The 144,179-nt window shown below is 46.1% G+C and overlaps 3 protein-coding genes across 6 annotated transcripts; 2 read left to right on the forward strand and 1 right to left on the reverse strand.

The window, feature by feature from the left end:
- Positions 1-34,557: 34,557 nt before the first annotated feature.
- Positions 34,558-72,435, reverse strand: LOC136962943 (gamma-aminobutyric acid receptor subunit beta-2). Of its 3 annotated transcripts, XM_067256875.1 has the most exons (10): positions 72,302-72,435; positions 72,087-72,178; positions 71,299-71,366; positions 54,721-54,941; positions 47,390-47,472; positions 41,517-41,654; positions 39,465-39,617; positions 37,610-37,854; positions 35,734-35,874; positions 34,558-34,905 (listed from the first exon to the last, which is right to left on the reverse strand). In XM_067256875.1, the coding sequence occupies exons 1-10, from the start codon at positions 72,382-72,384 to the stop codon at positions 34,558-34,560; spliced, it is 1,572 nt and encodes a 523-aa protein (XP_067112976.1). In that variant the 5' UTR covers positions 72,385-72,435. The 3 variants fall into 3 exon arrangements, with proteins under 3 accessions (XP_067112976.1, XP_067112977.1, XP_067112978.1); XM_067256876.1 differs by lacking the exon at positions 35,734-35,874 and having other exon boundaries at positions 37,562-37,854; XM_067256877.1 differs by lacking the exons at positions 35,734-35,874; positions 71,299-71,366; positions 72,087-72,178; positions 72,302-72,435 and adding an exon at positions 57,592-57,603.
- Positions 72,436-78,531: 6,096 nt separating this feature from the next.
- gabra6b (gamma-aminobutyric acid type A receptor subunit alpha6b) lies at positions 78,532-87,320 on the forward strand. The gene is given in 9 exon segments (XM_067256794.1): positions 78,532-78,620; positions 78,755-78,879; positions 79,323-79,390; positions 80,044-80,264; positions 80,566-80,648; positions 80,744-80,887; positions 81,359-81,511; positions 85,229-85,482; positions 87,060-87,320. Coding segments are annotated over 9 exon segments (1,398 nt in total).
- Positions 87,321-105,428: 18,108 nt separating this feature from the next.
- gabra1 (gamma-aminobutyric acid type A receptor subunit alpha1) lies at positions 105,429-128,822 on the forward strand. Of its 2 annotated transcripts, none has more exons than XM_067257764.1 (10): positions 105,429-105,598; positions 108,032-108,131; positions 111,890-112,002; positions 112,916-112,983; positions 114,562-114,782; positions 115,909-115,991; positions 116,832-116,975; positions 118,155-118,307; positions 124,273-124,475; positions 125,112-128,822. In XM_067257764.1, exons 2-10 carry the CDS (start codon positions 108,055-108,057, stop codon positions 125,430-125,432), a joined length of 1,383 nt encoding a protein of 460 aa, XP_067113865.1. In that variant the 5' UTR covers positions 105,429-105,598; positions 108,032-108,054; the 3' UTR covers positions 125,433-128,822. The 2 variants fall into 2 exon arrangements, with proteins under 2 accessions (XP_067113865.1, XP_067113864.1); XM_067257763.1 differs by lacking the exon at positions 105,429-105,598 and adding an exon at positions 106,089-106,444.
- Positions 128,823-144,179: the final 15,357 nt, after the last annotated feature.

The following is a 144,179-nucleotide window of genomic DNA, read 5'->3' on the forward strand; positions in this document are numbered from 1 at the left end:
AAAGATATTTATGAGGTTCAGAACATTGTGCAACCTTTCTGTGTTTGTCTGTTTATTAGAGAAGTGTTCTTACCTTACCCAAAGTTCAAGGTAAAGGGACGTATGAAGAGGGAGAGCAAGCTTGCGTTCACCTCGTCTATTCCAGCTGAACACCACCTCGCTTACAGCATTTATGCATTTCTTCCCTTGTTTTCAAACATCTAGGGTGTGCACACCCACACACCCCTTTGTAAAGATTTTTCCGATGTAATTGCATCATGAGTCTACCATTACCTCTGGGCCATCTTGTTGGCAGGGACAACACGATGAACCAACGTGTATTTGTCAGGTGGACATTCTGTGCTGAGAAAGACAGTTTGCTTGTTAATGAAGCGAATGCAGGGAGCTTGAGGGAGAGGGAGGGAGAGCAGAAAGAAAAATGGAGAAATAAATGTGAATAGCTTCTTCCCAAGTGGGTAACCATAGTTACTTTCTAAAGAGCTGTGAATATGTGTGTGTGTGTGTGTGTGTTTGTGCACGCGTATGTCTCCCAAGGAGAATAGAAACAACAGTTCTAAATCCCTGTTTCAGGCTTACAGAGAAAGCGATGTCCAAGCCTTTGTTATCTGATCTGAGACCTTCATATTGTCACAGACACCCTTTCCAATCTAACGCCTGCGACAAGAATCCCCTACCCTCGAGTAGATAAACCCATTAATATTTGGAGATCCTTCTTATCGCCCGGCTGTGAATTATAATACACATTGTTGCCCAAGGAAAGGAGCTGGATAGCTTTGCAGGGTCACAGATGCAGTAAAGCCTGAAGCCCAAGTGCTGTTTGTGCATGTCAATGAGCATGGAACAAAGTCAGCATCGCAATGGCTCACTGGTTGATTCTGGAAACTTCTATCCAAGTTTCGGAGGGATCCAATGACGCGTGCATCTCTATACCTGGGTTGTACCCTCAAGTATTCCTCTTACTTCTGACAGAGGTGAAACGGCTGGATCTGGCTTGGGAAAAAAGCACGCATCCACACTATTAGTATGTATCTGCCCTCTCACTGTTGGAGTGTAACAAGTTAATTAAATGTGCCAAGCTGAAAATTTTTCCCATTCCCAATGTTCAGTGAGAGCTCTTCCATACTGTATACATTTATTTCAGCCTTCATCTCAGTGCGTCCGACCATATGAAAGGAACTGTCAAGCGAGGCGAGATTACGAATTTCCATTAGCCGAGCCAGAGAAAAAGATGAACCCACAGACACCTATTTCAATCCTCCTCGTGTACAGGAGCTAATTAAAACGAATGCTGTTCATTTAAAACCAATTAAAAAGAAGACACGGTCATAATCATGGTTGGTTGGTGAGGAGCATATGCTGTCCCTAGGTTACGACTTCAATCTAAAAGTGAACAGCAGGTAAGGGTGGAGGGGCGTTGCGGCGCTACAGCAGCACCTCCGGCCGGAAGTAGCTGCACGCACTAGCTCTTAATCCGGATTCAGCCAGTCAAACTGAGCATGTCATGCCCACAGCAATACTGTGGTCAAAATCCACGAGTGCAGTTCATATATATTACAATGATTTATGAAGTACTGGGTGAGTGAGTCCAGCCATTCATTGTATATCGTTAAAACACGTTATTAAAGATATTGTGAAGCAAACATCCTTTTTACGTCCATGTTATATGGCCGTGAAATCTTTGTAAAGGTGGGCTTGAAGGCTTCACTTGCTTCAAGTAGCCAACAATATTCCTGGCCACACAGTTATAGTAACATGGCAATCAATGCTCATTTACGACTTCACGCACGTTCACGTTATGTATTTGTTGTTTTTAGGGAGTAGGGACCACACAAACACGCCGTCACTGTACACACAATCTCTTGATGTCACCAATCATTAACTTCGAAAAAGACGTCGTCTGTGACAAATGACGACAAACGGCGACCATGTGTAAACCTTTCGCGCCTCCGCCTCGTTTACCGACGGGTCTGAGAAAGCTGCCTGACAGCGAAAGAAAGACTTGATTGGAGGGAAGAAGGATTCTCCCGGTCGGCGTACAGGTATCCTGTGGGTCTGCGTGTCGCTGGGCGGCCTGGCCGCTGGGATGCGGGCAGGGGGAGTGGGACATGGTGGGTGGATTGTTTGAGCGAAGCTGGCGGGGAATCTCTCGGCTCGACCCTTCCTCCAGCTGGATTAGAGCTGTAGAGCCAGGCTCATCGAGCCCTGGACCTGGGAGCAGAGAGGCAGGATTGAACTGTTCTCGCCGGCCACCTGTTAGCGCCTCGACTGCCTCGCCCAATTAGTTCCAGCAGCATGCTGTCTGTCACAATGACTGCCAGCCTCAGTGACATGCATGGTTTAAGGTTTAATTACCCCAGGATCAACACACTGGGGTGGGAAGGGTAGAGGTAGTGGAGTATTGGATAGAACCCCCCCACCCCCTCCAACCCCTGTATGCATGCACGTCTGCACACACACACACACACAGACAGACACACACACCCACACTTAAACACACACACGCAGGAAGCGAACCTACATCGCTAGAATGGACAGAATCAATCATTGTGTCCCTGGAAGTTGGAGTAGTTCTGGAGTTTCGAAAACAGAGAGTGATGTTGTGGCTAAATACTGTTGTTCGTACGTGTGCACATGAAGTCCATGTCTGTGTTTGTGTGTTTGTGCATGTGTGTGTGTCTATATGTGTTCCAGGCAGAAGGCAGCTGCTCACAGCAACTACAATCATGGCTCCGGGCGGGCATGTAATACTTCACATCAGCAACTCTTATGGAGCAAGAGAGAAAAAGAGAGTAAAAACTGGCTATGGACAGCATTTTGCTTCACAACACATATGGGCTGTGTCTTTATATAAAGAGCCCCCCCCAGCCACCCCCCCCCCCCCCCCCGGGGCTCCCGATTCCCTGCGCAACTCAGTCAGCTGTGAAAGTGGACACAGCAATCTGTCCAATTGTTACATTTCTGTCAGATAATGTTTGACATGCCGGATAATTACTGATTGTGAGGAGAGAGCTGTGAAAACGAACAGGGAAAACATCGCTCTAGATTTGGAGACGTCACACTGGGAGCAAAGGCAGCCGTTAAGGCCTGCAGTCTCCCCGCCACCGTCTACAACATACACTACTTTTTACTCCCGAGCAGTGGGAAGTAAAAAGAAAAACGGATGCATATCCGTGCGAAAAGCACGTTTTGCATCCTGTCTCCAAACAGACATTTTGTGCGGTGACCATTCTGAGGAAATTTGCCCGCCATCCCAATCTTCCCGGTCGCTGACTTGACAGACGCAGTCATTTCCCATCACGCACCTGGATCCCACCTCTCCGGCATCACAACGGTTACCGACGTAATGGCGCGGGGCGCTGGTGCTCGCTTTGTCTACTGAGCCGGAGCTTTGGGCTCGTTTGCAGGGCTGTCCGGGCGAGGCAGAGGGTTCACACGGCGAAGGTCACGCATTCGATCCCACTCCCAGGAGGGATTGGTGTCGTCTCGGACGACTGTCCGTCAGGAGAACACAAACAGGTCCCATCGCGAGTCCGCATGCTCTGTCGGTCAGGGTAGGCCTACCCTGACGTTGTACAAACGTCGCTCCTGTCTGACGAAGCGCGAGAGGTGAGTCTCCATTCGGAATGCTATTATCAGGATCATTATCATTATCAGTGAGGTGATATTCTCGTTGGTCTAATTTGGTCCCTGGCAGTGTCATTCAATCAGACTCCATTTCCTCAAACAAAGAAACGTAATGAGCCTGTGCTTGAAGAGGGGAGGATAAGAGGAGTCCAGTGCAGGTGGGAAAAGCCAGTGCAATTACCTTCCAAGGTGAACGACTGATCAGTATTCGACTGGGCTCACTGGAAACAATAGCAGTGTGCAATTTTCACATTATTAACATAGATCTCTAATTCCCTACAATCATTTCATTCACAGAACAGAAGATTATTTCAATTTCCAAAATGCTGTGCAAGTCTCCAATCTCTGTCTTATAGCATGCCTTTAACAACATGTCGCCTTTTGACTGCCAAAATAAATCCTTGTAATATAGTTATATACATGTTCTGCACGTTTTGGAAAAATCTTGAAATTCAAAGATATCCTATATCTAGCAGTTCATTAGATTCATGTCATGAATAACTGCAGGAGATCTCCAATACAGTCTGTCTATGTCACTTCATAAAAAGGGGGCAATATCAAATTATCTTTTTTTGTGAAGAGTTCTGAGTAAGTTCGTGCACACCACCCTCCCTAACATATTGAATTGATCACAAAGCCACACAGGGATTGGCTGGTCTCATACACCCAGTCCTGCTCTGGTTCCACACAGTAGGAAAGGCTTCAGTTGGGAAGGACAAAGGTTGGAGAAATCCATCATCGGTGTGCACTCCTCTTCCGATTGCAGGTGAAATGAGACATTAGCGGATACAAGAATTAGTGAACTACACCACTGGCTGCGACTGGTCGTGTGGGTGAGGCTGCGTCTGTGTTGTGGTCGGTCCACCTGAGAGCTGAATGTACTGCTTGGCTTCCCGGAGCGGCTAGCCGCACGGTCAGAGGCTGGCCTCAGGAGCGGCTGGCCAGGGTCAGAGGCTGGCCTCAGGAGCGGCTGGCCAGGGTCAGAGGCTGGCCTCAGGAGCGGCTGGCCAGGGTCAGAGGCTGGCCTCAGGAGCGGCTGGCCAGGGTCAGAGGCTGGCCTCAGGAGCGGCTGGCCACGGTCAGAGGCTGGCCTCAGGAGCGGCTGGCCAGGGTCAGAGGCTGGCCTCAGAGATGTTTCCTGGGTTGTCACCTCTCTCTGGGTAACACAAACAAATTGCTTTTAGTTCTCCTTCGGCAGCTCAAGAATAGGGATCGTAATCGGGTTAACCTCAGTGGCCTGTGACTGTGAATACGTATATCTTACTGTTGGGATTGGCACGTCTATTAGATACGTCCTATATCGTTCATTTCTTCAGAGGAGAGCGAGAGAGAGAGAGCGCAAACGAGGGAGAGAGAGAATGATAACGAAAGGAAAAAAGGGCCGGTTTTCCCCCACTTGATTTAAAAGGATTGGAGTTCCATCCCTCCATTTGAAAGCGCTGGCTCAGTCATCCCTGGTTATGAAAGGGGACTGTTGATGGCGCTGCCACCTGCGAGAGGACCATTTGCCAACGTCAGGATCCATTTACAGCGTAGCTGCAGTCTCCAGGCTGGACAGACGACTGACCTCAATAGTAAACTAGGAGTGGAGCAGGGATCCTGTTTGTTCACTGGTTGACACGTTGTTACAGGAAGTACACTACTGTACACAAACACCGCGAGTCACACCTTCTACAAAAAAACACACACGCACGCACGTGCTGTCACATGGTCTTTTTGATTTCTTTTTAATCAGTTTTTTTTTGTTATGACTGTAATCACATGCGAAAGGTTTTTTTCTTCCGGGATCGAACACGATACGCATTACCCAGCCTCATCACAGACAGGGAACTAAGATGGAGGAAGCACGACTGAACACACACACATGCAGCTAGCTGCACTAATGTAAAGGATCACAAGGCTTACCTCTGTCTGAAGTTGGAATCCCATTATTTCAAGTATCATTCATCAAGCAGCAAAGCCTCGCAGCCTTTAGGCAAAGGAGGCATGATGAATGCCTAGCATGGGCACAAACAGTTTCCTTTCAGTCTTTGAGATGGTAATTATAACTGCATAATGTGTCCCCAGAGATCCTCGGAAATTACTGGCTGGGACACTGGGTGTCACCTAAACAGTCATCCGCAATACATCACCGCTACAACAGCGGACTAAACGCAGCGCCACAAAGTCACATGGAGCCTGTCTCTGCAACTGTTGCAATGACTAATGTTTTGAGGAAACCAATGCATTGCAGGGCTGGTAAAGATACCAAATGTTTCATTAGGCGCGTGCATTTGGATGTCAAATGCTCTCTGCTATCTGAGTGGGTATGAACATCTGGCAGAAGGAACTTGGATATTTATCACTAACAGTCAACTTTGCCCCTACTGTACTGTACAAACACAAACCACAAGTGCCTGCTCTGCACTGCCTTGCGATTTATTTCGATTGGGCTGCAACTGTGGCGAGTAGGGTCATTGCGTCGACTGGTTCTTGACAAGGAAGTGGCCAAACTGTTCTAAATTGGCCACAACCTCTACAAGTCAAAGAGGTGAAAGCATTGGTCTTCATAGGGTGCCTCTTTGAAGAGAAAGATTCGAGGGCACAGCCATGGGCAATAACACAGAGCCCACTTTAGCGGTTCTGTCATGGTCTTTATGGACCGCCTGATGGAACATAATTGACTACAGGTATTGTGATCATAGTCATTTCTGCTGAGGCGCATGCTTTCATTTTGTTTGGAGAGGCCATGCCGACTGGACTCTCGCCATCTCTCTCTCTCTCTCGCTTTCTCTCATGTCATTTTGTTGTTGGAGCAGTGCTCCAGTCCTCCCACTTTCCTTCCCAACCTCCATCCCTCCTTCATGACACTGCTTCCACTTTCCCTTGTCCCTCTGCCCCCCAATCTCTCTCTTTCTTTCTCTCTCTCTCTCTCTCTCTCTCTCTCTCTCTCTCTCTCTCTCTCTCTCTCTCTCTCTCTCTCTTCCCCTCTCTTTTTCCTCTCGTAGTGGGATTTGCTTCCCTTGGATGAATCCGGTAACAGATGGTGCTCATGGCTTATAGGTTCTGACTGGCTCTGCATCTGAGGGCTTATCGCGCTGTGACCTGGCCAGTGTGCTTCCGGAAACATCCGGCCAATGGTTCATATCTGTTTATGTGGAGCAGGCGGACCTATGGGACCCCAGTTTCTGGTCCGTCGCACAGGGGGGCTGAGCGACCATTGCCCCCTTCCCTCTGTTTGCTCACTGGGGGAGGCGATATCCCCCCCTAGTTTGACCCCCCCTCCCCCCCCCTCCAGGAAGGAAGCAAAGAGTCACTGAAAAGGGCAATTTAATATCATGGCTGTGCAACTCTGAACATTGTATATCCTATCTGTCCTCCCATGCAAGGCATTGTGGGTGTTCTAACCCGCCATGTGCTGCACAGAAGGGAGATAACGGAATAGAATCGGTGGGAAACAGGAAGTGGTATGAAAACGTGCGGATGAGATCAACAACACTCTGGAAAAAAGGTTGTAGAGATGGGTAGAACTCCAGCGAGAGTTTCATCTGTTATGGAGCACTTCATAGATTAAGCTCACTGTTTAGAACCGAAGCGGACACAGCAGTTTCCATGGTGACCACATGGCCATGTACTGTACGTAAAAAGGGGCCGAGTAATATCTTATTAAGCTGATGACATTACATTTCCCATGTGACCCACCGCAGGACTATCTCTTTTTTGTGAGCGCACGACTTACAAATCTTACAACCGCAACATTATGGTTCGTATCCAACGGCTCTGACATCACATTTGATCGCTTCTGACAGGTGGCTTTCGGCCCGTGGCTTAATCGGATTGGCTCGGCACCACAGTGGGAGCTGGATGGAAGACATCCCAGGCTCCAAGGTGTTCCAAGGAGAAGCTTAGAAAGCACCAGTAGGTGACACTGTTCCCTGTAGATGGCAGAGAAACCCACCTCTCTTTCAAAACCCTCCACGGTGCGTGTGTGCGTTTTGGCTCGCGCGTGTGTCCCGTTCGTGTGTCTGTGTACAGGAAACCAGGTTACCTAACTTTCGTGTTGTCCTTGTTAACTCCAGTACGCAGTCTTCCAGTACTGAACACAAATACATACATGACCAGCCAGGCAGTTCACATTTTACTCAGACGAAGGCCAAAAAGAAACGACGTCAAATGCCCTTTGGTGTAGGTGCACCTCAGAGTAGGATACAATGAACAAGCCCTCTGGTAAAACTGGAATACTGTAGTTCCTATGCTGACAAATGAAATATGTGTTTGGGGTGCAGGGGGATGGTCAAGGGCACGGTCATGGTTGCCTGAGCCCAGGAAGTTGTGTACCCGAAGCGCACAAAGTGTCACCAGCCAATCACCATCCGTTTAGCCCCTCCTCTCATCTTCCCTCACTTTGTCGAGCTCCTCCTCCCTCTGGTCTGCTCCCCCGGAGATCGCACATTCCTCCTCTTTGTTACTTCCTCTCTCTCCTGTCTGCTATCACCTTCCACCTCTCTCTCTCTCTCTCTCTCTTTCTCTCTCTCTCTCTCTCTCTCTCTCTCTCTCTCTCTCTCTCTCTCTCTCTCTCTCTCTCTCTCTCTCTCTCTCTCTCCGGGCCAGCCTCATCTCTATTCCTCGACAGAGAACCTTTTTACATCATTCAAGTTTCATTCCATTCCTTCTTGAAGGTGATCCAACTGGAGCCCTCCACCAATGGAATGACAGTTCAACACCAAGTCAATTAGCAACTGATGGGTGGCTTCTCCCTCTGCCCCACGAGGAGCATTCAATACCTCTCCCACCTCGCCTCAATCATTCCCTCCCTAATCACTTGGAGGCCAGTAGAGTTTTACCATCTGTTTGTAAATGTTCAAAACGATTTCTCTTATAAATTCCACACATTTATGATATGGTCCCTTCTTCACTGCAACAGCTGTTAAAATGGTCCAAGCAAACTAGATAGTTCAGTTGTCATGAGTACAGTGTATGCAAAGTGAGCTAATGCTCTGAGATCTACCCACTTCATACTTATTCATAGCATGCGCCAAGCCTCCCTAAGCCAATGTTTGACGTTTCAGCAATTTTTGGCAAATGCAGCCTCCCCCACAATATTATTGGTTTCTGAGCACCCCCCTCCCCCCCCCACACACACTTCCTGTCCCCCCCTCCCCCCACACACACACACTTCCTGTCCCCCCCTCCCCCCCCACACACTTCCTGTCCCCCCCTCCCCCCCGCACACACACACTTCCTGTCCCCCCCTCCCCCCACACACACACACTTCCTGTCCCCCCCTCCCCCCCCCACACACTTCCTGTCCCCCCCCTCCCCCCCGCACACACACACTTCCTGTCCCCCCCTCCCCCCGCACACACACACTTCCTGTCCCCCCCTCCCCCCACACACACACACTTCCTGTCCCCCCCCTCCCCCCACACACACACACTTCCTGTCCCCCCCTCCCCCCACACACACACACTTCCTGTCCCCCCCTCCCCCCACACACACACACTTCCTGTCCCCCCCTCCCCCCCGCACACACACACTTCCTGTCCCCCCCTCCCCCCACACACACACACTTCCTGTCCCCCCCTCCCCCCACACACACACACTTCCTGTCCCCCCCCTCCCCCCCACACACACACACAATTCCTGTCCCCCCATCTCCCCAGTCCGCGAAGCCAGCCATACTCTGCGGGGTTACGCTCAACGCAGGAGTAGAGTAGCATGCGATCCGCAGTCTCACTTCCGTCCCACTCCGAGAACAGCTTCCTCTCGCCGCGAGGTGTCGAGGGACAGGCCAGGCTGTGCACTTCGACAGGCTGGCTGATGAATAGTTTAGAGAGTTCCATTCCCTAACACTTCCAGGGCCCGACATGTCTCCCCAGCATCCGGTGTTCCCGCTAATCTCCTCACGACTGAGGGAAAGGCTTCCGTAAGCATCGGGGAGGCATGAGTGGGACGGAGTCTTGTGACAGGGAACCTCAGAGAAGGCTGTTACAAGGTTGTTTGTCTAAGTGTTTGTTTTGAGACATTAGCCGTCACGTTAGCTATCAGCACTGGAAAGGAATGAACCGACAGACGCAAAAATTGTGAATCCCGGCTCTTAAATCTTCATGTTGTTCAATTCAGGAAATCTAATGGAGAAAAAGAGTGATGGACAATGATCCTCTCTAAAGGTTTTGTGTGATATGTACAGTACACAGATATTCATTGCAGCAGTTCATGGGAAAGTGTCTTTCTTCAGGTTTTAAAGAACTAATGGCAGCATTTTCATAACTTTAGAGAAAACACTTTTAGAGAAAAAACACACAGGGCACAAGTCATTTGACATGAAAAATAAATTAAAAACCTTTCCGGTTTCTTTGTTACTCTATTTACCGTGTCTTCATCTACAATGTACCTTCTCATATATTTTAAGCCTCCATTAAGTCAATATGGCAGGCATGCCTCACAACAAATGACCAGCCATTCCTTCTCCATATGTAGCCCCGTCTGCTTGGACTAGCACAGCGCAGCAGAAATCAATGGTGTTGTCAGCTTCTACCCCATCAGTTCCTGACGCTCATTCCGAGCTTTCATTCTCCTCCTGGCCCCATCATGGCAGGCGAAGGAGTTGGGAATGAGACATTTGTAGATTACTTTCTGATCCCGCCCAGAGTCGAGCCCTGTGTCAGAGCAAACAGATGCTTTTCACATGTCGACAGGAATCACACTCGCTGAAAACAATCAACGTCAGCTCATGGTCATGGCTGACTGTTTATCAGGGTTGCACAGATGGACAAGAGCCAGACATTTGTCTGTAAATTGTTTTGGGGGTGAGCAAGACTACATAACAGAGGAGTACTATTGACAAGTGTCTGCAATAAATCTCCCCTCTCTAATGACAAAACTACAAGTGAAGAGGGGTGGGGGGGGGGGGTAGTGTACAAGTGCGTAAGTTGATTTAGAAGCATTCAATACGAATCAATGTTCTCCAGTATTGCATCATCTCTCAATATATAACTAGGCTCTACATTACTGTGGCAATAAGTCAGAGTGTGTCACGAGTACCCTGGAGATGTAGGGTTGCGTATGGTAACAATATTAGGTTTCATTCGGGCCCGAACGAACCACGGCGAGAAGAAGTGGGTGTTATTTCAGAAAGGTCACATGCGTGGCAGCTTCATGATTCACAAAGCGACGCGATTCACACGGTGGATATAACTGCAAGGACTCGACAACTTCTGTCGCTGAAATGTCACATTGTTTTATGCTCTCTTGCCATTTCATGGGGGGACGGGGATGGACGCAGTACACCCTGCCGTTCTCTTTTCATCTCTCTTTCCTCGGTGGCATTTTCGAAATAATTGCCCAGAATGAAGACACTAGACATTACTTGAGACATTACTTGAGACACATTGTTGTATTTCTTTCGCTAGTGAAAAGAGACGTTGCTTTCCCGTCAACAGCAATAGAATTCTGTGCTGAACTGGTTCTAATTGGGCTACTAAATGGGCTAACTAGGAAGCTGAACTGTCAGACGTAGCCAACAACAGAACAGGAAACGCTTTCTTTCATAGCCCACGACTCAAAACATTGCTGCCAAGTGCGTCCACATTTTTCCTACGGGCTGTTTCTGGTGACGTGTATTCTCTCTTTGATCATCGCCAGACCGTGTTGCTTAACCTGTCAAGAAACACCCGGAATGTGTAATTGAATGTCGTTCACCCTTGAGGCGCAGACTCTGTGCATGAGACAAAGTGTCTCCGTGCCTCTACCTCGCTGTCCAAAACATCTCTCCTTCAAACGGAGTCTCCGTCCACAGAGCTCTCCCCCTCCACGCACAGAACAGCCACTAGACAAAGACAGCATTTACAGTAGGACTTCAATTGGGTTCGAACGCGGGGAAGCGCGGGGAAGCGCGGGGAAACGCTCTAATCGCTAATCGCTAACACGCTAATCTATAGGATCTCCCTGAGCAGCCTATATTTGCTCAGCAAACATAATGAGCTGCTTGTGTGGCATGGAGAGCGGCGCGCTGCAAACACTGAGCACCAATAGAGACACAGCCTGCGATCAGCTCGCAATCTGCCATGCCGTTTGTGATTCACCTTGGAAAAGCCATAAACAATCAGACCAAGATCGTTATCTATGAGGCTTTGAGGTTTTCCTTGAGGCCTCACTTTGGAGTGTCTGTCTGTTGTTAGAAATTGCCAAGGTTAGCAAGGGTCATGCAAGGTTAGCGAACAGAATTGGCTTTGGACTCAAGAAATGGTTTTGTTGAAGAAAAGGGTTGTAGACATGATCCCCTGCAAAAAGCCGACATTTACAGAATATCTGTGCACGACACATGCAACACACATACAGTTGAAAACAGTTTGGTCAACAGGCCAACCATTGCACACCCAATATGTATAATATATAACACATAATGAGTATAGAACCGCTCTTGTAGAAAAATAAAAGCCAAACCAGCAATGTGCTGCAATAACTAAACATTTGTTTTGATGTGATTTGCCCCGAACTGCTATCTGGTCTGACTGCTTTTAATGAACACCAATCATATTTGTAGTGGTGGGCAAAATTCCTCTCCAAACACAGCTCGGATCGGCTTTTTCTCGCTAGCATACAAATATTGATTAGCGTTACAGAGGACAAGTGCAGTGTGAAGGGAAGAAATGACTAAATGTAAGAAGAACAAATGTGTTACTAATGCCACGCAGAACAACAACCGCTCATGAATATTAAACACTCATCTAGGCTGCAAGCCTAGATGAACGTTTCACACAGAGAGAGAGAGACGAGAGAAGCGAGAGAGAAGTGTGTGTCTGCGTGTGTGTTTAGAAGAGAGCGAGAAGTAGGGCGAGAGAGAGAGATATGGAGAGAGAGAGAGAGATAGAGAGAGAGAGAGAGAGGGTCAACTTGGTCAAATGATGAGCAAGCGACAAAAGGTTTGAAAGCACGTCATCCAAACCAAATGGTGGTTCTTCTGGGGCCTTGGAATCACCTTCCAGCTCACCTTCCAGTCTCAGCTGTGTGGCTCTCAGAGCCTCGCTACATCCAGGCCGGTAATGCCTCTCCGTAGAGGAGCAACCTCCGAAACAGAAGAAGAAATCCAACCCTAGAAGACTGCTGTGCTCTGACGTTGGGGGGGAGGGGGAGAACCCATCAAGCTCAAATGGTAAAAAATTACTTTCCCTTCCTCACGGGACCCCCCCCCCCCCCCCTAGAAATGACTTTCTCACCATCTTATTAACAGCAAAGCCAGCTTGCTGTCCCTCCTGCATTGGTGCTGGAGATTGCGTTTACACTACGACTCCCAGGATCCACTGGTAGCCGTAATGTGTTTTCAGGCACTGTCACGCCAATGACAAATGCTGTGGAGACGCCTCCAATTTCGAGTGTGTTTGGGTCCGGACAGTACTGTTGGAACAGTATTGCACCGCAGGGACCCAAAAACTGCACATTAACAGGACCCGCTACAGTAGATAATGTCACCTAATGATTCCATCACTGTGCCATTGATGGATTACAGTTAAACAGACTTTATTAGATGAAGGTACTGTGAGTGTGCTACACTGGACAAACTCAGGCAGAGCCCCTGCAGTTCACAGCTACGGGGCATGATCACCAAATGCTTGAGATGTACAAATAATCACACTCCCACGCAGGTTAACAAATGCATGCCTCCTCTCCACCCCCATCTCACACTGCGATCTGTGGAAAAAAACGATCGATAGCGTTGTATCCACTTGCACAGAGAGGGATCTCGGTGTGAAACATGGGCAAAATAACTCGACGTTGATACTGATTCTGGTTGAATCTATGTTGTGTTCGACCTTCTCAGAATAATGAACATATCCACACCCACCACGAACACAAAAAATCACGTCATCCCCACCACCTCCTACTCCACCTTCACCAACATCTTATTCCTTCTCGAAGCCATTTCCTTGTCAATGTGTCCAAAGAACACCTTTGTTGTTTACCCAAGAACTACACAAGCAGTGAAGAGGAGGAACGTTCCGGACACCTTCCCAGCCTCCGCACCGGTAGCGGTTCTCAGGTTGGGGGAGTGAGTGGCAGCAGTCTACTGGGCATTCGTCTTTACACAGGTCAGGCGTGAAACAAAGCCAGCTGGACCCCAACAGTTACTTCCTGAGGGGTTCCTGGACAAGGGCAGTCAATAAGGAAGTAAATGACAGAGCACTGGAGGGTGTGCAGGCCGTTCATGTGAGTGTAGACAAAGCTTTGGATTGAGGGTCTGATAAGACGAGGGTTAGTGAAAATGCAGGCTAGGGATTGAGAGCACACAGAAGGTATGGAGGGATAACCTTTGTCATGTTTATTCTGTTTCGTCTGCGTTGTTTCTCAGCACTGACAACTTCATCTCCAATGGCTATCGCTTTGGTTTGGGTCTTTGCGTTCCCAGTTAGATGAGTTGGTCCATTCTTAGCATAGGGTCCACATAGCTAACCTCCCTAAATTGGCATCCACCAACCTTTGAGGTAAAAAAATATAGCTTTTTATCACTGCCTCTGTTTCTCTGGTGAGTTCCAGCCTTCGAGGTTCTCTGGGATGCGGAAGGGTTTGTTGACAGACTCTGAGTCACCCCCCTACTGTGTACATAAGTGGCCAGGTAGTCTATCCTTCCCATCAACCTATAGTGCAGATTTCCTCTGGGATTGTTCCTCCGTTCCTGTGTCTGTGTGTTCCTGCTGCATGTCGGGGTCACTCTTTGCCCTGGTGGATAAATACTACACGGTCTTAAAAGCAAGAACTGCGCAGTCATCGATGGATGACCAAATGAGACATTTCCCGGTGGAGTGGCATTCATGTTATTATTCTTAATGTGGACTCGGGGTGTTATTTTGATCTGTGGAATTGTAGTTTCATGGATGTTCCTTGTCTCTGTGTGAGATAATTGGCTCTCTAGGATAGTTCTTTCCAGACAGACTGAGTGAGACTGCTGTCGAGCGGACTATCATGGGGGAGGGTGAACTGTAATGCTTGCGGGAGTAGTGATGAGGAAATGTCAACACAGCACTGGCGAGGAAGGGAACTGCAGGACTTGTCGGGGTCCTTTGGAGCCACACCAGGAGTAAAATATGACACAAACAACATAAATCCGACCGGTGGTCTTACCCTAACAGCGTTACGTTTGTGATAATGAGCTAGCTCATTAATCAAACGTAGCTAAAGTCAAGCAGCAGGGCAGTGCTGGCCGCGGTGGCAGGGGGGGCCCATTGATTTTTCACTGGACACGTCAATACGTTGCTTTTTCTCGTCTGATTTTGGACAAGAACAGACAAGTAAGTCGTTCTAAAACCCTCATTAATTACAAGACTCAATCATGTCGCTGCTAAGTGAACGTTTGCATCAAAAGCACAGATAATGGCATGCACAGCTTCCCAGGTCTTCCAATCAGCGTCCTGCATTCCAAACATGGAGTTTTTGCAGCCTTGAATTGATGATGTTTGTCTCTCCAGTTTATCAAACAATTAGTCCTCCCCCTGAATTCAATACTTACGGCCGACTTAATATTCCGCACATGATGCTCCATGGATTGGAATGCGGATGTGGCTCCCCGGTTCACCTTGTTCCTGTGTATGCAGTGTACTCTGAGAGCCTGCAGGCCAGGTGAGCTGGACCAGAGGAACAGATCGACTATGGAGGAGCATGGATGTCTGACAGGGGAGATTGAGCTGGCCTCGGAGGAGCACACAGCTCTGAGGTGGAGCACACAGCTCTGAGGTGGAGCATACAAATGAAGAGCTGTCAGAAGGGCTGGAGGGTCCGGTCTCCTCCTAGGCCACCCGTTGAACTGACACGCACGCGATGCATCGCAAGCGGGCGTAGCGCTGACATTCACGTGGACGTCCTCGCTCGGCCCCCGCGGGGGGCACTCGCGCTGGATGCACACGCGACGCAAACACTGCTCGCACTCGCGCCGTCACAACTGTAAGCGGCACAAGGTCGTTGGTACGGTTGCTCTCCTCGTTTCAAAAAAAAGTGTTGTCGTTCTCCAACGTGTCCAGTATCACATTGCCTTTGGACCAGTCGGACCTTTGAATTCTGGATCATTTACATTATTCAGATGTGAGGGGGGACTGCAGGCAAACGTTTACAGTCATTGGGTTTGAAAAGAAATGTGTTCTTTGAACTGAAAAACAGTGGGAGCAACGCAGAGTCTTAATTGAATCTCCTAGCCATCTGTTGTGCCTGAACACTCCTTCACTGAGAACGTGATGCCTTTGTTAACCGACCTGCTCCAGGACGGTTGCTGCACTTTGGATCTCAGGAGCTCCTGTGAGGGTGAAACGTCATACTAAATAACTATAAATGAGAATGCTTGTACTCCTATGATGACTCATGAGGGGAATTCAAAGATTGCAATCACCTTGTGAAGCAAAAGCTCAGTTTACACTTACTGTAGCTGGTTGTAGATCTTTTTTTAAGATGCACCAAGGTAAACCAAACTGAGGCAGTACATCTCAGCTATGATTAAAGCACCCTGTTATTTCATGGCAGCCCAATACACTACGTGTCCTGCCAGCAGAGTTATTGTGATGTGGATAGTTTACTACAAAAGAGAATTCTGCTTGTGTGAAATTCATTGAACTTCATTCCAATTATGGTTATAGCAACTGAGTACAAATGGCTATATATTTTTTTTACTTTCACTGAATATTCATGCTCCATGTAAAACAGATTTAGTTGACCCCACATATTACACATGCATTTTCACACACACACACACACACACACACACACACACACACACACACACACACACACACACACACACACACACACACACACACACACAAACACACACACATACACACACAATCCACAAACACGTGAAGTGTTAACAAGTAAGGGAATTGGATGCACAATTGGCTCACTTCCAGTGAGTCTAATTTAAGACGCGGATATTTAATTTGGGTTCATAAATGAATGTACTGTATCGTGAAAGCCAGCATCGTTCTACTTTTGGTGCCATATGGTAATGCTTCAGAAATCAGAAATTCAAAAATCACTAAGCAATATGATGTATGACACTGAATGATGAAACACCCAGTGCTTTCTCATATTTCAGTGGTGTATAAAACACTCCCAGTGGGTCTAGTCACAACTCCCTATTGGCTTCTCCAACATCCAATTATGGTTTAAATATTGCAGTTGATAATTAATCAACGTTAGCTACTTTTCAAAGATTGATGAATTTCCTTCCACATTTACCTTAATTATAATGTCTCTGATGCACGTTTTTACCAAGGTTGCATTGTCTCTGATGACCTCTCACATGTTTAAACAGGTTACATGTTGTAATTACCTTGTCGATTGCCTTTTATTTCGACTGTAATATTCTCCCTGAGGAAAAGCTGGAGGTTAATAGCCTCCCACTGTTGTGAAGGTATCTGCTTCAGATATGTGTTCACAAACACTTGCATACACAAAACCAAAACTGTACGTGAGGGAAAGTCGATGCTTTGCTGTAAACGCTCACATATTATACGCATCAGTCCATGTGGAGTGTGCCATTAAGCAAAGTGTCAAGGAACGAATATAGAAGTATGCACGCCACAGAAATCAACCCATGGAGTTAGGCAAAAGCCTACCTTTCTTTGGAGACAAACGTACCTTTAGAATTAATTATATTTGGTTTAAATGTTATTGTCTTTCCAAAAAGAAACGTACTGTAGGTCCACTTTTATCTCCTGTGAGCATAATTGACTTTTTTAATTGAAAGATTGCAAAAGAGGAGGGAAAAAAACGATTTATATGCAAGCAATTCAATTTCAAGCTAAAATGAAAAAACTTTTACGGATGCCTTTGGAATGAGCGAAGCTAGTTCAGGCATGGCACTCGGGCAGCGCGCCGCCATATCACCCATAGCTGTTCTCAGGCCATAGGCTTAGCTTGATAGGCGGCGCTATAAAGTCGCACACATGCACGCACACGCGTCCTCGATTACCTTTGTGTTCTGCGCTGCTGCCACCCACCACCATCCCCTTCTCCCCCATGTGGTCTGTCTGTACTCCCCGTGGGGGATTTAACTCGTTGCTCCCTGCCTCATGTCATGCATGCTGCAGTGAAGGCAGGGAGCGCTTCCCCATGTACATCCATTCCACGTGAGTGTCTTGACTGAAATGTAATTATTCCACACTACAATGGCATTTGTATTTGATTTATGCGTTCCATTGATAATGGTGGTATGCAAGGCTGTGTGGTGCAGGGAGAGAGCCTCCTTTTCATGCGACCTGAAGGAATTAGTTTGGTCACAGCGGCCTGTGTTCGTTTCCCAGTAAAGGACTGGTTATCTACAGTGGAAGAAATTAAGGACACAAAGAGAGCCGTTGGCGGGGAGCTGAAGGTCACCTTTGTCTCATAAAAGCTTGTGACGATAGGAAATTAGGAGAGGCCTGATCTCTTCAAAAGTCATTTTCATTCCATTATTGCCAGTCACAAAGAATCAGAAAAGGCGCCACTTCAAACAGTTTGAATTGGAGTAAATGAAGCTTCTCTCCACACCATCAATCATTCGTTTCAAACTTGGTTCACTCTTTCTGTCATAGCATTTCAGTCCAAAGGGAGAGCAAATGGATTACATGATTATTTTCCTCATTGGAAATCGTGGTAGGTCCCCATAAATCGGTCAATTATTCAAAAAAGGGAACAGTCACTGACATGGTCCAAGACACTGCACATCCGAAATGTTGCAGCCGGCTCCAAATCTCGCATAATTTGACACCAGAGGGTGAAACATGACCGACACATCCATGCTTTTTATCATTACGTCATCTGCAACCCAAACCAATATGCATACACTCACCACAGAAAAGGTCAGTCAAAACAAACCACACGGATCGATTTGAGGGAACCTATCCCAGCCACAGAGCCCTAGATCCAATGAAAGCTCCTCCATCTCAGGGTTCAGCCAGTTACAACCCCTCTGACGCGCCTCATTTTAATTACTGCCACAGCAACTCCTGCTTTCAGAACCCTTTCAATAAAGCCACCCCGCCCCCCCCCCCCCCCCCTAAATTCAATTCAGCTTTCTGGCAGTCCCAACGAGGGATTGGCTGTTCGCTATGTCTTATTGAAAGCTTTGCAACTGACTTTTCATTCCCACTCCCATGACCCCCCCCCCCCCCCCCCCCTGCCCCTCACACAGCGTTACATTATTGCTCCAATTTTTGGTTTTCAATATCCGAAAAGCTCAAGCATTGGACGGTGTGTGTGTGAGGGGGGGGGGGGGGGGGGGGAGTGGTGAGAAACTTTTTTTTCGGACGGACGTGCTGTGTATTTTCAGGCCTCCGCGGATCCATCCGATCCTTCGAAGTCATCTTAGGTCGGCTACGGCGGACGGGCAGACAGTCGGGAGTGGGAGTGAGGCGTGGTGTTGTAAGGCAGTGCAGTGTAGCTCTGGACAACAGTGTGTCCCCACGGTGACAGTCATTACATAAATAACTTCTAAAAGCTTAAAGAGCTCTCTGGGCTCCTTAGAGAGGAAAGGCTGAGGTCAGTGGAGGACCTTCTGTCCCTGCTCCACGGGGAAGGAAGCTTGTTTGAAACAGCAACTTCAAATTCGTTTTCTCTCACTCTAAAATGACTTTGGCAGTGCCTGTTCAGTCTTTGCATGGAAGGTTAGTTCCAGAATCAAATTTTAGACATAGAGTAACAGACATTTAAACAACTTTTTTTGGTCATTACATTTAGGTCTACTCCTTGAAATAGGAGCGCTGGATTGATGATTGGAGCTTGTCTTCATCCATAATAATAACAGATCTAGCTGATGTTCCAACAGCTTTCTCATGATTTGGATGTTTGCATAAAAAACGCATGTTCAATGCAGTGAAGCGTTAGCTCAGTGCAGGAAATGGCTGGAATTAATAAAAGACAAGCCCTTCGAAAGCGGTGCAGTCCTAAAGCTCTAGAATGATACAGTGTTCCTTCCAGAGAATGTTATCACGGGACAAAACACGCTACACCGGAACGCAAGCTAAAATATCCAAGGTGAAGAACCACCTCATACTTTGAAATCGTAAACATCTCGATAGGTTACCAACTGCCATGAGTGAAGTTGGCCTTAGCCATGGCCTTGGTGCTAAACATTACAGTGTGCTTCCCGGCCCCTTCTCCTCATCCTGCACAGGTCTAATTGGTTCCTCTATAATCTATCAGGGCGGGGAGTCACAGCTAGAGTTATCAGATGAACCCTGTGCTCTGCCATTCTCCCACACACAGATCTATAGAGTGGGTCAATGTCCACAGCATCGGCTGTTTGCTCCAGCCTGACATTGAGAGGAGCCCATTACTGTAGACCACACAGTGGTGCTTTCAGGTACCTGGGCTCTCACGTGCACACTGGATGGGTTCACGCTGCTGCTACAGGAGGAACAGCGATCACTGAAGAAGACAGACGACTGTGTGCCTTTATTATGTGCTTTGAAAATGGATTTCAATCTCGAAGTCGAAAGGGAACTAGAAATATGATTCAATCGTGGCCATGCCACATTATCTCTTTAAGCAATTTGTCATTCTTACGATGGGGCCAAGGTAATTCCAAGACAATGCCCTTTTTTCTGGAACGTTTTGGAATGTACTTTAATGTGATACGTATCATTCACTGGGCTGCCCTGATGGCACACTGCTCAAGTGCACATACCATGAATGACCACAATGCTGGGGCCAAAGGGTTTGGTTGTAAACCAGTCTGCGCCACTCCCTGTATGTTTTCTTGTCCTCTCTTCATCTCTCTCTTCCATTTCCCATCTCTCAATACGATATCTAGCCCATTAAAGCAGAAATGTAAATACAACTCTGGACCCTGTTTGATCTTTATTCATCTGTTGGGTGCTCGGAGAAATACACGGGGGGGATTTAGAGGAGTCGTTCAACAACGTTGCGGAATTCTTTTTCGAAACTTCCCTCACGAGGCCAACTTCCCTCACGAGGCCAACTTCACCCCTGGATGAGAACAGAACATAAGGAATGGTATATTCTACAATCTGACGGCGATATGTGCACAGGGAACTGCCTGCATAAACTCAATATAAATAAGCAATAAGCAATAATCTAAAATGAGCATAATGCAATCACTGCTGAATATGGCATGCTGAGATTGAATCGGGGAGTGAGCGGTGATGAGAGGAGGAAGGAGCCTGCTGTCGCTGATGAGGTAAGAGCGCACGCTCCACAGGAACCGTCTGTGCCACGGCGCTGTGGCAGAGCGGACAGCCAAATGGCAAACCACTACCAAATGGACCCTTGTCCCAGCCAAAAGGCACGGGGGGCTGAGTCAGAGCCGTGCGTTTTCATGATCAGAGGAACCAGACGCGGCCACGGAAAAAAATGCGACGTCAAAGTCCCCCCCGTGTGTCTTTGCTAGACGCACATCCTTCAAATAGCTGCGGAAATGTCACGAAAGATGATGTCAACAAGAGGTCACGGGGTGGGTTTGAGACGTAAACAGTCGGTTTTCGGAGATCTGTTGGTAGAGTCTGGTTCACTTAGGCGCACTCACGGGGACCATGCGGATTGCAGAGGTAATCTTAAAGTGTTGGTACCCAACAGATATGGGGTCAACTCTATACAGAGTCATGGTAATTTGACGACATTCTCTGTGAAGCCACCATCTTTCACTTTGCCACTGTTTCTTTGGTCCATTATCACATCCCTCCTTGGCTTCCCCTCAGAGCAAAGACTTCATGGAAAGCAACACCTTGAAGATGAACGTTTAAGCACTATGAACATGTCGGATTAAGTGGCATATGGTCCCCCCATTGTTCTGTCCTCAGGCATCAGAACTCCCACAGCAAGCATTACCTCATACCCTACCCTGGCTACACACAGAGAGGACCTCGAAAAACAGTCAGGGGTAAAATGTCAACCGTGGCAAACTTTCTTTCTTTTTTTTAAGGACAAAACCAAATCGATGGCGGCAGCAAAAGGCATCGACGTAAAGGTCACTAAGCTTTAATCATCTGCATACAAATGAGGGTGTTTATTCATGACTGCAGATGCGTCTCTTCAGACAAATGAGAAGCTGCATGTGGACACTGGGAAGCTATCCTGGGGTTTCATGGAGTAGCTTGAGATAAGAGCGTCCAATCCACACGACTCTTGATACGATAGCTGTCTTCTTTCCACGCTGTGATTATTATTCTTGAGCAAGAAATACTGGGCAAATGAAGCAAGCCTTTTTCTTCCAGCTGTTCATCAATGTCGGGACAGCAAAGAGAGAGAGTCTGAATCTTTACCACATATTTGATTAGTTCTGTCTAAGCATAGTATCGCCACAATCATTGCATTTGGAACGGATCCCCCATTTGGAGGAGTGGGCTCAATAAAGTGTTGTGTTAGAGCTTTGTGTGATGAAACATTGACGTGCTACATCTGTTACCTGTCATGGCCTTCCTTGGAATAATCGGATCATCCGAGGCGCAGAGAAAGTGAAGGCCTTCCGAATATCATCATAGTACGCGATATCGCCTGGAGCTCACCAGGCGATCAACTCCAACAGTGAAATGAATCCCCATCAAGAATCCATTCATGTGTCTCGCGACACAACATTGTTGGTGCTTTTAATTTATAAAGCGTATTTCCTCAGACAATGCATGATCTATACAACCACTCGAAAACTGCAAGCTAGAGCATGTCTCGAGGAATTACTTTGGTGGATAAGCTTGGGGAACAAATCAACAGCGAGGATGTCTCTTTCTACCAGCAGTTTGACTCAGGACAATCTTATTTTAAAAATCAGTCTGTATTTTTTCTCTATGGTGGGATTGGGATTATATATTGTTTCTGCTGTCACTGGCTAGTTAAGATAATACCTTTAATGAACTGCAATCATCAGAGAAAATGTTTATAATTATATGTACAGTGCCAGTAAAAACTTTGGACACATTTTCCCACAATTCAAGGTGAGACGTTTATGACATCATCCTGTGGTCATTGCTAACACATACACACGTTTCATACGCCATTTCATCCTTTCCACCCTTCTGACTTCCCATTTCCATCCCCCAAAAAGACATTACTGCAACAGCAGTCACTGTAGTATGAGGCTCTGATGTGATGGATCACAAATATGTAGAGGGTAAAGTTTAATCAGGTTTTGCTCATGTGCTGTCACGCAATGCAATTAGTGAGAGACTGGGTTTGGATAGCCACTGGTAATCATGGATATCATTGCAATCAGAGTTGCATAATGTGATGCTGTCGTGCACCAAAAAATGGACCAAGTCCAAAATCCCAAATAAGTGGTGTGTACGTGAAGCAGCTTTGTACAAAATCTTGCCCGATTTAAAATATTTAAGGTGTGATTGGAGGAGTTTAAACGTTTTGGGATGCTTTTCTCTGGGATCGTTTTTCTTGGCCCATGGCAATGGTAAGAGACAGCATTTTAGAAGTGCTGAACACTCTTAATGTAGACACCAGCAGGATCCTGGCTTCCACCCACTGGAGAGTTCAGTTCCAGCCTTTGTTTCTGTCTGCCGGGCCAGATGAACGTGTAACTAACTATACAACATTTGTTTCCAGCAGGGGAGCTCAGTGGTACCCACCTGACTAATGCGATCTGGAACGTGGGCTCACAGCTTCCTCCTTCCTTCCACATGCTCTTCAGAAGGAAACGGACAGCACATCCATGTGACCTCATCCTCCCCCCCCCCCCCCCCCCCCGAGAGGGCTGCAGATGTCAGCTCTTGGACCGCGGACAGACCTCACGGTGGAACTCAGCCGAGAATGTTTTTCTTCTTTCTCCAAGTTGTTGTTTTTCACGTGGTACTGCACAATGGAGACTTAATAGCAGATTCCATCGCACACGTTCCCGCATTGTGCTGCGACAACCAATTGAATCGATTTGACTTGGAGACTTAATAGCAGATTCCATCGCACACGTTCCCGCATTGTGCTGCGAAAACCAATGGAATCGATTTGACTTGTTTTTTTGGGACGGGATTAACACTCTGGTTCTCTGGTTTTCCGGTTCGGACTTCATATTTACCTCTAATTGTTGCAGTTAAGGGGCCCTCTTTCAGAAGCATGTTCTACAATTATCCTGGTACCTGGCAATCCTCACTCTCCTCAAGCATCAGCGGACCAGCACCTGGGGTTGGCTTCTGTTGCCAAACATTGAACATGGGTGAGAATAGGGAGCAGCGATCCTGTAGGAGGGCATGCGTGTGCGGGCAAGCCAGCAGATGGTGAGAGATCGTGGCGAGAGAAATAATGGATCGACAGCCATGCCCACTGAAGAAAAACACAGGGGAGAGAGAGGGAAATGTGTGTGCCTGCGTGTTTGTGTCGACACGTGACAGGATCCCGGTCCGTGCCCCCCTGGTGGACGGTTAGAGCTCTCATTTTGGTTCAGCTCGCGCTCTCGCCATCAAAGGCATGACCTATTTGCATAAACTGTGTGCAACCAATCTGAAATGGGCAGAAGAATATGCATGCAGCTGCACTTATGCCTGTACACGTACACACACACGTACACACACACAAACACACACGCACACACTCATTCACATTTAACATGGCAGGCCATGTGATTAAAATGTATGATGAAGATGTGTGAGAGGTCCAGGATGGATGCAGGACACATCAAAGGCCCAGTCTCCCATTGCAAACACTTGCGCGGCTAGTCGATGCCCTTCTGGGGTTTCTAAATGTGCTCCGGCACAACCCATCTTCAGCGAAAACCACAGCCTTGGGGCCCGTGGAGAGGATACAGCAAAGATGGCTTTGAGCCTATTTGAAAAGATGCTTTCTCTACCCTGTACTCTATTTGCAATTGGACCGAGGACCTATAGCTTTAGGGATGTTCCTCATCACAGAATCAGCAGGAAACCTATTAAAACCGATACACTGTAGGTTCAGAAGATGGTATCCCCAATGGAGAGGAGAAGACACAGGATGGGGTGGGAGTCCCACATCAAATGGCTTTGGCAGCCTCACGGCAGCACTAAAGGCAGCCCTGCATGACTTTCAGAACCGTCCCAATCTGTACGCGTGGAGGAAATGGAAGTCAGATAGCTGTTGAGTATTGTCTGGAAATGATGAAACCGTTGGATGGAAGTGTGTGTGTGTGTTTGTGTGTGTGTGCGTGCGTGTGTGTGTGAAAGGGAAAGACAGACAAACGGGGAGAGAGAGAGAGAGAGAGAAGGAGGAGGAGGGAGAGAAAGAGAGAGAGAGAGAGAGAGAGAGAGAGAGAGAGAGAGAGAGAGAGAGAGAGAGAGAGAGAGAGAGAGAAAGAGAGGGATAGAGAGAAATAAAAGAGAAGAGAGAATAAAATAATTATGATTAGAACAGAAGGTTGTTCTCAGGGCACCTCAGAAACATGGTACCCTAGCAGTGTTGGATAAGTGTGTTTATTTCCCATTCCCCTCACAGGCTTATCCAACTCCCAGGCCCCTCTACCAGTTTCAGTGGTGCTATTAAGACAACGATACACAGAATAATCTTAGGTAGATTAATTTTGTTTTTCCTCATTCCTCCTGGGTCATTGGGTTGCACAGTGATAACTAACAAACACCCTATTCTGAATGAATGTTTCAACACAGAACAATACGAAAGGGACAACCACATGGGTGAGACTTGCTTGTAGGTGTCTGCTAGTTTGTTGGTTGAGTTGGCACAGAGCAGATGTCAGATTTCCACCGCAACAGCCAGACACACATTCAGACACATTCTATATTCAGACACACGGTCCTGGCAGGTTTACGGGAGCATGCGAAGGCCAGGAGCTCTCCTGCTCTCTGGCCATGACGGCAATTTCCTGGACTTGTTCTGTGGTTCAGAAGACCCCTCATCCTTGGGGAGGAGAGCAGATTTCGACGTGGTGAGAGTTCAGCGGTGTCATCGCTGGATGACTCCGGGGCTGACAGACGTGACTGTCCCCGGCACTCGAGGGAGTGTTGTGTTTACACAGTTTGAATTGGCCCCGTTCGTTAAGCGCTTGATCATGATAATGTCAGTCACATCTCGGAACAGCAGTTGGATTCCTCTCGCCTCTCCGCCACCTGAAGCTGTCGGAGCACCTCTACAGTTCACCTCCCAAGAGGGACATTTCAAAACGAAACAGCCACATGTGCACCCTGATGCGTGGACTGTGCTTGATGACGTATATCAAGCGTTCTACACTCGTTGAGGTTGACTTTTGTAAACATCCGGTCTGCTCTCCATTCATGCCAACATAGTAAACGCCTGTGGAATGTGTCAAGACAGTAATCTCTCAAATGGGACAACTCACGCCGTTCTGAAACTCAGGAATGATACCTTTACATTTAGTCATTTAACAGACGCTCTTATTCAGAGCGACTTAAAGTAAGTACAGGGACATTCCCCCGAAGTAAGTAGGGTGAAGTGCCTTGCCCAAGGACACAACGTCATTTCGCACGGCCGGGAATCAAACTGGCAACCTTCAGATTACTAGCCCGATTCCTTAACCGCTCAGCCACCTGACTCCATACACAGTTGAAACGCAGCATAACTGAACCACGCGTGTACAACTACTTCTGTGAAGAAAAAAAAACTTCTCAGACAACCACTTTCACAAAAATACCAAGCGCTCAACCAAACCTCGGCCTGAATTTATACAATATAGTGCCGCGCACCCCAAACATTGTTTCTGAGAGCAGAGCTAAAGCCGTGCCTCTGTGTGTCTCTGTAGCTCTGCGTTGAGTCTGCAGCCTGGAGCCGAGGAGTGGCAGCCTCTGTAGACCGGCTCCAACGCAGACACGTGTCGACGCATGTGGCAACTTCAGAGACAGCGGAATTCACAAGGAAGGTGGGGAAAAGTAGGAGAGAGTCGGCCCGAACGAAGAAACGTGAGGAAACAAAAGGCACCTCGGCACGGAGGAGAGAAGCAGCCAGGGGGAGAGCGTGGAACACGAGAGAGACCTGAGAGAGAGAGACACAGGGGACGAGAAGAAAGAAACCAAGAGAGAGAGAGAGAGAGAGAGAGAGAGAGAGAGAGAGAGAGAGAGAGAGAGAGAGAGAGAGAGAGAGAGAGAGAGGGAGAGAGAGAGGGACATAGAGATGTTAACACTGATTATTTATTTTTCAGTCTTCAAGCCACCGTTGCCATGCTGGCTCTACACCATCAGGGAAGCAGCTTTGATTCTGTTCTAGCTGGGTAGAAAACGTGGTCTGCCTGCACATTGCAGCCTGCTCTTCCCAATGTGACTGCCACCACAGCAATGCGACTTGAGGTACTGTCCTGTGCTTGGCTCGTTGGCTGCTTCCGACCTCATGAGAAGACAGTGCAGGGTTATGTCTTCCTCCTAAATAGATCCCTTACATACAATACAGCGTCGTCCTGTTCTTAGAACAAGCCCGCTTGTCTGTACCCCACACGCTCCTAATTACTGGATCGTTGATGTTGAAGGGCATTTCTCAGCTGTCCACAAGGAATAATGTGAAGAACACAGTGGTCAGCCCAATATTGATCAAATGTGGTCACAACACGAATAGGTATAGCCTGACATGATGATCAAATGATTTGAACCAGCCCTGATGTTCTCCACTTAGTAGGGGCACTGCACACTGTACGCAGCTACATCCTGTTCCTCCAGTAAATGTCATATGGATCTGGTGATTACCACGGCGCTAGGGTGCAGGGCGGGAGTTGTCGCGGGTGACAGTATCTGTGCTCTAATCAGAATGTTAATTAGTGCGGTAGCGGCGGTCCATTAATGTGTATTCTTCCTAATTAGCAGAGGAAATAAAGGATGCTGCTTGATGTTCGCGGTTGGAGATAGTAAAATACGTCAACAAAACAGGAGGGGGAAAAGCGAGGAAAAGCTGTGCATTTCACGAGAATGTTCGTTTATGTAATTATTGACTGCCACTTTCAGTGGGACAGCTGGTGTTGTGTGATGACATCAGTACCAGATTCCTTTCAAACCCAAGTAAAGAATCATACGATAACAAATAACAAACACAAACCCTTGGGTTTTCGAATTGAACCGACAGCATGACACAAAAAAAAAAGCTTGTGTCTGGTCGCTCAACAAAAAAGAGACATACCAAAATACTGCAGTACACCAATACGCACACCATCATCCCACACACAGTAAAAGGGGTGAGATGGGTTGGAGCCAGTGTGTGGGTCTACAATAGATGATGAGCCATTTCCATCTGTTTTCACCATATACAGAGTTGCCCTCATTGTCGGGTGAGTCACCCCTTGCACAAAATCGTGTTTGTGTTATCTGGGCCGAGCATGCCTTGTTCCCATTGTCAGTGCTACGCGAGACACACGGTAATCCAAGAGGGGGCGGGGGGGATGGGGGGGGCGGGGGGGGGGGGGCGGGTCTCTGGGAGAGCAACAGGAGCCATCTCAAAGTCAGAGTCCCTGTCCCTTTTGTTCTTTTGTGACCTTGCCAGGCCTGCCCACACCCCAGAGCCATGGCTCACGCACCTCCTCGTACCTCGTGCATCCAGGCCAGCTCCACTTCTGACGGGGGCATGGTGCTGTTTCAGATCCCAGGGAGGGAGTTAAAAGGCATTAACTGTACTGAATGACATGCGTCGAAAGAACGAAATCAAGCGGAAGCGTGAAAACGGGAGGCCGACAGGACGCGTAGGGGGGCTGTGCCGGGTGATGGAGGAATACGCTCCATTCGGAGAGCTTGATCTAACAGAGCAGAGCTCTGAAACGACAGTCGTCCACAGATCTTCCCGTATGTCCATGTGTCTAGTGTGCAGGCACAGACGATAAATAAACATGATCTAGCGGCGGCATGCGCCTTTTTTTACACTTCGAGTGGTTCATCCCATTAGCTGCTTATCCTTATGAGAGTCCATAGATCAAAAGCACAGTCTGTTTGGAGAAAGTACATCACACAAAGTGAAAAATACATCACAGTGACAATGATCTGACGTAGTCTGCTTTCAGATGCTGTGCTTTGTGATGCTGCTCATCTGTTTTGGTGATTGAAGTTGATTAATTATTTATCAGAAGCATGAAGTATTCTGATGGTGACACATTTATATATTGTTTCCTTTGACAAACGCGAACAGCTTGTGAAGATCACCATAAGGCCGAACAGGAATGCGAAAGCTAAGATGGTTACACAAGTCGTACAATAATGCATTGGATGTGAACACAATCCCAAAGAAGACATGGATGCATTTATGCCAGCTGAGTCAGTGGAAGTTCCAGACCATGATGTTCTACAGTGGGGTGTTTCATCCATTAAGAGAACACTGCTGAGTTCTGCTTGGGGTCCCAGAAGTGGAGCACACATGGGGTCTCCGCTCGCACGGGAATCGCATTTGCCGCCAAACAGAAGTGAAAAAGCACTCTTCCAGCAGATCTCCAGTCCTGGCCCCTGCCCGCCCCTGTTCTCCCCCGAGCTATCCTGCAATATTATGCACTCGTCACATATGTCTTTGACTGGGACTAAACAAATAACATCGTCCACAAAGAAAACATTCACTGGGGTGTGAAAACCGCTTTCGGATGCTCGGCTTTGCGTCTGAAGATGGCTCAGCTTGACCGAAAAAGAAAGAGAGAGAGAGCATGATCATCTTTCACTGTGCAGTATGTTGTACCCAACCCTAACTTACATATTCATATTCAAGTAAACGCATATAAAGAACACGCGCTGCATGCATGCTGTTTATCTCTAAGGGAAAAATAAAGGGAAAAAAGCCAAGCTATTCCTGAATGGATGTAAAAGCACTACCAGTGTGGCTTTCAAAACAAGTAATGCATGTACGAATAACCAGGAAATCAAGGTGTTCTGACAAGCTAAATGTGCTGCAAGGTGCGAGGCATGGCTGTGTGTGTGTGTGTGTATGTATCTGTTGGTGACTCTGAGTTGTCGTGACACAATGCCTGGTGGTCGTGCTGCAAACCAATTTCCCCACGGGGACAAATAAAGCCTCTATTTGTCTAAGAGGAGGGGCTACCTTGTCTCTAGTTTAGATGGGGTAAAAAGTAGTCTGAGCTGCTCCGGTCCCCAAGTAGCTGTGCATTCTAACAAAATACTATAAAACCTTCCCCAAACGTCCGTTTCCCGGCACCTTAAAGTGCTTGTTAAATATATATAACGTCAGCGGCTACATCACTTTTCCATTCAGTGTACCTGGGTGGATTCTCTTCCTTGTCATCAGACGTGGAAGGCTCTGTAGGGCATATTGCTGAGGAGGCCACATGTTTCACTGCACAGGGCTTTCTTTGAGCGGGTTACTGAAAGAAAACTAGCCGTGTTCTCTGCTGACTCCAGAGGCCACCGACATTGTTTGAGATGACTCACATAGTGCTTGGTACGTTGTGTTAATTTCTGTTGTGTCTCCAGAAATATCTGAAACACGTATTATGGGTTGCCTGCTTCCTAGGTGTCTTTAGAAAAGGCTCCAAGTACAAAGGTCAGTTTAGAATTTTTCCAACGAGGGGCAAATTCCAGTTAACAAAGTTTCACCTTAAGTTTCACCTTGTTTTCCCAATACAATAGAGCTGTGAGGGATAACCACATCCATTTGTCCTGAGTTGGAAGCTTATATTTATAACAAAGCTGCATTCAATTATGTTTTTTTTATTCATTTGGCATTATTTCAATTTCAAGAGTTACACTCTAATCAACAAATGGTTAGTATTTACATGCAGAAATCGTCTGCAAGATATTTATATGTATGGGCATATATACATGTTATAATTGAATACATTTTTTTGAATATAAATGACATTTCCTCACAAATCATCATATTAAATTCCTCAAGGGGAGCCTACTCCTGTCAATCCCTTATTTTTAATTAAAGACACAGGAGTGGGTACAAGCTGCACCTAGGCCATTTAAAGTGAATTATTTCGCATTTACACAGAATGTTATGAACCATACATCAGATCCACAGATAATTAGAACACACTGGCCATAGCAATTAAAATAAGAATGTTGTGAAAATGTGAGGTAGAGCATAGTTAGCCCCAACATGTTGTGTTCTTGAGTGGAGATAGTTCGGTTGGCAGTTTGTTTACCATTAAGTGGTGCACTGTATGAACCGTATAAGGCTAGTTAATGATGCTTGTATGTTTCCGACATAAGCATCTCTCCCAATTTAGATGAAGAGTGAAAACCGAACTTTCATGTGAAGCAACAGTCATTATATCAAGACCAACCCCAGAACAGGAGCAATGATGCCCCAAAAAATAAGGATGTGGAATCATCGATTCAGAACTATTTACAATATTTATTGACAACTTATTTTCTCCATGGGTTTTTCACGTATTAAAAACACAGAGACTATCTTTCGCCTTTCAGTAAAGAGATCGTTTTTTTAAATAATCTGGGAATGCTCTTGTGAGTGGCACATAAGAGGAAAGGGGGCAGGAAGGGGAAGGGGGGGAGGGGGCAGCGATGCCTGGAGTGACACTGGAGGGAGCGCCAAGGGCGCAAGGCTAAGGCTTCTTCTGTGAGTGTGTGCAAACATACACTGTCACCAAGATGTGTCATTTGGGCTCGGACGTCACTCCGCCCCCCGTCGTTTTGCCAAGAGGACTCTGTTCTTTATACAGGAGTATACAAATATAAAAATATATGACAGGAAAAAAGCGCTGTGAAGTACAAACACATAGTCAAAGTGAAGAGCCTTGATGAAGCAGACCTTTTGCCAGTGTTTGACGTGCCTTCAAAACGTCTCACTGGCTGACATACATACAGTTCACTCTCACACGCAAGCGCATCATACATTTATAACACACTGCAAATACGGTCATAAACCAAGATGGTTAGTACTGTAGCATTGTTGGGCAGATCAAGACTGGTCTAGAACACTTCTGGATTTGTTAGTGCTAAGTGTGCGGACCTGAGATGGGTGACTTTAACACAGGTTATCAGAGACAAATCCCCTTGTCTCATTATTCTGTGTGTACTGTATGTGTGTGCAAGTGTGTTTATGTGTGTGTGTGTGCACAACAATGTACCGTATGTCCTGTATTATATTTATCGGATCATAACAAAAAATGCTTAAAATCTTGCCGACATATCACATATATGCTGCAAAATATTATCAACTACATTCTCGCCTTTGATAATGCTTTACAGAAACGGTGCTTGAGTAACTAGAGCAAAATGAAAACAAGTCATTGTTTCACTCAGTGATACTTTTCAAAATATTTACATTATTAGTTTTACATTATCCACCTTATACCATTAAATTGCTTGCATTCCCTTCACAGTACAGTACAAATCAGAACGTTGAAATGTCTTTTCATAGGAAACCAGCTAATATGTACAGGAATACCAAGCTCAAATTGATATTTACTGACAGATAATTTTATATATACACCTGTTTGAACATCTTTTGGGACGCATTCTTTTATAAGCCCAGACCCCAAAGGTGAACCCTGTCCAACCATTAAAAAATTACAACACCAATATTAAGTTATTATCTATAATAATTTACATGAATTCCTAATTAAGCATCAACAAATGTGACAAACATCCTCAAAGTGAGTGGGTGGGTGAGTAAGAATGTACGGCTAGAAGACATTATATTTGAATATGAATAATTCATGGTTTAATTTAGAATAAATGTAGAATAAATGTAGAATAATGTAGGATAAAGGTTCATAGAAAAACAATGTACTGATGCGTAGAGTTTCCAACAAATAAATGAGTTTGGAAGCTAAATATATCTCTATTATATCATTAGTCTCCCATATGAAAGATATGCACATGAGATCAATCATGGCCATATGCTCACAAAACCTGCAAATGACATGATGACACATGCGATTCTCTCCAAAATGCAGACTTAGTGTTATGATTATCCTGATAGTACTCATTGGTTGAATCATTTAACATGAAAACTATACCTTTTTTTGAATTTCCCACCCCTTAATTTAAAATCCTGTGTTTCATACAATAGCATTACAGCATCAGTGGCATCCTTGTCTTGGATTGTGGCTATGAAATGATACATTAACTAATTAAATATGAGTGTAACATGAAACATTTGCCCATGCATACTTGAGAAAATACATACAAGGAATAAGCTTATGGAATGCAATAATCATTTTAGTTTTTACATATCTGTGATGTTGAAACGTGCAATAATATGTGTTCATCAATGACACTACCTCTCAGTTAAACAACAATGAGATGTATTGGATGATAGCTTCCTGGATAGCTGTTACCCATCATGTAAGGGATCTTTCAACTAACATCAATATGAGAAACACAACCGAATTGTTTCTACAGTTTGTGCACATCATGTTCCTGTTTCAATAAGGGAATTTACAAAAAGTTTCATGAATAAATGTATGTCAATTTCGAATTTTTGTCAGCTCTCAAGCACCAAGTGTTGCAACACCATCTGTACAGCCTCTATGGCTTTTGAAATGTGAAAAATTGTAGAATGTTTCTGTTTCTAAATGTTAATTCTACTGTACTGGCATTGTATGATAAGAGTGTCTGCTAAAATGACTAAATGTATGCCATTTGAGGGGCACTCCTGAGTCTCAACAATGTAACAATTATTTAGAACGAAAACAAGGAAACTGACAGGAAGTCTACCTTGGTGGGATGATAGATCAATGGATAGAAGACACAATGTCTTGTCGAGATATGATGTCAGTCTCTGGTAAATGGATGTTTGTAACAATGTTGTGCTTGTGTTGAGTTCTGTTGTTCTCTCTTTGAAATGTATGCAAAAAAAGTCACCAAAAGTCACCCGCTCAATCAGTGAATATGATCTATGAAACCATCTAACCCTGACTACAAGTGTCAGCTAAGGAAACAATTCAGAACCGAGTGTAGCTAATATGTTCCAAGTGATTCAGTGAGATAAATTCTGGTGTAGGCTTCATTGCTTTTTAAACAAAAGAATACAGGGCATATTTACATTTAATAGTGGGGGAAAGGGGAGGAAATAGTGGCTTGTGAGGCAAATACTTGTTTGGTCATGATATTCCCATGATAGACCCCTTAACTGCTGGCTTAATGTCCTGGTATTCAAAACAAACTACAGCAAAAGTGTACTCTTACCACATATTAATAGCAAAGGTGAAGGAATAACCACTCTTCCTTTTGTCATCTCTCAACTTCCTCCCTTATTCCCTCTGCCTCTTAAGCCCGCCTTCCTCTTTCCCTTGGTTAGAACACCATATTCTACTTAACAGAGTTGGAATGTTGAATCTCTCAGCAAATAAGCTGCTACAACAACGATGCTAAATCATTAGACTAAGGCATATCTGTTCGACGTGCTGTAATGTTCAATGTAGACCTTTGAATAACCTTTATCAGCCAGCATTGTTTGTCAGCTTTAAAGGTTTGGAATGATGTTTGTATTTCATTGTTTAATCTACACTACCTTATCATACAGTTTCTTTAAATTGAAATAATGCTTTGAAATTAACAATACTCTATCAAAGTAGAAAAGGTTGCTTTTTCATAAAACCTCCAAACTATGATATTAATATACCTTAATATAGACTATGAAAATGTGAAACTTCACAATATAAAGATAAAATAAAGTATCGGATACAAATCATTAAATTTCTGAAGGAATGACTTAGAAAAAATTATGAATGTCGACGTATGTAGTACTTCAAAGGAGCAATAGTCATGGGATCATTTTGAACTATTATAGCTCTAATGTTTTGGCAACAAATCAGATACAGATTTAAGAAAGTAAAAACATAAAAATATATGCAAACAAACATTTATAAATGGAAAAGTACTTATTTCACTAAATATTCGACTTGTAAAATTAAAAATTAGAAATGATAACTCTGGAACAGGCACCATTATGTTCTTAATCTCTCTTCTATAAGGTTTGTCTGTGTTAGCCAGCAATTAAGGTGTTCCAAGGTAAAATGGATTCAGTCCTGATTTTGTTTTGTTATAGTAATTCAGTCTTGTGTTGTACGAACACACAGCAAAATTAAACACAAACAGGAGAATAAAACGAGCAACAGAAATGGTTGCACCTTCTTATTCTGCTCTTACTGGAGTCCTTTTAGTTGACATAGTAGAGCCAATAGACGATGTTGAAAAAGGAAAAAACGGTGGGGAAGATCACTCTCGACCACTTGTCGATAGAGTTTACGTCAGTCAAGTCGGGGATTGTGATCTTCAGCTGGGACGCGCGCCTCCTTAGCCGGCTCTTCTTCTGGGTGACGTGGCGCTCCAGTGTGTTGCGTCCAAAGTTGTGTCTGGCCAGGCCAGCTTTGCGGTACTGAAGGGTGGTGGTGTCGTAAGACAGCATGGTGCTCCGCGGGTCACTGAGGCCGAGGGTCAGCTCCGAGGCTCCCATCTCGTTCTTGATCTCTATGGTCCCCAGCAGGATGTTTTCATGGGGGTCCATCTAGAAGCAGACCACACATTAGACACCGTGAGCTGCACGAAATGACCACATATATTTTCTACTGATATTTTGTATGGAATCATTCAAATTCGAAATCAAAACACAATACAACACCACCTAAGCCTGGGAATTAGCAAGTGTATTCTTCTGTATACTGATGTATATACTCAAAGATGTACAAACTAACCACAAAGGTCCTCCCCCATAATTACACAGCCAAAACAACAAATTAAAGATAAAACGTCTTGCTACTTGATATGGCATGCAAACAATCAAGGGCTCAAGAGAATGACTGAAGTGGTTGAAAGAGCATCAACAACACTCCACATTGTACTTGTATTTCTTAAACATAACACTCACTGTGCATACGGGGACGCAAAACATACAGGAGTAGGGCTGACATTCAAAACAGAGATGGAAATGATGGGTCAGGAGGATGAGAAAAAGTATGGACAGCAAAGACATGTAGGAAAGGAAGGTTAGGGGATACTCTGACAACCTGAACAGGGAAGGAAACTTGACATCTTTATTTCTAAATGATGTGTAGTGCTTTCTTTCTAACATATATGTACTTCATTCCGTTGCCTACTATATTCATATACATTATGCACATGTGTGTACATGTGTAGTGGCAGAAACAGTCAAGGGAAAGTTTGATTCCTCTGTCTTTGAGGTAACACAGTAGGGACGACTGAATGATTGATGGAAACAGGAGTTCTATTGAATGCATGATTGAAAGGAAAAACACACTGTAGAAGTAGTTTTAGAGTTCTAGAAAGAAAATACAGAACATTGCATATGGTCAGTCTCCACTGTGTGAACCAATACCTTATTCTTTTGCTCGCCTAGTCCCATCGCTGCATCGTCCACAAAGATCGGTTCCCACATCGAGTCATGAGCGTCAATTTCCCTCTGTTTCATTCTGGCATACAGAGTATCGTCTCTTTGAACTACATTTCCCACCATCCACTGCAAGCATACAAAATCATCAAGGTCACATGAACTACATTTTCCAAAAACCACTGCAAGTATTCAAAACCATCAAGGTCACTTGGATCAGTTGCTTTAAGACACTACTCATTTTCCTATAAACATTTTGAGTGGTGTTTTGTGAGAAGTTTACATTAACGTTACACTAACTACCTTATTACTACAATACCTACATGTAGGAAAAAGAATGTAAGTATATAGGATTGCTATGTAATTTAATTATATTTAATGTTAGTGGTGTAGGTTATTACAAAGTGTAAGAAAGCACTGTACGAGGGTAGGATGTAAGGGGTAAGTGGATGTTGTAAAGGAGCATTTGAGGCCAAGTTACCAAAACAAGATCACTGTTTTGGGTGACACATACTTACCTAGTTTCACCTGTGTAATAACCACTAAACCATCATGAAATGTAACTGCATATCAGTTCTTATACTGTATGATTACAATGTTGTTACATTAGGTCTTGCTATGTAGTGACATGATATTTAATGTAACCTCAGTGTAAAGTGTCCCCCAAATCTTGGTATGTAATGCAGGGAAATCAGTGTGTAGTTCAATAGTTAGGCTTAGTGAGTGGGATTCTGAGGCTCAACTGCCCTTCAAGTACGATAGTGACTCTACATTGGTTTACCAACACATTTTCCTAATGTCGGCATTCCATAAGCTTTCAATCCATTTGACTTCATTCGGATAAGTTATTTTCCAGTTGACAAAGTTGTTTCCCTGCGTCTGTATCCAATGACAACTCAACTCCTTCTGAAGAACTGGCATCTCCTTTTCTCCTTGATGTCACCTCTGAGTTGCATTCATCCAACCCTCCATATAAAGTGGGGACATTCTTTTTGTGAGTATGGGATTACCTTTTGTCTATTTTATTCCCATTTATATACCTCTCAACTTTTGAGACAGTTATATAAATGATTAAATTCCTCTTCATTGAAGTAGAAAGAAAACATAACATATTCTGAGAGTCATTGCACTGCATTCATTTGAATGCAATGCATTGTGAACACTGCAATGGGAGTGTGATTTTGTGTCTGTGTGTATGAGTTTGATTATGAGAGACAGAGATAGAGATAGAGAGAGAGAGAGAGAGAGAGAGAGAGAGAGAGAGAGAGAGAGAGAGAGAGAGAGAGAGAGAGAGAGAGAGAGAGAGAGAGAGAAAGAGCGTGAGAGACAGAGACAGAGAGAGACAGAATATGCCTTACAGTTTGCAATCCCATGTTTGCCTGAGCGTGTGATTGTGTGCTTGTGTGTTTGTGTGATCCTAAACGACACAAATTGAGGTCACAATGGGGATATGAGAACAGACTAGACAGGAACAACTAGCAAAGCTATTACTAAAGTATAGGTAAAGCATGGCCATTCGAGACATGAGCCATATTCAGCTACAACTAAACTTTAAGGCATACAGCCACAACGAGAGTTGAAGCATTTCGTTACCAACACAATCGCAGTGTGCTTGCTTTCCTCAGGACTTTCCTACTTCACGCCATTTGTCATACTGAGGGTAGCTATTGTTTTTAAATCCACCATGTATATGGTGTGGAGACTGACACTTCTTGATGACACTTCCTTTTTTTTTACTAGAAGCAATACTAGTTTCTCTGAGAGGATGGTGACCTGTTGCATTATTATACCATAAAACACTGGAGATGTTCTGTACGATACTACTCTGAACCAGAACAGTAGAGTACAGGGCAGAATGCTGTACCTTATTGGGGTCCATTCTCATCTTCTCGTTGTTGGCAGTGGCTGCTTTCTCTGCGGCTTTCTTCTGGCGCTGGGGCCCTCTGCCGAAGAAGATGTAGTTGACCAAGGCGTACTCCAGTAGCGCCAGGAAGACGAACACGAAACAGCCCATCAGGTACATGTCGATGGCCTTCACGTAAGGGATCTTGGGGAGGGTCTCTCTCAAGTGGGTGTTGATGGTGGTCATAGTCAGCACCGTGGTGATACCTGGGGAAAGATACAGCCCGCAATAAGTCCACAAAGGGTCGTGCAGTGCATGCTCAGGAAATGAAACAGAGAGCATGTCAAGGTACACATTTTGGGAGCGAGTTTTCATCTAGAGCCTGGCTCATTAGCAGAGACCCCCCGAAGAAAGAGTCTGTTTGGGAGAACTTTGAGAACCCAAGCTGGGGGTCAGAGAGCAGAAGGTGACCACAGTATGTTCCATCCGAGGTGTGAGAAGTTGTCAACCGACCGCTGTGACTGACACAAACGAGCCCTCCTGCTTTCCCTGTCTTCATCTAACGAACCGTGACAGTCCCGGATGAGGTCATCTCAATGCTGATGTCGGGTTTTATTGAACAACTGCTGAGGAACAGCATAGCGCCGCTTCCCTTCTCAGATGCCTGGACTCACACATTGGCGGGAACAGAATAAGTACAATCCCACAGCGGTTCATATTGCTTCTGTGCAATCAATAAAATACAGTATGCTCAATTGATGAGATGGGATTAGAAGTGAACGTACATAACCCAAATCAATGTGTGCCTCTGAGTCAGTAGAGACCTGTCAGGCCAATCTGGGGCCGCTAACACGAGCAAGGGATTAGATTTATTCTGATTTTGATTGCAATTGCACAGACTCCAACAGACACACCCACAACCGTGCATGGTAACAAACACAGCGGGCCGTGCTAATGCCTGGAACCAGGTCAGAGAGAGAGATAGAGAGAGAGAGAGAGGGAGAGAGAGAGGGAGAGGGAGAGAGACTAGGGGTGGTCTACTCTGGCCTGTGTATACTCCTATCTACCTGCCTCCATTATCAAGCATTAATGCTGTTTTTCATTAAATCCTGTGCATGCCTGCCCCTCGGATAACTAAATGCAGGTCAGCCTCCAATCAGACAGAGTGCTTCTTTTGTGGAGGGCTGGCTGGGGACGGGGGCTGGGGGCCGGGGGGCTGGGGGGCTGGGGGACGGGGAGCCTCCCAGATACGGAGCGACGCGCCGGGTCTAATGCAGAGGCCACGTTGGGCCTGGCAGCCTTGCGTAATCAAGGATGACAGCAAGAAATTGGAACTTCCAAAAAGCGCAGAGGCACTCAAATCAGAGTGAAAACAAATCACCCCAGTCATCCATCACTCTCCTTCAAAAGGCATCCGTCCCTTGAGTACCCCGGGGAGTTCACCAATGCTGCTGCAGCATTATGTCCTGGTCTCTCCCCGAGGGGAGGGTGACAGTGAACGTGTAACGTACATACAGTACATCTGGATCTAGATTTTGGGGGTATTTCCTCAGTTTTTCCTCTGAGGAAAGTCTGAAAGTACTGTGAAGCAAAGTCTAGCTGGGACTTGGAAAGCAGTACATAGTTAATACAAAACCGGCCATGGACACAGTATTTCCCTATAAGGTTTAACAGAACAGTTTTCCAGTGTGCCATGAAAACATTTGGACTTTGGAAGTTAGCTTTGTCTGGGGGGTTACACTCTTACCCTGTACTGTTGCACTGTCCTACACCATACCCACAGCCTTCATACATCCTGTCTAAGTGTCATGTTCGTCATAGCATGCCTGAAGCTGTATGAGAGCGCAGACAGGTCACGGGGGCATGCAGTCCGTACCCAGGGCTACTCTAGCGGCTGAGGCGTCGTAGTTGATCCAGAAGGAGACCCAGGAGAGGATGGTGATCAGGATGGAGGGCATGTAGGTCTGCAGGATGAAGTAGCCGATGTTCCTCTTCAGCTTGAAGCTGAGTGAGAGGCGTGGGTAGGAGCCTGAGGGGGGGCCACAGAGAGAGAGAGAGAGAGACAAGGATGAATTGAGCAAAACTGAGTCAGCGTTGCATCACACACTTCCAACATACAACCCGATCTCCTGGGCTTCCTTCTGTTATCCTATCTTAGAGGCTGTTATATCCCTGTCTTGTGTGGCAGGTTCTGTTGACATCCTCCTCCTTCCCCTCATGTGGGGATTTCACTACGCCGTGTTGATATGCAGGCGTATCTGTGGCTGCCTGGACGTCCCCCCCCTCTCTCTCTCTCCACCTCCTGCCTTTCTCTTCTGTCTCTCCTACGTTCTGGACAGAGAAGGAGAGATGCTCAGCGAACGAGATGTTGCCTCTCCATCTAACGCCGTGGCGTCAGCATTTCCCCCGAGTCGCAAGCCGCGCCTCTGATTAAACGCTTCGTCTTTGTGTCCTACTGTGGCGTGGCTATCTGTAAGCGTGGGTAAAGGCCTGTTTTGCGTTGTGTTGTCGTGCCAAGGTAGCAACGGGGGAAGCAGGCGTAAGATAGAAAGCGTTTGAAGAAAGGGCTGCCACAGAAGCATTCTGAAGGCAGACTGAGCAGAGGGAGAGGGCGGGCGGGGGGGGGGGGAGGGAGGGAGGAGACAGATTTGCATATGATGTGTACCAGAGAGGACCAAAACAAAGCCTCCAGATGTACAAATCTCCAGTGAGCAGGTCCACAGTCGGCTCTGACGTCACCGGAGCACGTTCCAATGCTCCCTCCCAACACGCTTGCTTACATGGAGCATTTCCCCAGAGGTGTTGCACGAGCATGTTGACGTCTGCCACGAGCGATGTGCCGGTATGTGCTGTGTGTGATTCCCTAACCTCTCAGCCACCTGACTCCCTAGCATTAGGGTAGCATTGGGCTAAAGGTAGCATTGGGCTAAAGCCAAGCGGTTCTGCTGATGCGTGCGCCGGCGTGACCCTCGGGTCACCGTTGTCGGGCGTCGGCCGGTCGACCCGAGAGGGAATCACCACACCGAATGCCGTCTCGCCCACCCTCCCTCCCTCCAGCACGTAACCACATTCCAGGACGCTGAGCAAACACACGTAGCCGTTTCCTAACGAGCTCCGAGGAGCTCTGGACGCAGCTCAGGAAAACAGGTGAGTCCTCCAGACAGTCTGCGTGGGAGGCACACTGTCCTTGGGTTATTGTGCCGCTCTTCATTCAATGGAGCAGTTTACCAGACCATCTATCCGCGCCACCGCCGTCCCTAGACCTAGCTCCCATAAGTAATGGATGAATATGAGAATGTAGCAGATGAATAAACCATTCCGTCCAACAACGTTTGGAGGTTGAATAAGTCATAAGCGGGCTGCGTCTGACGATAGGGGTGGCCCTTCCTCCAGCCTGTGGGGCCTGTTCTAGTTTTTGCTGGGATGGGCGGCGACGTCCTACATCTGTTACACCCTGTGACCACGGAGTCCCCTCTTACTCCGACACCCCCCCCCCCCCCCTCTCTATCAACACACACACCTTTAGAAATGGCATTACTCTCACCTCCTTGTTTGGCAGTGCAATCAAGGAGGCCCGGACCTCAAAATAACCTTTAAATGGAAGCACTTTATGAACCCATACTTAGAACAAAGTGTTTAGTGTATGTGTGTGCGTGTGTGGTTGTGTGTGTGTGCCTGCGTGTGTGTGTGTGTAAACCATCCATTCCCATAATTGCCTATCCACAGTGTCCACAAAGTCCATTAGAATTCACTAGTAAATAGTTATTTTGTCACACAATTCCCAGAATATCTGCTTTATGTTTGCCTTCTGATATTCGTATTTTTAATTAGGGGTTACAAACTGTGACGTGAGTCACTCGGTGGGTTCCCATTTTGAGGGCCGAGTGCCGGCATATTTTGTTTTCTAGATTCGGTCCGTCGATATTACCTGTTGAGAAGACCACGTTCTTGGAGATGAGTTTGTGGTCCACGATGGAGAACTGAGGAAGTTCGATCCTCTCCACCCCTGTCACAGCGTGGTCACCACCACGCCAGTAGAACTCAATATCATCCGTGGTGTATCCGTCTGTAGAGGATACAGAGCGAGAGAGAGAGAGAGAGAGAGAGAGAGAGAGAGAGAGAGAGAGAGAGAGAGAGAGAGAGAGAGAGAGAAAGAGAGATAGAGGTTCTCTGGTCAGATGAGAAGTGCTGCAAAAGTATCCTCATCACCGAGACAGACAAATGTCATATCCTGACTAGATAAGGCTTTCATGGTGGACACTCGGTGGATGTACATTATTCATGGTTTCTGAATTATGAAAGGCACGTAGAAATGGTTAAAATGATGAATTATAAAGATAAAGTCATCGCAGGGTTTTACCAGTAATCTATGTTCTGCTGTGGATTAGGGAACATTTGAACATAAATATACAGTGTTGTTCGTGTTCTTCATTTGATCCTAAATCATTTATACCGATACCGTAAGAACCACTGACCCAAAACAACACAGACTTTGGGACAACCTGTACTTCAAGTCCTGAAGTCATAAATATTCATTTCAACTAAACCACACTGTCACTCGCTAAACTTGCTTGACAAAGGCCTGCGACAGTGGAAAAAGGGGAAAAGAAAGTCTGTTAGACCATAAAACTGGGCCTAATCCAGTACCTGAGAGGCTTCCTAGCCCAGTGCTGTCGTCACGTCTGCTGATTCCAGAGCAGAGTGGGGGCTCACTTAGTGAACAGTAGTGAGGCTCGACACTCCAGGCATATGGGAGGAGGGGGGCATTGATTAGCCCCCGACACCCGCTGCGTTTCTTGTTTCCATTCTTTGCTTCCGTTCCTTCATCCCCCACCCCTCCTCCCACCTCTCTTTCTCCCCTATCCCTTCCCTCTCCTCTCCCTCTCCGTGATGTAATAACTATGACAGAGAATGGAGGCTAAGGATAATTTGCCAAGTCAGGCTCAACGACATAGAAACAATGGAGTTAAGTGGATCAGAGAAGCCCGATCAACCAAGCATAGACCCCAGCCATCCAGCCTCTACGCAGGGATGGATGTCTAGAATGTATTCAATGTGTTACGTAATCGTTTTTCTTCCGTTCATCATCGGTAGCTCCATTCTTTGGGGGTAGTGGAAGGAAGATTTGTTGGAAGGAAGAGGAGAAGAGAGGACAAGAGATCCACAGGTAGGGTTTCCCCAGTGCTGTCAAAGGTACTAACGTAACCAATCCAGCGGTTGAAACCCCGGTAAAGCCTGGCTGACTTCACTTTGAACTCTCTGGGAGAGATAGCCAAGCTACAGTAATCCGGCACAAAGTCTCTTCACATGCATTCTCAGGCCTAAGAGCTTTGACAGTCCAAAAATAAATGGAATTGATTACGATAGCATCAGCAGAGATAGCATATAATACTGAAACCCATTTAACAAAGGCTTGGCATCTCACGGCTGCATATGACTGGAGGCGTCTTTACAGAGCTTCTGAAACAAAGTCGAAATCAATTAGTTTTATTGTGCGGGAAGGGATTGTGGGAAAGAGTTCCGGGTGAGGGGTTAAAGGGTGGGCCTTATCAATCAACAAACAAATCAGACCGAATTTGATGAATTCTGTTCCCTTAGTTCAGTAAGGTTGCGAGTGGGATCTGATTCCTTATGAGTTGGTTTTGAAACAAAACATGAAAAGGTGCATGCCCATGAACATACTGTTAGGGGATACTTCCAGAAAACTCTGACTTATTTGTAACGACTTCACTTTACCACAACTTATTCCTACCTAAAAAACAACGTAGTTTGCACACAGCCTTTGGGTCTCATTCTCGGGGTTGGGAACATCCAACGTATAAAGCCTTGACAGTGCACGCTCTGGGAATATTGCCTATTTCCGAAGACAAACATCACCAAAGCCTAAATTCAGAGCAACAAGCTCTCCCCTTGCATGTGCTTACTTAGAAGGCTCTACTCTTATAAAAACTGCTCAAATGAATGTTTGATATACCCCCGGATTCAAAGCCACTTTAATCATATTCCTGGTGTCCAATTAAAAAGTGGCTCACAACTCCTGTGGTACCCAGCAAGCCGTCTTCGGCTCAGCCGGTTAGCCAACGTGACGGAGTTGGGGCAGGAACATCTAAGGCTCGAGAATAAGCCTCAGCGTACGAAGAACAGGTCCCCCCCCGTCCCCCCCAGAGGACATTTGCAGATTCTAAAACAGGACCCCGAGAGCTGCACAGGCTCCGTACCATGTGGACCACTGGTGCAGAAAAGAGGCACAATTACTTGTGGAGGATGTGTGGACGTTCGGATCGTTTTGTCGTGACAACTCGTGATGACAGCGTAAAAGAGCCTTGATGACAGGCTGACACTGACACACATCTCGAGCGGGAAGCCGTATCACGGGTCTGCAGTGATTGGCTGTGGAGAAGTCTGGCTGGTGGACTCACGGCACACTGGCAGCTCGCTCGCCTCGGTCGGGTAGGGTGTCCCTCAACAAGTGCAATTTTCTCTCCGTCTTTCAGAGGTAGCTGTTTCGATGTGGCCATGTCTCGGTGAGGAGCCAAATTGGTCTATTCTGGAAATGGTGTCCATTACACCACACGTCGCTTCGAGGAGTCAGACTTGGAGAAGGTCTCGAGATGGCTTTATTTATTTAAAAAAAAAATCTTTAAGGCTCGTGGTCAGCATTCTGTATAGACCAGTATTCACTGTATACAAGGCTGCAGTCTGCATTTACTCAAAAGGAAAACATTAACAGATACATATTTATTCAAAATATTATATATATTAGGTATTTTCTTTTTACACAAGGACCTCACCAGAGGGAAAACTGCCTTCTACCCTGGTTGGACTCTAATGCATTTACTGTGTAACTAGGGGAACATGTCTGCTGAACTGCAGCCGTTTGACACCGCTGAATAATGCAAGGCCTGCTCCTCTCTTCCACAGACAAGCAGGGCATATGGCTTGTACACAACCTACAGGACATAGTGGAGACTGAGACTATAGCAACAGCGAAACATGCGTAGGCTGACAGGAGTGTGGCTCGGCAGGGTTCGGAGCCTCATGCAGTAGCGATGACAGGCGGCCCTGCCATGCTGCCCCAGTGAAGGGGCCCAGGTCAGGGCTGGGCTGAACCCCGCACCATTCCTCTGCTGCCTTAGCTCCACAGGTCCGCTCCTGCCAGACTCCTCTCATGCTCACGCTAACCACGCTCATGTGATGTTTCCCAAGCACACAACGTCACTCACAAGCTTGCTGGCGATACACCCGGAACAGGGATGTACCGCAACCCTTTTGCTTAATGTACTTGAAGGCAAAATTGGACCGTGTGCTTGCTGAATCCATTCGGCAAAAAATGGCAAACAGCTGGCGCAGAAATAGAACGTGACAGACAGTCTCATCTGAGAGTGCTCATCCTCTCCAAGGCGAAGGAGTCTTCGCTCAGGATTTCATTACGATCAAATAAAATCTCAAGAGTGAACTTCATTACTTGAGAGCAAGCTGGCTAATTGCACTCACACTGATTGTATTACACTAGTATCATACATATTACATCCATACAGTACAGTGCTTTCTTACTGATGATTACAGGAAGAACATTGAGTGGCTGAGTAATTAGCCCAGATAGTACTGCTAGCTGTGTGCCTTGGCATGACTGTGCACACGCAGTTTTTTTCTTCTCTTTCACCACAGAACTTTAATGATGTTTCTGACTCCTCATCCTCCCATCCCCTGTTCCTTCTTTTTGACAGTACTTTCATCTTTCTCAGCTATCAGATATCTTCCAAACTTTACATACGCACCGACCCGGGAGATGACACGAGAAGGAAATGGAATAATCACAAAGTTACTCCACAGAGAGCTGACAGACTGCTCTAAAACAACCTGCGTGTCTGAGTGTCATTGAGCCTGCGGTTGCAAATAACTGTTCATCACAAACAAACCCATTTTCAGAGTCTTTCAGCTCCTACAAGAAGTTGCCTTAAGTGAGAATGTGGTTAAGAGAGGCGATCCGGTGTATAATAGCACCGCAGACAGAGAACTTCCTTCATCAGCGTCTTTTTTCCACATCGCCTTGCTCTTTCCCTCAGGGAGTTCTAATTATGATTTACAACATGCCCTTTAAGTTGTTGTCGTTGCACACGTCCCACTAATTTCTCCTTCATTCAATAGGCAGGAGACCTTTCCTCAAGTAACCCCCCCCAAAAAAATGTATGTGATTAATATTCTATTACCATGTGTTAAATGGTTATGGATTAGCTGTATCCGATGAATGAACATTTCCTGACAAGGAAGGAAGGCAAAAACAAACTATCTAAGGTGCCGTTTGCATAAGGAAGCAAAAGCCATAACTTTGCTGACACAGCTTGTTAGTCTCTGCTTAAAAGAAGAGAATTCAATCAGGACGTTTGTGGTCTGTAACAAATACAAAAAGGTTACGCGAATGCCATGAATATTTGTGAGAGAGTTCTGTTCCTCCTGCTTGTCATGAGCTCACGAAACCCTGGCCGATCTACGCTGGCTCTCCCCAAGTAGCAAAAACGCAAGATCGAAAGTATCAAGCTGTCAGGCACTCCGAAGAAATGCCACGTAGAGGATACAGAGAGAGGGCACAAAAAAACAAGAGAAAAGTTAGTATGGAGACGAAAGACAGAACAAAAATCGACGTCGGAGGAGGGATCAAGGAAGCGATAGAAGAGAGAAACTTGTGAACTGAAGAGAGGAAGGAACAGTGAGAGAGAGGGAAGGTCAGCAGTACTGAGTCGAGATGGACAGACAGGACAGTCAGATGGAAGCACCCGTGGCTTTCTTGGCTGGCGTCGTGTAGCAGGTCCACAAGTCTAGACTCTCAGAGAAGTGAGGGAGTATAGGAGGGGCCCTTTGATTTCCCACTAGTTTCATCAGGGGGGACGCACCACACATCCGCTCCACACTTACATGTGCGGTGAGCTCAGCTATTAGCCAATAGCTTGAAATTGGCTAATAGCTAATTGGCTAATATATTGGAGAATTGTCTCTTACCCAATGGCGGCGCTGGGCTGCTGTACAATGACAAAGTTCTCGGAGGCCTTTGTGCACTCAACGCTCTTTCTTTCTGTTCAACCTTTAATGAAATCGCCTAGTGAGCCGTGCTCCAACAATGGTTGTCGAGACCGTACTGGAAGTCACATTTGCTTTCGCTGAGCTACACACTCACAGAGGCATTCCAGGTCCCCAATTAGATTTGATTAGGACAGTTTTTGCTCACTGCTCCCCCCGGCGAGAGCGAAAGTGAGTGACCACTGTACCAGACCCTGCCGGGGACAAAGGTCAACCTCATTAGGATAATGCAGAAAAGGCGCTCCCACCTCGTGCTCCACAGGAGCTCAAAAATTGCCTCTGTGTTTCCGAAGGTGAAACGTCAAGGTGAAAACTATCTTTGGAATTCGGCTTGCTTCACCGAGGGCACGTAAGAATAGCGACACACGACGGGGATACAGACGATCTTGAAAAGGAGACGGTGAAAAACAGGCTTTCACCTCCACACGAACAGAGTTTTGTCTTTATTCCTCGTGCGACTTTGTTGAGCGGATATCCCCGAATTGCTGAGTTGACGCAAAAGACAGACTTTAGCGTGTCAGTGCCTAAGGTGTCTCTGTCAAATCTGCTGACAGGAAACCATGGTAATTTTTCCTCTACGGGCCTTAGTTTACTGTAGAATCAACAATTTCTCTGTACGAAGGCATGTTTCTAAGTAGTTTTCGCTGTCCGGGCCTTCGAAAACCTGTGTCGGAGAAAGAAAGCAATGGAGGTGGGTTGAGACAGGGACACACGGAAGACACTCACAGCTCTCTATCTCCAGTGTGCAGTTCTGCTCATCCAGTGGATACCTCCTCAGGTCCATCATACAGGCAGCTGTCGTTGTAATCCTGCAGACACACAAGGTTAGTCAGGGTTAGGACCACTACAGACTATGAGGCCCACTGCGGTAGATCAAGAGGTTCTCAGCATTGATGGTGAGAACCTATATTTACCCTCTAATTGTGTACATTTAGTCTTTTTTTTTTTGGTGTGTAAGTGAAGCCATGGTATCAGTACAGCATAGAGCAGGGTTCAATCACAACCAGGAAGTGAAGCACCCTTCTCACAGATATGTATGCGATGGAGTGAAGGGAATATGGTTAGCTAATGGCCATGCTTTTTATAGCAGCTGGAGGTTCATGCTAATAAATGGCTTTTATATCCTCTCGTTTTTTGGAGATAAAGTTAATTGCAGAATGCCAATGATATTGATCCCAGCTGGATCGTAACATATCTCTGGATAATCTCTGCCTTAATGAGCTTCTATGCTATCATAGCCTCCCATCCAGCGGTGAAAGCATGATATCAGGCTTGGATAGCGCATAACCTTCAGAGCATAGAGACACTAATCTGATTTCCTATCAAGGGTTGAGGCGACACCTCAAATTTATCTTGGAACTACAATGGTCTTTGTCCTCTCAGTCACCTAGAAAACAGCCTGGTGCCTGGAAATAACAGCCTCGCACATACTAAGTCCACTCCCCTGAAATCTCCCCAATCGTCCCAACATGACGAGTGAATGAGCAGTCTCCTATGGTAGCCCTACGGTACATGATGCTACACACCAAGGTGCCGCCTATGGAATGCAGAGCCAACTCGGATCACTCCCAGTGTTCTAGCATTTATTTCCGGAATAATCCTAGCCTATTCCAAGACGCCCTCCTACATGAGAGGTGGATCAAATCATGGGTGTGGGCAACCCGGCAGGGTGGAGTTAAGAGCCCAAGGTATCTACTGTTGATATGCTATAACACTAAATGTATCTGGATGAGTTAATTATCTGTCACCTACTACTGTAGTGTCCCGTTTGGGAGGAGCTACTGAGAGGTGCTATACTTATCCTGTCATATAAGCTTGCATGACCTGACCATACATGTATGGCCTCACACAGCAATCTATCCACTATGGGCTCTTCTGTTAGTAAATCGGTAAGACTTGACGTCAAGGTTCATACCAGCAGGTGTAAAGCTCTGGGTTGCTGTTGTCCATTTCTCATATTCTGACTGACACAGACTCCACTAACAAGACAGATAATTCCCACGATCATAAAAGGGGGAGTGAGAGACAGTTTTGGAGTGGTTGGGTTTCAAGTCAAAACTATTTTTTTTTATCTCACAAAAGTTCTTAAGAGCTGGAATGATTTCAGTGGGAAGAATGCCTGAGGTGAAAATCGGTTGGCATAACTCAAGGAGAACAAAGGAAAAAGAGATGATGTGAGCTTGTGAAGTGAGCAATTGAAGATTTTAGTATCAGCTCAATGTACCACGTTATCAGTGTTGAAGACTGTTTAATGACTTTGACAATTACCTCCTAAAACAGATGTGTAAGGGTATATGTTCTGCTAAGGCACTCCATGCAGTATTGGAAAGAATACTCAGTATTATTCAAAGATTTACATCTTTTATCATTTACAAATTAGCATACCAGAATTTCTCTTACCCTGCAGTGTTCATTAACAAAAGGTCTCTGGATTATGACCACTTGTCAAGCTTACCCACACATAGTACTTCAAATGACATCATAGCAAGTCTGCGATCTATGAAATTGATCAACCCAAGTTGCAAAGCAAAAATACCATTAAGTGTGGATGTAGCCAGCTAAATTGGATATGTATATTGGTACATAATTAAATCTGTCATTGATAATCTGCATTTTTTGTATGTAGGAAGCCTAGGACAAGCCTTACTGCTTGCCCACCAGAATAATCTGATAAAGTAGTAACAAATTAACACATGATCAAGATAATGTGGTTCCGTGATTGGTTGTCAACAAGCCAGCTATGACAGAATGCCTTATGTAAGCCAAATGTTGTTGTTGTATTAGACAGTGCCATGTGCCAGAACACATTGCAGCTCCGACTCGGACTCCGATCACCAAGGTCACCTCAGTTCACCCGATGAGCACTGCGATCCAAACAGAGAAGTTGATTTCATTTTTTTGGTTGATGTCCTTTACTTCTCCAGCATTCATGAGTTCCTGTGTGACCCAAGGGGGACAAAGCACCTTTTAAACCAAATGAGCTTCCATGTTTACTGGGGCGTAAAGGGCACATGGGTTTAAAGAGTGCTCTGAGGGCTATGGAGGTTTTAATATTACGAGCAACAACCTCTGAAAATGTGTAAGGGATGTATTTTTTTTAACAACAAACACATATTTCCCTCGAAACGCAGTCTTTAGAGATCATTAACAAGGTTCACACGAAGAAACAAGTCTTCGTCACAGTGAATTGACTAGAGCACTTTATATGTAAATGACTCGGCATGGGTCTGACACACAGGGGGCCGGCCATGCGGGCATGGACGTCATGAGTGGATGTGGTCCTGTTGTTCGTTAGACCAAAGTGACAGCAGAAGGCGGTCATGATGCGTGATAGAGGCCCACTCTCTTTGGCCCGGTTCCCTGCTTTGAAGCCACATTGGGACCTGCACGTCACCACGGGTCATCGTCTAAGCCCACCTGACGACACGAACAAATCTGTGCCAGCGCAGGAGGCTCATCTTCGGCTGAACACTTCCCCAGTCGCCATGGAGATAATCGGAGACCCCTCCCCTGACAGCCCACATACCTGTCCTGTATCACTGCATCCCCTACAGCTGTCTCTCAACCTGCAGAACCTGTCGACACCCCACGTCATACAGTAGAAACACCACAGGGTTCCACGTACATGTCTCACTACTTTTGCTGTTCCTGCATCCCTGGCCTGTTAAACGTGAGCACTTGCATGCACAAGCGTGCATATTTAGAGCGCACTGCTAAAGCACCATCCTTTTGCCTTCACTGCAAGTTAGAATACAATCCAGTCAATGTCAACAGAAGCCGTGTATCTAGGCTAGGAATCTGTGTCACCAAGAAGGCCTGAGGGATATCAGGGTACCGGACTAGCAGTAGTTAAATGGGCCACCTTGGTCTGTGGTTCTTTTGACCACAAGCCTGATACATGTATCTGTCAAAGCCTAATTTGGGTGGAAGTATTATACAGTCGTGTTTCTGAGAGCTTCCTGGATAAACCTAGATGAGTTAATTAGCCTCAAATTAATTATGCATTACCTTATCATTAAATGTCATTATTAAGCTGGGTCACTGCTTAGACTAGAAAAGTAACCACAAAATATCATCACAAATACATCTCAGGGACAAACACAGACATTCTGCTCTAAAAGGGAGAGATAATGGTGAGTTGTTATCACGACGGCAAACAAAAATAATGACTGTTTTTCTCAAAGTGGTTACAAAGCAGGGAAATGTAGTTACTGTCCTTTAAAAACATGATAAGTGAGTCGGATTCTCAAGTTTGCAAACAGGTACCGGTATTTCTATTTGCAATCAGCCTGCTTTAAAGACATAAAAAAAACTCATTACTGATGCTCAAACTCAATCTGCAACATTGATGCCAGGGATAAACTCTAGTTTATGCTGTACATGAGGATACAACACCGCACAAACAACACAATTTGTCAAAACAGAATACTTTCCATATGTATCCGGTTCAAACTAATTGCAGGAAGAGCGCATGCTGCTTGTACATTTCCTGGTGCAGAAAATGCCTGTTAAATGAACCAAGCTCAAAGGGACATAAACATGCTAGAGTGATTGTGGACGTGCTCTAGGGTCAGTAAAAGATCAAGTAGGGTGCACGAAGGATGTATCTATATATATACACAGTACCTATAGTAGGTGTGAGAGATTTGCATGAATGCGTCCCATATAGAGAGCAGCTCCTCCTCTGCGCCAGTGGGAATCTGATCATCACCATCTACATCCCCCGTAAAACAGACACCAGGTCAAACGCAGCTTTCCACCCTCTCCCGTCGTCTCACGAAAATCCCTTCCACACGGGAACATATGGAAAGCGAGGTTTTTTTTCTTCATTTAAAAGCGTGGATTTACCTAAGATGGCTTGACACTTGAGTTCATCTAGAGCGGTCCTACGGGGGGGGGGGGGGGGGGGGGAACGAGACAGCACTACTCCTGTCGTGAAGGCAGGACACCTCTCCTTCAGATAGAGTGGGTTTCCCAGGCACTACCAATGGCAGGGTAGTGGTGCTGTGCTGCTTATTATTACACGCTCCAGAAAGTCTGCCCCTAGGAGTGAGCCTGTGCTCTCCCTGTCTTTGTCAGCAGTAAAGCCTCTGATGCATCTGCTGCCAACGATGTGGCCCTCTGGTTCTCTGGATGCGGGTAACCAAGGGTCAAATTGCCGGCCACTTGCCAGCAACTTCCTGATCTTCGTAAAGATGGAGGGAGTCAATGATGTAGAACTCGAGCGAGCCGTTTGAACTCACTCTTCGACAAAGATTGCATTTGGGCCCTGTGTGGAAACTGAGGTGAGACTGTTTTTGGACAGGGGGGCTTTACGGTATACCGTATTTACAAGCAAGTTGTACCATGACATATTTACAAGGAACTGCATGGGTGAACCTCTTTCCTCAACACACAGTGTGTTCTTCTGCGAGTACGTGAGAGGTGTGTGGGTGTATACCTTTCAAGCTAAAGCAACCCAAGACGATACTAGCTTCTGAAATACAGTGGCCCTCAGTCTTTCAGCTCCTTTGCACGGGCAATGCCAGCTCCATATGGTCACCCCACCACCAGTGACCTCGAGAATCTGGTGAGCGGCATGGGACCCTGGCACAGGCTCACTGAACGTAGTACGTTACGTTAGGACCAAGAACACATCCAGACCTCCCAGACTAACAGGGAGAGGCCCAGAGGCCCAGAGGAGGAAAGTTAATCCATCCACACTTCCTGTCGATGCTTGCGTTGCCTTGTCTCGACTTGTTTTGTCTGGTTCGAACGAGACCTCAGCTCCTCTGGCAGCTAGAATTGAACACGGTGTCTTGCTTCTCATTGGTAACGTGCTCACTTAGCTTCACTACCCCTAGATGGACATTAAAGTTAGCAGTTTTTCGCTCATAATTTCCCCAAAAAAGATAATGCCAAAACAACGTTAAATCCCACATCCGGCAAAATGGTTCTGTATGAGAGTCAATCATTGTTTTCAATTTAAAGAAACAAACTTGCGTTCTGTTTTCTAGCTGACCAAGAGGAATCTACAAGCATATCTGCCAGCTAAATAGCAAACATCAGTCTGTCCATTTTTAATATCCATCATTTCTTTGGCGCACTGCAGCTGCAGCCTATCAGTAATGAGAAACACAGAATCCAATAAAGCGATCCACTGAGGGGAGTCGATGATCAGTCTCAACCATTAACGTAATGCGTATTCTTGTGAGGTGAAAGACGACTGGATTGAACTCTGCCCATCACAGGTGATCTCTATCTGACTGGGCGTCGACACAGCTAAGCTGGGGGAGATTCTCTGAACCGCTTGTGATACGTCAAGTCAAACATAACCACAGGTGATTAAAATCCGATTGACTTGAAGTACTAAGCAGCATTGCATCAAATGTGTGCCTAATAGGGCACTTTTCAGAAGAGTATGCTTTTTTTCCGTGTGTGTGGTCATTTTAATGAAACACAATTCAGGCCTACATTCACATTTACATTTAGTCATTTAGCAGACGCTCTTATCCAGAGCGACTTACAGTAAGTACAGGGACATTCCCCCGAGGCAAGTTGGGTGAAGTGCCTTGCCCAAGGACACAACGTCAGTTGGCATGACCGGGAATCGAACTGGCAACCTTCGGATTACTAGCCCGACTCCCTCACCGCTCAGCCAACTGACTCCCTGGGCCTAAGGGGCCCAATTCTCTTCGCTACTTTGTTTGCCTTAGAAACTTGCCAATGGCAGCCTTTATGAAGGGGCTCACCCCGCTGTTAGATGTGTAATAACTATCTGTAAAATGAGCTGGTGACAACACGAGGCCTTACCCTTACTGTATTTATCCAAAGGGAAATGGTACCATTAAGATGTATCACACATCTGTTGTCGGGGGGGGGAAAGACAAGAAGGAACAGGGAGGAATGGAAGGCTGTGAAGACCAGGATTTCCCTTCTCCTCTCGTCCCCCATTCCTGGTTCCATCCTCCATGTTCTCGTCTGATTAGAACTGCACAGTTCAATGAAAGATGTCGAGATCATTTTGGACTCAGGCAAGCTAATGAAGTTAAGCTATCTACCGTCGGCAATGACGTGGCTTTTTTGGTTGACACGTTTAGTAATCAATGAATCGTTCCATGAAACAATCAGCTAATTGCTTCTGTCTGTTGAAGCGTAAAGGGGGGGGGGGGGGGTTACGTAATGGTGAGTGCAAAACACGCCGCCAACTAACCAAGAGCTAACCTATAGTGTAATCCATGTAAGGGAGGGGAGGGGGGAAGGAGTGGTTTATGGTGAGGGTTGAGGAAGCTGGAGAGAAAACTTGCTGAACTAACAATTGACCCTCTGGGTCCTGTTATCTCTGTATCGCTTTGGCTCTCTTTCTGTTCTCCCTCCCGTTTTCTCTCTGTGGACCGTGTTAACATTTTGCAACAGCTGGTCAGCTTATTTGATTGGCTGATATCTGCACACAATGTTGTCTTGCTCACGCACGGGAGTGTTTTCATTACCTTTGTTTACCATCGAGATACTATGATGTTCATAATGTTTGGATGATATTCAATTAAAGCTGGTTTCATTAGTCTACTTTGTACATTCATTTATGCATGAAGTCACTACAGAGCTTACAGGAAATTGAGAAAAATGCCAACCCACAGTTAACTTTGAAATTGAGTACTTGTTGCAAGTTATTGTACCCAGAACTAAAACCCAAATCCCAACCACACTTCTTAGTTTTGTGCAGACAGATGTCGTTGTCTCAAGAAACCTGCGATTCATTAAAGTGAATTTGGAAAGAGTATAACAGCCATCTGTTCCACTGTTGGCTAGCTGGAAAAAGACCGGAAGATGGATGAGTACACTAACCACATGACATTACATTTATTCACTGTAGGGTAGCATAGCTCATCTTCTGACAGGGTATTTGAATGAGGCTGCTTGATACATCAAACATGTGTTCTGGAGTGCTGTAGCTAGGATTCAGAATACGTTATCTGGTCTTCCCCATATGCTTTGCTATATAATGTCATGCTATTTAGAGGTACTGTATGGTATGTTGCCTCATGAGAGTTGTTTAAAGGGTGACTTTAAGACATTACCTCAGACCATAGAGGACAGTGCCATCTGGGTGCAGTCGGATCATTCTGTTTTTGACCGTGACTCCGTGGACAAATGACTTCTTGTCGTTCAGGAAGTAGGTATCGGGAACCCACAGCTGGTCAGCCACCCGGTTATCTAGGGTCAAGTTGAGGGGAATCTCCGAGTAGGATAATCGCTTGTCTCGCCAAGCTTGCTGGAAGTACATTGTCAATGTATAGTCCTGGAAAGAAAGAAAAAAAGAGAGTGACAGAGAGAGAGAGAGTGAGAGAGAGAGAGAGAGGGAGGGAGGGAGACATAAATGTGTTACTGGGCTCAAAGATAGCCTTGTCATGAGGACAATTTCATGAAACACTTCCCTGCTGCCTTTCAGACCATCAATATTAGATGTCGTTCCTTCAAAAGTGGAGCGATTCCATCAGGTAAAAGTGTTTCCAAAGTAACAAAGGTGGAGAAAGCAACAGAGGCAGTAGCGAAATTTGAGTTTTTCTCACATTTAATATCAAAAGAGAGATCCCCCCCCCCCATCCTCAGTCCTTATTTATCTAACTATGCAAACTTTTCATGTTAATAGTATTGTGTTTTCTGGCTGAGCTAGTGAATGTCATCGAGTTATGATTGTGTGAGTAATGAAAAATAAATCAGTGTTTTTTGCTTTTCCCAACAACAACTTTTCCCTAGCGTCACAATTCCCTGGCACTGTAAATTCACATCAGATTAAGTCTATCATCAGCGTCTGAGCCCTAGAACTACAGCAGTGTTTATCCAGTCAGCACTCACAGACACAGTGCTATAGCTGAGACTGGGTTCGTCCATTGTGGGAATTACACCATTCGAATCAATGAAACGAAAATGAATAGCCAGCCTAGCCAATAAAACAACAACTGGGTAAAAGTTGCTTTCTCATCGCAGCTCAGACCTTGCCGGTGCATTGTGGGGAACGGTGCGTTCGTAAGACTCCACTTGCGAGGGTCATCCAAAAAGGGACGTGGGTGGGGTCGTTTAAGCGCACTGAAACATTGTCACTCGCTTAGTGCGCGCTCGCCGTGCGTTTGCCGTCGATCAGATGATCTGATAGATCGCCGTAGCTGTTGGTGTTCTGGGTGCTGTCTGAGGGGAAGCGAGGGCGGTGACGTGTTCTGGCCCTGCCTCGGTTGCGTTCCCACGCCGCGTCGCCCTCGCCGACAATCTCCCCGTCGACTCGTCAGTACACACTGTGATCTAGCCCAGGATTTGCTGTGATGTATTAAACATCAGGGCGTGTTTTTTTTCTCTTTCTCTCTGTCTCTTTCTCTCTCCTTTTTTCCTCGCCTCAAAGAGACTGAAGATCGTGCAAGCGATCCTGAGCCTATCCGGACTGACGGCTCTGATCAAACTCTCGATATTGATCTAGACAGGCGTGTGCACGCGCTCGAACAATACGAGACGTACGGCCCTCAGTGTTGACGCTGCCCTCAGCCTTGAAGCTGCATGGGCTCCGCCCACAGGACACAAATCACTGGAAAACGTGAACGGAGATCATAAAGAAGTGGATGTCAACAGAGTTTGTTGAGTTTGTGCGTGTGTGCGTGTGTGTGTGTGGGGGGGGGGGGTTGCATGATAAGCACAATCAAATGGAGCAACTCCTGTGGCCAATTTACAACGGATCCAGTAAAACAGGAAGCTCCTTTAAGGCCTGCCACCCTGCTCTCTCTCTCTCTCTCTCTCTCTCTCTGTCTCTCTCTCTCTCTCTCTCTCTCTGTCTCTCTCTCTCTCTCTCTCTCTCTCTCTCTCTCTCTCTCTCTCCCACAGTTGGAGGAAGACTGTGAATCACAGGGCTAGCTCTGCCAGCCTCTGTCATGACTGGAGGAGGCTGTCATAACACCAGTGATAATGAGCACCAGCTAGTAATCACTACTTTAAAGAAGAGAAGTAAAAGAGAAGAACAAGAAAAAAAGATGACTAGATGTACGAACACTGGACTGCCAAGAGAGCACAATCCAGGGTAATTATCCAGCGTCATCTGCTTGGGCTGCCGGTGAGATTCTCCTGATGGCCGCTCATGTTAGTTCGGTCTCTCTCGAAGACTGTGTTACACCGTAGTAAAAGTTTAGACGTGTTTTTTTTTTACAGAGGTATATCAGCATGGCCACACATTATTTTAGACATTGAATCAATGTATTTTAAATCTACAATGTGATTTTTTGGTTGTCTATAGACAGTTCTGACTGCTTTGCCAAAGATAAAATGTCGTTTTGGCTGGTTGTCCACTACATTGTTCTGGTTGTTAGAAGCACAGCTTGAGCAAACCCAAAGAGTAGGACCCGAAAATACATTGTCTGCCTCAAAATAGAGTGCATTTGTTTATTATTCATGTGGATCCACTCTTTCAGCAAGTCACCTGGGTTGAGGATGCAGGTGAAATGGTGATGTTAGGAGATCCTCTGTACGTCCTTTCTATTTAATGTGATCTTGGACATCATCGAGTCCTTCTTTCAGTCTCAGCTTGCCAATACCGTTTCATAAAAACAGCCTTAGATTTAAGCTTGAAGTACAAAAGGCCTCATTCCTGTCCGCTTCCAGGTAAAAGCTTCATGTCAAGTCTGCACAAGTAGAGAAAGTGTTGACCGCAGCTTGAGAGCTTTTCAGTCAAGGCAGGAAACATGGACAAAATACCCAGGGTTAAGTGCTCCTACAGGATAATTAGATGTACTTGTGTGTGTGTGGGAGTGGGGGGTCAAGACTTGATTTGTATATATATTTAACTAAATGAAAAAACTATAAAAGAGTGGCCTTGGAACGATGGAGCTATAGATTCTTCCGCGAACGAGCTCGTTTCGTTCTGAGAAGCTTCCGAACACTCGGGGAACTGCAGCGTATCCGGCATTGGCCACTTTTTCCGTTTGAAATGACTGCCTGTGTTAGATCACTAGCCTCAATAAGCAGTGGAGCAGGACTCCGGAGGCCTCTCGGGGCTGGAGGAGTAGGCCAGCCACCAGAGAAGCAAACCGGTGGAGTCTTGGAGGGGGAGGGTTGGGGAGTGTCTGGGTGAGAGTGACCATGTAAGGGGTTTTCCTCCCTCTCCACCCCCTCCCCGTACCCTTGAAGTGATCTCCTTCTCTCTCCACATCAGGGCAGCCATGCCGTGCTCGCTTGGAGGGGTGAAGAAACGAAAAAAGGCACCGGAAAGCTCGGCGGAGCCGTGATGCAAATTGCTGTTATTCTCACCACTCTCGACTCGTTCAGCCCCGGCCTCCCCCCGCTTCCCCTGTCCTCCCTTTCTCTCTACCCCACCCTCGGCCCCGCGATTGTACTCTCGCTCCTTCGCCTTTCACCTCTTTCTCGTGCTCTCCCTTTTCCCCAACCTCTCATCTCTCCCCACTAGCAATCACGCTCTCTATCCCTCAGTCTTTCCCTTCCTCCCCTCCCTCTTTCCCTCCCTCTCCTTCTCTGTCTCGACGCTCTTGTGCCTCCACGTGCTCTGGTAGAAAAAAAAACGAGATAACAGTTCCAGAACATTTTTCCCCACCAAGTGTGAACCCATCAAATCATTACTGAAAAATGGATACAGTCATATAACATAGCAGGTGCTGAATTACATTCGGGGATTTAGATAGCTTGCAGTCAACGAGCTGGTGAAAAAAAAGGATGAGCTTTAAAGTGTGAGTGTGAGTCTGTGTGTGTGTGTGTGTGTGTGTGTGTGTGTGTGTAAGGAGGAGGGGCGGTGAAATTGATATCGTAATTCTATGAAAAGGATTTCTGTAGCATGTTGACCTTGGCGAGAGGACTAAGGCAGTTTATCACACACGCACGTACGCATGCATACACACAAACAAACACACACACACACAGGAATGGTATTAGTGGCAAGAAGGCAATTTCTCTATGAAACCATATGGCCATACGGTGTTTCAAACAAGAAGCCTGTCTCTCCTCCCCTTATACTCACAGTTCCCCATGCCCTTCTCAAACACGGCTATGAAGTAGCGAAACGCTAAGTGTCCTAATAATAGACGAGATTTACACTACATATACGTACATGCATACATTTATAGTGTATAGACACACACTTACGCACGTCCCCATTCTCCTCGAGCTCTGTGTACCGCCTTTGAACGGGTTGTTTAACAGCCCATCCACACTACGATGGGACGCCATATGTTACCGAAAATACCCGTGTAAAACTTGCGTTCAAAGTAGAAAGAGGGCTAACTAATGGCAACATACTGCATGGGGATGGCCCAGCAACCAGGCGTGCTTCAGAGCCGTATCCTGTGCCACGATCACGTCCATGCCCCTATAGTCCACCGAGACTGTGGATGAGGCAACAAAGGGCCCGCACTCTGGTTGGATGATCCCGTGGCGGACCTCATCCCTCATCCCAGAGGACTGCTCCTGTGGAGGTTGTCATCCCTTTGTCTTCAGCAGACGGCCGCCCCAGTGGGGGCACGCGGGACAGATGAACTGATTCAATAAAGGCTCTGGCCCTTCTTCCTGGATCTAACTCCTCTCTCCGTCTCCTTTTGCATTCTCGCAGTCTCTCTCTCTCTCTCTCAATCTCTTTCTCTCTCTCTCTCTCTCTCTCTCTCTCTCTCTCTCTCTCTCTCTCTCTCTCTCTCTCTCTCTCTCTCTCTCTCTCTCTCTCTCAGTGTCTCGGTCTCTCTCTCTCTCTCTCGGTCTCTCTGCTCTTACTCCTTAATCATTTAGCTTGGCCGGGGACACAACTTCCTTTCAGGGATGCTGAAGGTGAATCAAATTTAGCAGGCCTTTCAGTGATCTCCTCAGCAGACGCCCAGAACCTCGCCTGTTGGCAGCAGTGCAGTTAACTGACTACATGCAATTTATTAGTTATGATTGCTGCATCTGCAGGCCCTTTTTCTGTCCCCAGAGTGATGTGGAGTTGAGTAGCAATTCACGCGGGGATGCGGGGGGTGGGGGGGGGGATGGGGGGGGGGGGGGGGGGGGGGGGGGGGGGGGGGGGGGGGGGGGGGGGGGGGGGGGTGGGGAGACAGGTGAGAGCGGGGGGGCGTGTGTGGGGTGGGGGGGGGGGGGTGAGATTATCAGGCTGCTTTTGAGTCCAAGGGGAGGGGAGGAAGTAGAAGGAGGGTTCAATCTCATCTGTCACTCAAGGACTTGGGAATGGACGGCAGCCGGAGAGATCCACGTTCTAAGACCCTCCTCCTCCGTGTCCCATTTGATCCCACTTTACTGGATCTTTTTCTTCCTGCCTCCTGCGTGGGTGCGAGTGTGTCTTTCTGCGCGTGTGTGTCCAAATCAAGTATGACTATGTGCGAGGGGGAGGGGGGGGGAGTGGGGTAGTGTGGGGGTGTGCGCTGCGTCTTCGGCGTGGGGGGGGGGGGGGGGTAAATTTGCTGAGAATGGGGCCTCGCCGTAGCTTCCAAAGCTCCAGACAGCTCTCCTCTGACACCTACACACACACACACACACGACACACACAACCACACACCAGTGCCACACACAAGCGTTGGGAGCCTTGGCTGCTCATGCATTATGGAAGACCAAGGAACAGGCTCATTCTCATTCCAGCAGCGCAGCGGAGACACTGGCACATCTACACATTGTCAACAGGGAGACAATGTGATACACGGCCATCTATTGGATCAATGTCAAGTTAGAAAACTTCTATTTTGGAGCAAGTCATCGGGAGGTGAGGCATCGGGAGGTGAGGCGACCAAAAAAGAGAGAGTTCCCCGCCGTGCCTCTGACCTCTAGGTGGATCATCCACACTAGAGGGCTTTGCGCACATCCTTGGAGAAGGACACCCCTCGAAGAAGCAATATCTCCTCTCAGTCAGTGTGACCTACAAGAGAGGCAGGGGGTTGTAGGAAGGACAGGGGTGTTGTTTCCCAATGACAGGAGAGGAGAACCAAGGAGCGAGGTCGTTCTGGAGCGAGATTCCATCTATCCTTCTAAATCCGTTTCAGGCATCCACTGGGGAATTGGAAACACTCCGAATCGGAGAATTGTAACCAGAGAAACATGTCGGCCCCTGCCCTAATCTGTCAAGAGAACATGACAATGTTTGTGCTTCACAGAGTTGGCATTGACACTGTCTTCAGTTCAGGGTCAACGGTAACGTTGTCAGAGGTCGAGCAGGTTTAGCGAGATCATCCTCTTATCCCCAGCATTTTCTAATTGAGCGTGATGACACATTTCTGGTAGATGAGCTTCACCTGGAGACAGCTGCACGCGATGACACAGAGATCAGATGGGACCACACTTGAGTTGAAGTACTTTTGAGTTCCGAGTGGCACCTAAAAATAAACCACCCGGGGCCATTTTGCCGTGCCAAAAAACCTCAAACTGAGACTAAGATAATTGACTGCAGCCCCTCTCCAAATCCTGGGCCCTAGCTGTATTCATTTGCTTGAAACAAAGCCCTGTCGTTTCAAGACTTCATTTCCCAGCCCACGGAATTCAATCGAGGATATTTACAAGCGGCGGATATTTGGAAACGCGGCAGAGAAAGGAGAGAATTCCCTTCGCATGACCCACACCCTACTGGGTATGCAGGGTGGCTGATGTGAGCTTTGGGAGGCTCTGTCACGCACGCCCCCCACCCCACCCCCCCCCCCCCCCCCCCCCCCCCTTCCCACCCTCCAGATGAAAGACTAATCCCCTACAATCGCTGTGTCATTCTCGGGAGTTGGCCTCCCTCCAATCTGCCCTCCATCGCTCCCGGAGATCCACAGGATAGGAAGCTTAGATAGTGCTCCTCTCACTGATGACCAAATATGGCAAGGAGGAGTGAAAGAGAAAGGGAACAATCGACTAGGTAGGAAGGGCGCCACGTTCTTCTTGGGGAATCGGAGTCTTTCGAGTGAAAAACCACGCCTCTCCTGCTGGTTACATGCTCTAACATGGCTTTCTTTTTTGGGTTACACCTTAAAGCTAATAGCATATGGATGTTGAAGCACAACAAGGAGATGGTGGAGATGTTTTCCCCTGTGGCGACTGCGACGCGGCACCATGCCTGCATGTTTTCGTCGTCCCCCCCCCGCACATCTCTCTCTATAGAGGTGCAGAGCATTGCCAATTACCAGCCCCGAAGGCTCGACAAGATGCGACGGCAGACGGATGAAAGCCCACCTCAAGTCAACGTGTGCTCAGCCACTCTCTTTCCAGCCTCCCGTCGGCTCCAACTGTGGCTGGGTGCCATGATAACACCTTGGAGGGGCTCCCACTGTGAGTCTCTCCAGTCCCAACTCGCTACCTTGATTAAAAGACTAAAAATAGAGCGGGTATAACAAGCACTCTCTCTCCACCTTCCAAGGTGAGGATAGAACCAACCCAAAAAAAAGACAAAAGAAAGTTCTGTGTCTGGGAATTGATGAACTGATGAAGATACGGCCGCTCGATTAAAAAGTTGATCCATCACTTCCTCCCTTTGTGGGTAACAGGAAGATTATTGTTTGGTTACCTAGCCGAGAGAGAGAGAGAGAGAGAGAGAGAGAGAGAGGCAGAGTGAAAAGAGAGAGGGAGAGAGACACAGAGGGAGAGAGAGAGAGAGAGAGAGAGAGAGAGAGAGAGAGAGAGAGAGAGAGAGAGAGAGAGAGAGAGAGAGAGAGAGAGAGAGAGAGAGAGAGAGAGGGAAGGCTTGCTGTGTGGAACTCAACTGGATGTGCCCTGATGATAAAGCATGGTGGCTGTGGTGGTGGTGGTGGTGGTGGTGGTGGTGGTGGTGGCTGTGGTGGTGGCTGTGGTGGTGGTGGTGGTGGTGGCGGTGGTGGCGGTGGTGGTGGTGGTGGTGGCGGTGGTGGCGGTGGTGGCGGTGGTGGCGGTGGTGGCGGTGGTGGTGGCGGTGGTGGGGGTGGTGGTGGTGGTGGTGGTGGTGGTGGTGGGGAGGGGCTGTGCACCACAGGGGATGGGCAGTATTAAAACAAACAGGCCATCCAGGCCGAGCCCTCCCTTTCCTCTGCAGCCGAGGTAACGGCGGCGATTAACCCACTTTCATTCGTCACTCCTCCTAATCCAAACGGCAGCGAGCCGGAGGCCGCGGACCATTATCGAGCGCCGCGAGGGGACAGGTGGGCAGATTATCGCGGCGCGACGACGCGAACGGCACCCGGACAATATGCTGTCAATTCCCAGCGCTTGCCCCGTCGACAAGCAAACAACATGCGGCTGCCTAATGCCCGGCCCTGCAGCTGCGGAGGGGCTTGATGGCTGCACATTCACCTCATCGTTCACTGTCAGGCACAACACTGAACCAGTCTCTAACTAGTGTACTGTCTAATACCGAAGGGGGAATTGATTACATGCCTGCCTTCCCTTGACATTTGTAGCGCCGGCCCTAATTTCATGATAAGCTATCCCTGCATCGTTAATAATGATGTATGCAGTATATCATTAGATACACAGTGGGTCTGTGCGCAGTGTGTGTCGAATGGCAAACATCTATATGCGTGTCATTTCCTTTGGATGAGTGTGAATATAAGTATAGCTGTCCTTCCATTCTGTTGGTTGCATCCTTCCAAACCCAACCTCATTGCTTTGTCATATTATATATGGCCAGAACTGTCCATCTTTACAATATCACACATTACGTAAACACTGCACAGAATCCTTTGGTTACAATATGCCTCCATTTTGCACATGAGAAAGAAATGTCCATTTGAAATACAAATCTTAATATATTCATGATTAAAAGATAAAAGATTGAAAGGACAGAATCCTGAATAAAAGACCAGCGCTGAGTTTCAGCTGGGTGATTCTTCGCCCAGCTGTACAGCCTGAGTGTGTTCAGATGTCCCTGATAAAAGACCTCTCCAAACTCAAGCATGAGGAAAACAGGATGAGAGAGAGGGACAGAGAGTGTGTGTGTGTGAGAGAGAGAGAGAGAGAGAGAGAGAGAGAGAGAGAGAGAGAGAGAGAGAGAGAGAGAGAGAGAGAGAGAGAGAGAGAGAGAAATGTCAGGAGAGGGGCTAACTACAGTAAGGGACTAAGCAACGCAACAGATTGTGGTCTTGGAACACGTCTACTGTAAGTGTACAGCCTGTCTACCTCCCCACCTTGCTGCCCCAGCACAGATTGTCTTAAGGTGTATCAAGCCAAAACCCCTCTTGTCAAACTTCACCGTTTTCGCTGAAACTCCAGACTTGCGGGCACAGTTCCCTGTGCCGCGGGGACGATTCCCCAGCGAAACAGTCTCGCTCACCATCCGTTCGCCATTGGCACAAGTCCTTCAGCTTCCTCCAAGCATGGTTACAGGGGAATTTGAGGCAGTCAGGGGGAGAGGCAGGTGGCATTAGGGTGCCATGTGCTTAATAAAGACTTGAATTTACAGTGAATGTGATGGTCTCTGCGCCTAATGAGCCACGGCAGGCCCTTCTTTGAGCTGAGAGGACGAGTGGGTGCCTCCAACCATTAGAAGTCAACTTGGTAATTATAGGCTTGTTGAGGCCTCCAGAATGAACCGATGCCAAGGGTGCTAAAGACATGAGCGCTCATGCTCCAACACTTGCTTCCTCTAATTAGGTAGCAGAATGTCATTGTTTAAGTGTGCGAAAGTAATGTGGTCTTAAACGAACATGAAAGGTCCCTGGAATGTGGTGATTATCTGACCATGAGGTCAGAGTATATGTCTATTAGACTTGTTATTGGCAATCGAAACGAAACCGGGAAGCGAGAGTTTTCGGTATTATTAAACAAGCCAGTGGGGACAACGAATATTGACCTCAGGCACAGTTACTACAGCCTACTGTCCCTTGAATAATGCGAAGCCTCAACGAATGATTGAATCCAAAACCACAAGTGCACTAAATGAAACAGGCTGTTTCATAAAACATAATCAATAATGGGGGTGTGTGTAGGTACAGTAAAGAAACTTTTCAATCAAAGCTGCTGGAATAAGAGATGGTGGATATGAAAGCTTTTCATGGCATCATGTCAATTCCTATTGACTAAAACGTATCCTCAAGGCTGCCCAAAGATGCTGTGAGTCACTGGTGTAATAGAGGATGTTGTATCATGACATGTAAGAAAGAGAACGAAACTGTATGGTCAATGCTGCTAACATGAATCATTTCTTGTATGATTAAATCTGTCACGCTTTCCTTTACCTGTGAACAATACGTTTCAAATTTGAGTTAATGTATAAGTCCCCACACATTCAAGTCCTCACGTAAGTTTACATTTTGAGATCTTTCAGCACTTACAGAAACAGTTGAACCGCAGTGAATACTGAATACTAAGAAATGGGAAGATTTGCTTGCAAACCCCTATGGTTAATACTCCCACACAGCTAAACTCATAAATCCCTGTCTTGACTCGGACAACTCTGACCGGCAAAAGTATGTCTTTTGGTGGTAAATCCGTTTTGAAGAAGTTGTTGACATATGAGTGACTATCCAAGGTACTATCACCGTGATACTCTCACTTTAAGGGTTGAAGGGATCAATACTTGTTGTGCATGAGGGATACAAATCCCATCCAATTTCATCAGAAAGCACATGAACGTCGAAAAAAAGAAGGGATAATATCAAATTGGTGAGTTTAGTTACAAAGGAACTGACCGGAGCGTGGCTATCTTCAGCAGCTAGTCACGAGGAAACCCCAGGGTGCCTTGTTCACACTCACTCCCGGTGTAGTGGGATACTGGGGCGTGCACAGCGTCTCACATGCCATTCATTCAATTGAGCTTCCATATCGTGTCATATTTTTGGAATCAAAGAGCTGACATACACTGGTGGGTGCCCTAAATAAACTCAATTGCTAAATAAATAAATGAAGCATACATTGGTTTTGTGGTGACGATTCTCATATCCCAGACCTCATATTATAAACCCAATGGGAGCAGAAACCAATAAGTTGGTAATAACTAGTCTGGGACTATGGACCAGCCCTAACGAGTCTCTGTACGCTCAAGTTATGTACTTGTCAGCAAACCTGATTCACTCCTCAATTCCCTTTTGAAATAAATTTTCAATAAAAATATTGGTGATGGTCCAGTGGGTTGTACTAAGCAGCTAAAATATTACTGTACTATAACTTAGTGTACAGTATATCACTGTATTTCACAATTCCTAACCAGCCATATTCAGTAACAGTTACACTGGGGGTATCACAGCGGGTATAATATTGAAAGACAATTATTTTTGTTTCAGGTGGTTTCATTGGTTAGGGAATACCCGTCCTGTATTAAACTTTATCTGAATTTCTAAATGTCTGTCATAAGCATTTAATTGCGTACGAGGGTACTGTGCAATTGATTGCGTAATTATTTAAAAGTGATTGCTTCCACCAGTCACTAACAAACCCACTACTGTATTTGTGTCATAAGGCATGACAAAGGATTCATCCTCCCCATCATCATCATCACCATCATGCTCATCATGACTGTGTTCATCATTATTGTCGACATTGCTAATTGGTTGCACAGTCAACAATAGTCTGTCTGGTCTTAATTACATTTAAACTGGATTGGCATAATAAAAACCCACTTAGAATGTGTCCCTCAATGTAATCTCAAGCATTCTACTGGAACTTAAATAGATTACCAACCTCACAGGGAGGTATACCAACAATAAGTGATGAATAATGCAGGATGCAGTACGGCTGGTTGTTTAGCTGCCACTCTCTGCCCACACAATCTCTCTCCAGTAAATCCCACTGCTGATCCCAATGCCACAAGCTGTTTCGTCCTGAATGATGCATGACCCAACCACATGTAATGTATACAAAGTCAGTATGTGTAGACCTCCCTTGTGGTTTCCCCTGAAGTCTTCAGGTGGAAGAGGCAGGAAAAACAGACCTCAGGTAAAGCGATTTGTGAGTTAAAGGGACCCGAGGCGGCGTTACCGGTTCAGTCAACTGAACTTGAAATCATTGCGATGCAGGAGACCCGTGCATTGAACTCTGACCCAAAAACCCACGTAATAAAAAAAAAAAGGGGGAAATGATCAAAACGGATTCAATATTTCATGAAAAGGTCCACTGTTTTTGATAGCTGTGAATTCAAGGTCAAATGCCTTGTTAAATATGTCAGTTATGGATCCCATTAATCGCTACCACTGAATTGAAATGTACTGCAACAGTGTGTACATTATTGAGAAGAGTAACCGTATACTGTTTGCTGCTGCTCATATTAGACAACTGGCAGCTTTACAATTAAATCCAGGACAACCACAAAGACAAAGAAGTGAAGTAGTCAGGCAAAAAAGAGCAGCCCTTGGCCTGCATACAACCATTATTCCTCCAGTCAAACGCGTCTCGTTGAAAACACTCGTTTCCATGTACTATGCCCCCCCACCACAGTACTCTAATCTGAGACAGCTCCTCTGGCTATCTCTCTCTCTGCCTGTCTCTCTCTGTCTCTCTCTCTCTCCGTTTGCTTTCATTACGTAACACAAACAGTCATTCCCCCCAGGAGGCAAATTTCCCATTTGGGGTTTGATGACTAATCCCGAGTGGAGACCAGGGGAGGGTTTAGAGGACCGGAGAGCGACCCAGACTACCAGCCCCCCTCACCAGCACAACACTGAGACATCCTGACATCCACATAGGCTCCAGCCACTGGACATTCCTGAAAGGTTACTATAACACCCTGTCACCTGTGTCACCCCACGCGCCGCAGGGCCAGTGTGACAAACACAACAACAAACACGCTGGGTCCCGAAGACGCCTGCACTTTATGGCTCGCCATCCACAACGGACTTAACGCGGTCACGTGACTTCTAGGCTTATGACGTCACAAGTGGGAACGCTTCTCAAGTGAGTTGAAGCCTCTGTTCCTGTAACTCCAGAGGTTTTCTCGTTCGTGGTTCAGGTGTTGGCCGTTCCCCGGGAGTCTCCTAACCTGGTGCTCAGAAGCCTCTTAAACCATGCCTGTCTTATCCATCGCATATCAAGCCGTTTCACTCCTACTTCCTGAATATTGACCCGCCACCCATCAGTTCTGCTGCAGTTCCGCCCTTGGCGTGCCTTCCAGGGAGATGCCGGGAAATAGATTCAGACGGCGTTCGCAGATGGGGAGTTAATGTCGTTTTAAAGCACTCAGGTTCAGACGAGAGATTATAAATGCCGTATAAACATATCGACAGACTTTCATCTCCTGACTCCTGGCTTAACAAAACGCCATCCAAAGACGCTAAGTCCATTCAATCAATGGCCTTTGTCCCCAAGTCGCATCACAAGATATGAAAAGGAAACTATTTCCACAGAATAAGGAAATATCCCTTCATATCAACCGACGTACAGTGGAGATAATGTGTTGTTAAACTGCCTCTACGCTGTACAGTATGTGGGCTTCCCTGGTCCAGTGCAGTCTCTGTGTTTTCCACGACATTTCACAGTGATATCTTGATCTCCTGAGCTGCTGGAAGTGGAATGTGCTCTCTTCTAAAATGGAGGGCTCTGCATTCTAAGCACCTTCCTCTCCAATCAATAAGCTCCTCTTGACCTTTGTCTGCATCAATAATAGTATTTCAGGGTTTTTAGACAGGGATGAGAAGTTGAGCTCATCCTTACCTCACAGTGCCTCGCCCCCAGAGCACACTGTTGGCAATGGCGCGGATCAAATCAAATCGTATTTGTATAGCCCTTTTTACAAGCAATGTCACAGAGGGCTTCACATACGCCCATAGAACTGCCCCTCAACCAACCTAAACCCTCAAGGAAGACAAGGAAAAACTCCCAGAAAAACTCACGAGAGGAGATAAAATGGAAGAAACCTTGGGAGGAGCAATTCGGTGAGGGATCCCCTCCTCCAGAGACGGTTGGTGAAAGAGAGGTGCAGAACACAGGCTAAACATAGTCACACAGCAGGGAAGTGTCAGTGGGTGTTGAAACACCAACATCCAGTGTTCAACTTGGGTCAGTTGGTAAATGTCAGTATAAGCAGAGGTAGCCACAGGGCTGGGCAGGGGGTTGAGGAAAGGGACCGGATGTCAATAGGCATGGGATGACAATGGCAAGGAAGACAGAGAACGAAAGAAAGAAAGCGACAGACAAAAGCAGAGAAACACGCAGCAAAGCAATGAAGAAAGGCAAAGAGGCATCCAACGACGATTCCCTTTCTCCCATTCACGAGCTACGGGTTCGCCTCGACACTCGTCCTCCACGGTACTGGGTACCCTGTTTCAGTTGTATGCTGCCCGAGCCCCTTCCTCTGTGTGTCTGCGGATGAGTCATGTGAAGCTCCAGTAGCATGAGGTGCGTGACCTTCCCTCCAACGTTACAGATGCCGCCTCTCCAAATGGCAGCCTGTTAATGTCAGCAAACTTCCTCAAGCGCACACACACACACACAGGCACGTGCACACACACACACCCACACACACGCACGCACTGAGGCAAGCCCGGACTGACCCTAAAAGCCTGCCGTGGCCCAGCCTTACATCTGACCTTTTGCTCTCCTCCCCAGGCTGGGTAGCGGGTCTTGAGGCTCAGCAAACAGTCCGTGGAGTGTGGATTCAAGCACAACACCTGCGCCAGTCTACTCAGGTCCACTTCCGTATGCCTGGCTGTGTGGGAAGACAACGCAGCACAGATGGGCGTCGGCGAAGTAGGTATAACGACCTCAACAAGCGCGGACGGATTTCCGGAACCAACACCCTCTGGAGCCGTTGAGAATCCTCGACCATGTGTTTACATGATCCAGGCTAGTAAGGTCTAAACACCGAGGTCCATGGAGAGGACAACCAGTTAATAAGACCTTTACTCGGGCTCCAGTTCGGCAGTAACCCCACAGGGGAAACACAGCTGTAACTTCAATCTGTTTTAGCCGGAGCCCCAGCCCCTGCTAGGCTCATATGATTGGACATGTGGAGAAGAAAGCGATGCTCCCGTCTGTGATCTGAAGAGAGCCTGGCAGATCGAGGAGACGGGAGATCAAAGTGGCCCTACCCTCTACAGGCCTGGCCCCTTGCTGGTCAAGCGAGGTGAGCAGGTCAAACATCTCGTTGGTGTGGGAGATGGGCTTCAGGGACAGAATTACCGAGACGCTCTAAGAGTTTGATCAAAGAAAACATGCCTCGATGTTTTGATTTCTCTTATCACAGCTGGAGAGGGCCTGATGGGAGATGTAGTAGGCACCACACCACCCCTATGGTGCAATGTGAAGGTAATGATCCAGTGGAGATCTGAAGGCCCGGTCAAACACACATTCTCCGTGTTTACCCCCGCTTCAGCTGTGTGAATAACCACTTAGTAAAGATCCCTGAGCAAATGTGTACAGAGCGTTGAAGGTAAAATCCATCATTATCTAAAACAACATCCCAGGTGCTTCTAAAGGAGTGCCGTTCAGCCAACTAAAAGCACGTATCGGTCCCTTTAATTAGGAGGCTGAACATAAGATGCTAAATCTACCAAGGATAACTTTTGGTCAATCAGACAAACAGGATTTTGAAGCAACGCCCATCAGATGGCAGTCCTGAACCCCAGGTGGGAGGGGGCCAGGGGCTGGGAGGAGCAGGGGGGTGGGGGAGTGATGGGAGTCTGAGTGCCTGGTGCGTTGCTTTAGTCCCTTGCCTTGGTTACTCGGAGAAAAGTCTTTAATACGGATGAGCGCATTCAAGTCTCAGAGCCAGGCCAGTTTTAGTGTGGAGGGGGCACTAGACCAGTGATTTGTGTGTGTGTGTGTGTGTGTCAGAAAAACTGTAATGCATGGAAGGCGAGGGGGGTGTTTATATGAGCAGCAACTGATCTATTTCTGATCCAATAACTATGTGCCCTGCATGGTAATTTGAAACACCACCATGACAAATCCAGAGATTTTGGGTGCTGGTGTTAGAAATACCACCATAATTGCTCACTGACAACATACAATTAGTAACTACTAAGCACAATCCCTTCAAAGCAACAAGCCTGACTGCAAACCCATTGGAGCAGAAGAATATCTCACAATGAACACACCTGCAGCCAACAGTTTATAAGCAATGCACTACTGAAAACATAATGATGTTGTCCCAAATTCCATCACAAGGGTTGATGGGGAGGTTGACCTTATCTTTCACATAGAGATTGTGTCCTTCACTGGCATGCAGTTCACAAAGCACATCACTAGGGGATGCTCTTGCATGAAGTAAAACTTTGTAGCACTCAAGAAGTTCCTCCAGAATTAGTATTTCCACCCAACTAGTGTTTCTAAAACTGTTTAAGACAATTCATGCATGTCTGAGTCTCATTAGCAAACAGGTTACCGACTCTCATGTGTATCTCTTGAGTTGTGATCTCATGATCTGTGTCATGCTGTAACGCTGCCGGAATGCTGCTGGGCCGTCTGGAAATGAATTCCAAAAACCTTTGAGAATTAAATGAGAATTCATTGTTCATATATCAACGACGTTTAGATATGAAAAACATGAGAGATAACAAGAAATATGATTTACACTCTCAGTTGTCATTGGTTTGGTAAGTCGTATTCTATTTTCTGACTTAACTGACCTCCCTCTCCAAACATTAAGAATCGGTTAAATGGCAGCGCTATGATCAATGAAAGGGACAGTCCAGCGAATGTACTGAGCGTGGTATATTTGTGGTAACCAGGGGGTTCCCCAGGAGGGATAAGCAAGGCTACTGTTTAGGACCACAGATCACAATGCTCACGAATGATTAGGAAGGGGGTGATAATTGAATACTTACCATATTGACTTCTGATACCATGTCTATGCTTGCTATGTCTATGTTCATCCCCACTCCCACAGGCGGACCTGCGAAAAAACATCAGAACGGACTAAAATAAAAAGCGGGTCAAATGTGTGTTTCTGTTGTGTTCTAAAATGTATGAAAGGAGTCGAATATCTACGACTTAAAATAGCTTTATTGTCTGCATCATGGCACAGTAGTAAACATTTAGAAACTAATAATCAGCCAGATAACACGCTGAAGTGTTGCTTTGGATTTAGGTGCGCGCGGAATTCCCCAAAATGTTAATCGCGACGCACAATGGTGTTCATTTAACTGAAGATCTCCCGAGAAAATTGTACAGCGTGCTAACAGACTACATTTAAACAGTTTGTAGGCTATTGTTAACCATTCAAGACAAAGCACCATGTAGCTTTTACACATTTATCCAACAAAATCGGCGCAGGTGGACAGAAATTCCTCACATTGCCTTAAGCTTGTATTTGTAGTAGGCTATAATACAGTTGCATTGTATTATGGCTGTATATGAGTACAAAAAACCTGCCCTTGGTTTGTTGGAAAGTGGTCATAATCCGTGTTGTTTAACACATGTGGAACGAAGTGGCCCGATTAATCTATGAGGCTAGGCTACCTGGGAGAGCCGATGGTTTGTGCCTTTTACTTTCAAAAACCTTGAGACCCAGGGATTCCTGCGATCAGACCAATTAAAGCAACAACTGTTTGTGTTATACGGCTGATGACAAAGCAGTCCATTACAGTTCGTGTTAGAAAATTATTTCAATTACCTCCGAAATCTGGCCTCAAGCGAATGTCATATCCTTTCAGCAGTCTATCAACTGTTTCCTTTACCAATGACATATTGCTAGGGTCATTGACACTAAAGAAAGAAGCAGAAAACATCTTAGATGTAAAGGTGTCTGATCTCAGTAGTATTTTAAGTGTTTTCTACAATGTGCAACACAGTCAGGTAAAGTGATGAGCGTCCACGCCGGCCACTTACCTTTGCGTACAGACCACGGCCACTATTAGGGGAAATGTCCAGACACCAAAGCATCTCATTTTTCTTATTCTCAACACCGCCATAGTTTTGATATGATTTTGAATTTCAGTGAAGGCAGACGAGAACCAACTTATTCTGGCCAGTGCAGTAATTCCAATGTGGGGCGCATGCGCATACTCTACCACAACATCAAGGAGCCGCGGCTGCTGATGCTGGTGGTGGTAGAGCAATTTCCCAGCCACAGAGGAAATTTAAAGGGGAAAGCGGAGCAAACAAGTTGGTGAGAGGCAAACAAAGGTCTCGTTCCATTCATGGCATTGAAAAAGTGTGAACCTTAACGTTCAAACCACAACATTTCTTATTAATTATTTAATTTGAGTAAATGTTTGGAGTAAAACGTAATTTGGCGATTTTTATAAATATCTTCTGGCATGAGCAAGAAGCAGAAACGTGTTATATGCTTCGTCAAATATAGCCTAACATTTTCATGAATACTTATTTCCTTGGCCGTAATGTGTGTGTGTGTGAGAGAGAGAGAGAGAGAGAGAGAGAGAGAGAGAGAGAGAGAGAGAGAGAGAGAGAGAGGGGAGGGAGGGAGAGAGGGAGAGAGAGAGCGTGTAAAGTAGTAGAAAGGATGCGCGTGGGTTACTGTGAGGGTGTTTCGAGGAGCAACGAGCGAAGAAAGCGAGTGTTTTACTCGTTTTCTCAAGTCGGTGGTGCATCTTGAGAAACTGCAACCAACCACAGACCAGTAAACGAATGCATTCTAATACACCTGCTATTTAATTAATCCCCATCTCTGTCTCCCAATTTATTTATCAATTGCACATCAACCATCCCACGTTTTTCCGCCTTTGATGACTTTGTGCGCAAACGCGCACGACTAATGAGTAAAAGTACATTCATGATGAGCGCATGAGCGAACTATGTTCACATAGGACATACAGAACCCACAGAGATGTGCTGTACAGTACATCCTACGCATCTCAAAGCCAACGCATTTGATGTTCTGCCCACTTCCGAACAGGTCGTGAGCTACTGCATTAAAGTGAACACCCATAGAGTGGGTCGTTGAACATTATACTTGGAAAAGGGCGGAGCACAAGGGAGGTTTCTGGTGGACAGTAAAAATAACTGATAAGTGAATGTTTTTCTTATTCATTGACACACAAGCCTAGAGTAGAGCTCGTTCTTAAGTGAAACAAGTTTGTTTTGGGGGAATCTCAAATACTTAATGCCTCTGTGGTGACATGTCTACTTCATACTGTTTAGGCTACTCATGATTACATTTTATTTGGTGGCATGTGGTTTGATCTGCCAATTGAAGGGTTAGGATTTGTCTCACAAAATTCCCCAAAAGAGACTTTAACAGTTCACATTTAATCTGCATAGCTTTTGATGGAGCTTTCAAATATTCCATTTGTTGATAACTCAGCTTTACCATTCATCCATCCATCTTGCCATCTTTCTATCCATCCATCTGTCCATTCGTCCATCCTTCTATCCCTTCACCCATCTACCTAGCTATTTATTCATGCATAAATAAATAAATTCCCTCTTTCACACATTAATTAACTTAGATGTTGATTGCTTTTGCCCCGTGGACCCTGTGTCTACAGTAGCCGTTTAAGCAAGGCTTATTTGATGTAGCACTCCTAAGAACTGACCTCCAATGTTCAACTGTAGGGAGTCAGGTGGCTGAGCGGTTAGGGAAGCGGGCTAGTAATCTGAAGGTTGCCAGTTCGATTCCCGGCGGTGCCAAATGACGTTCTGTCCTTGGGCAAGGCACTTCACCCTACTTGCCTTGGGGAGAATGTCCCTGTACTTACTGGAAGTCGCTCTGGATAAGAGCGTCTGCTAAATGAGTACATTTACATTTATTCATTTAGCAGACGCTTTTATCCAAAGCGACTTCCAAGAGAGAGCTTGTAAACTGTTGATTTGGTTTATTCTGCAGAGTGGCTCTTTCCTCCTCAAGGTCAGCCTTTCTCTATTTCAACATAGTTCTGGGATAATGACGAGCGACATATTGCTCACTCTTCACAATCAAACACATTTGCCCACTTTGTCCCGACATGCTGTTAAAGAGGTGCTCTCTGTATATACTGACTGCTGTCTAATGCAGCGGTGTTTGTGTGTGGTCATCTCCGTAAACCAGGGCTTGTTTGCTGGAGTCCAGGGCCCTGATGAAGGGGTCTGTCTGGGCTGTGTGTGGAGAGAATCTGTGTACACCGATAACACATCACAGCTCATCATCTGCCATGACTTTGGCACTCGACAATGTTCTATTTGCCAGTAACAGAATACCATTTGAAAAGTAATTTTTCTATCCATGTTGGGACTTACCACGTTGGGAAAATGTTTGGTAAGTCTCAATGCGGCAAATGTGGTTATAAATAATGGTTATAGTTAGCTAAGGATATGAAAACAAACAACTAAACTTGTATTCCAGAAACATCAAACATTCAAAGGTAGCAAAAGTATCAACGACATGAGATGTGGCGAGAAGAAACCAGAGAGCTTGGCCAATGAGAGCAGACACTTAGCTGTGCAGGTCCTGAGCACATTCAGACACATGGAAAGACGATTTTCAAGCCATATCTTGTATATATGAATATCACTTGTATTGTCTCTGTTCAGAACGTTTTCTAGTTCTGTCTGCTATACTGGACACAGACTCTGGTCAAATATCGTGGAAAAAAACCATGTCTACGTTTCAATAATAATTCACCTGTATGTTACACCTCAACCATCTGCTACAAGGCTTGTTTGTACCGTATCTGTGGTTGGTGTTTTTTAGGAACCAACGCTGTCTCCTCAGAACACCTCAGATGTGCAGACAACAGAGACCACTGACTCCTTTGGCTTGCTGGCCCTCTCACTCAACAGGGGGCGCCACCTGCGTCAGCTCAAGGTGACAACGCCCTTCAGCACCAGCAGACGATGGACATGGATGCCAACCCTGTCAGAGGACTCAGGGTGAGTGTCAGCTTTAGCCACAGTTGGGAGGAATCACCTGAGTTATCCTGCCAAAAAACTGCCTTTTGGTTACTTGGCTTCCCTTCAAGGTTAGCATGTTATGACAGATGGTACTTTACTGTTTGTTCTGTATTTAGTTTATTGTTTTTGCCAGTGTTCCCTACGTACTCGCATTTGACTGAGATATATGAGTTATTTGTTTTGGGTAACCCAGCATCACGTGAGGGTTATCTCTCTGGGCGCTGTTCTAGGGGTTCATTGTGGCTGATCTCATGGCTCTGCCCTCCGCCTGCTAAGATGAACACAGAGGAGCCCAGAACCACCGCTGCAGGCAGCCTTGCTGACTTTGACTTGACACCAAGTTTTTTTTTTTTGGTAACTAGGAGCGGTTACCATAGAGACTGTATTATATAGCTATTCCTACACCTGCTGTAGGAGGAGAATCATATTTATGGCTCTGCAGTGTGTCTACATATTGTGTTAAGAGCAACGCGGACGTACAATTTATGTGATTATGTAATGGGTGGTCAAGTGTAGGTTCGGCTTTAACCGTTTTTGAAGTTTTGATTTAAAGCAGACGCACTTAAACAGAATTGTGCTCAGTTCTGTGTTGCCTGGGCGACCATTGGACGCTGTCCATGGTGCTGAAGTGAAAACGCTGTCCATGGTGCTGAAGTTTACACAGGAGTGTCGTCAGACGTCAGTCTTTTAATCTGTCGTAGGATTCAAACCCAGAGGCATAGAGGTTGATGACAACTCATTATAATGTGTCTATTTGAGGGAGGAGGAGGAGAAGAGAGAGAGAAAACCGACAGAAAGAGAAGAGAGAGAGAAACAGAGAGACAAAAAATAAATATTGTTCTGACATCCCAACTGACCACACATTCCTGTCAACACCTAAAAAGTTTCCAGCACAAGAAGTTTTGGGTGCATTTCTACCACTAATTAGTGTCACAAACAAAATCTTTCTCTACTGAAACATCACGATCTGCAAGCAGATCTGTTACCATAGATACTGTATAATACAATTTGTTTCTACAGCATCCTCTGTAGGAGGTGGGTTATATTTATAGCAACACTGCATAATTACCAAATAGAGACACCCAACACAAAATACTTGGTGTTGGGTGATGAAATGCAGCATGGCCAGGACTTTCCTTAGAGATTGCAGAAGTACATAGAACCCAGATGTGGACCTGGGCAGCCTAAACATTAGTGGTGTAGAAGGTAAGTGGCCAGTCTCATACACTTTGAAGAGCACTGTATAACAGTCATTTATACTGTTACATTTGTATCTGTGTTCGGTCCCTAATCTGTGTGATTTGCTCAGAGAGCCAGTGTTAATTGCAACACTTTAGACTGAATATAATGAACTTGCATGAAGGTCAGACATTAAACTATGTTCTCTCAAAGCAATTGGCAATAAGGACACTATTTAACAGAGCCACTAAAATGCCTTCCAGAGGCTCTTTGTTCCGTTTGGCGCTTCCTGACGACCATTGCCAACGCTCCGGAAGACCAGCGGAGCTCAGCGTCCCTCGCAACCGTCTCTGCCTCAGTGCACTCTGGGACACTCATCAGACCCATTTGTCTGTCGCTCAGCCAGGCCAGGCCATCACGCCTCAACCCCCCGACTCAGACACGGGACCACACAGCCCCCCCCCGCCCTTTCTCCTTAATGATGTGTGCTAGAAGCCCCTCTATTGACTGTATGTGAATGTACCCGCCCCCCCCCAGGCCTCCTAATGGATGATATGCCTCATAAAAGGGGAGATGAATAATGCCTGTGCCCACTGTACGGTGCTTAAAGTTTGCTGCCATGGAGGTGGATTAGAGAGTAATGGCCGGGTCTGTGTCAGGGCGATGGTGGCATTACTGTATGTGGATGCCAAACAGCTTCCCGCCACTAGAATCGGCAATAAGCCCTTTTTCTAAGAGGACTCCTGGCTCATGGACGGACAGCCGTAAAGCTGAGTAAATGACATCACGCTGTAATACTATTATGTTTACTATGATGTTGATTCAGCTGTTGCTTCTGATATAGCTACCATTACTAAGTATGCTACTAGTTCTAAAACTATGTCTAGACATAGTACTAGTAGACTAAAGCAGCATAATCGGTTTGGTAATCCCTATGTAGAACACCGGTACGGTATCAAGTAAAGGACACTGATTCTATTGGATGTGTATTTGGTCGTTGTGTTCAAGATGTTCTTTGTGTATTGAGATAATTTATCTTTATTGTCTGTTCTTTATTGTCAGAAAAAAAAGAATATATTATTATTATGTAAGATACATTTACAGTACAATACTTCCAGGATTGTAATATTATGTTACATAACTAATTTACAACTGTTTTGAGTTGTCATAGGAATATACTTTACATTAATCTTGGTCCAATGTATTATAGATTCACTAGATAATGTGACCAGACATAAAGGGAGAGTTTAAATTTGACTGTTCTCAACATTTGACTACAAAAAGTACTTTATCTGCAAGTAAATGTCCCATATTTACTTTTAATGTAGATTGTAAACTGCTATCCGATTGAAGACAGCAGTCTTCTAGAGCACAGCACAACCAAATTAGCATTGAAGTAAAACAGATGATGGGTTTTGTAAGAAAAAAAGGTTTCAGGTTATATAGCCACCAGTAGAAGAGTATTGTGCGCTATGTCCCTCCCACTCTCCACCACCACCTCCGCAATCTGATTCACACCCGTTCACTTTTATCTACTACTACAGTATCATTTCTATTTGTTGACACATGCTGCAGTGTGTTTGGCTGGGTGTAAAAAGTGTGTCAGAGCTAATGGAATAAGAAGAGTTAGTCGTGACCTAGGTCAGCATGCAATATGGACAAACTCTGTCTTTTACTTGGATAATAATTTAAATCTTTAGAGTTTTCACAAATACATCGAAACCCTCTGGTGAAATCTGTTGCAGGATATTTTAGACTTTTTCGAATCTCCAAACGAGTCTTTGCTAATTCCCTGTCAAAACTATCACTGGCTTTCTTTCTCCCATCTAATCTCCCATAATGCCTTATTTGATTATTGTCAATGCCCTCCGTCCCTGCTCTCCGTCCCTGCTCTACAGTCTCTTACAGTAAAACTCTTTAGTTTTTCAACTGAGCGAGTCAGATGAGGCGCAACCGCACTGGTGAAGTCACAGTGGACTGGCGCAAATGCCTCGCGCTTCACACTAAGCCTTGTTGTGATCGGTTCTGAATATGCTTCTCAATCATGGAATATGCAAATTATAACAGTTGACCAGAGATTTTTGGCTGTGGAGTTTTGGTGAGGCATGGCGCTCGTTCTCACTTGCTTATTTCTGTCCTGGTAAGTACATACAACTCTTTTTATTCGACTTTTACGCACGTTATTGTACGTTGGTGATCGTTGTGATTTGTGAAACTGCGATTTTAACAAGTTTTATCAAGTGACGCACTGGTGGCATTCTGTATGTTCTTCATTTACAGTGTGAGCAATGTTTGGGGAACTCAAGCGCCACAGGCGAATATTTATTTGGATAACATAACGCGCATATTGGATAGATTACTAGATGGCTATGACAACAGGCTACGACCTGGATTTGGAGGTACAGTTACACATATTTATTTCGAACAGGTTGTTTTAAGATGTGAAATAAAAAATGTCAGTTTAATAAAGTTTTAGTTCTAACAGTTTCGAGGCACGAATTTTCTAGGTACTTGCCTGTGTCCCATCTTGGAAAGTCTTTGTAATATATAATTGATTTCACCATGAAATATTTGCCCTCGAGTGCGTGCATGTGTTCAGCAATTAGATGAATCACTGACCACTCAGTCTTTCGAACAATGATCCAACCTGTTTGAGGCAAAATGATTGGAATTGTTCTGTAGAGCAATTTTCAACTCCAGCTCTATGGGTATTGCTAATCAGATGGAAAGCAAATATTAACAGTGTACATTATAATATAAATACGTATATCCTGTGTACATGTCTTGCTACCTTTTTGAGGAAGTTTGTTGTTTGTATCAAAAACAACACTTTTATTTCTAGGTCCAGTCACAGAGGTCAAAACAGACATCTTTGTCACCAGCTTTGGTCCTGTGTCAGATGTTGAGATGGTATGTAATGCACTTGCATAACACAGAACTCTAGAGCCATATATATATATGGCATATATATTGTTTATATAAATATTTCTTTTAGTAGTGTACACAGTAGATATGTGAAAGTACAGTATTCTTGCATGGGTGTGTGTCTACAGTGGGTGGGATTCACGACTGTATATGTCCACGGTCACAAGTCATATTCTTTCGACCATCCTTCATTACTATGGCATTTGGGCAGGATGTCATTATTCCAGCTTAGGGATTTTAATCTGGTTGACAATCCCTATCGGAGAGGGTTGGGAAGCGGCTGAGTGTTCTATTTCCCTACACACCATACAGCCTCCACGTAAAGCCACGTAGTTGCTATTCTATAGGCAGGGACAGATGAGGATTTTCAGCGAAGCAAAGCCATTCATTTGATCTAAAAGCATTCCAGATTGAGTCATACAACTGCTACACAGTTACAAAATGTTCGAAACTAAGACAGGCACAGTGTTTTCCATGACATACACAAACACATCAACTATTTCAACCAATGATTGCACCAAATGAATTCGCTCTGGACAATGACCATGAAGCGTATTTAGCTCAACTGTGAATCATCATTCTGAAAATGTGACCATGCATGCCCTCAGATTTCATTTCCCCAAACTGGCATCCCACAGGAGTACACGATGGATGTATTTTTCCGTCAAACGTGGATCGACGAGCGGCTGAAATTCGAAGGCCCCATTGAGATCCTGCGGCTGAACAACCTCATGGTCAGCAAGATCTGGACGCCGGACACTTTCTTCCGGAATGGCAAGCGTTCCATCTCTCACAACATGACCACTCCCAACAAGCTGTTTCGCATCATGCAGAATGGAACCATCCTCTACACCATGAGGTATTACTGAGCTACACTGAACATGTTCGGAGCTGCCCAGGACCTGAGCGCTACAGCCTTGGGCTGTACAGGGAGCTATTATAAACACAGACATGAAAGCATATGTTCTTAAAGGAATGGCGTGATGGCCTACTTGAGTGCTTCACAACAAGAGTGAATGCAACACTGGTGTATTAGCATGACACGGTGGGGGGGGGGGGGGGGGGGGTGCAGGGGGGGCTGCATTTACATCAACGTATCTCTCCCTAAATTGGCTTTGTGTCTGCTGTAATATTTGGTCAAATTCATGATTTAATCCCAGACTGACCATCAACGCAGAGTGTCCAATGCGGCTGATGAATTTCCCCATGGATGGCCACGCCTGCCCGCTGAAGTTTGGGAGCTGTAAGTAGTTTTTTTCCGATAAGCCCCGGTCAGACAGATGGTTACATGATAGCGATTACAGACTGACCATGTCTATCTCGGCCCCCGCTGTCCAGATGCTTACCCTATGAGCGAGATTGTCTACACGTGGAAGAAGGGCCCACTGTTTTCTGTGGAGGTCCCCCAGGAGTCGTCGAGTTTACTGCAGTACGACCTGATAGGTCAGACTGTGTCCAGCGAGAGGTTAAAATCCAACACAGGTAAGAGAGATAGGTCGTCTCGTGGCTGTTATCGCATTCGAGTCAGACTCGGCACACAGCTAAGCAGGAAAAACCACACAGCTTTAGGAACTGTCCAACTCAATCATCGTATGAAAGATGCCTGCGTGCACATGGACTGGATGTGGGTCCACGTCTTTATTGGAATTGTTTCAATTGAAAACTCTCTTCTGTCTGTCTGTCCCTGTCTCTCTCTCTCTGTCTCTCTCTCTCTCTCTGTCTATCTTCCTACATGAACTGAATGGTGCAAATTGATTCGTAATTATTTGATGTGTTCAATTTGCAGCATTGCATGTGTGTCATGCTCGCCCAGTACGTGCCATATGTCCTGGAAAAGCTTGCTGTTTCTTTGATATCTGTTCACAGAAATCATGTTGTATGTGAAATTCTGTGAAAATACTGATTTGTCGACTCGACCACGGAAAACAAAGTTCAATTTTTGTTTCCCGACAGGTGAATACGTTATAATGACGGTTCACTTCCACCTGCAAAGGAAGATGGGCTTTTTCCTGATCCAGACGTACATCCCCTGTATCATGACTGTCATCCTTGCCCAGGTCTCTTTTTGGATCAATAAGGAATCGGTTCCTGCTCGAACTGTATTCGGTAGGCCTCTTCTGGTATCCTCAAACCTCACACCCTCATTCCACGTCCCCCATCCATGTTCACATCTCACAGTGTCAAACCAAGGGGTCCTGACATAAGCGAAAGAACATTGGGCTGGGATTATTCTCGTTTCGTTTTTTCCCACCAAGCTGGATGTACCGATTCGTCACCCACAGCATGTCTTTCCATATTGTGCCTTTGTGTGACAAGGCGGGGAAAGTTTCCCCTCGTCCTTAAGTGGTGTTCCTTGGCAGAACACGCCGGAAGGTTTTCAGCAATGTGTGGAGTGTCCGACTCGGTGGAGCGTTGTTAGCGCAGAACAAAGTCACAGCCACAACAGCTTTTACTCATTATCTCCATATCCTCCACCTTGGCCAAGTACAGTTAATTGTAAATAACTCCTGTTCTGAAATTGGTCATACCAGGAAAGCAGAGGGGGAGTCTGTTTACTTGGACAGTTGCCGAGCAGTCGCAGGTTCCGCTAGTTCATGTTACATCACGCTACAGTTACCACACATCGCTCTCTCTCGCCTGGGGAGGTTAGAGCTCTTAAGTTCCCATTGCCTTCCTTTTTGATTTTCCCATTTCCAATTTAGTCTCAGTAACATTTTTGCCAAGCTGGAGCTGCTGCCCTTTGTAGATTATGGCTCTCCTCTCATTCCATCTCCTTTCTCTCTCTTCTCTTCTCCTTTCCTCTCCTCCCATCCTCTTTCTCCCCTCCTTCCCTCTCCTCCACACCCCTTTCCTCTTTTCAGTCCCCATCTATCTTCTCTTTGGTAGGCTATCAGAGTTCTGACAAGACCCCTCCACTCTTAGGGAAGAATAGCTACCAATCATTACCGTGTGTGTTGCAACTTTGCAGGCCCCACGCGGAACGCACATCTGCGAATCCTCATTAACCTCCCACATCCTGCTGTTTTCATTCTGCATGGTGAAGGGGATAACAGAAAAGAGAGAGAGAGGGAGAGAGTCGATGTGTCGGTGTTTGGTGCGGTGCTGTCTTAGTAACTGCTGGTTTGTTCTTCAGCAGCGGTTGCATAAAGCTTATTGGATTTCAACCAAAATATACAAGGATGGTGAGGTTTTATCTTAATTCTTTACACAGTTTGTTTATACTCCCAATGCGCACCCTAAATTGCACCCTAAATTGCACCCTAAATTGCTTCCGTAAGTCGAATGTATTTGATGTTGGCACTGGTTGAACACCAGAAACAGTGATAGGAGACACAGTGAGCTACAAGATAAAAACCGAGAGGTAAATGCCCTGACGGATAAACTGATGAAAGACTGAGGGAGGACAGACGGAGTGGAGGACGAAAGAGGGAAGATAGGGCGGAAGTGGAGTGAGACAGAGGCTGATCAAAGCACATTAGCCATTGTCGTGGCGCCACGGCAACTCTGCCCGCTCCGCTAAGAGCTGAAAGTCCCCTGAGCGCAGTGCTCACACGCTTAATTGAGTGGGGCCTAATTTGTGCCTCGTTTTTCTTCTTCTTTTTTTTGCCTTTTTTAAAAGCACACAAATGCCTCGGGCTCTTCGTTCCTCCATTTCTCCAGCTTTCTCCTCCACTTCCGCCTCCCTTTGCCTCCCACCCTCGCTTTCTTTGACCTCCTCCATTTTCCTGACACACTTTCACGTCCATCTCCCCACCCCCCCCCCCACACACTGCAATCAAGTGGCTGAGTAAGACAGGCAGCGTCGACAGCCAGTGGGGAGAGTCTCGTTACTGTAATGGGGAGTTGGTGGAAGCAGAGTTGAGATGCTGAACAACATTATTTCATCCACTTAGACACTACAAGTTCCTCCCTCCCTCACACGAAAGATAAGAGCACAGACCACAGTGGCCTATTGGTCCATTTCTTCTATTTTAGCTGGGCGAGAGCAATCTCACTGGACCCGATCTCCACAGTTGTTAATGGCCCATTACACGGCAAGTCGAATGTGTGAATTAATAGCTTTTGTAAGTGGCTCGGTGCAGGATGGTTACTGCTTCATTCTGTCTTTTCAGAAACGCTGACTGTAACACACTCAGAGTATTGCAAGTGGCGCACACAGTTTTTGCATGTGTTTGTGATGGGGTTTCATTGATGCTGCTTGATTAGGGGAGACCAGGAGTGGATGTGACATGGGTTCGCTGAAAGTGAAAGTGTTCAATACCCGGTCTCCCCTATGATATTTGCTTAGGAAAACGAGACGGGATGTAGGCAAAGATCCCATGCTTTCCTACAGCCGCGGGTGGAAAATGTGTTCTGAAATGAACGAACTCGTTATGTGGGATTGGGCCTCACAATGGCTCCGACATCTGTTCCCTGTAAACGCCCATCGCGTGTGAAGCCTCCGCCCATCCTGGAGTGTGTGTGCGGCTTCCTCTTTCACTCCCCTCCCCTTCATCATCATCATGCTCTCCTGTCCCTGATTATTCACAGTGCTCCGCTCATCCATCCTCACGCCCCAAGAGTAAACCCGACTGCTCATCCCAGCCCACATCCCATTCATCATCGCCGCCGTCTCCCCCATGCATGTTGGCCCATGGATGTCCATCAGCGATGGGGATCACCTGGGTAATGTCGGGACTGGTATGACATCCTCCATCCACCTCCTTTCTCCTCTCTTCGCCAGCTTCTGTCCTGTGTAGGAAGTTTCGATGTGAGGCGATTAACCATATATATCTGTTCGACTTTCGGTGTATTCTTCTGTTTAGGGATGCATGTGAGATTTTCTCTCAGTTTATCATCGTTGGCAAGCTAGACATTTATCACTTGCTCATCAGCGAACTCTTTATAGGCTAGGAGACTCTCTCTCGCATGCCCTAATGCCCCCATTGTTGACACTTCCCAAATTATAATTTTAAGCTGCAGATTACATAAATCATCAAGAATGCTAATTGTTCTGCCCCTTTGGCAAATGATGTGGGCATCAATAAGCCTTTAAATAAAATATTTAGCATAGATACATTTACATGTATGCATTTAGCAGACGCTTTTATCCAAAGCGACTTAGATAATAGATAAAGCATTTAAATTCATATTCTATTGAATGTACCTTTTCAGCATCTCGTTGATTTTGTTGCACGAGACAAATTGACAATGCCCATGAATGAACCAGACATGAATTACGGACACAATATATAATAATGTTTTGAATTAAATGAATATGAGCCTGTGCTTTCTAAATGAAGATTTTCAAAGTTGAAAATGTGTCTCCACCCAATCAAAGATATTGTGCTTACTTGTGAAAGGGTAATGGCAGAAATACTTGGAAATGCATGATCTGATTCGACCTATTGGGTTCAACAGAAACCATTCGAGGCCAACTGACATGCCTGAACACAGCCTTAACCATTTACCCTAAAGCTATCCAATGACATGCAAGCCAGTATCACATTAAACTGCCAGTGACTGAGCAACAAACCTACCATTTGTTATTCCCAGTGAACCATGTAAAATACCCCACCCACCAAATGAAAGGGTTAGCGGTCGTTGTCTTTTAGGAAGACAGTTTAGGGAACTTTTGGTGGGGGATAGTGAGACCCACACTAGGAATAGTCCAAGCAACAATGCAAAAATGATTTGATAGCACAATAGAAACAAAGGAATCGAGGAAGAATCATTACCACAGAATACTTAAAATATTAAAACAATGCCTTAACTCATGGTTTTCACTCACTAACCCGTACACAACCTATATAACCTGTATATTTGCATGATGTCAACACACAGGCATAACCACGGTGCTGACCATGACCACTCTGAGCATCAGCGCTCGCCACTCTCTACCCAAAGTCTCCTACGCCACGGCCATGGACTGGTTCATCGCCGTCTGCTTCGCCTTCGTGTTCTCCGCCCTCATCGAGTTTGCGGCCGTCAACTACTTCTCCACGCTGCAGGCCAACCGGGAGCTGCGCAAGGCGGCGGCCATGAAAGCCGCCGCCCAGGAAGCTGCCGCCGGGGGGAGCGACGGGGACGTTACCTCGGTAACCTTAAACCACACTCGCGCACATATACTCCCGCACGCGTACACACAAGACAGGAATACATGTGCCCACGCGTGGGCACATGAGCACATACGCGGACATACCCGCGCGCGCACACACACATACACAAACACGCACACGCACACACGAGTCCAGACACGCAGGCCACAAGCTGACACAGAGACCCACAGTGTTCTGCTTCTCTTTCACCGGCCTCCCGTGTCGCCCCCCCCCCCCCCCCCTCCCACCCCCCACGCTTCTCAGTGTGTGAGAAGAAGAGCACTTTGACGTGGGGAGACAGCCAGTGGGTCCGTGAACGACGCTGCTGCGGATTATGTAAGCGGAATAGATTAAGGGAATATCCGGGCAGATCATTGCAAGCTCACGAGGAGGCTTGGAGCCGGGGAGGGAGGGAGGGAGGGAGGGAGAGAGGGAGGGAGGGAGGGAAAGAAAGAAAGGACACAGAGGGGATGGCTTTGAAGGCTCTGACAGAGAGACTGCAACTCGGAGGAGGGTGGTACCAAACCCTCAACATGTTGTGGGAGGATAGGCTGTGCTCTACCCAGAGAGGTGAATCTCAGCATACCATCTGCTGTCAACAGCACAGATCACCTCACCAGTCCCCAGTTCAAACACTGCCAAATATATGGATCCCCCAGGTCATTGTCTAAGGTATTGCTCAGTGATGGAATATATGACTGTAGATGAAGAGGTCGCAGGTTCAAATCCCACTCTATCTGTGTCTTTGGATGAAATTGTCTGCTAAATGAACACGTTATTGTTATAAGGATTTTCTTAGGTGAGAGTCTGTTTGGCCTTTGGTAGAATGATATTGAGATGCTGCTGAAAACACAACTTTACACCTGTTTGTTTATTGAACTGTATACCAGAAGGCCAGGTTCACCGTTGTTCACCTGTTCAAATTGGATTCCACCTGCCGTTGCGATCAAGCCAAACACAAGCTCAAACTGATTGCACAACCTGCGTATTCTCAAAATCTGTGGCCTTACTGTAAATCCAGTATCTCTCTTCCCAAGACAAAACAAAATCCGATAGTACAGTATCCAGCCTGCTGGTGCTCTTGTTTGTTTGGAGAGACAGTATGCTGAAATGTAGAGCAGCACAAAACAGGCTTGGCTGATTCTTTTGGGAGTTGGCCAGGAAGAAGCCAAGCCTGTTGTCATTTCTCAAAAATAGCTGCCGAATTACAGTGTTGTGTGAGCCACACGCTCGCTGTGTGATTTCTCACCTCCGGAGGAACCGTGGCGCAGTTCGGCAGCTGACATTTGCCGCTCCAACCTGGTGCTGGGAAGAGAGCCAGTTCAGCCTGCGCGCGCGAATTCCCTGTAAACACACACAGGCCCGCGCTCACACACACACACACATGTATACATAATTGTAAATGCGGATACGGCGATATATATATCGTCGATGAAAGGAATCGATTCGACTCGATGTCCGTGTTCAGTCAGTCCTTGTACTAACAACCTCTCTCCATCAACCCCATCTCTCCTTCTCTCTCATCCCCCCTCCCTCCCCCCTCCCTCCTGCTCCTCCGCACGCGTGCGGTCACCCAGCTGGACCCAAGCAGCGTGCTGAAGAAGAGGATGAACTCAGCCCCTCTGTTCGAGCGGCCGGCCAAGACTTTCCCCAACCCTCCGGTGAACGCCCAGGCCTTCCTGCAGCAAGGCTCGGCGGTGCCGGACAACAATGTCCTGACGGGCACCAGCATCATCGACAAGTACTCCCGCATCCTCTTCCCCCTGTCGTTCGGGGCCTTCAACCTGGTCTACTGGATCGTCTATCTCACCAAGGACACCATGGAGCTCTCCAGGTGAATGCAGGAAAGGGTGGAGGCGGTGAAGGTAAAGAACCGGCGGCGGTGGTCGTGATGGTGGCCGGTGGGGATTTGGATGGTGGTCATGCTGTTGATAGTGGTGAGGATAATAGTGACGGTGGCGGTGAAAGGGATGGCGATGGTGAAAGGGATGGCGATGGTGAAAGGGATGGCGATGGTGAAAGGGATGGCGATGGTGAAAGGGATGGCGATGGTGATAGTGACGATCATGATGCAGATGGTGGTGAACACTATATTTGTAAACTTTGCACCGTAACAAGGCATTCAACATTCAAACGAAAATCGAAACCGGGTAAAGTAGACAGTACTGTCTCAGTAATTGGCAAACTGATGCGGTTTAACAATGTGAACGACACAGTTGAAATCTTTGTCACGTCGACGTGCGAGTAAGGAGAGAGACAGGCACACGTGATGGAGAGAGAGAGAGACAACCACAGCACAGCGAAAGAGAGCAACGCGTGAGCGCGTGCGGCGGTGGAGACGGCGCCCTCCCGACTTGACACGTAGCTCTTCCTTGCACACCACCGTCAGCCTAGTGCTTCAAGTCACCGCACGCGCGCACACACACAGACGCACACGCGCCCCTCCATCCACCCTCCCTTCCCCCTTTGGACACACGCGCGCACACGCAGTGCTGCTTCAGAAAACGAAAAGAAAACCCCCCATGGCATCGCGTGTTTGGCCGATGAGGAAGTGACAGTCTCTTTCTTTCCCCTCGCGAAGCTTGACGCCTGGAAGGTCGTGAATTATGCAGCAGTCGCACACAAAAAAAGGCCTCCATGTAGTTCCTGCGCTAATTAATAACTCTGCAGCGGTTCCGGTTGCGCCACCAATATTGAAATGGCTGCAGGAGAGTGTGTGCACCAGGGTTTGTGTTTTTTTTTTTTTTCATTGTAATTCAGCCCCTCAAGGTGTCATTGGCAACAGTCTCATTCTCATTCAAGGCCATGCTTCAGAAACTGGCACTGGAGGCTGCCAATGGGAGGCAGTGGTAATCATTTATAGTTCTTTTTATAAACTCGCACACACATACACGCACGCACGCACAAATGCGAGCAAACACTCCTACACACACACAAATCTCTCAGGCATATATTCTCTCACAAGCAATTTTAGCATCAACCAGGACAAGCTTTTACTGCCTGATGGTAAAGTTCTCAGAACTCAGCCCTCGTATGATTTCTGAGGTATGTTGTCAAACGCCGGAGATGTATGTCAGAGCGTCGGTGCTCTCACATGAAAGCTTCAAGCTGTCAAACCGGTTCCATCCCATCTCTTTTCACCTGCAGTAACGGCTCCACACATGCACGGCTGTCAGTTGTAAGACAGGCTGTCCAGTGCTTCAACAAGATGCAAAACGTCTTGAGATCCTTTCTAAGGTATTTTGTTAAGTGTAGTGGGTTTTTCAGAGGATTTTTAAGTAAATAGTTACTTTTTTTCCACCTCAAACAGCATGCTACAGAACACAGTTGCTGTGTTGACAGTGTGCAAAGGCTCACCTGTCACCCTGGCAGCTGAAAAAAACAAAACAAAGGCTTTTCCGGAACTTTTCCAGGATTTTGGCCTGCTGTTTTTATCCTCTTGGCTTGGGGCTGGACAAGACAAGTGACTTTACACTGCGGTGATGGCAGCTGTCAGGCACTGACAGGACTTCTGTGACGTTTTCTTGAAGCATCGCAGTTAATTGATACAGACTGAAACGGACCAAGCAGTTACGGACACGGCGCGGCATGCGACGGCGCGGCATGCGACGGCGTGGCATGCGACGGCGCGGCATGCGACGGCGCGGCATGCGACGGAGCGGCATGCGACGGAGCGGCATGCGACCGCGCGGCCACGGCACAGCCATGGCTCAAGAGATTCCCAAAAAAGACGGGATCAAAAAGAGAATGAGAACCTGTGTGGAGCTATCGGAAGTCGAGCCTCTCAGCTCGAGATGTGTTCGTTGTTCATTCCCCAACGGGCGGCTGCTTATTAGTTATTACCTCGCATTTCTTCTCATAATCCACCACCCCCAAACCCGACCTCGCTTCTTTCCCCCGAAATATACTCTCATCTCGGGCCCCCCATTAACACCCTAGCTCTGAATAAATGTTGTTAGAGCGAAATGTTAAAGTAATCCGCTGCATTTTTCTTTCAATACATTAAATGCTGGTATCCATTTACAGTAACAGGGCCTTCAGCCTGTGTACAGTTTCTCTTTTATGACAGAATCACTCCTGGGAGGCAGAGCCCGAAGGAAGAAAAGACTCTTAAGAGACGCTCGCAGCCACAGGACAAAGTGATCTAAATAGGATTCCTCTCCCCCGCTGTTGGTGCCACCAGGTTGTCTTAGTGTAGCAGTGTAGCAGGCTTGTGGTCACTTTTTAATGAATAGGGCCATTGAGGAAGGACATTAAGGAGACACATTTGCTGAAAAGGCCTCCAAGGGCCTCAGCAGTGTGCGTCTGCAGGCTAGCAGAAGGTGATAAGCTCCCTTTCTTTACAACGCACTGGAGTGCCTCGACTTGAAAACATTTCTTTTATGATGGTGTCGCTCATGAATCAAACACACGTAATATCCCTTTCCTGCTCGGTTCCTATTTAAAGCGCGGCCCTTTCCCTTCACTTGGGTGTGATGACAATTGAAATAACCGGCTCGCGAATGGAAAATGCAGGCTAGCGAAAGCGAATCCCTGTCAGTCCTTCTCGTTTTTATTTATCTTCTCGAGATGGCCTCAAAAGAGAGAACAGCCAATCCGCCTGTGTACAATGTTTGGATTTGTGTGTGTGTGTGTGTGCACAGTCAATGTGAAGTGTTTCTATAAACATGTATCCCAGTCTGTTCTGTCAGGCAGACAAATGTGTTGGCTTATAGATCCACGTAGGATAAGATAGGCCACGTGATGTCCCCCGTCGCCTTCCCCCCCTCTCGCGTGGTCACAAGGAAGGACATCTATCCTGATGCGACATCCACCAAACCATGAGCAGTCAGCACTTTTGTTTATAAGGCCGTTGTTTAGAAGACCACATAAATATATATATATATATATATATATATATATAATTCCCCACAGACTTGTGCATCTCACCGATCAATATACACCTTCCTGGCTCAGTGTGCTCTCTCACATGCATCACTGAGTCCACATCACCATCACCATGGGTAACAGGCATTCCTGATGACACACCATGCAATAACAGGGTTGGAAAAAGGCTCCTTGTTCAGAACGAGCCACTGGGTTTTGACACATACCGTACCGACACGTAGGTGTGAAATACCTGGCAGAGCTTCCCAGGCAAGCGAGGGAAGGCAGAGGAGAGGCGGATGATTTTCGCAAGGTCTTTGTCAGCGGTCCATGAGCGAGGGCTTGATTCAAATGAGCAGGCCCGCATGCCAACCGCCAACCTTGGAGGGGGCGGGGGGGGGGAGGGGGGGGGCGGGGGGGATCACACACACAGGGCCCGTGCCGGGCCCTGTGTGTGTGTGTGGGGGTGAGTGCGTGTGTATTAATATGTACTTGTGTTCTCGCCCCCTCCTCTGAACATCACCCATAACACTTAACACAGTCACACGGCGATATATCGGAGTAAAATAGACCAGACTCCATTTATCGCCTCTGATGGCTCCCTTCTCACTCTTTTAATCATTTGTTGTCTTGTTCTTTTCTTACAGTGTGTAAACCTACTGGAGCACCCCCTGCTGTTACACACATATTCACACTCTCTCTCTCTCTGACACACACACACACACACACACACACAAAAGCAATGACCCAGTCAGAACCAGAGAGAACACTCATCGCTTGGACGGATGACAGAGACTCTCGCCAAGGACCTTTTTTTTTAATGCCGTTTTATCTTCTTCTTCTCTCGTTCTCCCTGTGATGCGCAAGGCTTTGAGGGCATATACTAGCCTCATCCAACTACCAACCTGGGAGCCCAGCTCGACTGATAGCCCGTGGGGCTCCCCCTCCCCTCTCTTTCTACTCCGTCACTGCTCTCTCCCTTCCCTCCCTCCCTCCCCGAAGAGACGCAACACGCATTGGCACTTCTCTTCCGAAACCCTGCGTCCGTTTCCCTGTCGCCGCCTGGAAGTGCTGGTGCGTCCCGGGGAGGAGCTGAGTGCTTGCTGCGGGCCTGGGGGGTCCTGGCACCACGAGAGGCATACTCCCAGGGCCCTGGAACACACCTGGGGGGAGAGCGGTACCAAGGGGCCTGGCTGGCCCTCTTCTGCCTCAGTCCCCTGGTGGTTCCACCCTCTCCGTTTTTTTGGGGGGGTTCAGCGGCTTCATTTCACTCGCAGTGAAATATATTTGTGAAGTCAGTTCTTTCCATGGTTTGTTATGGGATAGGATCCTCACCTAGATTGGTTGAGTATGCATGCACGCACGCACGCACACAAGCACCTTTCTCTCGGAATGCCTCAAATGTTTCTCTCTTTCAAGCACATACTGTAGTTATCCATGTCGACACAATCACCCAATCCTTCAGCATTTAAAAAGGGTTCGCTTTTTCACATCCCCAGATTTCATTACCCCTAGGGGAATTATAAAATGGAAAGTACCAAGAAATGTGTCGTTCAGCAGTCTACAGACAGGTAAACAACATGAACTGGGTGTGTGTTTGCTAGCATCCTCAACAATCTTTTAAAACCTGGGCTGTGGATTCACAATATATATAGCTAACTTTGCTGTATTAGGGGTATTAGTATGATATCGTTTCCTGGCAACAGGCTGCACACCTCTCTTTTAGATTTGTTCTTTAATGCCTGCATTGTTTGTTTTAATGTTTTCTATTTTTGCACTTTGATGTAATTGCATCTGTCATTATAGGACAAGGAAAGGATTCTAAAGTGGTTGGCAATTATTCATTAAAACGACAGCTTTCCCGTTTTCATTTTAAACCGAATCCCTCGCAAGCAATTATGCATCATGCCAAACACGTTCATTAATTAGCTGCTGTCTGGATTTACATATGATTATGCGCCATTTCCAATTAAACAGGGAAGTTAAACCATTAAATCCACCCAGGTTCGTCTAAATATATCCTTCTTCATATGGGACGGTCTTTATTGGGCAAACATGACTGTCTCCCACTCAACGTGACACAGAGTATTCCCCTCCTCGCTGGCCAAACAGAAGCAGGGACATATACTTTCTTTTGTACTCAGTTCCTTAAAGTTCCCCCTGTTGTTCCAAGTTTCTTCTTTTTTATCTCCTCTGAGATTGGAGAAGAAGCTGTAGAGAGGTCAGGTGGTGCAATGGTGACCCCACGGGTGTGTGTACCCTAATAGCTCATTTGTTGGAGTTGTCCAGTTATCCTTGAAGAACTAGTTGTGTTGATTTCATGGGGGTATTTCAGGGAACGCTTTTGTCCACACATCTGGTGAGGTATCACTGGATATCACATCTGGTCTCCCTTTCCCTACTGTCTGTGTCCGACGTGGAGGCTGAGGACCTTGGAGCTCCAATTACAGAACACCCCTGGAGGCTCCTGGATGGATCATCCCATCCCATCCCCCTATGGCTCTCGACAGCACAGGAGGAATAAACCAATGGTCAAATCCAGGGTGCTCTACAGTACATGATGTGTATATAGCATATTACCATGGAGTGTTACGTACTTACACTAGTGGATATTTTGTGCATTTCAAAAGAAAAGTGTGTGTATGTGTGGAATGTGTGAATAATGCCTGTGTCATCGACCTCAATTATTTCCTCCAGCCCCGGCCCACCAGCATGTCTTCGCCTCATCAATCGAGGCACCAGAATGAGCATGACCTTTAACCCTTAGTGCACTTGTTAAGGGTTGTGAGGGTTGTGTGACACAGGCCACAATCACGCCTGTCACCTCTTATTTTTCACTTTATCGTCAATGGGTTTCCATAGGTTCAGCTACTATTATGCCATCGTTATTTACTTGCTGAGAAAATGTCAACATGAGCCAATGACGGGTGTACTTGTGAATATTTCACACTTACGTAATGTAGTTTGAGAGTCTTGAAGTCTTGAAGACCTTGCTTGTTTTATGGCTATACCATATAGATATGGCTTATACTTAGATTTACCAATTGGGAAAATGGACTGCAGCTTATGTAAATAATGCTGAATTAGTAGAGCCTCCATGCAAACTCATTATATTCCGTATAAATTACACACTGAAACCCTTAAATTTTTATTCCCCTCAGAAGGCCTGTTGTTATTGCAACAGTGCACAGGATTTTGGTTCCCAGAATGTTCTATCCGTGTACTAACCGCTCCTTATATCTTCTCAATTCTGCCAGGATTCTATGTAAATTATTATCTTCAATAAAGCCAAATTATGTATGTTTGCTCCGTTCTTTATTCACAACACAATGCATCTTTTCTAAATCAGGACAATATGATTTTAGTTTGCAGGTACTGTAGCTGGCCAACACAGTACTGTGTTCCCAAAGCTCTTGGCCGGGTTTCCCAGATTCGTTAAGAAGCTCTTAACGCTAAGACCTTCTTAGGAGCGTTCTAAGAGCGTTCTAGAGCGTTCTTAGAACGCTCCTAAGAAGCTCTTAAGAGAGTGTTAAGAGCTTCTTAACAAATCTGGGAAACCCGGCCCTTGTTAGTAAAGTCTCTAGAATAAATGTTCCACGACCCAAGAGGCTGGTTTACCATGATGAAGACAGGAGGACCAAACAGACCGGTGTTTCACCCGTGATGATATCCCCACATCAGACAGCAAAGCCTTTCGCAAAGACAATACAGGGAACGGTCCCGCGTAGATCGCCTCTGGTGAGCGAGAGCGGGTGGCGCGACTCACCACACATCATTCTCCCATCTCTTCTGTGAAAGGGTTTCTAATACAGACCTGGGGTTTTCTCTCCTGCGCTTATTGGACGAGAGGCGACACAAACACGCCCAATCAGCGTCCTACGAAGGCGGAGATACAAGGTGGGAAACAGGAAAGTGAGAGCAAGGCAGCGGCTGACCGCGAAGGTCTGCCGACAAAAGCGGCCACTCCTAAGAAGTCTTCCTCTTTCCCTCAAACCCGTCCGTCCTATCTCTGAGACGGCCGACAGGCAGGAGGAGAAAGAGAGCGAGAGAGACAAAGAGAGAGATGGAGGGGGGGGGGGTACTCCAGACCGCGGGACGTCCGCCCATGCGCTTCCGAGCATTCTGGGTCACCCGCTCTTGTCAAAAAGGGTAGAGTGCCACCTATTGGTGCACAGCCTGTATCCTCTAAGCACCATTGTGCGAAGGTGCCCACTCCAAGCGGCATCACCGCCTCTCTGACACTCACACACCCACACACAGACGCACGGAGATGTAGTCATACTGTGCGCACACACACACACTCATATGCAGACAAAGTCTGATAGAACAGTGCTCTGAAGCATTTCGATGGAAAGAATACTGTTCTTTCTCCCAGCAGTGAGCTGCGCATATACCATGAGGGGTATGTGCCTATAAGGCGTACTTGTCAAAGCCGTACTCATGTGTACATGCTTGTAGAATCACATGACATTCCGGCATAATCCCAAATGACATCCTTGAAGATTCCAGCTCCAGACACCTGTAGACACACACGCAGGTGGGCAGGAGCACAAACACACACACAGGCCAACACAAGACACGTGTGGAAATACACCCACACGACACAGACATGTGCAGACATGTCCACACACACGTACTGACATATACCGACCCCCCCTCCCCCCGCACCCCACCGCAACATGCCCGTATGCCCACCTAACTAGTGAAGTGAGTGATAGGGGCAAGCAGTAAGGAGATAAGCCTCGACACAATGACGTTTCTGACTATTTCCATAGGCCTGTCAGAGGCCACCATATTAGACCCATCATGTTCACTCAAATGCCAGACTGTCACATGCTGTCTGATTCATCAACTTCCCCTCACACTGTCAGCGGAGCGGAGGAGGGCTGGGGGACACAGCCACAGAAGGAGGGAGAGAGAGAGAGAGAGAGAGAGAGAGAGAGAGAGAGAGAGAGAGAGAGAGAGAGAGAGAGAGAGGGAGGCCAAAAGAGAGAAAACGAAAGAGTAGGATGAATACATAAAAGAAGCATGGAGGCAGAACTCTCTCGTGCCTGAAATGCCAAGCTGGTGCTTGAAAAACACTAGATTGAGCGTCACACATCAGGAGATGGCAGGAATGTTTGAGTCTCTTATATGAAACATGGCGGAACCTTCCATCACCTCAGTGTTGAGGTTTGTGATGTAGTGTGGCATGTGTGGAATTCCAGTAGTGAGTGAGCCAATTCCAGGTCTCTAAAATCCAGTATGCTTCCATTTTGATGAACTCCACATTATTTAATTTCACCAAGCCTTTCTGTCATTCTTAATTAGATGCCAAGCAGCCTGTTCTTTTCAGCATCGCTTGCAACAGGGAGAGGTACCCAAACGTAAAGAAAACACGGTGACAACAGACCCCGGCTTAATGGGCTTCAAAGGTTCCTAAGAGAGGCATGCAGGGAAAGGAAGATGTTGGATTTAGTACGAAAGAGCAGACAGGTGTCTCCTGCTGAAACGGCAGCCTCCTACGCGGTCCCTACTTTAAACAACAATGTCCCCCGAGTCATCAGGTCTGCATGGCCCTGAGCCTCCAGCCGTACCCAGCGCCACGCACCGCCGTCGGTGAGCCCGACTTGACCTTCAACCGAGCGAAACACAAAGGGAGAAGGCCGGCGCGCTTTGGCGCAAGCGTGATTGAAAGCAAACAATGCCGAGCGATTGGCTCCTCGGCTCCGCGGGGTGTTCTCAGGTAAATGTTTGCTCGATCCACCAGGACACGCGGGGTGTCAGGGGGGGGACAGGACCTAGAGAGGTCCTTTCCCAGAGGGCTTCTCTGTTTTCTGAACAAGCTAATAGGCTTTCTTTTTGTTTGGGGGATGGGGGGACAGGACAGTGTGGTGCGTCTGGTACAGGGATGTCTGTCTGTATCTCTTCAATCACGCTTTCTGCCATGTCTTTTCAGGCGTTCTATCGCAACCTAATTATCCAGCTTGTCATTCCTGGAGATCTGGGCTGAGTCACGGGCTTCTTTATTGTCTGTCCCCGCACTTGCTCCTCAACGTGCAGATTCATTTTTATGTTTCTCACCATAAAAAAACGGGCCAGGAGAAGACACAGATGGATTGGAAAGGCTTCCAAGCATTGTTTTATTTCCCATCCAAGGCCTGTAGATCCATGTTTTCGACATGGACATCTTGAAAATGTCAGAGTGTTTCTCTGGTAGTTGAGCCACGGGAGACTGCTGGGAGATAACTCTTCATACTAGCATGGCAAGCAGCAAGAGTTTCACCCGCCTATGATTAAAAGCTCCACCGATACCATGGCAACAGATTTTTTCCTGCCACAGTAGCCAGATATTAGCTCACTGACAGCCGAGTATTGACAGTAGGTGCCTACACGCTGGTGAAAGGCCAAAGGGCAGCTTGTGCCCTCAGGCTTCTCTCGACAACGTCGAAGTGTGTGTGTGTGCGTGGTTGTGAAGGCTTGTACTGTTCAGGGGTGCATGGGTTGGATGAGGAATTTTCAATGATGGCCTTGACACACTGCCTGGCTGATTGTCTCGGCCCGGTGCCTGAGAGATGATGGGACGGTTCATGTTCTGTGGCTACGCGGGGCCATTAAAACCTGGCGATTATATCGATCCGTAGCCAGAAGCCCATCGCTACTCCCCATTCAATAGCTCTGCAGCTCTTCCTCCTTCAAGACACCTCCTTCCTTTCAGACTTTGGTTTCTGGTGCTGATTAGATCTGCAGAGAAAGCTCTCCTTCTGTGTGGAAAATCGAGCTGCATGTTAAAACCTCGGCAATACATCTAAGCTGGGGGATTACTGGATCATTTAGTCATGATGCACCAGCCCCAAGCATCTGCCGCAGACTCGTTCGACATCCCACTGGTCTGCCATATTTGATACTCGAGTCCATCTTTGATTTTGAGACGTCAACTGGAGATGGAAGTCCGAGCAAACTGAGGCAACGTTTTCACTTCAGAGGAATGATGAGACGGAGAAAGTCGTGGAAAAAGAAAGTTCACCACATGTGCCATTAGCCCATAAGCAGCTTACCGCCCCACAAGACCCAGATTGTGGATATCTAGCTGCAGTCTACGAATAATCTCCAAAACATAAAAACAAGAACTGACACAAGAGAATGGGAAAAGCCATCATCAGTCAAGATGGCGGAGACTTCCTCCAGACCATAATAAGCCTACTCTGAGCACGGTTCAGCACGCTATGACGCTGTATTGCATGCGGATTCCCTCTGCATGTTGCCTTTTTGAGTGTGATATCCTTTCCCTTCGCTGTTTCTCCTTTTTCTTGTGTCCCGTTTGCATTTCTAAGTGGAAGATTGATGTCATGAGGACAGAACCTATGCTAATCAGAATCACAGGAGCATCCCCTTGGGTTGAAGTTGGAGGAGGCCCCGCCTCTGTCTCTGTCTTTCTCTCTCTCTCTGTGGGGTGGGGAAGGGGGGGGGGGTAATATTAGACATAAATAAGGTCAACTTCACATTACCATGGAAACACACCAGAGCGGACTTGCTGTTCCATCTGTTCCAGGCAAATTCCGCGCTGGAATTCGAACACCTAACGCCAGCTGTTCTTAGAGTCCACCCCCTCCAAACATTATTAGGCCTGCTGTTGTTCTTTACTAGTCCTGTTCATCACTCCCCCCAAAAAGTTTGGGGAGTATAATACCTAGTAATTAGGTGGTTATGAATTGTATACAATTTACTGTGTTAAGTGAAAACCCTCCAAATTCTACTGTCAGGTTCGTCTTTTTTACTACAGTGCCATCTCTGTGGAACACCAATGGTCCAAGACTGTGATTGTGTAACATACCGGCTAAAGGCTTTGTAGTGTATATGTCAAGTGAATGTTTTTATGGGCAATTTCGTGCTTTGGATCCTCCTTGATTACCCTGCTTGGCCAGGATAAGATAATGAAGTGTTACATAACGCCCCTCCACCCCCGGAAGTCTGGGGGAGAGCAGTGGAGCGCGTGCAAGGGTTGACCTCCCCTGGAGAGGAGAGGATGAGAGGAGAGAAGCAAGAAGAGGAGAAGCGAGGAGAGGAGAGGGGAGGGGAGGAGAGGAGAGGACACAGAAACAGACACAGAGGCAGACACTGACACAGAGACAGAGGCAGACACTGACACAGAGGCAGAGGCAGACACGGACACAGAGGCAGAGGCAGACACTGACACAGAGGCAGAGGCAGACACTGACACAGAGGCAGAGGCAGACACTGACACAGAGGCAGATCAAGAGAAAGGCACGGAGACAGAAACCAAGAGCAGAGGCAGACAGGCAGGGACGACGAGCAGCAGCAGCAGGGGGCAAGGCGAGGGCAAGAGAGAAGGGGCGAGTCATCCATTCATCCAGGAAAAGGGATCAAGATGACAAACACCAACGAGGCAGTGGAGACACCACTGCGCTGTCTTTTCACAGCTCCCAGTCTTCGTGCAATCGCCACACAGCGGCAGAGAGGGATGACGCGGATGACACGTGACCGGAGACGTGACGGGTCACCTGACCGGAGACGTTTGGCCGCATGGACGCGTGGCCTGGTCGGCATCAGGTTCAACACAGCCCCTAGCATGACAACTAGCATATGGGAGAAGAGAGAGAGATAGACAGGTTGAGAAAGAGAGAGAGGGAAAGGGAGAAAGAGAGAGATAGAGACAGGAAGAGAGAGGGATAGAGAGAGAGAGAGATGCGACTCCGACCTGACATTTGAACGATGCATCTACATTCCTGTCGTTTCGTATAAGTCAGTGGACAAACTTGTTAATGCACCACCCACTGCTGCTTCCAAGTTAAAGACTGCGGGAGCAATATGCTAATGTACCCTGGACAGAAAATACAGTATGCTACATGTATATATTTATCTCAGTAGACTCATATAAAGAAAAGGCCATGTCAGGTTACCCTAATCAATATGTTGGAGGTTTCACTTGTTCTGTTGCCCTCCAGGGCCTTATGTAATATGTATAGCCTACTCTGTATCGCTAGTGTTTGATAGTTTTGTAGTATTGCCAAGATAAACCCTTTTAATCATCGATTTAATTCCACATTTATTTATTTGAAGGAACCAATGAGAAGATAAATGTTCATGGCTGGAATTACGAACACAGATTCTCTCTCTCTTTCTCTCTCTCTCTCTCTCTCTCTCTCTCTCTCTCTCTCTCTCTCTCTCTCTCTCTCTCTCTCTCTCTCTCTCTCTCTCTCTCTCTCTCTCTCTCTCTCTCACAGACACACACAGACACACACAGACATAAAGCTCAAACTGATCAATGCTATGATTAAAATGTCCCATTAAAGGCTTAATGTGGCATATCAGCTATAGCTTGGCTGTGAGATGCAGCAGAAGGCGGTGGAACACTCCGGGCTGCCCATGCATACAGCTGGTTCAGCCTGTCAGGCTGGGGTGGCTTCCCCAGCGCTTTGCTCTGAGCCCTGGGAGGAGAAGCAGACACTAGAGGGCATGTCCTCCTGGGAGGAGACAGGGAGGCAGTTCGGCAGGGAGGATGAGAGGAAGGGAGGGAAGGAAGGAGTTAGGCAGGGAGGATGAGAGGAAGGGAGGGAAGGAAGGAGTTAGGCAGGGAGGATGAGAGGAAGGGAGGGAAGGAAGGAAGAGTTGAGGAGGAGGAAGACTAAAATGCAATCCTCCAGACGACCCCCCCCCTCTATACACCCCCCCCCCCATGTGGTAACTGCCTGTCATCCATCATGTGCAACCAGCTGGGTGAACAAAGCCCCTGGGGGGGGGCATGAGCACACACGAGCATCACACTGTACACGGCACAGTAAACAGACAACATTTAAACGGAAAATTTGGTGGATTGTTTTTTTTTCTTTCTTTCTTTGCACTTGCTACCCCTACACTTCCCTTTCACGGCGTACCTTCCCCCCCGTTCTGTCTCTCACATCCAAACCCTGGCAATGGCAGACTGCAGAGTTGGTTGTGGTCTCACACTCTCCATGACGGTACACTCAGCCCACTCCCACACCCAGGGTGTGCTGAGAGGATGTGGCGCTGCAGGCTAGCTGATCCAGGATCAGCATAGATCAAGGAGATGATGGACAGCTAGTGATGTGGATTCAGACCGGACACTGTCACAGGGTGGGGAGGGCTAGACGAATGACCGTCTGGGGTATTATAAGCTCAAACATTCACCCCAACCCCTCATCCTCTGTGGCCGAAATGGCGGGCCGTATTGACACTGTGCCACGGTAATACGTGATTAAAGGCCCATTATCTTCCTCTCAGGCCTCTCAAATGTTGGTTCCTCTGTAATAGCATGTTTACAGTGTGGGTCTATTTGTGACGGGGGGAAATTGCTGTATTTACGACAGACTGGGATCCGCCTTGTTGCTCCAGTGGACTGAAGTCTGCATGGGGAATCGTGCTTTAGGAATCAGGTGCAACGACCCTGCTCTCCTTCCTGATGGCGGAAGTCTCACTCACAGTGGAGGAAGAGGCTCGGCCACTCTCCTTCCGGAAGAATCCGTTTTTCTTTTCTTTTCTCTTCCCCCTTCCGCCAGGAACCACCTGTCAGCATGACTGCAAGCGTGTGGCATCTGCGTCTTCCCTGAGCTCCAGAGACAGACAGGAACCTGGAGTCTCCCACATGAGGAGGTGCTGTTGTCGCGGAGGTGCTGACGGTGGTTTAACGGAAGGGGAAACACTGGAAATAGCTTCCGAATTGTCTGTTTCCGAGGCCAACTCGGATCCGAGGGGGTAATTGTGTGTGTGCTTGTTCACTCAGGCTGACTTTGGGTGAGGGCTTTACAGAGAGGCGTGCACTGCGAGGGGAGAGAGTCAATTTGGCCACCCACCAGCAACACCTGCCCGGTTAGCCCTGTACTCAACCATCACCTGAGGTGGAAGGTGACATGCAGAGACAGAGAGAGAGACAGAGAGAGAGAGAGAGAGAGAGAGAGAGAGAGAGAGAGAGAGAGAGAGAGAGAGAGAGAGACAGAGAGACAGAGAGAGAGAGAGAGACAGAGAGAGAGAGAGAGAGAGAGAGAGAGAGAGAGAGAGAGAGAGAGACCTGGAACACAAGCATCAGGAGATGAAACACATTTCCTTTTACTGTCATGCGACCCTTGACAGTGGGGCACAAACTCGCCCCTTTGAAATGCATGCTTACTTGCCTATATGTGTGTAGACATCAGGTGGGATTGAGACACATACCTTTACTGGTGGCAGATCGAAACACCATACATGATGGAAGGCCTTGTTTCTGCCTGTGCACTCACCCATGCACAGGTGTTGACACCCCCCCACGCGTCTAAATATACACACACACGTGCACATGTGCACGGGTACACACACACACACACTCACACAACCCTTCACCTCCATAAATAGAAATAGCAGTCTCGATGTTCCGACATGTGAATCCCTCAGCCTATGTGTTGATAATGTCAGATTCCTTTATGTTTCATTAACTGGTGACTATCTCTCCCTGTCTCTCTCTCTCTATCTATCTCACACACACACACACCCTCTCCTCCCTCTCCTGGCTCTGTATTTTGGGATTAGTTAGATGGTTACTGTCATCTCATGAAGCTGTCATGGTTAATGGTGCCACACAGCAATCTCTGCCTCAGGAGGTGAGCAAAAATTTATGATGCTTTAACGTCACGATTCCAACCTGTAAAACCTACTTATTGAATATATTGGATGGAGAGAGCGGGGAAAGCAAGGCAGATTGAAAAGAGGGAGGGAGCGGGGAGGAGGAGAAGTGGGTTTGCAGTGGGCGACGCTTACATAGACAGTAGTTTGGTAGAGATCGTGTTATTGGTGTCCTGGGATTATCGTTTTTTTTACAGGGCTATATAATGAACAATAAATGATCTAACTATGTTCTAGGGAGATGGATCGTCAAAAACGATTTCACTTCATGTCTAAATATCAAGTCCTCCACACAATGAACAGCATTCATGAATAACAATGGGGCATAACCAATGCTTATATCGTTTGCCTGCGGTCTGAGTGGGTTGGATTTCACTTCAGACAAAGTCCTGAAGGTGATGAGAGCGCCCAGGGAAAGTAAAAGGAAGAAGCTCATAAGCAGCGGAACAGATGGTCAGCGAGGTTTTAATACCAGGGCCAAACTGTTGCTTTGGTAAATCTCAGGGTCATAATCAGTGTTATGTAAACTGAGGTCTGGAATGCGCTGTGCTGTCTGCCTGCCGCTTCCACTGGCACACCACGCAGCTCTGCGGTATGTACGTGTGTGTGAGAAAGAGAGAGGGAGGGAGGCAGGGACAGAGATGGAGAGAGAGAGAGAGAGAGAGAGAGAGAGAGAGAGAGAGAGAGAGAGAGAGAGAGAGAGAGAGAGACATACTCAGAGAGACACTATCCTGAATCAACCACTCCAAACAGATTGCCTTTGAGATCCATCCATCTCTGGTTTCTCCAAACCATTACAGAATGCGTTCACATGTTTTAGTGAGCAGGTGTATTCCTGGTTAGTGTGGTAATGATGTTTTGGAAATGTATCTATTCTCCACAGAAGATACTGTATAAACCACACATAAAAATAAGTAATAGATCATTGATGTGTGTTGTAACAAGTCCCGATTTAGCTGAAAACATAGACCTGTAGTGACAAAACTGGATCAGCAAACCCACTTGAAGAAGCTGTTTATAACAACCCCCTCTCCCCCCCCCCACAAACACACTCACAACCACACACACACACAGACACACACACACACACAGACACAGTCTAACAGCTCGTGGTAAAAGCCTCGACATACTGTGTGCATTGGAACAGTGAATCAATGAGAGTCACAGGGCTGGGAAGTATGGGGCCAATCTTCATCTTTCTCACGACCCTCTATCTAAACAAGGGGAAAAATACAACATGGAAAGGGTTTCCCGGGTTTATACAAATACAGCTTTCTTGCCTCCTGCTACTGTCTTACAGTAATAACCTTAACTTGCCTATAACAAAATCGGCCTGACTGTGTGAGCACGCCACACTCGTTCCTTAATGAATCAACACGAAGAGATTGGCATTCCGATAAGTACAGGCCTGTAGACAGAGCGTGTGCACGAGTGTGTCTGTGTCTGACTACAGTGTGTGTGTATGTAGGCTTGTGTCTGTGTGTGTGTGTGTGTGTCTGACTACAGTGTGTGTGTATATAGGCTTGTGTCTGTGTGTGTGTGAGTCTGACTACAGGTTGTGCATGTAGGCTTGTGTCTGTGGTGCGGTGTGCACCTGTGTGTGTGTGTGTGTGTGTGTGTGTGTGTGTGTGTGTGTGTGTGTGTGTGTGAGTCTGACTACAGGGTGTGCATATACGCTTATGTCTGTGGTGCGGTGTGCACCTGTGTGTGTGTGTGTGAGTCTGACTACAGGGTGTGCATGTAGGCTTGTGTCTGTGGTGCGGTGTGCACCTGTGTGTGCGCGCGTGCGTTTTCCCCCCTCCAGACGCGTGGCCCTTTCTCAGGGGCCTCCGAGACAAGAAGCCAGCGGAAGGCTGATTGCTGAGAGAGGCTCACAGAGGGGGAACCCTCTCCACTGTCTGGAGGAGCCTGATTTTCTTCCTCCAAACGGATCGTTCAGACGTGTTCACAGCTTCTGCTCCAAACAATTGGATGTGACAGGAATGGCTGTGAGACTGGCTTCAGTTGTCTTGCCTGAGACCTGAGGACTAAACTCAGTGAACTGGCATAGCAATGTGGGCTCTGTGATAACAAGGCGTGCAGGTATTGTTGGTCACGGGTGTATCCGAGTGAAATTGAACTGGAGACGGCGTGATTGTTGCCCCAGCTGTACCTGGCTGCATATATTGTGGATGGACACCAGTTTGTATTTGAGAGTGTGGAGTGAGTGCTTCACAGCAACCCGTAATCATTTTCTATATGGATGGCAGACAATACAGCCCATTGTAGAGGTGATCAACCCAATGCCAGGAAGGAAGCTTCTTATGTTGCTTTGAATGCAAAGCGCATTGAAGAAGCAATGATTAATCCCCATAACCTGCACATCAAACAAGGCTCTCACATAAATTACCATAATCTATCACGTTCCCGTTTAAACCAATACAATTCTCCACTCTACTAAACTACTGCTCCCTTTACTTGCCCTGGGAGCCAATTACTGTCATTTCCTTTTTTCTTATCAATACGCATTTATAACAAAACGATTTGTTGAACTGTGATTTTGGGGGGAACTGTCCATGGTTCTGAAATTATCTGTAGCGGCGAATGAACTTAAGTGGGACAAAAGGCGTAGGGCAGTTCTTGTCCCTCTTTCTCTTTCTCTCTCTCTATCTGTATTTGTGTGAGTGTGTGTGAGTGTGTGTGTGTGTGTGTGTGTGTGTGTGTGTGTGTGCGTGCGCGTGTGTGTGTGTGCGACCGTGTGAGTTTCTCTCTCTTTCTCTCCTTACTCACACACACACACACACGTTTAGCGCGGACAGGCAGCACTCAGTCATACAAATTGACTCGCACCGCTCGGATCTCTGACATTGAACAGTGGAGAAACGTGTCCAATAACTTGCATTGATTACACTGACATTAAATGCAGTTGTTCCCGATGGTTGTCTCGCTAGTGATTAATGGGTAACGCAAACATTAACACACATTATTCAGTACGATAATGTGTTGACTTTGAGCGCAAGACAGACGGACGAGAGACAGAGAGAGATGGTAAGAGGAGAGTGTGTGAGAGAGGGAGAGAGACTGATGGACAGAATCGTCACTGAATGCCAATGCATGACGTCTCACGTAACTAATCACACATGCACTATTTTAACGTCATGTATCGTAACACAGAGCTGCACACGAGGCAAACCAGACAACAATCCGCCCCCACCAGTCCCAGTCTAAAATGTATACACTCAACATCACATCGATGATACATGACTTGTAACTGAATGGGTTACTGCCTTGTAAACGTATCAAAAGTAGTCTTTTATGTGGGGGTTGTATCCTATTATATGTATACGTGGAAGGCATTCCTCCATCGCTTGTCCTTCGTGATTAAAATGTCCTCTGATTTGTAGTTTAAATTGAAATACGCAGATGACTACAAAAATATACGCTTGGTATCATCAGGCGGTTTCTGCAGATGCAGTGAACAGCACTGCTCCTCTCTGCTCTGAGCTCAGTCGTGGAGTGCAAGCTATAGCAGCATAATATTTGGCCGCTGTCTAAACGTATGCGGTCCTGTTGTCTCGATGCGAATCGTGGGCTTTTAGGGTTCGGTGAGTTGTTCAAGGTGATTGTTTGGAGAGGCACATCTCATCGTCTTTAACGGGTGAGGGAATATGCATTTTTAACAAGACTGTCTTAATGCATGCATGCGTGTGCGGGATAAACAGTAAGTCACGTTATTTCCGTAGCCTTTGATGTTATACATTTAATGTGAAGTGTTGCTCTCTGTGTAAAAGACGATGCCTTGATTGTGTTCTTTCTTTAAAAGTAAAAAAGGCAATTTTTGTACCTGGCAAACATCAAACATCAGTCAAAGAGAGAGAGAGAGAGAGAGAGAGAGAGAGAGAGAGAGAGAGAGAGAGAGAGAGAGAGAGAGAGAGAGAGAGAGAGAGAGAGAGAAGGGGGAGAGAGAAAGGGAGAGAGAGGGAGGGAGACAGAGAAAAACAAGGGATCTGGTTGAAAATGTAAGAGGATTTGATTTTGCAGCCACTGAAAAGAGATTAAGTCGACAGCAGTGGAAGTTAAATTGTGCTGCATATTAAAAAAAATGGGCGGATTGGTCTTTAGATGAGAGATTGGTACCACCTTCCATACTAAAATCAAATCGTCCTGGCATGAAGTAACAGCCTATTTCACATCCGGTTTACCCAGGGACATGCTACTATTGTCCTGTAAAAGTGAAGCTTTATTTTACTGCATTCTCTTGTGTTTAGAGTAGATTTTGCAGTTAGATCACCAATTTGTCTATGACAGAGTTTGACTCCCCTCACCAATGAATAGTGCGCGAGACCTGCGCATACTCAGCGTCGTCAGCAGCCGCTTCTCGAGCCTCAAGCTAAAATTCGGCAGATCTGAGATCTTTGAGGATTTTTCTCATCGAATCCGTGTAGAAAAGATATCCATAAAAGTTTGAGGACACGACGCCATCGAATATCTCTGGCGCATCGCTGTAAGTGTACATTCATCGTTTTTCATTTTGCTCGTCCCGGTGGCAAAAGACGATAGGGAAATAACAGTTGGATTTAGAACTGCATTGAGTTATGATGAGCAGTGGTAGGATCCAGTAAGACTAGACGTTAAGGAGTTTCATTGGGAGTGGATGAGGTAGAGTTTGCTTATGAAATGAAAACCTTTTGAGGACATCGGAATCGGTAGGTTGTATGATGTTTCTACAGAGACGATTACAGAACTGGACAGCGCTCCGAATGTAGCATCATACAGTTGGTTTATCAACACCCATGAATTGAATTACCGGGCATGGTTAAAGCTCAGCCTCAGTGAAATGCCAGTTGCATGCTAAATATCTCGACGGACACAAGATATCCACACTGCGGCTGTATTTCCACGTATTCATTTAAGTGTGGTTGCGCGGAATTTTTCTTTTAATCTGCATCATCCCCGCTTCATCAAATCATGGTGAACTAACGGAATTTTAAGCGAACATTGCACGTTTGCTGCTCGTCTTCGCTCAGCGCATATCCAGTGCGCCTTGGAGGAACTCAAGCAAGTAACGGGCGCAGCTTCTAAAATGCATGTTTTATTGACGGGTTATTGTGTTCAATTGTGGTATAGGCTATAACGCCACATTTTTGGATTAGAGCCTATTTGTCTTAGTTAATTACTAGTCGTGGGAACATAGCCGATTTCAAACGAACAATTGTTCTGCATAGCGCAGTAACAACTCGCTGAAACTGGATTGCAAGCGTACAATGCACACAGGTGATAGAAGGTGAAGATCGAAATGCAGGTGGTTTATTTAAGATAGTGTTTAACTGCGGATCGACCAGTTTCTACGTTCAGGTTATGGGTGAGCTTTGTAGGCTACACATTTCAGATTTACAACCGGCAATGTGAATTTCTCCTTATATGCAATTATTACGCGTTCACATCCTGAGCCGTTGGGCCATCCTAAATATCTCCTTGAGAATCCTACTGTATTTAAGGCGACCGATGCACTAGCATCCAATGGACCCTGATGCCAAATGCATTAATCTTCGCTGTAATGGTTTTTAACCATGGGTCTGGGGCATTTCTATAACAACATATAGGTACTGCACTGACTTAATGGGAGCGGATGGTATTTAGCGGCTGTGTATGCGCGCTGCTATCTGCCAGTGTTGTGACAAGACCACTAGATTTGATTAATTACGTACATGTTGGCACATCTTGTTAGCTGGTGAGTCCACGAGGTGACATATCAAACCTCACAATGTTATGCTCGAGAATTGGAAACGACCTGATCGATAGATGAATCTTCCAGCTTGATATGAGTTGGGGTGGCTATTGCAAAATATACCAAAGAAACATAAAGGAAACCCCATTAGTGAGATACAGTCTATCATGATGCGTGGGGATTGTAGAAAGTTACATTTTAGGACGCTTTTAGATGTTGGTCTCCTGTTGGACATGCTCTGGATATTCTGCTTGACTGTTTTTAGCCATAGCTACCATTGCTCTGTCCTGTTAGTTTATGCATAGTCTCTCGCTACTATCGAATGCCATGGTTTGATGTGTTTTGTCTGTCCCTCAAATCCAGTGACAGATCCTCCTGCGGCAGTCATGTGTGGACGGAGAGTGTCCGTCCTGCTGTGTGTGTGGGCCTGCCTGCTGGTGGCCAGCGTGCTCGGGGGCAAAAGGTAAGCACCTTGGGCTTCGAACACCCCTTTCATCCAAACACCCCCCCCCCCCCCCCCCCCCCCACACCCTGTCTTGACCTTGCTGTGGAGCTTCAGGTGTTGTTGCAGGGAAGATGTCCACCGCGTTTCCATGGTCTAGTTACAGGACAGAAGCCACATTCATCAGAGACAGAGCGTTTTCTCAGTCGCAGACAAGAGCTGAATTAGAAACAGGGTTTGTTTTCCAGCAGCACGGTCCTGTCATGTCGACGTTTGAAGCTCGTACTCGGCTGTCATGCCCATTAGTAAACAGCTGATCATCTATCCGTGGGAGGTACGATTGTAACGATCATGTTTGGCCCGGATGACCATGTTTTTTCCTGTGGCTTATTTCTCGCGGAGTGAGGTAGTTCTGCCCTAGGCCCACAGTAATTGGGGCATCACTTCAGGACGCCACGGCGTAATTGCAGTGAGGTAATAAGAAGCGCAGGGAAGCTAAGGCGGTTTTGAACCAAAATAGCAATTACTGTGCCGCGCTTCCCTTTGCCTGAGCAGCCTCATGGGACAACACTGAATATTCAGAAGACGACGCGTGGCCGCGTGCGTCGTCGTACAGTGCGCTTCCTGTCGTTCACTCTGGGAATGTATGTTTGTCAAGTGGCACACTCGGCACGAGGCTAGTCCCATTGTAGCAAGTCCCACTTCTGTATGTCAGTCACAGGTCCCACTGCCGTGACCAGTGCATCACTGACACAGACGGATAGATAGACAGATAGATAAAGTGAGGGAGAGAAAGAAAGCGTGTCACATGGTACGTGTGAGGGAGAGATAGGGAGATGAGACGAGAGCTGACAGCAATATGACCCACGGGCGAAGATGGGATAGGGTCAAATGAATCTCCAGGATTCGGGCGAGAGACGCTCGTTTAAAGACATCTCACACATAGTCTACTCCTCAGCTTAATTGACAGAACTTTGACATTGACCCGAAATGTGAACAAGGTATCAGGGCTACGAAGGAGCCGTCAAATGCCCGAACTCAACGGTGCATGTTAATGTACATGAAATCTTATTTTCTCCTCAATAGAAGGCCGACACAGTGGTGGGCTCTGAAAGATACAGCACACAGTCTTGTTTTTTTTTCTACGGGCCTCAAATTATTTAGGTCAACTGTCAGAGTCACTCATTGATGCTGACTTCAATGGAAATACATTAGGATGCTTTGGTCTCTTACCTTACTGTGGCAACTGCAACCTAAGAACATGCAGCATGCCAAAGTGGGTATGCATCTGCTTACAATTTGCAGAGTGAGCAGACAGATAGAACGTTTGCCATTTCAGATGCAAAATTCATGACCGTACTGCAGTGCAATGCATATCTAATCAATTCCAGAAATTGCCATCATTGGTTGATTTTGAGCTGTTCTGTTCCCTTCACTAATCGGTAGAGGGCCTAATGTATGTCTCCTATGCAATGCCTATGGCATGTTTATTTTCACCCTCCTAAATCCACCTGATTGCTTTACTGAAGAACTGCGTGTGTAATCTGCAGACCAATTGTTATATAGCGATTTGATGCGCGTACCTTCATAATACAAATGCACACTATGGGAGGTTTCATGTAGGGAAAACAATCTCAAGGACCATCACAAGCAATCTAAGGAGTAGTCCTCCGGTCGTTAATTGGAAAGCGTGAGAGAGAAAGGGAGAGTGGTAGGGAGGGAGAAAGAGGGTGAGACAGCGTGCGTGAGTGAAAGATAGAGAGAGAGAGAGTGAGAGAGAGAGAGAGAGAGAGAGAGAGAGGGGTTCATCTTCAGTGGTCTGCCAGCGTTGCGAGCTGTTCTGTTGCTGTTCTGATGACCTGTAGATGGTGATGGTGTACAATGTTTTATGAGACAGTGGACCACGCTCATAGACGTGTGATGCTCTGGCTTTCCCTGCATCCCCTCTCCCTATCCAGGCTAGCTATCCCACCTACCCCACCCCCTGATCCAAAATATACCGTCAGTCAACACTATTTAATTTATCAGTCTCTTTTAGGGTGTTATTGCTCCAAGTATTTTGGAGTGGAAGAGAGCAACTCTGTATTGTGTGTCAAGGTTGAATATAAATTTTTTGATGAGCTTGAGTAGTTGTTCTGCCTTACAGCCAGTCAAGTGTATTTGCAACATAGCATAATATCGTCTTGTTGTTTTATTTCGCTTTCCAATGTCACATGACTCACTGTACAGTTTGCATGCTGGCCCTATCGTGTGTCTGCCTCGGCCTCAAGCTTAAAGAGACTTTGCAGTCTGAATTTTTGTTGTATCCCTTCAAATGAAGATTATGGTAAAACTGTCATGGTTTTCAGAGTGGCCATCTGTGAGTTATTAGATGCTTAATATAATTGCTCATTACAATGTTTGTGACATTTCACTAAGCCTAGTGGTATCGTCTGAGAGCGGTGTGGCAGGCAGAGGGATTTGAGAGAATGTTCTAGTATGATAGCAGAGAAATGTTGGCGTATTAACCCTTCAGTTGTCCCGGAGATGTGAGGAGGATGTCCTTATTGAGACAAGCGTTTAGCGGCTCCCATTCAGAGTGATGCGATCCACGGCTAGCTCCCCCTCCCCCTCTCTCCGGTTCCCTTTTTACTCTCTCTATCTTTCCGCATCTCGGCGAGCCTCCCTTTCGCTTTCTTTGTGCACGCTCTGTTTGTCTAGCTCTCTCGTCTTTCTTTATCGTTCTCTCTTATACTCCCCCTTTTCTCTGACTCTATCTCTCTCTCTCTCTCTCTCTCTCTCTCTGTCTTTCTCTCACTGTAACCAGCTCATCTGTGACCGACATGCATTTCCTCTCAGCTCTCCTGTCCTCCCTCCACTGATGTTGCATCTCCTCTTTACCCCAAACACCCCCTGCATTCCCCCCCCATTACATGTCCGTGCTAACTAATCTCGATGACCTATCCTTCTCCTTGGAGACGCTGTTTGAGCAGAGCTTGTTTCCAAACACTCTCGCCTGTTTATTTAGCTTGCAATCAAAGCAGTGCAGCCTGCTATGGGGCGGGAAAAAAGAAGATGATTGCTCGGAGGCGTACAATTATTTATGAGAGAGACACTTTCTTGTGATTATTGTGTGAGGAAAAAGGACCCTTCTCCCGTCTAACGAACTATTCACACACGACACTTCTCTCCAGTCACACCTTCTGATACATGTTACTGTAACACAACGTAGTTGCTTCTGTAGAGCTAATGATCATTGTGTTTAAATATTGACACAGTGAAGATTGCCTCACTCTCAGTATCATTGATTGTGAGTGTTACGGCTTTGCTCAAAGCATTTAGTTTTGTGCTCTTCAAAGAGAACATTCAATGAGGCCTTTGCTGTTTAAAGACCATATTAAGGTCTAAATAATGCATTCATATTACTGTGTGTAAATGTTTCTGCCCTGAGGATGAAAGAAATGTTACACATGCCTTTATAAAAATTCTGCCTCTTCAGAGGAAGTAGATTTTTAGGAGCAAGATGTTCTAGAACATTCCTGCATGTGCTATCGATTTTTACAATATCTCTGAATATTCAACTGATCTATAGTCTCTTTGTTTGACCAAGTTCCGGCTTCTTTTTGCAAACGGTTTTACAAAGCATAAACCAATGCAGATGGTAGCCTGATTCACCCACTATAGATAAGCTTCATCTTCTCTGAACGCTTATGGTCCAACGCCAAGACAAACATCACTTCATGTACTGCGTGTTGAGGACGAAGGTGATTTCAATTCGGACCTGTTTCTTGCTTCGTCAGCTCCGGACAGAACGGCATGACAGACGAACAGAAGGACAACACCACCGTGTTCACCAAGATCCTCGACAGCCTGCTCGACGGCTACGACAATCGTCTCAGACCAGGACTAGGAGGTTAGTGCACGCGGTGTGTGTGTCGTCCCCCCGTCCCCCTCGCACCCTCCTCACACCTCTCACAGGCGGCGCCGTGGAAACGAAGAGCAAACCAGCTAGCGCGGCGGGAGACGGTAACGAGACCGAGGGCACGTCCGAGCCAAGGTCTGCGTGCTGTATCCCGCTGTCCTGCTTGGGGAAAGATATCCGCGTTTTGATTTCCAGATCAACTCGAACGTTTTGATATCTTGTCGTCTGTAACCTAAATGAGAAGATAAATGAATAGGAAGAATCTTCAAGACGGGGATTAATCAATAGAGCAGGTTGTTGCCTCTGAAGCACGCGGTTATATCAAATAAACAAATCTCATAGATGTTTTATGTAGCCTCTTTCTGAGGACGGTGTAATTTTTTTTGGAACTCAGCTTCAAATCACTGTTATATTGTGGAGTGAACCGAACGGTGGTTAGAGGCTGTTTGTGTTGGATTGTGAAGGGCAATGAAAATTCAATCTGTAGAAGGACAAATATCAACCAGACGATGGAATATCAGATGCCCGTCTAACAGTGAGGGGATATGAAAGATTATGATGATAAAAATCCTTTTGGCAATCACTGTGCTATTTTCCACGTCAAAAAGAGCACCCCATGGTCTTTCTCAAATGTAGGAAATTGGAATTCTAAGACGGGTTTGAATGTTTTTTGTTTCATCATGTACATACTGCAGATATTTCAGGATTCCAAAATAGGTCTCATCTGACCATGGACACTGAAATCAATAACTGCAGAATTGTGTGGTAAATGTATGATATTTGTGTGGGCTTGGGGAACATGTCGAATTGATGAGATCAAAGGCTTGCAATGCTAGCTGGGATTAAGAGTCCTAATGAGGGGCCACTGATCGACAATCACTCTCCTCATTTCTTGCTTCAACAGAGCGTGTAACTGAAGTCAAGACTGACATTTTCGTGACGAGTATTGGGCCCGTCTCGGACCACGACATGGTACGCCCCTCCTACCCTATCTTTAAATGTCAGCACTCCTGTCTGCTTGTTCTGTACCTAACTTCTTTCAATGTGCTCCAAAAGGTAAACTGTTTATTAATTCCGTGAACCCCATTAGTATATTACATGCTGTAAATAAAATGTCACGGCCATGAAATTGTGCTCGTGATCTTTCCCCAGATAAATGCCACGTTGCGTTGATAAATATACGTCGTTGTTGGTCGCATATCTCAACCCCAGCAACTGGCTCTGCCTCTAATTATATCAAATATTTATAGGCGCCGTTTTTCGTTTAGCCGTGGTTTACAGTGTTTGGATGCAAGCGGTGAAGCCAAAGGCTCGTTCAAACAGTGAACAGATGGGTAGGCTTTAGTCACAGACGTCACTTTATAGCTGCGATGTAAAATGGATTGGGTTCACACGCTCCGTCGCTACTGTTGCATACAGTATGACTGAGGAGTTACGTTTTGTGTTTGTGAGAAGTGCTCTAGCAGATCGACTGTTCGTGTTTTCACATCCATTGAGCCGAACAATATCAGTGAATTGGGGAGATATGTGAACAACAAAAATGGAATAGAATGGGAAGACCTTTTGTGATCGAATGACAGATTGGCAATTGTGGGCTTGTAAGGGGTTGTTCTCTTGAACAGCTACAGTCTATTCAATGCTGTACTATAAATGAATAGCCCATCTGGATTTACACCTAATGGATATTAGACATTTTATGACTATTGAATAAATGTTCTGGCCACCATTGTCTCCCAGTCGCTCTCAAAGCGCAGTTCTGTTCACTTTAACTGGGCTTATTTGACATAATCAGACTTAATTACTTTTCCTAACATATGGGCCTGCAGTTTTTGTGCTGCTGATTTGGGCTAAGTCATGGAATGGGCTTGCCAATAGGCACTGTAACCACTTTTCTTCTCTCCGTCCACTTGCATTACCTCGCAGCTCTGTTAACGTTCACACTAATTGTCTCACTCGGGAAGAAAGGAGCACGTAGTAATTCCAGTGGCTAACTCAGGCATTCGACAGTCATTAAAATCCGCCCTCAGCTTCGATATCTGAAACGGAATATGTAGCTTCTTAATTCTGTGAATTCTGTAAATGATGTAATAACAAATTCCAAATGTGTCTTTAAAACAATCTGTTCATAAAATATACATGGAGACGATATCTGTGTGAAACGAAGCCATGTGTTATATTCATTCTGCCATATTTAGGTGAAATGTCGAAAGCACGTCCCCCACCAACTAAACGGAGTAAAACATGCACGGTCAGAGTCACTAATGTGACGAGACAGTGACCAGCAGGCAAAGTAGGGCACAGCTCGAATATGGAAGCTAAAGTGACACGAGGATGATGGGGGAGAGAAAGAAAAAAGATCAGAAAGGAGTGGAGGAAAAAAAAGAGGAGAAAGCATTACTCAGCAGCATCCCAGAGCCATGTCACAGGTCTGGAAGAGAGAGGTCGAGAAAACCTCCCTCGGGATCTGACATCTGCCTCACCCCCCCCCCTCACCCCTCCCCCACACCCCCACACCCCCAACTCCATCACCGTCCTCTCTCCCACTCGCAGGAGTACACCATCGACGTGTTCTTTCGGCAGAGCTGGGTCGACGAGAGGCTCAAGTTTAAAGGACCCATGGCGGTCCTCCGCTTGAACAACCTGATGGCCAGCAAAATCTGGACCCCGGACACGTTCTTTCACAACGGCAAGAAGTCGGTGGCCCACAACATGACCATGCCCAACAAGCTGCTCCGCATCACAGAGGAAGGGACACTCCTCTACACCATGAGGTAAGGGCCAATCCTCCACACCATGAGGTAAGGGCCAATCCTCCACACCATGAGGTAAGGGCCAATCCTCCACACCATGAGGTAAGGGCCAATCCTCCACACCATGAGGTAAGGGCCAATCCTCCACACCATGAGGTAAGGGCCAGTCCTCCACACCATGAGGTAAGGGCCAATCCTCAACACCATGAGGTAAGGGCCAATCCTCCACACCATGAGGTAAGGGCCAATCCTCAACACCATGAGGTAAGGGCCGAACCCTGATCACCGGGACATCTTAACACGGAGGATAGATTGCGTTTGCGCTCTGTCGCACAGAATGACTCTCTCTCCGTTTGAGTTTGCATTGGCTCGAGACCAAGGATTTTTTCCACGGTCGGAAAAAAAACGGCCTCCACTGAACAAATGTTTGTCATGTTTACCGTCGACCTTTCTCATCTGTAGTAGACATGATGGTATATCGCTTTGAATTTCTATTGCTCCGTACTAAAAAATAAAGTTGCCATCTACGGAGGGATTTATCAGTGTAAGTATTGGATGCGGCAGTCAGGAGCGTAGAGATAAGGCGTGGGCCCACAGAGTACGAGCAGACTCACTGGGAGTTCTTTTTCCATGTCTGTATTGGAGAGGAGACATCGTAAATAACGTGTCCGGGCGTGAACCCTGGCGATCCAACCTAACAGCGCTAATGTGGGGGTCAGAGGGGGAGAGCCATAAAGCATCCTTTAGCATGTTTATTGGGAGATAAGGGCACAGCGGGGAGTTCATAATGATGTCACCGAGATGACGGATGGAGGGGCGTGTCCGCGGGGGTGGGGGGGTGGGGGGGGGTGGGCTGACACGTCGTATTTCACGCGGCTGTCGGAGGGGGGCCTTGGGGGCTCGCACTGCGGCGTCACGTTGTCTTATCTGTGGGGAACGAGCCGGAATGTCTTGGACCTCATATCTGCCTCTCCACCTGCCCCCCCTTTTCTCTCTCTCTCTCTCTCTCTCTCTCTCTCTCTCTCTCTCTCTCTCTCTCTCTCTCTCTCTCTCTCTCTCTCTCTCTCTCTCTCTCTCTCTCTCCCTCCCTCCCTCCCTCCCTCCCTCCCTCCCTCCCTCCCTCCCTCCCCCCCCCCCCTCTCTCTAGACTGACAGTGAGGGCTGAGTGTCCCATGCACCTGGAGGACTTCCCCATGGACGCCCACGCTTGCCCACTCAAGTATGGCAGCTGTGAGTACTGCTACGTGGCCTTTCCACCCATACCATCCTTTCTCTCTCTCTGTCTCTCCGCTTGTCTGTCTCTCTATATGTATATTTCTCTCTTGTGCTCTGTCGGCCTTCCTCCATAGACACAAAGTGAACACCACGACTACTGGAGGTCTATCTCTCTATGTATTTCTCCTCTTCCATCCGATACGCCAGCACCAGTACCTTATCTGAACTGAACATTTGGTGACAGATGTTCTAAGCGAGGGACCTGCCCTCCCAGGCCCCCTTCCCCCAGGCCCCCTTCCCCCAGGCCCTCTCTCAGACCCTCAGAGGCCCGCCAGCCACACCAGGCTCACAGACCTGTGTTAGTCTGAGGCAGTACTTTCTGTCAACCTTCCAACCCAGCGTGCCAGCTGCTCCATGCTGCCAGGTCCTCCGACCCCGAATCATCCTTGAGTGTAGAGCAGAGAGAGATCGAGGGAGAGAGAGAGAGCGTTAAAGGATAGAGAGAGAGGGCGAAAGATGGGAGACAGACCGAAAGAAAGGAACGAAAGAAAGAAAGGGAGGGGGGGAAAGAGAGAGAGAGAGAGAGAGAGAGAGAGAGGAACGCGTCGTGACTGAACAGACCAACCCCTCTCAACCCCTTAAACCAAGCTCGGTCTCTAAATATTTTAGTGATGATGAGGCTCTTCTCTCGCTCGGCGCTGCAGTGCCGACCAGATCTCTGCAGCACTGAGGGAACACTGCGGCTGTGTCCTGACAGGTCGCCTCAGGGCGAGGATGACTTGACAGTTTCGAGGTCGGATTGAGACACTGTTTGGTGGTTTGTTTGTCTTTGCCCCTTCCCCCCCCCCCCCCCAGATGCCTACACCCGGGCGGAGGTGGTGTACGTGTGGACTAGAGGGGCGGCCCAGTCCGTGGTGGTGGCAGAAGATGGCTCCCGACTCAACCAGTACGATCTCATGGGCCAGAGTGTGGATTCTGGAGTGGTTCAGTCCAGCACAGGTTAGTTCATGTTACTGGATAAGTCTTCCCTCGGCTCCTCCACTTACTTGGAAGGAATTGAACTGTTTAAATTCCAACTCCCACATACACTAGGCGAAGCCCAATAAATGCGTTTCACTTTTAGCTCGCTAACTCTTCTTTTCAATGGTGAGCTAGCACCCTATTGGTTTAGCTGAAGCAGTTGATACGTTTACTTTGAGAACTTGTCCCAGTTTTGTAATTTCCCTTGAGGGCATCACTTTTTTTTTGGTCCATTGATACTGGCAAAATTAGTGACAGCATAAAATGGGTGACCCCTTTATGGCATCACTAGCCAGAGGCAGAGCAAGTGAAATAGTGCTTAAGACAGCCTTTTCCATACTTTCATTATTGGTAGGTCCGAGTGTCAATACCCCCTTCGTTCAGTTCCTTATGCAGATTCTGAGCTGAAATTGATTTATTAAACCAAATGTAATTAATTTCGCAGACCTATCGAATGAGCACATATCGATTCTTTTGTGTACGCATCTGTCAAAAATAAAATGGTCAATGTATTGGAACCATTCCCGGTCTCATTGAGTTGTCTGTGTTATTTCCCTAAATGCCTTGATAAATTGGGTTGCGTCCGGTTATTGAGTTAGTTGATAAATGATGGCCCATAACCAGCCCAATGAATCTAAATTTCAATAGAACACTGGGCTCTTAACGAACAGTAATCCACATCAGAGCAACTGAAACAAATTTCATATTCATGTTAGAATAGCTGGCTGACGCCATAGCTGGGAATTACATTAGAGCACACACACGGCACAGCACTTGATCAGATTGGTCACCTACAATATCCAGTATGGTTTTATTTCCAAACAGCAGTTATCTTTCATTTTGGAGAATGAAAATGTTTCCACAGCAACTGTATTGCTCTCAGTTACATATAGAGCAAACAATAAGAAAAGATATTTTGACTGCATGGAGGTGGAAAGTAATTTCTCATGACTCATGCACCCAACGTCTTCCGATGCAATCTTACCCATATTTTGACCAATATAAAATCAGTCGTCTGTCACTCTCATCCAATGTCAGGACTGTAATACAAATATTGGATGTTGGAAATTGTCAATATTTGGAAGAAAAAGAATCACAACATTTGAAAGGCATTCGTTCCTCTCACTCTCTCGCCCTCTCCTTCTATCTGCACCACAGGAGAGTATGTGGTGATGACAACACACTTCCACCTGAAGAGAAAGATTGGTTACTTTGTGATCCAGACCTACCTGCCCTGCATCATGACAGTCATCCTATCCCAAGTGTCATTCTGGCTGAACAGAGAATCTGTCCCTGCTAGGACTGTCTTCGGTGAGTCCTCACTGTTCCTCCGCCGTCACACTATCAGCCAGGACACAGCTCATTTGACTGAAATGAAATGACCATTTTCATTTCAAATTTTTACAGCTGACCATCTGGTTGCCAACCTACCAGCTTCCTTTGTTATGTGAGGGCTTATGGGCCGTCTGGAGCTCCTGTTGTAGGAGGCTAGAAAGATGAGATCTTATAGTCAGTTAGCAAAACAGACAGCTCCAGTAGATTTTGGATTATGTCCTAACATAAATTGAACTAGTTTAGCTGAATCATATTACTACTGTTTTGGGCATGTTAAGCCCAGTGTATGTGTGTGTGTGTGCGTATGTGTGTGTTTTTTGTGTTGCATTTGTCTGAGATGTCTTATGTAACACGGACCCCAGAGGAGAGCTGTCGCTAGTTTGCAGCATGCTCTGTAGCAAAGACTTAGCTTGACAGTCATTGCTTTCCTCATCCTCCCTCCCTCCTTCTTTCCTCTGCCTCTCTCTGTCTTTCTCAATGTTTTCTCCCTCTTCGTTTCTCCCTCTCTCTATCTGGTCCCCCCCCCCCCTCTCTCTCTCTGTCTATCTCTCTCTGCGCATCGTGTCTCCCTTGGCCGAGTATTTTATGGGAGCTTTCCCACCAACGTAACGGGGCACGTGCCCAGTTTTCCAGTGACATATTTTCCGGGAGGTTCTTCTGCAGTGCCTTAGTTAGTGTACCTGTGCTGTGTCTCACGTGGAGAAGAGAGAGAGAGAGAGCGGTGCGTGTGTGTGTGCGAGGATGACCTAGATGCATACACACAATCTGGTCCGCGCGTGTCCCACTTGTGGTTTTACTGCGCTGTAACGCCTGCGTCTGTGTGCAGCGTGCCTCCCAAACAGCCCTGCTCACTCCCAATGAGATGCCAGGGAATTTGATCCCACCTGCTGTCAGAGCCCATGTCAGTGGTGATGGAGAGCAGATCATGGAACATGGATCTGATAGTGACACCCAGGATGGTTTATTGTCTGTTTCAGTACCGGTTCTTTGGTAGATGCGTTACTATAATAGTACCATCAAGCCTTTGAACAGGATTTATTGCTGTTTCACTTCACACCTTGGACCTTAACGTATTTATATTGTGTATCCGGTTATATAGTTCCTTCTCCCGAGGGTTTGAATCTCTGCATAGGTTTGGCCATGGAAGATATTCATTTTTTTGTGTGTTTACTGGTGCATCCATCCACAATGTAACTTCCATAGTTTCAGCAGCAAACAATGATCTTTTGCATTGTGGTGCAAGTCTGGATTTGTTGTTTTTTTGATAGCAAGCATACACTGCCCAAACACAACACACAGCACCCCCCCCCCCCCCCAACCATAATAAATAGGCAATTTAAAATGGCAGCAGTGAGTACAGTTATCTATTTTTGATTGTGCTGATTAAAGATGCTGATAAATTCATAGCCCTTTCAGCGCAGTTGAAAACCACAGTATCTACAATGTATTTATTTACTGCCAAAATAAAACACAAACAAAATAGATGATGACGATAATATCATCAATGTGGTTCTGAAGGGAACATTTAATTAATGTATTCCATTACGTTTTGTTTTGAAGCCTGTGTCTCTTGTCCCATTGTACACTGCCTGACTGGCATGGGCATCAACAGTGCTCGGAAGATTAGCTCTCTGTCCTCTTTCTGCTTTCAGAGGTTTAAAGGGTATTTACTGGCTGTTCCAAACTGCCGTTTGATGTATCGACTGATTGTGTGTGTGTGTGGAGGGGGTGTATGTGTGCATACGGTATCATGTGACGTTTGCATACACGGGCACGGGCTGTGTGTGTGTTTTTTTTGTATGGGTGAGATTTACCAGGCCCAGTGATTGCAGTGTTGCCAATAACAGTGGGCTGATCTGTCATCTGAAGACATGTGGAGTTGGCACACATCACTCACGCCGCGCTCTCTACCCATCCGGGCGTCTCTCTCTCTGAAAACAGAGGCGAGAGTGACGGCTCTGAAACCAATCTGACCCGATAGCTCCCGCAGTCAAACAACGGCAGATGAGGTCGTCGTTATTGACAGGGACTTGAACCAAGCAGAAGCCTTGACGTTGAAAGCCACACACACACGCGCACCACCATCTTCTGACGAGACCCACTCTACAAACTCCACTTGCATTCACAGCGGGAACGCGAAGAGACGGATTGGTCGTCATTGATTTGGATAAACCCGATAGCTGGCCTGTAAATTCTCGATCTCTCAATAGAAAGGGAACTGCATCAGGATCCATGTGATTACTGTGTTAAAGTGGGATGTGTAGCTCACAGTTGCCCAGTTGGGGATTGTTATAGCTCTATGCTAGAGTGTTTGACTGCAGATCAAGAGGATGCAGGTTCAGATCCCCCCTGGTATTTCAGTTTGGATAAGAGCATATGCTAACTACATTTATTATCTTGAATTGATCCGGTAGATCTGGAAATCATCTTTTCTGTAACAACGTGAGTTAATGTCTCCATCTGGGGGTTCATCTTTGGTATTCATATGATACAATTGTCGTCCTCTCTCCATCTTGCCAGCCTTGGCTCTTTGTCTCACGCCCCACCTTATCATTTATCATCTGCAAAAATTCATTTTTGCCCGGTGCTTTTTCATGCCATCTCTCTTACATTTTTCATGTCTCAGCGGCATGTGTGCAGAGACAAACCTTGTTAAAAGATATGTATCATCGAAAGCCACTGTCAGGTCCCATGCACACAGAGCTAAATGGAATGAAGGGGCTCCTAACAATTGAGTTATCCCACGATTAATCCCCTCAGAACTTTCCAGATGGGTGAATATGTTCATTAACAGGCTTCAAACTCCTGGGAGTCTATTAGTTTAACTTGTCAGGGTGAGTCATTTAAGACCAGTGCCAAAACCATGTTTAAAATGAATCACTTGCTGCTGTTATAGATCATTTTAAATAGGCCACTGCTAACAGCTTAACAGTTCTATAAGTAAACATTGTCAATTAAAATTTGCAAGCCATTCACAAGCCATCCTGACTTATGTTGTTGATCATTTGTAACTTTCTAATGGAGAAAAAAAGGGCAAAGGGGCATGTGCCCTGTTATTCTGGTGGAGGCCTGTGTTTGACCCTCGGTATTAGTGTGACAGTGTGTTATTGTTGACGAGTAGATGGCGTCAGACTGAACAAGGGACTAAACAACATTGTACCATTAAAGTAAATGAAAATATGTATGTAACAGCATTTTTAGAAGTACCCAACAGTTTTAGAGGTCTCTACACAAAACTCTGTCAATGGTGGAGATTATCTACAGGACTATTTAGCTACTAAGAATTTATTTATTTTTAAATCCATCCCATTTTTGGTAGTCAAAAAAGGGGAAGTTAGGAGCGAAGGAGTAGTTTCCATGGCAACCCGGCTCACTGTCCTCAACGGATCCTTTAAGAATCTTTATGCAAAGAGGAATCGGCCCTCGACCGGCCCCACGTTCATGATGGATGCCAGCCGCCCCTCCCCCCAAGCCTCTTCCTCACCCCCCCCCCCCCCCTCCCGCTTCCTACCCAACCCAACCCCCCCCTCCACTTGCCTCCGCCTACTTTTGCCCCCCCCCCTCCCCGCCTCCCTCCCCATGGAGCTTCTCAGGCACGGGAGCAGTGGTTGTGATTCTCCTTCCCCTCGGGCTCCAGGGGCTCCAGCTGAGCCCCTAACAAAATGGTGGCATGCAGGGGACCTTGGCTCCGGATCACCCCGGGCAAATCTCATAGCATGGAATTCATGCCACTTCCACTAGCGATCAGACTGATGCTGCTGCGTTTGTGTTGGCTAAAAAAAGCTCTCTGAGCACCAAAACACCATGAGCCGTGGGGAGCTACCATGCCAAAATAAAGGTTGTAGATCAAGGGAGGAATATCTTAACTCACTACCCAAGGAGATTGAAGGAAGAAGAATGGAATTCATCTAATTAACCAGTGGACTGAACTGACCTTCAGGCCTCACCATGCTGTTCTCGGCTAAAGCTTGCCCAGTGGCATTCATCTCCTACTGAAATCCAGAGGCCCATTTGAACTTTGTCTGTCTTCAAATGTGCTCAAAACACTGACATCATTGCATGACCAAATCATTAATTATGATATGATATTTCCACGTACGCCTCACAGAGCAGAAGGGAACTGCATGTGACTTGCGAGTGGAGGAGGAGGGCGAGTGATTGATTCATCAACACCACAAGCACAACAAAGGAGAATTCACAATTCTGACATGAGATATCTTTCAACGCTCGGAGCGCAAAGTTAAACACTCACTGCCGGTGGCTTTCACTGCTGTGATGTGCGTGCGCTATCTGTTTTTTTTATTTTTATAAAAATGGGCGGTGGTTCTACTGTAAAACCAAAAAGGCCATAAGAGAGTTAGAGAGTTACACACAGCATAATGGGTATATTTCAAAAGGTTGTTTCTTATGTGAAGTCCAGAATATATTCTTCGGACCGAATTTGAAGGAGAATGAAGGAAAACCTTTGAAAAACATATCTTTTCATGGTTTGCATTTGTTCTCTCCAACTAATATTATGAAAAGAGGATTCATGAGAAAAATCTTGCATTGCCATGCATACACTTAGCCTCAAGGGCCGGTGAAGAAGAAAAGTAAGCCCTTCTCAAATGTACTTTCAAATAGTCAATATTACACTGGTTAAATGCCAGTGTACTGCATGACACTACTGAGTATGGGCTGACACGGGCAGATATTGATTGTGGTAAGGAAGGCTCCTTGTGATTTAACACTTGACATCCCTGTGAGGAATTTCCGTCATATAGATTCCTGATAGGTCATCATTTGGATTGACATAAATCATGGACCAATGGGGGCAGCGGGGGCTCGTGTTTGAAATTCAGGAGCCGTGTCTCAGCTCCTTGCCTGGGAACGCGACCTCGCCAGAGTTCTCCGGCGAAAGCCGCTGGGCTGTTGATGTCTGAGGGGTGTAAACAGCTGCAGTAGTTTGTGTGGGTGAGCGTTACACCATCCGACATCCTCTGACCTGCTTCCTCGCCCAGGTCTCACCTCACCGATTTGCTATGTTTTCATCACACATGAATCATGCTCTTCCAATCGGTGTTACCGGAGAGAGGATACGCCCTCTTTATCATAATGAAGGAGCAGCCAAGTCATGATTATTCTGTTGTATGGTTGGCCTCTTATCGAGCACCCTTTAACCCAGTAAACCTTTACATAGACTTGATGCATTGTACTTTATGTTAAGTGTTCTGGGACGTCTGCCACATGGATATTTCTTTATGTATGAAGAGACATACATCCTGTGTTTAGGTGCTGCATCATTAAAAGAAACTGCTATGTTTCCATGCTATTACCCAGCATGAATTATATGTGTTCCCTGGCACATGTGGGATTTTTTGTTTCTTGGGAGGACCCAGCCTCATTGTTCCTCAATCCATGAAGTTGAGAACTGGGAGGCATTGGAGAAGTTGGCAAGCTTTGCAGCGGCTAATCAAAATGTAATGCCCAGGCTGCTAACATAATGGTAGCTTATGCTTCATCCATTTAAGCAATTTTACCCAGTGACCAATTGTGCTGGTGCTGATTCAAGATGTGTAGTGTTACACATGTCAACGGCACTGGGGTTGGCTTGTGCGGAAAGTCCCCATTTTGGAAATACCCTGTCTCGCTGGATTAGGCTAGACTGAGTGGGGAAGTTGTCGGGTGTCGAAGCGCAGACGTACTCACAGTACCAGAAACTCAATATCCAATTTTTGTATCCGACAGTAAATTAGCACTTGGAGTAGTTCTTGCCACCCATAACAATAACGTATTTTCAAGTCATTCAGCACACTTGGTTAGTACCAAAGACCAAGTTGTTTTGTGCTCCTGCATTTCATGAAACGGGGAAGCTCCAGATCTCGTGTTGTCGCGCGACAATTTTAGGATGCGGTTATTGTAAATGATGCTAATCCATTCTGCCTTCTTCCAATCCCGACAGGAGTGACCACTGTGCTGACCATGACCACCCTCAGTATCAGTGCTAGGAACTCCCTGCCCAAGGTGGCCTACGCCACGGCCATGGACTGGTTCATCGCCGTGTGCTACGCCTTCGTGTTCTCCGCCCTCATCGAGTTTGCCACTGTCAACTACTTCACTAAGAGGGGCTACGCCTGGGACGGCAAAAGTGTTGTGCCAGAGAAGGTATTGTCCTTTCCTCTGCGTTATATAAATAGTACAGTGCTTTTGTTTGGAATATGGGACTATGTAATTGGGAAGTAGATTCTCAATTCAGTTGTAATGTTTTTTTTTATTGTATTTATTTGACCTTCATTTACACAGAGGGAGCCCCAGTTAAATATACTTCTCCTTTCCGAAGTTGATGCAGGCTAAGGACATCAGAATAACAGCTGCATTTTCAGATGGGTGAAAGCAGGACAGTCAGAGCTCCATTGTTGGAGAAGCATAAGTGTTAGGGTTCATCGGATGTCTCCGACTCATTTCACGGCAAATGAGATTCATTGGACATGACAAGAACATCAATAGTTTAGTGTTCCTCCAAAAGCTTTCGGGTGCAGGCTGTCTCGCTGCAGGCACACTACCTTGTGGCCTCTGGCTCCCATTTGAAACATTGAAACTAATAATATACTCCCTGATGGACCAATGCATTCACAGCAGTAACTGGGAGGGGCCAGGCTTGCTGACAAGCCGTGGGATTTATCAGACGCCTTACAGCGTCTTAGTCTGAACATCCGACTGAAATAGCTTGTCTGAAATCGTTGTCCTGTATGTATCTGTTGGGCCGTACTCTAAAATGAAAGCCTTTTCCCCTCCACGCAGCAAAAGAAGAAGAAGGAGTCTCTCCTAAAGAAGAACAACACCACAGCGTACCCGGCGGCCACAGCTACAGTCTTTGCCCCAAACATTGCCAGGGACCCTGGTTTGGCCACCATTGCCAAAAGCGCCCCCCCTCCCCCCACCGAGCCCAAAGAGGAGCCCAAGCCCAAACCACCGGAGGCCAAGAAAACCTTCAACAGTGTCAGCAAGATCGACAGGATCGCCAGAATAGCCTTCCCACTGCTCTTCGGAACCTTTAACTTGGTCTACTGGGCAACTTACTTGAATAAAAAGCCCAAATTGCAGGGGATGGGGCCCCACTAATCCTGATCCCACCTTCTTCTTCTTTCTTTTCTTCCTCTCAAATGTTTATTTTCAGAAAACATGGTGTCCATACTGGTCAAATTCCCAGTTGCCACATTGCTTCAGTGTCATCTAACTTCTAAGAGATAAAAAGAAAAGAGAGAAATGGTCTTAGGGTTCAAATGATGTGGTGACTTTAAATGGGAATTGTTAGGAATGGGGATTGTGCTACTAAGAAAATATCCTATTATAAATATATATACTGTATATATATATAGGCAAGAGAATGCTATTCTACAAATGCACATAGCCCGACAATTGTTAAGGATCTATTATTTCTAAGTTTGTTTGTTTTGTTTTCTGATATGTTCAGTTGATGTTTAGCATCACACCATTGACCCTGTAAAAGAAAATTGTGTACTTGCATGGACCGGACAAATTTTCTTTTCAAAAACAGATCAACTTTTGACAGACGCCCTAGTTTGTTTGATATTGGTGACAAAATGCTACCTTCAATTTCTGTCAAATAAGCTTCCATTATCCGTAGATGGTGTGTTTGGGCTATTGGTTTTCTCATTTGAAAAGAATCACAATAGGGTTTCAGCAATAGCAATAAAACATGTCTCAGTGAAAACGTCATTCATTCATTTAAAAAATAAATATAAAACAACTCAATCATTAATGTGCTTAACGTTATGAATACTATTTATTTAGTTTTATTGTAAATAATATAAAGTGTTAGAGATGTCAATATTATGTTTATGCGTTGCAAAGTGTAACTAAAGGGTATTAATATAGGAAGGGTATTTAGAGGTCGTTTTATATGAAAATGGTTTATATGAAGAGAGTATTCACTGGTTCACTTTGAATTGACTGTTTCTTACCAAGTAACTGGTCGCTGGTCAAAACAGTGATGCTAAAGTACAAATTAAAGTAAAACATTAAATTGAATTTTCACTAACGACATTGTATTAAGGAAGGAAGTCAGAATGTAAAACTGTCAAATCTAAATGTTGGAATGCATTTTATATTTAGAATTAAAACACTCTTATTCTTTACTTTTCGGTTTCTGATTTCTATGGCAGAGATGTGAGAGGTTCGCAGGGTAGGGACCTAGATGACAAGCATCATGGTTTTTTCCGTTGGTTTCAAACGTTTGATAACAGCTTCATGCAGCCAGATAAGCATTGCAGCGGGGTGTGTGTGTTAAGTGTGAGGAGCAGTGCCTTTTCCATTTCCAGGGTTGATCCATTGAAAGGCTACTACTCCACTGGTGGTGCAGCAAAGGTTTTTCCATACCACTGTATTGTACGACTGTGTGCTGTAGTCTCCATCTTCTGTCGATGTTTCAGAGAATACTCAGAAAGTACCAGCTACACTGCCTTCAGTCCCACATGCTTGTTGAGGTCAGTTAGTCTTGAACACCTTTGTTGCTGCTTATAGGAGCGAATGATAGAGAGATAGAGGGAGAAGAAGAGAGAGTTACAGAGGGAGGCGATGTGAAGGGTTTTAGACCACGTCGGCGAGTGTTGTGCTCCATACACAGGAAATGTCTTGTAGTATTTTTGGTTGTAATGAATCTCTATTTTTGTAGCATGATGTCAACCCCTTCTCAGAGACAACAAACAGGAAATGAACAAAACCCGTCAAAGTAGTGTTCTTTCCTCTTCTTTTTCTTTTTTCTTTATGACACATATCAAAACATAAGATGTTTCCTCCAACATGGCACAAATTTAGTTGAGCATTGTCCATTGCAAATTATATTTATGTAGCAATATTAATTAGCAAGGGCTTTTTTGAAACTTTCCATCTGAAACACTAATTGTCTAGGTTAAATATCTATAGTAGCTTTATGTTGAACTCAATAATTGGAGTTCCAGAGTGATTGTATTCAAGCAAGCGTTTGGGTTCAACATTGTTTTCTTCCTTTCTCTTTGGAAGGCATCGATACCTAACTTTGTTTCAGAACTCTCTGATCCAAATTAGGGCAGGGTCATGGCAGGTTTTATTAAACAGTGTGCAGAGATGAAGACCAGGTTGGAATTCTGTAGACTTTGTGTGTTTACTGGCATGCACAGAAGGAATGAAGAGAGTTTTGGTTGCGTTGTGATCAAAGTGAACTGCTAAGTTGTGGTCTTGGTATGCAAGTGAACGGTTTGAACAGCCTGCACAGGGTCTGTTTCGCTTTGCGTCAGGAAGAAAGTCATTGTGAACTGCTGTATAAATGTGAAATATATATATTTAAATATATACATATATTTCAATTCAAGACTTCTATGGATGTCTATCATCATAACAAAAAAGATACATGTAATATAGATAATGCATATGACTATATGACTATTTAATAAAGATACTAAGATATGAAGATGATGCTAAATATTGTTTGTATAAACCTATTGTTATGCATTTTGCACACTCCAGGCATCCTTTACATTTATGTAGACAGCTTTGTGCTATGCAAGGATAGCTTTTAATCACATTAATTTGCTTATTTTCCCCTGGCAATTGTGTTGCAAATTAACAAGTTATGGTAAAAAGAAAAGAAAAAAAAAGAAAAAAACTTGTTACTCAACCATGCTCCCAAATAACGTTTTTCCTCCATTTTGTTTTTGCTTGTTTTACCATGAATAAGATTTTCACACGGGGATTTTTCAATGGTTGACAGGAAAATGGCTTTGAAAGTTAATTGCACAATTTTCAGACATGGCAATAAAAGGATTCTAGAGGGGGGAAAAATGATACATTACATTATTATTAGGCTAGTATAATTTTTTTTTCTATTTATATAATACAATACAGTTGGGTCATGGTATACTGAAGGTTAAAAGTTGAATAAAGATGTATTTTTGTTTGATTGGCTCTTTAGACAATACAAAGTATCTAAAATCCCCTTCTGTTCAACTCTAAACCACAACCACTGCTATGATACATCTCCTGCACATCACAGTTAAGAAAGACCCATCTCTTTTGGTGACAAACAAAAATGTGTAAAAAGCATTTGTAAATTGTATGCTCCAGATCACGGAATGTGAAATAAGTGTCACACTGAAAACATGAGCTTCCGACCCTAAACCTTTCACTCACAGCAAAGATATCGTGTATATAATGCATCGGTCTACATATTTAACAGGTCCCTTTTATTTACATAAAGCAGAGTCCCCCATTGGTGATGATAATTCTGGACAGTTCTTGATTTTCAGAGTTGGTTCTTTGATTAATGTTACTGTAGATACCTGTGGGAGTTTTTAGTTGAATTCTTGTGTTATATTATCTTTTATTTGATTGAACTGTAAAAAACGTACAAAAAAACGAACAAATAAATACTTTTGTAAAGCACAAACGTTGTCTAGAGAAATGGATGATGGTGACATATTTTACCTACTGTACACAGATACAAACCTACAAACACCTAACCACACACACCTAACCACACACACACACACACACACACTGCTGATATATGTCAGTGCCATACGAGACATATGTTGAAGTTCATGGAAAGGCTTTGTTGGATTAGCTGAAAGGATGACCTTTGTGTAAATGTTTGTTTTTGTTATGATATGGCCCTGTAGAATGCGATTCTCTGCCTAATGTCTTTAAATAAAAGAGGGAAAAAAAGAAGGTCTTCCTGAAATATTTATCAATGTCCTGATAATCCTTCTACGGTACGCTGTAGATTTGTTTGTGTGAGAGCAAACAAGTACAATGCCACCTTGTTTACCTCAAAATCTTTGGGGTTCTCTTTCCTTCACTGTCCCTCACTCCATCTCTTTCTCTCTTCAGCTGAAATATCTGCAAGACTAGATCTAAACCAGCCTTCTGTTGCCCTTTAAACATGCCACTGCCTGTTAAAACTCTCTCTACACATCCTGTTCCTCTCTCTGTCCCTCTCTGTTGTTTGACTCAGACTTTTATAATAACAGTTTTTGCTCTGAGTGAGAGACTCAGGGGGAAAATATCATGTTTAGAATGCAACGACACAGACAGGAGTCTGAAGCTTGTATGAATTCAGTATTTGATTCTAGAGCTGAGGACGGGAAGGCTTTCTCATCGTCTCTCTCTCTCTCTCTCTCTCTCTCTCTCTCTCTCTCTCTCTCTCTCTCTCTCTCTCTCTCTCTCTCTCTCTCTCTCTCTCTCTCTCTCTCTCTCTCCCTCTCTCTCCCTCTCTCTCCTTCTCTCTCCCCCTCTCTCCTCTCATGCCCTTCCCCAAAAGAATCTTCCTCTGGTCAAAGTAAATTAGCCGAGACCTCCCACGCAGATGAAGGAAAAGCAGCTCTGGATCCATGCCTCCCTCGACATGCCGTCTCTATTCCCTTGCTTACACCCCCCCCCCCCCCCCCTTCACAAACACACACACACACATCCTTCCCACTCCTCCCACACCCCACTGCACGACTTCAGGTGCAGGGAAACGTGCGCCTTCCTCAAAAGCATGCCAGGGAGGTTCTGAGACGGTTACGTAACATAGTCATAGTGCTTCTTCTACTGGCTGAGCGGAGACTAGTCTCTCCCTCTACCTCTGACTCTCTCTCACACTCACACACGCACGCACTCTCCATCCCTCGTGAAGTCTGTCCTGCCTTGACTTTTCTTCTCTCCTCTGGTGTGCGCTGTGCAGGGCCGCCACGCAACCAGAGCAGCCGACAGGGATGAAGCACCTCTCTGTCACATCCAAGCCGGCCTCGTGCCACGTTCAATCCCACCGCCTTTCAATCCACGCGGGGACAGCGGGGGACTGTGATCTCCCGAGATTCCGATTAGTGCTCCCTCTTATCCTCCACGCTCTCCCCTGTTTTTTGGTCTCCCTTCTGGCTCTCCTCTCTCTCTCTCTCGTTCTCTTGAATACATCACAGATTACTCTTTCGGGTACAGAGGGACCTGTGATTTGCTTTCCTCCGCAATTGAATACATGAATACAGAAACAGGCAAGAAAGTGTTTTGGAAAAAAAAGAAAGGTAATTACAGTCCCTCGCAAATGCCTTTCCATGTTGTGTCTGTTAAAAAGGTTTTTGCGCCTCAGGGCAACATAGTCTCCTGTGTCAGGTATACAGTGTGCATGTCTGGGTGCGTGTGTATGTGTGAACAAGCTTCGCCAACTAATTTGAAAGTCTGAATGCAGAAGATTTCTTGTGCTCCATTTCTCTCATGGGTTATTGACCCAGTCTTTGGTTTCTGTTGAACCAGGGTAGTCTCATCTACCATTGTGCATCTCACAGAAGGCAACCAGAGAACTGCCAAGAGCTATTTAGAAACCAGCCAAAGCCAATGTATTCCTTGGTCGCCGGATAGCCTAGGGTTACGAGTCATTCTGCTTTCAATTTCATCTTATAGGCTCAAACAGTCCACTTCCCACAGTGGGGCTCATCAATAATGAGCTTAAGCCCATACACAGAAATACACACACACACACACACAGTATACACACGCATGCAGACTCTCACAAGCCAATCACTCACATGCACACAATGACAAAGTCATCTAAGTTGTTGGCCTGAAGTGTGTGAATAATGAGACAGGCCCTAAGGTCTTGTTATCATTGATGTCTGCGATGCTAGAAATCTCACCGATTTACATAGCGGACATAAACAGGATAGCACACTCAAAAGAGGTTAGCCCGCAGGCTGTTTTACATGACCAGCATCCGAGATAATGTTAGTCATACTCCTTGGGAGACACATAGTGACATGCTTTTCTAAATGGACTTCCCACAACATTCTTGAACTTTTCATGGAATCAAAATCGGCTAATGAGGGTAAAATATGCCGACAGAGAAAAGCCGAGAGGCTGGAATGATATCATCAGTAAATTGTCTGTCCTTGATGCTTCTCATTACGGCACACTACACTCTCTGCCCCCCTCTCTGTGTCTCTCACGCTCCCTATTTCCCCTATTCATTTCTTTCCCTCCACCTCTGTCCATACCTCTCTCGCTCTCCCTCTCTTTTCGACTATCGAATTTCCCCAGCGCCCCGGATTTGTCTTCGAAAGTTGCGACTCAGGTCGCTCCAACCGCGGGGCCATTGATCTCTCGCTCAAACATCTCATCTGTTTTCTAATTCCGTCATTGACTCTTTGCTCCCGTGGCGGTGGGGGGCCGGGCTGAGGGATGGGGGAGAGAGGCGGGGGGGGGGGGAGACAGTGGAAGAGAGGCGCGAAAGGGGTAAAGACCCGAGAAAGGCTCAGAGAGAAAAACCTGAAACCTGACTCCACGTCCAAAGCTCACACATCTTTGACTCCCAGACATCCTTGGAAAAAAAAGAGCGCACAAAATGGACGCGCATGCGCGCGGGAACGATAGCGCACGTTCGTTTTCTTCGGCCCGCGCGCGACGGCGGCGTGTGTTCGCGCGTGTCCGTGTGCGGATGAGGGTGGCTGTAAGCTTCCCCCCCCCCCCCTCCCCCCGTCTGTTTTGTGTGGGATCGTGCTGGCACTGCTATGCCAGTTACGTAAGTGTATTTGTAAATGGGTAGGGTGAGAATGGCGACGAGTGATTTGGCTGTCGGGAGTACAGGAGCGCACTGAGAGGGATAGACTGGTGGTGGGGGACCTTCACTTTGGTGCTGCTTCCATCTCCTTTGTGTCTCCAGCAGATCTTCCAGGCGTCTGTCCCCGGGAGACCATATGACACATCACAGCGGAGGAGGAACACGGACGCCCTTCTGTGATTAGAGACGGGAAAATTCAGTTATCCAGGCTCAGCAGCTCCTCCCCTTCTGTTGGCTGTCTCTTCTTCTCTTTTGCTATTTTAACCCCTCGATATGTTTTATAAAAAACGCGTCCACCTTTTTTGGCTGGCTAAATAACAGACCTTCTGTTGCAGTCCATCCTTACAATATGTTTTTGTAATTTCCTGTTGCCAACTGTCTCAGGATTCTCGATTCAGACATCTTAAGCCTCTTTCCCTGCATGACTGTCTACTGGGATAGTTTTTTTTTTTACGGTGATAAACACCCTCCGCCCTCTCTTAAAATCAAGCTGAGGGCTTTCACATGACAAAGATTCTGCCCTCTTTGCAAACACACTCACATTATCTCCTGTAATTGAAGCTCCCCACTCACAAGATTGAATAGGAATAACGATAACGTTATTTTAACAATGTAGGTCGATAAATCACTGTGGAAAGCAGACAGTATAACCCACTCAGTAGTGCAACTGTTGCTACTGCATGAAACCAGTACTGTACATATAGTATAGAGTACATATAGAGTCCCTGGGGAAGTTTACCCTTAGGGGAGAAACCCTGAGAGCGGCCCCTGCTTCAGACAGGGTTCAACAGTGGACACAGAGACCAACACCTGGGCAGTGGTCCAACCCAGAGTCTGGCATGGTTAACTTGGCTTCACCTTGGCCAGTGCACAGTACCAGCACAGCTGAGGGCTGTGTATCTATTGCTCTGCTGTAAATCACCATGCTAAGCTACAAGCACTGCGATCTAACCTTACCCTCACCTGGCTTATTCCCTCTCAGAAGGTTCTAGCAAATAAACATGACATCACTCCTTCCGGGGTCATTGGTGTTCACTGTTCCTCGGTTGTCCGGATGTTCTTTATCACATCCAAGGTTTACTGTGTGCATCTCTAACAAGAGCTGTGGTTCAAAAGGGTATAATGCTCACTTCTGCTCAGCCAAACATTTCCATTCAATCACGTCCTATTATAAAAGCGCTTCTCTCTGAAGTCCTTTTATTTATGGCAAAGCTGCAGTTCACGAAGCACAAACTGGAAGTTGATCACCAGAGCAGAAAATCAACCTCGATGTCATATTGTAGGTGACAATAATAGTGCCATCGCATTTCAGAGAGTGCCTCCCTCCTTGGTGATAGCCCTGACACAAGGGTCAGGGCTATCACAAAACCACATGTAGACCGCGTAGCCGGTTTCCAAGCAAGTACGATGAGTCGGAGCCCGTTCGACGGCAGAGGAACATGGAACGATCGCCTGGCGAGAAACAGAGAGCGCAGGCATCGGTCTGTGGCAGCATGAGGTCAGCTGATTAGCTTATCTGCATGCACATTCAAATCACTCCTGCTGTTGCTCTGAACTTCCCCCGGTCCACTCAGCACACCCGGCTCACGCCTACCTCAGACACACTGATCTGCTTCCAATACGAAACGAAATATGTTTCCCGTCCCTCCAGGCCACATCGTGGCCCCATACCCGCATCCAAGGTCACCTTGAAGATGGGGATATCAAACATGTGCCATTTACAATTGACTGGTGCGCTCTTTGCATGCCCTTGCCTTTCCGTACGCGCAGACGGTCTATGCTGCTGTTGTTGTTTTGTTTCCCCTGCAGATATTTTTGTTTTTCTCTTTTTGGTGAACGATTCACGTTGTTCCGACGGGCTCAAAGCTCCCAGGTTTTGACGACAGCAGGTCGGAAAGAGAGAGAGAGAGAGAGAGAGAGAGAGAGAGTGAGAGAGAGAGTAAGAGAGAGGCAAAATGGAAATCCATAAGTCTTTATCGAATTGAGATGGGTTATCCTTTGACTAAGAGTGTGACGCAGCGCACATCGCATGGATACCGATGGGTGACTTTGAGAGAGCCGCCAGTCCACGTCAATTAATATCACAGCCGTCTGGCAACTTTCACTCTCGTTTCATAGGCGTGTGAATCTCTCTCTTTCTTTTTCTCAAACTATCCGCTCGCTGGCGGCTCCTTTCAGATTCTCTCAAAGGACGCCTTGCTGCCAGGAAATAAAAGAACAAACTAAATGCTGTGTTTATGTATTCCAGTTGCAGGAGACATAGGGCAAGTGCTACAGACAACACGGGACCAAGGAGGGGAGGGGAGGCAAAGCAGAAAAACAACAAGTTTGAAGGGCAGACGTAGAAAGAGAAAAAAACGAAACGGTCGTTGAAAAAGGGTATGCCGAGAAACCAGGAAAAGAAGATATAAAAGTGAACAAATGTTGGTGGGAGAGAGAAAGGAAGAGACAATTAGAATAGAAAGGTGGAGAATGTCAGCATCCCCTCCATAATTCATCAGCTCATCTCACTGCAGTAAGTCCAGCAGGGGGAGATGTTGCAATGTTTGGTTGTGCGTTTTAGAGGCAAGAGGAGGTGTTAGTACTGCCCCATCACTCCAGTGAATCTAACAGATGTGTCTGGGCAACAAGGGCAGGTGAGAGGAACTCCTACAGTGGTGGGTGACTCGAGTGTCCGTTTCTGCCTCTGTAACTGCCTCTACCTATGTCTTGTCCCTGCCCCTTGTCCCAGTCTCAGCTCCTCTCGTTGTCTCTATATTTGGTCTCCAGGGTTTGCCTGAATCGCCTGGGCAGATCTTTTCTTTTTATAGATTAAACAACACATAAAAAACAAAAACCTCAGGTTTAAAGGAAATTGAAGACACATTATATACTGCATTCAGTAATGAATGCAGTATATAACAGATGTACCTTTTTTCTGAATCATGAAAAACAGATCATGCCTGAGGGGAAGTAATTGTGAAGTGATATGAAGTCTTATTTTCTATTACATTATTAACACGACCGGTTGCCACGCGCCAAGGGAGTCAGTTATTACTCATTGGGACTGCAGTGTGAAAACAATTTGTTCAGCACTGAATAAATCATGCTGCATCCTAAATGGGAAGACCAATGACAGACCTTCGACTGGACTCCCACTCTGGCCCAAAAGAAATCTCAGCCTGGGGTGGGGGGGTGGGGGGGGGAGTGAAGGGGGTGGGGGGTGGAGTGAAACGGGGGCACCTTTAATGGAGATAATGCTACCTCTTCCATGGCCAGTCAAAATTCTCAGCCAGACAGAAATTTTGAAAATTGGACTTAATGCATATTTGATCAACTCGAACACACAAATCACAATCTAATATAGACTGCAGTCTGAGTGCATTATTTCTCATTTGACCCAAGTAAGAAAAATGACTGCGTAGTTCCAGACGTATTACTCTAAGTCAACACAATATGCTGAAATTGACCTCTACAAGCTGGTGTTAAAGGGTTGGTACATAAATTGAAAAGCTTTCAATGCAATTTTTGTCACAAAGAATCTCATTTATTAGCATCATGCAAACAATGAGCTTTGACCTCTTGAAAAAGAGGAATCTACACTTTCTCTGGTATGCTGTGTGACGTTGAAACCGCAACAGACAGTTTAGAGATATATGTTCTTACATCCTAAAATGAACTTGAGGACATGGGGTGGGGGGGGCAAAAGGGACCCACCGTAAAGATTGACCACCTCCCAGATGACCGATAAAACTAGAGGTTTTTCTTGAGCCATGCTTCGCACAGTAACACCAACGGTGATAAATGTTACCATCCCAAAAATAACCGCTGGACCCATCTGGTCACCCCATGAAACATTTTCTAGCCACGCCACCGAGGGCATCTCGAGTGTAAGGAGTCCAAATCTACGGGCACCATCTGAACTCAAGACACATTCCATCAACATCGAGTCCATTCTGGAGGACAAAAAAAACCACATCTTCCACCACATAACGTGGTTCGCTTTTCAAGTGCTGCTTGTGTTGTCATGAGGGGTGAACCGCCTTCGCGGCGACTCTGGGTCTCCCTGCCGGTGACAGGACTGTTGGTGGAGGTGTCGACTCGGAGCCTTTACCTACGTGTGGCTGTCTTCGCCCCAGCACTGCAGCCCCGCCACAGCGTTGGCCCAGCTGGCAGGCTGTGTGGAGCCCAGGGGATGCCGCCCCTCGACAAGCCTCCTCCGGCTGCATCTCTCACGGGGGTCTTTGATGGTCGCTGAGTGTGGGAGCGAAGCCTAACCTTTCCCCCAGCTCCTGCGTTCCCACCCAGAGAGAAACAGAACCCTGGGTACACAGAGGCAGCCGTTTGGAAAGAGCCAGAGCATATTTGCCGAACGTGACACATGCACACGTTAACACCCCTACTTAAGACCGGCCTTAAGTGGTTCTGTTTGAACACTTAATGTTGTGCCTTTGCAACATTTTCTAATATGGTTTAAGTGTCATATTCATAAGGTCCTTCCTTTTTCATGAACCTGCTGACTCTTGTGAACGGAGACAAATAATGAATAGTTTTATAGAATAATTTTTTTCGGGAATGTGTATTGTTGGTGTTCAGAAAACCATTGCAAACCCTTATACAGGATTTACTGCGTATAGTCAATAGGTACAATTGACAATGTGTATTTAAAACTGCAAACTGACTCACTGTAACATGCAAGAAAACCCAAATGAATCAATTTCAAGGTTGACTTGACAGACATCTCAGTATGCAGTCTGTCATGCTTTTCCCCAGTGCCATTTGAGTGTGCGGCTCTGGGAGTTTCCTTAAAAGTGTTAGACTGCAATGTTCACAGACCATGGCTTCATGACCTGCATGTCCCCCCAACCCCCCCGCCCCCACCCGCCCAAGCCCTTGTTAGAAGGGAAATCGTGCACACTGTAAGCATAGCTAAGTGAATACGAGCAATTCCGTTGTACTTTATAGTGGAAATTTCGTTGCGGCCTTGGGATAAGCAAGCGCTCCATTCTGTAAATACCCAGTGGAAATTTTGGGTTCTTCCAACGACTCCATTCATGTGATTTTCCTCTACAACAACAGAAAAACAACGAACACGAGCAGCAGAAGATTCAGACAAATTCCCCTCGTTCGCTAGATGGACCACTCGCATGGGCAAACAACAACATGCGACATCCAACAGCCAGGAACAAACGAGCTCAGACTAAAATAATCCAAATGAGATTGAACACCTGACAGTAATGCTGCTTTCACTGCGACCAGGAGATGTCTGTGTACGACAGACTTGTTTTGATATTAGGCGAGCCTGCCCTTTCTCTGTAAGGAGGTGTGCCTGGTTCCAGAGGTCCTTTACAGATATACACTTCCTGTCTCATTAGTAAAGAGGATATTGGATGTCGTGACAGGATGTCTCCACGGACGTGATTTATCCGGACTGAAATAAACAACAGCGCAACCTTGTTTGGCAACAAGGGAATGAGTCAGTAAATGTCCTTTACAGTTTTGCACCCCGGCAAGAACTTTAGAGTCTTTCGAGGAAAGTTTCAACGCATAATGCGCTGTGACACATAACTCGTCCCAGCAGGAGACGGAAAAACTATAACACTTTCTAGACAAGAAAAGGAGTTTGCTGCAGAGATACTTCAATACCAATCCCATATCATCCTTCTGCAAGAGGAGGCCAAAGGGCCAGTGGAGTTGGGGGAAAAGAAAGGCGAAAAAACCTAAATAATTCACAATAACTTGGCACAGAAAGGCCATCTTCTCTTGCCGAGTTTGCTGAAAAAACCCTGACTGTGTAACAATCCTCTCCAGATTCACAGCTATCTAGAGTATTTGAATTAATTAGATTTGGCTATAACTTTGACATGTTGTTGCCAAGAAAGGCTTTTCACTTATTACAATCATTGCATGCTGATTTGTTACAGTGGTTTAATCTGGTAATGACTCTGTAAAATACCTGCATGTGTTATACACAATTATACTGTAGGTTTTGATGACGGTTGCAATCTGAAACAGAACACAATTCTATGGGATGAAGGGTATGTTTAATATTGTATTGTGTGATTGATGTGATACTGTACATTTTACTAGTTGATCTTGGTTCGCCATTCATAACTTCCTTTGAGCTATGAAGAAGTTTCGGCCAGTTCTTCTGATGTCCATTTTAATAAACCACTCCCTACTGAGGGCATATGAGGCCTTGGAAGAATATCTAAGCTGAAAGGAGAAATTCCCCGTGATCTACCTTTGGGAAGGGAGATTATACCTGCTTAACATCAAGCAGCCCAAACACTGTATGAGAGCAGCAATGAAATCAGCCTGCTGAAGTCTCCCATAATCACAAGTGAGAGGTTAGGAGCAAAGGAACACCCTGTCTGCATAGAACATATATATAGCTATGCTGTATGCTATATATAGCTGATGCTTTGCTGTTCTGGGAGCGGTGAGCGCATTGTCTTTCAATGATGCAATTTGCATAAATGAGAATGAAGTAAATTTGGGGCAGTACTGTAGATACTTAAAAGCAACCAACGTTCATACTACTTACGTTACAACTATGTAGTACTAAGGTACAAATAGCTTTCAGATGGGTGTTAGTGCATGATGGAGGACCAAACAGGTTATTTCCTAGACCAACCTGTGTTTCCGGGGTGCTGAATGGACTTGGAAGCTCTTGGGTGCAGCAGCCGACCAGATGCTGCTTAGGAGCTTCCGTTGCATTCCTAGAATAATTTCAAGCAGAGAATCATTTCAAGCAGAGAATCATTAGCTCCACACGAGCCCTACAAGCCCTGTCAAACAGGAAATATAGAATAAGAATCAACATCAAGCCAACGTAAATGTCCTTAGCTATGCATGTGGTCCTACAATGCTGCAGTGTCCTCAACATGCATTCATTCCTCTTTGACCCTGGAGTTAATCAGCATTCAAGTTAGGCACACATGTATTTCTCAGTTTCTGGATCGCATTGTTCAGGGGATAGTGTCTAATTCATTTGAATAGAATTAATGACTTAAGAAAGGCATTTTTTTTCATAAATATTACTTTGTTGACGTTGAGGATGTTTTTTGCTGGCACATATCAAACTCAACCAAAGCGACTACTATAAGACACATTCTGCTGTGTGCTTGTTTTAGGTGGATACACACTAATAGGACAGTCTTCACTGACATGTAGGATACGCCTGCAATAAAGAAGAAAATAATGATCACTGCTTTACCACATTTTTTATATATAAACTTATGTCGACAGCTATCGTGAACTTTGGGGGGGGGTTTACTTGATAATTACCAATAAGGTAAGCCGAAATCCTTCAGGATTTATTTTATACCGTCATGGTAATAGATCATGCATCATTTGTTAAACAAGATTAACAACCTATTTTCAAATTAAATTAGGCTACTTTGTAACAGTATACAATGCTTTCCACTAATTGTATTTTCCTGAACTGGTTTTTAGATGGGATGAATTAAATCCGTAGGGTCCGATGGCTAATTGATACAAACAGGAATTGATTTTAAAAACAGATTCCTTAGTTGATGGTCGCTGAGACAGTGAATACATGCGTTATTTTTCACTGCCTAATTCCTCTCATCCTGTTTTTCTGTAGGATGAAAGAAAAAGATTTATGCTTAACATAAATGTCTACCTTTGTGAGGAAAATCATTTGTGTGACCTATTGTGTTGGGTTTCTCCAATGAGTGGGCTGAGCAAGATCATTTGTTTGTGTTTAGTCTATGTGCATCATCCGTGAATTCAGATTGATTACTGTAAAATCAACTTGATAGAGGAGGAGGATCTTGAAGGACTTTCAACAAATCTGAGTGAACACCACATTCAATGCGGCAAGAAGTACAGCAGGATCAGGATGAGCCTGTTTTCCGATCATCCTTAAGTATGATTCTCAGAAGCAGACATCCATCTTCATATTGCCTTCCATTTCCATGGGGTGTAAGATATTGGCTATCAAGTATCTCAGGGTAGTGTAGCTGCTACTGTGAAGATAATGTCCCATCTTTATCCTGAGAGACAGTCTGGCTACAGGCAGGCCAGAGGGCTTTTCATAATCCAAAACAGCAAGTTACTTCTAAATAGACCAGAGGAGCTATGCAGCCAGGTGAACCGAGGATAAGTGGCATGAATCCTCTCTTTCAGTATGATGTTTATACCTGAATTGCTCCCATTGACTTGTGAGGAAGGAAATACAAACTGTATTGATTTGAATCCACCTCCGCAGTTACTATAAGGAAGCACCTGTCCCCAATTTACTGTCTACATAAACCCAATAGCATGGCCATGTGCAGTACTGGACTAAGAAGCATCCTAAATGCGAATAACCCGTCATCGGTTCCACAGTTTGAGAATAGAACAGAGGGTCCATAAATACTTTCTCGAGGCATTGTAGACATATGAAAAAGTTCCACCTGAATTGTGTGCTAAAGTTTTAATGTGGGGGTGGGTGGTAACGTGAAGCATTGCAGCCTAGAGCACTTACTGCACAGCCTGAGGAAAACGGATGGCACAAACACAGTGTCCTGCACCATACCTAAGTGCATGGAAAGCTCTCCAGAGGCACAGGTTGTCTTTCGTTTGTTTCTCCCGGCAGAGGTGTGTGTTTCCCTTTATGCATCCTCTCAAGGTTGTCCTTAAGTTTAGCATGCTACAAAACGTTGATCGTTCAAAGCCTTCTTTTCTGGAACCTGTGTAGGTTAATGGTCTAGCTGAAATGTTTATCTCCTAAACCTGTTTATGGGGGAGTTCTTGAAGTCGGTGCATACTTTGACATTCTCAATGCCAATTAGTGCCTGAAGATCCCAAATATCATCTCTATTCAGGTCATAGAGACCGGTAACAGCCAGTCAGAGCACAGGTCTAATCTTTTTATCCAGATTCTACCTTTCTCATTGAGGCTTGTCTGCTGAAATCAATCATCAGGATGCCCCAGAATACATTGCCTGGTTTGATATCTTCCACATTTCACAGTGTTTGTGTTGTTTAAATTCAGGTTAAAACTGTTGTTTATACCCTATGTTCTAACCAAAGCTCTTGTAAGACTGAAACTGAAGAACAGCTGGGGGTTGACTTCTAAAGTGTATATGAGTGATCCGGATCCTAAACAGTCGACCACTCGATGACAAGGATGGAAAACAACAACCAGATATAGGAGGTAGATGACACCCTCAAAGCTCCCTGATTGGCCTACCGCTGATCACACCCAGTCTGGTGCTATTGTCACACCATCGCCATGATCTGTGTCAGTTCAAGGTGAACCAGACAGCTCTGTCATGTCAATTAGGCTGTTCAGGCCGGAGGACTTAGAGGAGCGTGACTCATAGATGTGGGGCCAACTAGCCATTGTTGTAGTCAGGCAGTAACAGCGGTAGTGTGGGAACAGCAGCAGCAATGAAACCTGGACTAGGTTGGTAATCCATCATGGGTCTATTTGCCCTGTCCGTCAGAGTGCTGCTGTGAGCCAAGTATACAGCTAGCAGAGAAGCTTTTTCCCTCCACATTGACTGGCAGCTGGGCTGGGCACCCACGGTCATGATGACAGTAGGACCAGGGAAAGCTGGTAGATCTACCACCAGCTGTAGATCTGCAGAGGAGAAGAGGATCAAGTTGCCTCATTGACTCATTCTTCATCTCAGGGCTCCAGAGACTTTATTTATGCAGGCTACAATGTTGCAATCCTACTAATATTCAGGGTGTATAATTCCCTGTGTATGTACTGAGGAGGAACAGCCTGTAGTGGTGTCCTCATTGGCTGTCTGAGGGGAACTAATACATCTTTTCGTGTGTCAAAAGGCAATGAAGAAATGTAGATTTTTGGGGGGGAATGGGGGCCTTGGGTAGCGGGGTGGGGGGTGGGCTGGGGTGGGGGTGGGCTGGGGTGGGGGGTGGGGGTGTTATTGCAGTGTGTAGATAGATGTGCAGATCTACAGTAGTGCTAGCTGCTTAAGATCCTCATCTCATTGTGTATTATTACTGCATATGATCTAGTCTTAAATATGACTGAAGTTCTGGAAAAAACAAAGTGAAAAGATTTAGAAACGTGTAGAAAAGAAAGTGTATCATGTAACACTATCATCGACTTTTCTGTGTTTCACTTACACTTGCTCCTCAACAGTCGCAATGGATAACATAATCACATCTGCTCTCAGAGCCTAGATAGCTGTTTGAATCATAACTAGATAAACAAAACTCAATCTAACTGTAGCACAGACACACTCTTCCTTGAGGTAGCTTGATCATGTTTTCGGATGTTTTCCCCATGGCTGCTGCTGTTGGACAAGCCTCCAGATTGTACTGTGATACAATAGGGGTCTATACAGTGGAAAAAGCCATTCCATTATGGTTGGTTCTATTTGTAGATGGAGCACCGGAGTTACACAGGCTGTAAACATTGTGCTGGATGGGAAGAGTGATGCAGTCCCATTGTAGTCCCAGCCATGTCCCATTGTACCCAAGCTGAAATCCGTACTGAATTTTCAATTCTATGGTAATTCAGACCAACAATCTTCCATCTCCTACATGGGCAAAAACCAAAGCACAAAGACGCCCTTAACCCAAGTATCAACTGAGTTACTGTCATTGTGTTTTGAAAAGCGGCCTTTAATGGGATTCACTTGCAACTGGCACATGTCTGTGTATGTGTTTATGTGTGTGTGTTCAGTGGCTTAGGTATCCTGCATTGTTTGGCCTTTCTGTTGTGGCTAATTTTGTTATGAGGTTATCAAAGAGGATTATGGTATCAGTGTAATTATGTCAGTGTGTGCATCCGAGCATATGCATTGTTGTGACATATTTATTGTATCATAATGTTATCAGTTTGTATTAAGAATAATAACCATGTTTATAGATACATTACTTACATTGTCCATTTCATAACATATCAGTAAATTGTAAACCCCTGTATTATTTTAGTTACAATAGGTCTACTGTAGTTTTAAGTGAATCTACATTATTGTTAGATAATGATATTACTATGGTGTTACTACAAGTATCTTGAAATTATTCATGTCAGTTGACATTGTCATAGTAAGTGTCAGAAGATGTCGAAGAAAGTTTGTTTTTCTCAAGCGTGGTGTTTCAGGTGTCACCTTGTGACTGTATTGCTGCCAGGAAGAGACCACAGCCAGAGAAATCAGCCTTCCATGTGAGGAGCCAATAGGGGAGAGCTTTATGCAAATGAGCCTTGCCAGAGAGCTCACAGGTGTACCACGGGATATTCTTCAGACGTCCCAAGGAGCTTCGGAGAAACAAGAAAGTAAGAAGTTGTACAGAAAAATACAGAACAGTGAAACTCATTTAAAATGTATGAAGGCCACGGATGTTTCCAGCACTCTAAAATTGGTTGATCTTCTGGAGCTTCCCTTGGCAGCAGCACATGATGCGGCAGATTACTCAGCACACGAGAAGGCCGACTGTACTACTGTACAGAGTGGCACAGTTTCAGAGAAGCTATTTTGCCCTGGTTTTTCAGACCTCTTCTCAGTGTTCTATAGGGTCACACCAGTCTGATCTCCAAAATCAGAAACTCGAACCGTTGTTCTCTAAGACAGAAAAACTCAAAAATCTTATATTATCATATTTAAATGCTTTCATATTTACAATTCCTCGCTACTGTATGTGTAGGTTTTGTGACAGCAATTAACAAAAATTACATTAAAAAGCCACAAGCTTGTAAGCTCCTATTCTAAAAGCAGAACAGTAATGGCCGAATGCTGCGTCACAAAAACATTTCCAAACAAGACAATGGATCATCTAATGTCTCTCTCTGATTCCCACTGACTGAAGGAAGGAACGGCCTCAATTGTGCATTTAGAAATGCATAAAGACTGAGGTTTTCCATCTAATGTGCCTCAGAGGGTCCACATTAGCCGGACATCTCTGGGCTGTTCCATTAAAAACACCATCAAAGTTAGATAGTGCTGGGGAAAGTTCAAGCATATTAGACTCTCTCTCCAATCAACCCCAATGCAAACAGCTGAGCTTTTTTCTGGACACGAATCAAGAGAGAGTAGACTCAGTGTCGTTCATTATTAGCATTACATCAAGCCATGATGAGTGTCCCTGCATTTTCAAGTTCACTTACTTGACCTACTCCATTGAGTATCATTGAGTGATATAGAAGTGCAAAATATGATATACCACCTCTATGACAGCCTATTAATACAGTTTGGCATGGCTTGCATTGCTGCAATCCAAAATATGTGTTTTTGCAATTGGGTATTAGATGGATTTTCTGTGCACTGAACATAGCAAACCGTTGGGTTGAGTTGAAGCACAAAATCATAATCACA

This window comes from Osmerus mordax, chromosome 19, assembly GCF_038355195.1.
Source record: "Osmerus mordax isolate fOsmMor3 chromosome 19, fOsmMor3.pri, whole genome shotgun sequence".
In the NCBI taxonomy this organism is placed as follows: Eukaryota; Metazoa; Chordata; class Actinopteri; order Osmeriformes; family Osmeridae; genus Osmerus; species Osmerus mordax.

Excerpts from the sequence above, each read along its gene's own strand:
- LOC136962943 (XM_067256875.1), bottom strand. The coding sequence starts at position 72,384 with ATGGCGGTGTTGAGAATAAGAAAAATGAGATGCTTTGGTGTCTGGACA. Across the intron at positions 72,179-72,301 it reads GCCGTGGTCTGTACGCAAAG|TGTCAATGACCCTAGCAATA; the intron begins GTAAGTGGCCGG and ends TTCTTTCTTTAG. Across the intron at positions 35,875-37,609 it reads TGAGAATGGACCCCAATAAG|TGGATGGTGGGAAATGTAGT; the intron begins GTACAGCATTCT and ends GTATGCTTGCAG.
- gabra1 (XM_067257764.1), top strand. The coding sequence starts at position 108,055 with ATGTGTGGACGGAGAGTGTCCGTCCTGCTGTGTGTGTGGGCCTGCCTG. Across the intron at positions 115,992-116,831 it reads CCCACTCAAGTATGGCAGCT|ATGCCTACACCCGGGCGGAG; the intron begins GTGAGTACTGCT and ends CCCCCCCCCCAG. Across the intron at positions 124,476-125,111 it reads AAAGTGTTGTGCCAGAGAAG|CAAAAGAAGAAGAAGGAGTC; the intron begins GTATTGTCCTTT and ends CCCTCCACGCAG.